Here is a 144,179-nt window from a genome sequence, read left to right as displayed (position 1 = left end):
AGAGATGCTGCCCGTGCCTTCGCACCTCATCCCGTTTGCTGCCACGTGCCACTCCTGGTTGTCGGGGCCCCCACGGGCAGCGACAAGTGCCTCTCAGTGCACACAGACGTGTTACGAGGCCCCAGGGCCACCACAAACCCACACCCTGGGGCCACGCAGAAGCAGCGTGAGATTGCGGGACTGCAACCTCCCCAAGAAGCCCTGGGACCACCTCGGGGGCACCATAATGTGAGCAGGAGGCCATAGCTGCCAAAGTTCACTGAAAAAGCTTCCCACTGAGGGGCCGGCCCCATGGCGTAGTGGTTAAGATTGGTGCGCTCTGCTTCAGCAGCCTGGGTTCAGTTCCTGGGTGTGGACCCACACTCGTCGGCGGCCATGCTGTGGTGGTGACCCACATACAAAATAGAGAAAGATTGGCACAGACGTTAGCTCAGGGCGAATCTTCCTCAGCAAAAAAGTAAAAATAGAAAAAGGTTCCCATTGGTATCTGACATCACTGGGGGTGGTACACAAACTGGGCCTGTATCTTTATCTCAACGTTTCTCCTCAAAATAGCAAACCCTTACATCAGGTCTCATTAATACAATAAATGGTAGGAATGCTCGCATTAAAAGCAAACAGGGTGCTGTCTGTTTGACATAAGAGAAATGAAGATATTGTTTTTTATTTTATATCTTGACTTCTATATCAAAATGATTAGATATGGCTAAAAACATTTAATCTTATTTCCTTATTCAATCAGAGTGATTTCCTTCGACTCTTTGAAGAGCGGGAGTTTGCACAGGGGCGTGACTAGTGCAAAGTGACCGAATGAACAAACAGCAAAGCTATGACTCAAACTGATGAGCAAATCTGTCACTCCGCCTCCACACTAATTCCACACTAAGATCTGCCCTCCACGGCCAGAGGATCAGGGAGCTGAGACCCCCTGATGCCACAGAATCTCCATCCACTTAGAACTCGGAAGCCCCAGTGCTTCTGGTAGACACAGCCTCTAGAACTGAGCCCTTTATCTAGGTCTAGATAATGTCTAGATGTCTAGATAAATGTCTAGAGCCCTTTACCAGTACGGGCTTCTGTCTCATTCATTAACTTATTCAGTCATTCAACAAACACGTAACGAGAGCCCACCATATGCCAGGACACTTCCAGACCAAGGGGACAACAGCGAGTGGAACATGAAGAACCCTGGAGGTACGGGGCTGCACAGTGGGGATGCCTACCTTTCGTAGGAAGTGCTGTAATCAGAAGTTTTCTTAATAAATCAGCCACCGGCCCCCACAAATGCTCCATGCACAAGCACCATGCCAGACACCGAGATGCCCTGCGCACCAGACAAGCGCAGAACCTGCCTCCGTGGAGATGCTGCTCTGGGGAAGACAACGACAGGCTTCTCCCCTGTTACTCGTGTTGAGTGAATGACCACAGATGTGGAAGATGCTGGGGAAGGTGCCAGGTGGGAGTACAACAGGCCAGTGACCCTGGCACCAGAAGGGAAGCTTCCCAGGGAAGCAAAGCGTCTGCAGGGATGAAGAAGACGAGCAGGACTTCTTGACTGGAGCAGGCAGCAGACCGTGCTGAGGGCCGCACACAACAGCCGGAGGGCGGAAACTGCACAGTGCGTTGCAGGAGCTGCTACAGTTCCCGCTGGCTGGTCGACAGCGAGGAGGAGCAGGAACTGGGGGTGGGGGGACCGGGTCGTGCAGGGCCATGGCTCAAGGTCATTTCTGAGGTGGCCCCACTGGTCCAGCCTGACCCCCTGCTCTTCTCACAGGCAATGTTCACTCCCCCGGGGTGGGGGGACATATGTCCTGTCCTCTTGAACCAGGCGGCCTGCGGCTATGGTGAAGCAAGGCCACGTGGAAGATGGCAATGCAGCCTCCTCCTGGCCCTCTTCCAGTGTTAGGACCCGTGGCTCAGATTCCCTGTGCCAACACATAAGAAATCGGGTGACCCTGAGGGCCCAGCTGGAGAGACCACAGAGGCGACGAGAGACGCCCCACTGTTTGGGTGTCCAGCCCAGGTTTCAGAAGAGCGTGTGCCCTCAGAGAATTCATCTGAGCTCTTCTCAACTGACTCTGAGTGACTGTCCCTGCAAAACCAGCCCAGACTGCAGATTTGTGGCCAAAATAAACTCTGCTGTTTTAAGCCAGCATGTTTTGGAATGGCTGGTTATGCACCCCACCTGGAAGTGAGGTGCTGCATCATGGAAACCTGCAAGTGCAGTGGCCCCCCCAGCTGGACAGTGGGCACAGTCAGAAGGGCCTTGAGGAGTTGGTGACAGACACCTCGTGGCTCTCAAGCTGTCATCAGCGAGGCTGAGAGGGAAGCCAGGACAGTGTGCCCCACCCTCGTTAGGGAGCGGCAGAGAGCCTGGCAGCACTGGGCCCTGCAGGAACGCAGAGAACACAAATGGACTCGGTGGACTGGATCCAGCAGAGATTTCCAGGCAGGGTCTTGGTGATCCTGCCGAGCCTTTTCTTGGTGATTTGGTAAAATGAGAGAGGAGAGAGAAGATCTGAAGAAGGAATCGTTCAGTTCTCAAGTGAGATGTGGAGCAAATATAAAGGAACCAGGCCTTGCTGGGCTCAAAATTAAAACTGGTTCTTTCTCCCAGCCTCTCCACGATTGTCAAATTAAGCAAGGGCTTCAGAGCAAAGATCAAATCCAGATGGCACAATCAGATCCCCTGTTAAGACTTCATAAATACCTGACGGGATGCTGCAGAGTACCGCCAGACAAAAGGCCCACTAGAGATCTTAAGGGCACGCCTGGCAGATGCTCTTTGGTAAACAATAGAACCTTAGGAATTTAAGGACATTTTTTCACAGCAGCCTTGCAGGAAGTCCGAAGTAGAGAAAGCACTTATGTTAATGAGATTTGTGGACGTAGCTTTTGTCTAATGGCACGAATCCCAATAGATCTATAGAAAACCCACAACATTTTTAAGATAATTATGCAGGAAGAAACACTGCCAACTTGGACTAAATGGCAGAGATAGAGCACAAAATGAAAACAGGCAACAGGCTGAGAAAACCACTCAGCTGCAAACACCAGGCATTTCTTAGAGAAAAGGAAGGATGATGCAGAGAGCAGATCCAAGAATCCAGAAGGCAGAGCCAAGAACAATGGAAAGTCATTCCCAGGAATTACAGCCGAGCCCTATCAAGGGACTGCCAACTTGAGCCCGACTGCAATTCAGGGTTGCCAGGGGCCAGAGACCACTGCGTGCCTTCCACTTCCCGCTTCTGAACAGGAGGGTTGTGATGAGTACGTGTGTATGTCAGCCTGGCTGGGCCATGGTAGCCAAACGCCAGTCTGCATGTTATTGCGAAGGTATTTTTTAGACGGTGTTAACATTTAAATTGGTAGATGTGGAGTAAAGCAGATTACCCTCCCTAATGCAGGTGGGCCTCATCCGGTCTTAAGAGAAAAGACTGAGGTGCCCCCAGGAAGAGAGATTTCCAGACGGCCTTAGGACTCAAGCTGCAGCTTCAGCTCTCTCCTGGGTCTCCTGCCTGGCAGCCTACCATGCCAACTGCAGACTTGCCAGCTCGCACAATCGCATGAGCCAATACCTTAATATAAATCTCTCTCTCTCTCCCTGTATAAATATGCATGTCCTATTGGTTCTGACTAACTACAGCATTTATCCTATGCCTTCCCATCATGGCATGTTGGGTGTCTGAGGCAGATATCTCATCTCTTTGGTGTACGGCTATGTATCCTAAACCTGGAGCCCAAAACTGACACCACAGTAGGATGAGATAGATGCAGGGGATCTCGATGCAAGGGATCTTATCATGGCACATGGAAGGGATGTGAATTTATCAGCCAGAGGGCAGACTGTGGCAAATTATATTTTCCAAAGATGGCCCCTTGGATGATCTTCTCAGCAGGTGAGATGACACTCCTCCACTGAGAGCTAGGGTCCATGTTCCCTCCGCTGGAATCCGGGCAGGCCTGTGACTGCAGTGGACGTGACACAGTGTGACTTCTAAGGCCAGTTAGGAGAGGTGGTGCAGCGTCCACCTGGCCCTGTTTGCTCAGGACACAGTCCTTAGTAACCGTGACTCCACACGTACAAGTCCAGCTGCTCTGAAGCTGCCGCTGGAGAGAGCTCACGGAGAGATCAGAGAGAGGGGTGTTCCGGGGCCTCAGCCGCTCCAGCCCCACCTGTTTGAATCAGCCCGGCCTACACCTCAGAGAGAGTTAGTGAGCCCTGCAGGGATTCCAGCTCTTAGCCTTCAACCTGCCCCATCTCATGCTAGGGGCACAGAGGCGAGCTGTCACCCCCCCACCTCAGACTGCAGACCTGTAAGCAAAATAAACGTTATTGTTTTAAGCCACTATCTTAGTCTGTTCAGGCGGCTATCACAAAAATGCCAGGGACTAGGTGGCTTAAAAAGAACAGATATTTATTCCTCACAGCTCTGGGCTGGGGAGTCCGAGATCGGGGTGCCAGTGTGGGTGGGTGAGGGCCCTCTTCCAGGCCGCAGACCTCTAGCTGCGTCCTCACAGGGTTGAGTCGAGAGGCAGCAAGCTCACTCCTGTCTGTTTTATCAGGGCACTAATCCCACGCACGTGGACTCCTCCCTCATGACCTCATCACCCTCTAAGATTCCCACCTCCTAACACCACCACATTAGGGGTTAGGATTTAACATACGAATTTTCGTGGGAGGGACACAAACTTTCAGTCTGTGGCAGCCACCAAGCGTGAGGGGTGGTTTGTTGAACAACCGTGTTAAGTGGAACAAGAGTCTCGTTACCGACACAGGAACTGCGGGCTGCAGCCTACAGCAGGGGGAAGCTACTGACGGTCCAACGTAGGGAGATTTGTGTTTGTAAATGACCACTCTGTGTGAGAAACTGACCGGAGGCGAAAGAGCGCTGTGCAGAGCCCAGATGGGACGCTTCCGCACCAGTAAAAGCGGGAGACGGTGGTGGCTCCAACGAGGGCAGCAGATTCGGTATCTGTACACTCAGAGGCCCCACGACTCTAGGACTCCATAACAAAACAGTAAGAACAGCGTCTACCATTGGCACAGTGGCTATCAGCTGAGGAAACATTTGTCTACATCACCCTATTTAATGATTTCCCTTTATGATTCAGTAGATCTCAGTTCTGTAGAATTAATCCACGTCCTACCGCATCAAGCCCTAAAGTGTAAAGCCCCATCAATAACATATTAACATCATAACCACAATTAATCTGGCAATAAAATTATATGAAGTGACAAATACGACACTCTGCACTAGTGCTCCTGGCTGGCCTCCCTTACATTACCCAATGGGCCCTATGCTTCACCACAGGGCCTTTGCACATGATCTCCTTTCTCATCCTTCCGATGCTTTCACAATTGTTTCCTTTCCTTCACAGCTCTTGTCTCGGTTTGTTATCACACATGAATCAACATGATTATATAATTAATGCCGTTTACCTTATTAGAGTCTAGGCTGTAAGGGGCAGGGGACGGGGTCTATTTCCCTTTCCATTGTATTCACAGCACCCAGAATACCACCTGACCCGTGGTAGGCATTCAATAAATATTTTTGAAAGAGAGAAATTAATTTTTAATCCATCAAACATTGCAGAGGACATGCAATGGTTTCAATTTCCAAGGCATTGTTTATATTTTAATGTCCCTTCTGGCAGAAGCTGGGTTTTGGCAAAAGGTAAACTCCTAGAAGTTTTTATCATATTTCAAAAGTCACTGTTCATTGTTAACAATTTCAAAAATATGTGCCGGGTACCAACACTATAATTTTAGCATAATTACAATAATTGCAAGAGAAAAACCCAAATCAGAGACCATCATCCCTTGAACTCCAGAGAAGGGCAGATACCACCCTGGGTCACCAGGGGAAGACGTGCCAGATGCCACAGCTGGTTCCTGATCTGCAAATCGGCTGCCTCTCCGGGCCCCTCTGAAGCCCATCCAGCCGTGGTCCTCCTGGGTCACAAAGCCTGAGATGCAGGGAGGCCAAGGGGCATTACGGCTGCCTCAGGAAGTCCAGATGCCCTGCAAAGCTATTATTACTGAGCAATTTATGCCGTTGGTATTTAGAAAACGGAAACATGATCCCAGATGGAGGCGTTCAGAGCCTGGAGAGCCTCTGTGTCTCAGAATAGGGACCAAGACTCCAAAAGTATATTTTAAGCTTAAAAGAGACCTTTTCTCTCTCGTTGCCAATCTTGACTCTTGTACGGGAACGTATGGAGCGATGGGGACTGTCTAAAAAGATGTTCGGAGATGCACTGTGGTCTCACCACAATTCCAGATTTTTCCACCTCCCAGTAACAGGCAAAGTACTCTGAGGGTCAAGGTAGGGCCGTCCCTACATGAAGGCTGGGGCACTAGGAAGGCAAGATGAGGACATACCCAGTCGTGCTGCCTGGGGATGCATTTAGTCCTGTTCTAAGATCACGACATTTAACTCGTTTTTCTCTCCTCCCCAGCCCAAGATTGCCTTAAATACTGCAAGCAAAATCTTTTAACTATTTTCATTCTGTTTTTCATTTTCATTCTAATTATATTACCAATACCTGTGAAATTGCCATTAAAAGTTCAAAAGACTTTTTATCTCATTAAAATTTTTGCTTATTTATACCCAGAAGGGAGAGACAGGAGACCAGTTACCATGACTCTGCAGACACGGGCTGTCCCTGGCGCTCATCAGAGGGCAATGGAAGCAGCTTCTGCGGCTCCAGGGCGTGGAGAGTTTTCTAAGAGGTCGCCATTAGCTCAGGATGCAAGGTTCAAGGGCAACCCCGCATCCATTAGGGGTTCCTAATTAGAGTCTGAGAAACTGCTGTTTAATGAGAAATGGAGGGAGGCGCGGAGAACAGGCCGGGAACACAGTGAACTCTTGGCTCCCTCGGCGCTGGAGGGGATGCGCAGGAATTTGAAATCTGAGGGTAACGGGCCTTGAGTGGTTTGAATAGAAACGAAGTGTCTCACACTGGTTTGTTCTTTTTCTTTTCCCTTAGAATAGATATGGGGGCGTGGAGAGAGAGAACATGGTTCTGTAGGAATCTAAGAGGTGGCGGAATTTTTTAAAACCCTTCTTATGTACTGTTACGGGACCCCGCGGAACCCCCGCCCCCACCAGCGCAGGAGTGCTGGTGGGGGCGGGGGGCAGGGGCTGGAGGCCTTGATGGGAAATGAATTTAAACTCCACTCATCTTTAAGTCGATGGTGGGGGGTGAGCTAGTCACACGCGGTCTTTATTTAAATACTGCTCCTTTTTATAGCCCCTCCCCACCTCCATCCTGATGTCAGGCACGTTCAAACACAGACCACGGCACTGGCGATGGCGGGGGGCGGCTCAGTCAGGGGGGCACAGGCTGGGTGAAAAGAAACCGTTCTGTATGCACTAGCCCAGACCGCACACACGCACACACACAAGCCCCGAGCAATCCGGGGCGGGCCCTGGGGGTCGCGGCCGGCGGCCGCAGGGCACACAGAAGGGGCGATGGCGGAGAAACGGTGCGGTGCCAGCGGACACGCGGCCCGGTCTCTGCCCAAACCTCCAGCACGTCCCTCCCCTCCCCCGGGTCCCAGGCGGCGCAGAGCACAGGCCCAGGCCAGACTGGGAAGGAGGGGGACTGGCCGACCCCCGCCAGCCGCAAACGTGGCCACGGCGCCCGGGCCGCCCCCCAGGGAACGCTCGGCCTAGGTAGCCGGGGCGCGGCGGCCGAGGGCCTGGCTCCTCCCCGCGGGCTCCGGCGGGGCTCCGGCGGGGCCGGGCGCGCGGACACGCGATCGGCGGCCGGGGGCTGCGTCCTCCGAGGCGGTCCCCGCGGGCGCAGCGCGGGGCTCGTCGTCCTCCGACACCCAGCGCGGTAGCCCGTCCCCCTCGCCACTCGCTTCCCGGAGGAGGCGCTGGGGGATCCCTGCGGGCCGGCCCCCCGCGCTCCACGCGGGCGCCCGGAACGGGACGGAGGCCCGCCCACCCCACTCCCCCACCCCCACCGCGAGCAGGGCCACCCCGCGGCCGCCTCCCTCGCCCCCGCGGCCACTTCCCCGGGCTCGGCGGCCACCCCACCCCGATCAGCGCCCACGCCGGTCCCCTCCACCCCCGCTTCCCTTATCCTCCGCCTCTGGAGGCGTCTCGCCGCTGCCTTCCCCTCAGGGCCCGCCCCTACCTCGCCGCTCGGCGCCTCGCCCTCCACCCCGGCGCCCACCCGAGCCCGGGACGCGGAGCCCACGCCGGTGGTCTCCGGCGCGCATGCGCGCGGGCCTCTTCCCGCGCACCTGTGCGAGCGCCCGGGGTGGGGCGGCCGCCCTCTGCGCACCTGTGCGAGCGCCCGGCGGGTTCCCGAGCATCTTCCCGCGCGCCTGGGAGCGCCCGGGGGCCCTCCGCCTCCTGCCCGCGCGCCTGTGAGCGCGGCCAGGCCCGGCCGGGCGAGTGCCCGCTGCGCCCCGCCCCCGGGAAGCGCGCTCCCCCAGCCCGCCGGGGGTCGGCCCGGCCCGCCCGGCACTCACCCGCGTCCGCGGCGGCCCCGCCGCTCCGAGGAGCGCGCCCAGGCTGCGGCGGCGGGGCGGGGCGGGGCGGGCGGCGCGTGCACACGGCGGGCAGGCTCCGCGCTGGAGCGCGCCGGCGCGGCCGCGGGGCCCGGGCCGCGGAGAGGCGGGGGTCCGCGCGGGGCTGCCCCTCGGCGCGCCGTCCGCCCGCTCGCTGAACCCTTCCCAGGCCGCGGAGTTCCCCCAGCAGCGCGGCCCGAGGCGGGGAGAGCGGCGCTCCCTGGCGGCGCGCCGCCTGTACACGCGCCGTCCCCACCGGGCCGCACCGCCGCAGCGCGGAGTTTGAGTCCCCAACCATCCCGCGAGGAAACCGACGGCTCCCGCCGGCGCGCTCGGCTCCCTGCCACAGGCCTCGCTCCTTTCTGTCCTGCTGCCACCCCTCATCCCATACAAAACCATGGAATAGTGGAATTTAGTGTTGATATATTTTTGTAAAATTAGGGACGATGCGTTGTTGACATGTAGTGGTTAAAAACCTGTTGCCTTCCTCCTTCTAGATTCCAGAATAAAAAAGAAAACCATCCAGAACACTCAAGTCGACGAAACGTCGCAAGTTGTTCTTGTGTCCAGAAATGCGGCTTCCGCCACCTCTGGCTCCTCCAGCTGCAGACAGGCCGCAGAGCGACGGTGGACCCTCCGAAGCCCACGTGAGAGTGAGGGTCAGGCTCCCCAAAGACCCGCCGGTGCAGAAGGCCAAGTCTCCTCTGAACTAGGCTGCTTTTCATTGCTGCACACAGCTGCTTCCCGCCAGGTTCAGTTCTAATTAAGACTGGACCCCTGATGGTAAATGCTATTTTTAAAGGTTTTGTGCAAAATAATGATGATTAGATTTGCGCAGGCACGGAGAGCCTGAACCTTTCCTTCTTTCTTTTCTTCTCTTAAATTTTGCTTTCGGCAGTCTCTGCCAGTTCAATATATGTTATGAGCACTTGGGATCTCAGCACCAGAGCTGGTACCCTGAGAACATCCTTGAAAAGCATTTTCATTCAGTTGGCAAGCAGAATACTTGACATCAGGATTTGGATTGAGGGAGGCAGAAACTGAGCAAACTATTGGGATATAATTTTTAAAAATTATCAGTTAACTTGAGCAGAAAAAGACCTTTGGGGGCTGAAATAGTTCCCATCATGCTCCATTTTTACTTTGTTCAATCTACTCCAAATATATTTCAAAATCTCCTGGGATCTTTTTTGTGTGTGTGTGAGGAAGATCAGCCCTGAGCTAACATCCATGCCAATCCTTCTCTTTTTTGCTGAGGAAGACTGGCCCTGAGCTAACATCCATGCTGATCTTCCTCCACTTTATGTGGCAGGCCACCACAGCATGCCCTGACAAGCAGTGCATCGGTTCGCTCCCAGAATCCGAACCTGGGCTGCTGGCAGCGGAACTCGTGCACTTAACTGCTACGCCACAGGGCCGGCCCCTCCTGGGATCTTTTTTGAGCATCCCTGTTGACCTTTACATAGAGACTGCATGGCGATAGTCACCCCACACCACTGACTTAAAGATGTCTGGAGTGACTTTAAATTCATTTCCCCAGCAATGCCTTCAGCACCTCCATTCTTTCCAAGAGAAACTTGAGGTTGACCCACAGCTTCATAGCTTCATCTGGCTTCCCCACCCACCTTGTGGACAACCCTCCAGTGGCCACTCAGCTTTCCCCAATCATAGGTGCTGGTCCCATTCTGCAAGCTTCCAGACATCAGGTACTATGTCTTATTTAATTTTTCTTCCCCCTGGATTTTACAGTGCTTGCCATATGAATGAACAAATAAATGAATTAACTTAAAACATCCACCCAACCCCTACACTGTCTAGTAGATAAGGAGTGTGGGAAACTCCATCTATTTTCAGACTTCAGATGTTTTATTTTAAAAAATGGCCTGTGGCCCCAGCATGGTAAATGGAAATGGCAGAGGAACATTCCATGCATTTAATTAGTTCATTCGAACAACAGGGACCTCTTGAGTTCCTTAATCTGGGTATAATAATGTCAAGAAGAAGGAGGACCTATCTTAAATATTAAATAACATCTATTTCAAGAATAATAATATTTTACTATTTAAATTTTCCACTGCTCAGGAGGAGCCTAATCATACACGGTAGACCTGAAGAAGTGTACAGATATATCACCATGCAAAACTGTGCCTGAAAAATATAAAGGAAGCTCCTAGAAGTCTCCTGGGTGTGATGGTTGGTTCACAACCCCAGATGCTGGAGCCCAGTGACCTGGGTTCCAGGCTCAGGGACTCTGAGCCCCCTGGAAGCTGCACAGAGCAGTGGCAAGAGCACAGCTTTGGATTCCTCAGATGGGAGTTCAGACACCCTTTCCCCATTTGCAAGGCTTGTGCATTCTGGACGAGCCACTTACCCTCTCTGTGGTCCATTGTCTTCTTCTGTAGTTTGGGGACATGACTGTGCCCTCCCCAGGGGGACTAACTGAGATGATGCGTGCAGTGCGCTTGGTGCAGTGGATCCTTATCCTGGGGAAGACAGCTCTCACTCGTCACTTCTAGTTCTGTCACTGCCCCTCTGGGTGATTGTCAGCAAATATTTTAGCTTCTCCAGTTCTGTGCTCCCCGTATAACTCTCATCGTACACGTCGGGTGCTGAGATGCAGAAGAGGCGGGTGGCTGGAAGATCAGGCGCTGGTCCTGAGCCGTTAGGATGCTAGATACTGTTTTCCTGCATCCCCTAATACCAGATAACAGATCATTTCCCCAAAGCTTTTAACAGCCCATAAGAGTTCATGCACTCCCCTCAAGCCTTGCAAAAAAAAAAAAAAAATTAAATTCCAGTAGCTGTCAGGAATTGATCCAATTGCTACCAAGTACTTTGAGTCTCTTGGCATGAAAAATTAATTAGACTGACTATCTGTGTGTTGGAGGGGAAACAATATTCAATGTTTCATTCTAAAATTCTATCCATATTGTATAAAAGGAGAACCATCTTCTCCATGGCCTTCCCTTAGATTCTCCTCCTCCACTTGGCTACCCCCTCAGCTAGGATCACTGTGGGGGCACCTGCCCTGTTTGTAAGCCACTTCTTAACCATGGTGAGGCTCTTTACCTCCCGTCTGAGTTTTCCCAAGTGTCTCATAAGCCAGGGCCTGAGAGCCTGATGCTCAGAAGAGAGTATGCCCCTAAATACTGGGAAAATTGTTGACGATTGACTATTTATATGCACCGTGTACTCGTGGCATCACTGCAGACATTGTGTATTACACACAGTCCCTGGTTCAGGACGATGCCTCGGTGGTCCTGATTTGAATATGACAACAGAGACCTGTCTTGTTAGCCTTCTGCCCCAGGCCAGAACTGCGATGGACTGAAGGAATGCTCACAGTTGTTGAGTCAATGAACGAATGACGCCTAACTGGACCGAAGGCCTCGCTCTGTTGTCCTGTATTGTGGTAGGCCAGGACTGTGGCTGCACCTACCTTCAGGAGACGGCAAGCTACCGGGAGGCAATCAATTCTCATCAAGTGAATCAATATTGCAAACACTAAATGGCCATGAAGTGTATTGGTGTTGATCCTAGTAAACCTTCTTTTGGAAAAGAAATGAACATTTAGTAGTTATTTAAAAATATTTTCAAGGTATGTGTTCATAATGTTAGCACAAGTTATCTGCAATTAAATGATTTCACATCAATCAATCTATACAGTCTATCTACATGTAAGTGTATGTGTAGTTCTGTAGGATACCAGGTATAGACACACACACACACAAGCGTGACTCCAGGAGGTGAGGACTGTTTCCATTTACAGCCGAAGGAATTCAGCTCTCAGAGAGTTTAGTGTCACTCTTCCATTTCATGTCGGGTGGGGCAGGAGTTCTCATACCGTCTAACCCTGAAGCCCTTGTTCACGTTCACGGGGAAACACGGTCTTTCCAAGGGAACGAATGCAGCCGTGCTTCAGGGTGCACATCAAGAAGGCTCGTGAGCACATACCCAGATTTCACGGGACAGGAATCAGTGTGGTAAAAACACAGTCGGAGTCCTAGTACATCTCAGGGCTTCATTTTACCACATCGATTTCCTCTCCAATCCTGGAAATATCTTGTGCTATGAGTTAAAGGTTAACCCTTGAGCTTAACCTGTCCAGAGAGCCCTACCTCTCGCCACGGTTTGAGTCGCATGAGAGCAGGGGTGGGGACAAGGGGTGGGGTATTGGTTATGCTTCTCAGGAAGAGTCCTGCCCTCAAAATCATTCTGCTCAAGACTCCTACTTCAGACAGTGAACCTGGAGGAAGTTTCCAGACAGGAACCTCACGATGCTTGCGCATAACTCTGGTAGGGAAAAGAGCAGGACAAAGATGCCCCAGCTGAACAGGCTGGAGCCCGTGCAGCCGAGGAACCAGAGCCTGGGCAGACCTTTACTGTCATGCCAGCAGGGCGGGTCCCTGGGGCTGGGATACATCTTGTTGTCTAGTCACTCTGTTCCAAATCACATTGCTGTCACTAAACAAAGAATGCTAGCAATGGCTTTGATGCTGTGCAAGGTTAAATGAGACAAAAACCCAAATCAAAATGTCCCCGCTGTTACTGACCTCACCAGTGACAATGCAGTGACCGCAAAAAAATGTCCAATTTTTCCAGTCATCTTTACACAGTGAAGATCTACATAGTAAGTCCTCAAAGGTGGAAGCTAAATAAGGGCCCTTTATCTCATAATATATTCTGGTTAACTCTAATTAAAAGGTTCTTATGGGCTGCATTGTGTCCTCCTCAAAAGAGATATATTGGAGACCTGACCCCCAGGACCGCAGAACGTGACCTGATGTGGAGATGGGGTCTGTGTGAAGGTGACCAAGTCAAAGTGGGGCCATTAGGATGGGCCCTACTCCACATGACCAGTGTCCTCATGAGAAGAGGAGACTCGGGACAGATATGGACACGCACAGAGGGAAGCCGTGTGAAGACACAAGGAGAAGCCAGGTGAAGATGAAGACAAGACTGGAGTGACGCGGCCACGAGCCAAGGATGCGCAAATACCTGCACCTGGAAGAGGCGGGCGGGAGCCTCCCCTGGAGCCCTCAGCGGGCGCGTGGCCCTGCCGGCACCTTGACCCCAGTCTGACCTCCAGAACCGTGAGAGAATAAACTTCTGTTGTCTTCAGCCCCCAGTTCGTGGTACTTGGTTACGGCAGCCCTGGGAAACGAATGCAAACGTTTTGTGTCTTCTCTATATAAACGGTGCTTTTCCAACTGTGTGTTGTGAGGAATCAGGCAATTTTTCTCTTATTTTCAATCCATTAGGGACTGACCTTTTCAAAATATAGTAACAATGAATTGCTAGAAAAAGAGAATTTAAAAAATGACATACAAAATACAAAGCCATTGCCTTAGTCTTAAGTTAAACAGGTATACAGTCATTCTGCAAACTGTTCTCCGAGTTCCTACACACGCTCTCCATTTTAGTGCCGGCGAGGGCCTGCGAGAGGGCAGCGGCCCAGCCCCAAGCCTCAGCCTGTCTGCTGAGGAGCAGAAGGGTGGCTCGACCTTGCGAAGACCCCAGCACACGGGGAGGGGGTCACCGCTGGAATTTCCCTCTCCCCTGTCTTTCCAAACACTGTCTCATTGTGGAATCAGCCACTGTGCACTTGTGAAGAATTAGTTTGGGGGATGGGTAAGAAGTTTGAAAATGGGCTCTAAGCTATTTCCGATAAATATACGCGGAAGTCTCCCAGCCTGCCAGGCAAGCCTGCACATCTTCGCCAGACGGATCTCCTTCCTGCTGCTCTCTGGGACTCGAATGGGTGCCAGGAAAACACTCACAGATGTGCACAGCCTCTCTGTTTGAAACCAGCCTCGCAGCATGTGGGGACGCTCTCGATTTGTGTTTCCAGAGATGCTGGACTGATTATCGTGCTGCCGTTTCCCTCGCGCTCCCAGCTTCTGTTGCTGACCCCCTGGGACGTTGCCCGGCTGCGTCTGCAGGAGGAAGGGGACGTGGGTACAGCTGCGGGTGGTTGGGAGTGGCCCGGGGCAACTTCCTCTTTGCTGTCCCCCTACCCAGAGTTGTTTCGTTCTGCTTGCTTATTTTGTTCTTTGTCCCTTTTCTTTGTTTCCCCTTGAGAGGATATTGTTTTGCTTTTATGAGTGGAAAGAAAAATAAGTGTGATTATTTTTTGACAAGTCTAGAGAACAAGCTGCACAGACACTTTGTTGAGCATCCAGTCTCTCTCCTGTCACTTCGCCCTGTTCCCAAATCCCCCCTCACCCTTTTAGGAACTTTCTCCTCTCCTGTTGCCAAGCGAGCCCTCTCCCACTGGGCCCCAGGCCTCCACGGGAAGTGGAGAGTGTCCTAGAGATGGACTCGTTCTGAGGAAACTGCCCAGCTCCCGGGGAGGTACTGTCCTTGCTGGCAGGGCTCTTTGCGTGTCGACGGGGTCTCCCTGCAGATAAGAAGCGGCAGGTGAACTCCAGTGGCTGAGGCAGGCTGGGGGATTCAGGAGACTGGGGTGAGCTCCTCAAATCACACCTTACCTGCCTTAGAGAACCGTGATGGGACGGGCCATCGAGGCCTCTGGCCTGGGTCCGGGGTCTGAGTTTTGGTTCTGGCCTTGTCCTTCCCTGAGCTGGGTCCTCATAGGTGGGCTGTGGGTGGACCTGGGGGGGGCTGGACTCGCTCAGAGCTCCCCGCTGACCTCAGGCCCCTCCCTGCTCCCCCCCCCACCCGGCTGCGCGCAGACCAGACATTACAGGAAACAGCAAGTTAGGGAGTGACTCCCAAACCTGGAGAAGTCAGCCCCTTTCCATGGCCCTGCCTTAGAGGCTGGACCCTCTGGAGACCATGGCGGGGACAGGTGAGCCCTGCTGGGTTAGGTGGCACACAGGTGACTTTTAAACAGAGAGCAGCAGCAGCTGAAGGAACTGGAGTGGAGTCCTGGGGACATGAGGACATGGGGACGTGGGTGCAAGGCACTAGCTGAGTCCCCTCGACGCTGTTGGCCTGAGGGAAGCCCCCATCAGAGAGGCAGCACTCTCATTTCCTCCTCATGTCCTAGACCCAGTTCTACAAAGGCCATTCTAGACTCTTCTTTTTCTGGTCAGAGACCTCCCCTTCACTTCGTCAGCTTTTATTGTCAGTGACAGTGTGAAACAGAGGATTACAATCTTCTCCAGATTCCTTGGACGCCCACCCGGTGCAGCAGCCCAGCTGACTCTCCTATGTGCGGCCTATTCCTGTGGAAATAATAAATCATCGTTCCAATCTACAAGACCGTATGCGTTCCCTATGGCTGCTGTGACAAATTATCATAAAATCAGTGGCTTAGCACAACACAAATGTATTTCTCACAGTTCTGAAAGTTAGAAACCCAACCTGCGTCTCACTGAGCTGAAATCAAGACGTTGGCGGGGCCGGTTCCCTCTGGAGATTCCAGGGGAGAATCCGTTTCCTGGCTTTTCCAGCTTCTGGAGGAGCCTGCGTTCCCGGGCTTGTCGTGCCTTCCTCAGCAGCACAGCACCTGCACGTCTCTCTCTGACCTCTGCTTCCATCATCACGTCTCCTTCTCTGACCCTGAACCTCCCGCCTCTGTCTTATAAGGACACTTTTGATGATCTTGGGCCAGCCCAGATCATCCAGGATCATCTTCTCATCTCAAGATCCTTAGTCACATCCACAAAGTCTCTTTCTCCTCCTCAGGTCACATATTCACAGCATCCGAGAACTAGGACGTGGACATCTTTGGGGGCGTTATTCAGCCTCCACAAGAAGTTGCCGAGCTGGGGAATGTTGGAGAAGACTGAACAGCATCGAGGAGACTGTGTCACGGGATGAGGGGCACCTCGGGCACGCTCCCTTCTGCACCTCCAACACCCGACTCAGGCCTGGCCACTGCAGGCAAGCCACAGATTGTTGGAAGAATGAAAATATCTAAATAAGAAGTGAGAAAATTATGGGCTAATCGGAGCAATCCTGGATTGTAGGACTGCGTGCTTGAGACCCAGGTCCAGAGGGAAACAGCATTGATTAGGAACAGCTGCCACCTCTACAACACCAACAATAAGCCAGGCACTGAATTAAGACCTTCCCAGCCATTATTTCATTTAAATCTTCTACCAACCTTGTGAGGTAGTTCCTATTAACTCTGTTTTACAGATGAGAAAACTAACGCTCAGAGAGGCAATTAGCCCAAAGTTGGATGTCCAGTATACGTAAGTGATAAAGCTAAAACTTGGATTTCAAACCTTCTGTTCTAAACCCCTTATCTGTGTTTCTGGAAAGCTAAATGAAATAAAATTTTAGAACGCAAACACAAACTTCATGCCCCAAGAGGGTGGCTTCACATAAGCTTCTGGTCACCAGTTTTGATGGTGGGATGAAGTTTGAGCCTTCTGCCTGGGGGAAATGCAGCAGCACCCACAGCACAGCAGTTGGCTTGTTCTTTCTGGAAGTTCACAGCCCCTGGTGGTCAACCATGGACCCTATGGCTCCAGGAAAGCTAGGCCACAAATCCTGTCTAAAGAGGTTCTGTCCTTCAAGGAATTCAATGGCGGAGTCTGTTGTGGGTCTTTGAATATGTGGAAGACCAAACCCAAATTCACCATTTGTGTAAATCCGGACCTGCATATGTTGAACTTGCCTAAAATACGGTGCATTCAAGTGTCTCCTGCCAGGAGGAGATTTCTTTCTCTCTCGGCTGACTATGAATCCGAATCCCCTACAGGTCATAAATTCACCATTATATTACATCTTGCTTAAAGATAAACATAACAGTGTTTGAATGTGGGCTCACAGCCACTGTTCACACCTGTTTGTCCATATGACAAGTGCATTTCATGACCTAAACGAGACAGTTTTATATTCAAATCAGAATAGCAGTGCTGAAACCAGAAGACACAGTAAGTTGTTGAGAGACTTGAGAACAGAGCAGGAACCCCATATGTTCACACCCAAAAAAGAAATCAAGCTGTTGGTTTTCAATGAAGTGGAAGAAAACCACGAATCCTGCCTTACTCAGTAACTCGACCTGGGGTTTCAGCCCAGCACTGTTGACATGGGGGCCGTCCTGTGCTCTGTGGCCTCCACACACCTCTCCCCAACACAAGTGGTGACAATAAAACGTCCCCAGATGTTGCCAAATGTCCCTGGGGGAGGGCAAATCACCCCTGGTTGAGAACCACTGAACTAAAGACAGAACAAGAATCCCGTATGTTAGCACCAAAAAAAAAGCAGTTATTTTTTAATGAACAGAACAAGATAAAAACTCGTCTATGACTTACCTAACTAGAGTGGTGCACGCATTGCCTTCTCTGCTCCACTTCTTGCCCCGGCCCCGAGTCAGCTCCTCCGGGTGTCGGGCCTCCGAGAATTCACCTGCTGACGGCCGGGGAAGACCCCTCTTGGCTGCTTCTCAGACTCTGTCCCACCCGGTCCCGGGGCTGCCCGGCTCTGCACTCAGAGGTTGCACCCGCCGAGACCCGAGCAGGGCGCGCGGGGACAAGGGCAGGAACGCACACCACTTCCTCCAGCTGGATCTCGGACGTGCCCTCCTCCCGCACACACTCGCCACCACCAGGCTCTTGCCTTCTAGAACCCCACGGAAAGGTGATGTCTCTCGGTTGTCCTCACCAAAGGAAGTTCTACGATGCTCGTCTGTGTGACCCCATGCAGGGTGGTCTGTTTGAACCAGAACTCACAGAACCCCCTAGATCTTAAAAGGAAGCAATCTGGTATGAAATTTCCAGCCAGTAAGCCACTCTGATGGGCGCTTAATTATCCCTGGCGATTTACAATAAACACTGAGGGAAAAGCTCCTAGATTGCCTAAATCACTGGTTTCTGTGGGCAGTTTTTGTGAGCTTTCTGCTTGCAGCCCTTCTGTTTGTTTCGTGGCCTGGCCGGGCTCCAGCCAGCACAGTTATACAATCCTGGCCGGGCCCGGAGCCTCCCAGCAGCCTGCTCTGTGATTGCAACCCCATCACGCTAATTCTGGTAAATTCTGGTAATGAACGTGGACTGACTCCCACTCCTCTTTCTGCCATAGCCCCCAACGTTCAGGGCACCCAACAGCCGGCTTCAGCTGCTCCCTGGCCGAGTCACCTTTAGGAAGATTCCTACCCCCTCAGAGCCACAGTGCTCTCATCTGCGCAATGGGAACATGAGAACATCGACCTCAACCGGTGGTTGTCTTAAAAAATCCAGGTAGACGTTTCTACAGCGTGTCTGGCAACAACAGGCACAAAGAGGTGTCACTGCAGCCGAGTCGGACTTGGACACGGCCCTGAGCTGTGTGAAGGAAGTGTTCCAGAGCAGCAGGGTGTCCAGGATGGACCAACCGCCGTCGCTGGCCCCATCGATGTTCACGGTCACTGCACAGGAGGCAGGGGTTGTGGCCCTCATTGTCCAGGCGAGAAACTGAAGGGAGCTAAGTTTGCCAGGTCACCTATTTCCAGCCCCGACTCGGCCACTTTCTGACTGAGAACCCAGGACGTGGCATGTTCCAATTAGAAACCAGCAGAACTGGTGCCCAACACAGGCCCAGAAGGTGAGGGAGGCACCATCAACCAGCCTAGAAGGACCTGGATGGTTTTTCAGCCCATGAAGAGGCTGCAGAAATACCTCTGTGCCTTCGACCCAACAAAGGCTGTCAGAGACCAAACAATGCCCTAACCCGCTTCTCACGGGTTAATTCTTTCTGAGCTCTTTGGAGCAGATGAAGCCAGACCCAGGCAGGGGCGGCCCTGGCCAGCTGTCTCCTCTCTCTTTCCACTCGAATAAACATTGTCCAAACAGCCCCTTGCAGGAGAGCGGGCAGCGAGCGTGGAGGAGAGTGTGCGAGCGCATGTGTGTGTGTGTGTGTGTGTGTGTGTGTGCACATGCGTGTGCACGTGCGTGTGCATGTGTGCAGGGGTAGGGGAGAGTGTGAAAGGAGAAGTGGTTTCCGAGAGGAAGCAGGAGCACCCTGTGCCCTAAATTAGAACCGACACACTGGGTGTGGAGGGGCAGTTACTGTGGGAGTCAGCAAAGTGCCAGAAACCCTCCAAAGAAGGCTCTAGAATCATTTACTCTTTTTTATTATGACATTCACTCAGTTGTTTTTTTTTTAAAGAAAATAAGTGAAATGGCTATAGTCTCCACACATGTTGCTTCCCTCAGTGAAACTTCAATTTTGGTGTCTAATGGAATGTTCTATGTCAACAGCAATGTTCCTACTACTTTGAAATGCTTTATTCATTAAAAAATCCACTTTTATGAAGCATTTTCAGGCATATAAAATCTACGAGCTGCCAAAACACTGTGGTCTCTGGGGCTTAAATTATGTCCATTTTATAGATGAGAAAACTGTAGCTAAAAATTCTCTTTGCCCAGGATCTAGGACATTCTTATTGAATCCAGTTTACAAAAATATTGATTTACAGCACAAGATACTTTTAGACGTGATTTAGGAAATCAAATGAGACAACTCCATTTCCAAAATCCGGTTTCCATTCGGATGATCAGAACACCCCCAGGGAGTGAAGTCACAGGTGTCTATCAAGGAACCTCCTTCCATGTAGTGCAGCTGTGCTGTAGGAAAGCGCAAACCGAGTTCTCCTGAGACGCAGGCCGTCAGGCCCAGAGCTCACATCACAAAGAAGAAATGGTCCGGTTTTGAAGGACTCGTCTTCAGTCTTGTGGCACCCACGGCTCATGCTCTGAAGGTCTGCAGGCTTACAGGCCTCGGTGTCCAGTGTGCAGAGACACACCCTCACTGTGGCCTTTGGACCAGGCAGGGACAGCCGCTCACTGTGGTCCCCTGGACCTGGACCAGGCAGGGACAGACCCTCACTGTGGCCTCTGGACCAGGCAGGCACAGACCTCACTGTGGCCTCTGGACCAGGCAGGGACAGACCCACACTGTGGTCCCCTGGACCAGGCAGGGACAGACCCTCACTGTGGCCTCTGGACCAGGCAGGGACAGACCCACACTGTGGTCCCCTGGACCAGGCAGGGACAGACCCTCACTGTGGCCTCTGGACCAGGCAGGCACAGCCGCTCACTGTGGCCCCCTGGACCAGGCAGGGACACACCCTCACTGTGGCCTCTGGACCAGGCAGGGACACACCCTCACTGTGGCCTCTGGACCAGGCAGGGACACACCCTCACTGTGGCCTCTGGACCAGGCAGGGACACACCCTCACTGTGGCCTCTGGACCAGGCAGGGACACACCCTCACTGTGGCTCTCTAGAACAGTCCTCTCTCTCCTGCGTCTCAGCTGGCCCCAGTTTCAGAGCAACTGCTGCAGAGGAAACAGATCATCTTGGAAACACGTGTCCCTGAAGTCTCAAATTGCAGTAAAGACTGTGCTCCCAGCCAAAAAGGAGGAAGCAGAAGGTGGTGCTGGAGGACTCCAAAGGGATCAAGTCAGAACTGGATCCCCACGGGGGCTCTGGAATGGAACATCTGGACTTCAGCCCAGAGAGAGGAAGAGAGGGTTCTGACCCAGCCCTCCTAGCCATTCCTGACCAGGAGGGGGGCACGGGGTGGTTGGGTGCCCCTGACCAGTAGGGCGGCAGGGGGTGGTGGGGGTACCCCTAACCAGGAGGGGGGCTGAAGATGGTGGGGCGCTCCTGACCAGGAGGGGGGCAGGGAGTGGTGGGGGTGCCCCTAACCAGGAGTGGGGCTGAAGATGGTGGGGCGCTCCTGACCAGGAGTGGGGCAGGGGCTGGTGGGGTGCCCCTGACCAGGAGGGGGGCAGGGTGTGGTGGGGTGTCCCTGACCAGGAGGTGGGCAGGGGGTGGTGGGGTGCCCCTGACCAGGAGGTGGGCAGGGTGTGGTGGGGTGCCCCTGACCAGGAGGGTGGCTCGAGGTGGTGGGGTGCTCCTGACGAGGAGGGGCCTGGGGGTGGTGGGGGTGCCCCTGACCAGGAGGGGGGCAGGCGGTGGTGAGGTGCCCCTGACCAGGAGGGGGGCAGGCGGTGGTGGGGTGCCCCTGACCAGGAGGGGGGCAGGCGGTGGTGGCGGTGCCCCTGAGCAGGAGGGACAGGAGGTGGTGGGAACAGAAGCAGCAGAGAAAGGCTGTAGGAGGCGCAGCCTGGCCTCCAGGACTCCCTCCTCTTCTCACCCCAGCCTCGGGCGTGTTCCCATCCACAGGGCATCAGGGATCAGGGCGCCCACCTCCATGGTGCTCTCCCAGTGGGCCCGCTAGACCTGAAGGGCCCCGCCGCCCTCAGGACGGGTCTGTGCATCTCCTGTCTCGGATACTCCGACCCTCTCCCGCCATCACGGTTCTCCTGATGCGGTTTCCTCGGGGTCTGCATCCGGACAGGCCTCTTCTCTTTCTATCTTGTTCACTCTTACTTTCCAGGAGTCAGTTCAGTCATCACCTGACTCCCTCGTGGCCTGGTGGCCCGGCTGGGACCTCTCCTGTCTTGGTCCAGGTCCCCTAGAAGGAGAGCCTGGGAGAGCTTGCCCGTGTTTTACTTACAAGGAGGTGTGACGCCAGGGCGGCGGAGTGGTGGAAGAGGGGTGGTGAGGTCGTGGAGGAGGGAACACACGTGATGGCCGTGCCCTGCCCCCTGACCGCAGCTCTGTGGAAACCGTCCGTCTCTTGTTCACATGGGACATCTCCGGTTGGGTGGACAGACCATCGTCAGACCGGTCTCCTGGAGGAAGGGAGAGGAGTCTGTCTGCTCTCCCCACTCCCATCTCTGTCTCTCAGGCTAAGTGTTCCCCATGGACCATGAAACCTCTGAGCTTCTACGGTGGCCGCTCAGCCCCTCGGGCAGCTGCTGGAGCAAATCTCTCCACCAGGTTGGGTCCAGGCATTGGAGCTTCTCACAGAGGGAGACAGACCTCCAGGGCCCTCCATGGGGCAGACAGCTGAGAATCCTGCTGGGGAGGGCCAGACAGACCTGGGGAGGCATGTACAGTGACCTGATAGAGGACACTAGCGAGATCACTTAGATTGCAGATCAGTGTCCACTCGCGTGTGACAGCTAGCTCTCATCCTATATGGGGCCTTACCTTTCTATAAGAAGATGCCTTTACTTTCTCCCTGAATAAGAGCTGTAAGACCAGGCCTGCCAGCCCCCATCTCACTGGTTAAATAATGACCCAAAGGATGATAGGTCTCCACATTTCTGGGTGGGCAACTCAGCCCCTCCTCACCTCCCTCCTGCACCACCCGTTCCAGATCTCCCTCTCCCATACCCGGCACTCTGGCTGGCTTGGTGGGACGAGCTAGACCCAACCTCCGGGTGCTGAAGCCCGTGGGGCTGTGGTGACTGCAGCTGGTTATTTGTCACCGGGCACGGGAGCATGAGGAGGCTCCTCCAAGAGTCCTCCGTTCCTGCCGCCCCCTCTGTGGAGGGGAACCCTTGCCTCTCCTGGTGATGAGTCAATGACCAGTCAGGGCAGGAATGCCTTCCCCTGCCTGCTGGCCATTGCCAGGAAGAGCCCAGTGGCCAGGGGGCAGTCACATCTTCTAGTCTGGTGTGACTCTATGTCCCCGGGTGGAAGGTTTCCTTCCCCTTGGGAAACGAGACCTGCATTCCGGCAGTGATCAAGTTTGCAGAGACGAGACACACACATTCCCCGAGTGACGGTCAGAGGGGCTGACTCCTGCTTTCACCCTTAGGAGGCTGGAAGTCCAAGATCAAGGGGCCAGCAGATTCTGTGTCTGGTGACAGCCCGCTTCCTGCTTCATAGACAACATCTTCCCTCTGTGTCCTCACGTGGGGCAAGGGGCTGGGAGCTCTCTGGGGTCCTTTAATAAGAGCACTAATCCCATCATGGGGGCTCCACCCTCATGACCTAATCAAAGGCGCCCCCACTCCTAACACCATCACACTGGGAGTTAGGTTTCAACACAGGAATTTGGGGGGGACACAGTCAGTCCATAGCACTGGCCCAAACTTACCCACACCTGTGGTTTTGACCTCTTCTGTTCCAGGCTCCTGCTGGGGCGCCAGGTGCCAGCCCCACGTCAGGGCATTCACGAGTCTGAAGTGGTAGAAGGAACCAGCACCTGCGTGGCCCCAGCAGCTCAGGCCTGGGCCTGGAGTGGCTGTGGCTGCCGCCCCAGGGGTTGTGAGGGGCCCAGCCTGGCCTCGCCCCACAGCAGGAGGGTGGGCCGCAGTCTCTGAGCCCACAGGCAGATGGCAGAGGCATAAACGTGGCCTGGGTCCCACGTATGTGGCTGTCACTGGAGCTTGTAGCTGCCCCAGGAAGATCCTGAGGCTCTGCAGAGGGAGCGGATGCATGAAGAGACGGTTGCAGCCCTGGAGAGACGCTCTTTCCCACACAGAGCCTGACGGAGCTTGCCCGACTTCTAACACGCGGTGCTCAGTTGTCTATTCGATGCAGTTCCTTTTATATGCTGCCCCCTTCAGTGCGTATTGTCCTCACTAACCTGGCCCGTCACAGCAGGAGCCTGTGTCTTCACGTAGGAGACATTCCTGCCCCAGGTCCCCTCCATCAAAGCTCCTCATCCGTGTCTGCTTTCTCAGGATCTCTGGTCTCTCCTGACAGAGGCCGGGAGAGGTCGTGCGTTTGTCACAGGAACTTCACTCCAGGAACAGCCCACACAATCGTGCCATCGACCTCAATATAACATCGTGGAGATATTTCTGGCCATTAGCCCTTTGGTCCCAGCAAATTAACCGTGTGCGTCTATTTCATCTGTCTGTACAGGAAGTCGGCCCTGGCCTGGTAAATCATCCATAAAAACACGGACATTCATTCCTTCATTTCAAAACACATGTGGGCTGAGGGTCTGCTCAGTGTGGTGCACTGTTGTGTTTTTTTTTTTTTTTTTTGGAACAGAAGGAGAATATAGAACTAAACCATTCATTCCGGATCAGGGTGGATAGAGGGCTCACAAAACACCCCCTCCAACCCGCAAAATATACAACTTCTGGACAAAAGTTTAAATAACAGCAACCCATTAGGAAGCAAGAATTCTCCCAATGCCAGAAACGGAGAAGGGATTGCAGGTGTGAGAAAGAGCCGGGGGGTGAGGGGGCCCCTGCAGCTGTGCCCCGAGAGGACGGGGTTAGTGCTCACATGGGCCTGTGGGCCAGAGTGCAGCCTATGCACGGTGGAAGCTGGACGTGGGCTCCCTGTGTGAAACCCTGAGCCTGGACCACTGAGTGTCCACGACAGGGGACCTGGGGCAAGTCCTCTGCCCTCGGTAGTGGATAGAAACTGTCTCTCCTGAGCCCAGACCCTGGCCTGGCCAGTGAGGACGTGAGGGCTGGCTCCGTGCTGTCTACACACACACCATTGCTGAGTGGATGTTCTAACCCAGCCCTCTGTCACGGGCGCTGGCCCCAAGGGCCTGCAGAGGCACAGCTGCCCCATCAGGAGTCCTCAGAACCCAGGGCACACATGGGACAGAAACTCTGTGCAGCTAATCCTCCTGAAACAGGAGCTCACAAACAAAATCACAAAACACACGCTGAAGTTTGTGCCATGACAAACAGGCTGCAGACTTAAATAGGACCACTCACACTGAAGGGCAGCCTCAGAGGGACCTTAAAATATGCACGTTTAGAAGTCAGAGGGAGGAAACAGCGCCATAGGGGAGGCACGGGAGGAACGCAGATACACAAAGCAGGTAGGAATCTTAGACCTGAAAACCATAGCCAGTGAAAGTATGTCAAGGGGCCGGCCCCGTGGCTTAGTGGTTAAGTGCACGCGCTCCGCTGCTGGCGGCCCAGGTTCGGATCCCGGGCGCGCACTGACGCACTGCTTCTCCGGCCATGCTGAGGCCGCATCCCACATACAGCAACTAGAAGGATGTGCAGCTATGACGTACAACTATCTACTGGGGCTTTGCGGGGGGGAAATAAATAAATAAAATCTTAAAAAAAAAAAAAAAGTATGTCAAGAAAACCTCCATAGACAGCATACCTAGTAGAGCAGACACAGCTGGAAAGAGAACCAGGGACGATGAAGATACACAAGAAGGAAGGTCCCAGAATGTAACAGGGAGATGAAGGAAAAGAGAACAGGAGAAGGAAGCACACACGGCAGGAGGCCCAGGGTGAGACGGCAGGCGGGACGGGAAGTCCTCATAGGAGAGACGGCAGCCGAGGTTCTCCAGAAATGCAGAGACTTGAGTCTTCAGATTACAGACGCACGTGACAGCAACGGGCCAGGACAGAGAGGGCAGTGACGTGAGGTTCTGCTCTCAGGGGCGCGAGGTGTGCAGGGGTGTGCAGGGAGGCAGGCGGGGTGGTCAGAGGGCCAAGTCAGACGAGGCTCCGAGAAATGGAACCAGATCACAGACAGGAACATCTGTGACAGGGAACACAGCTCTGAGCATCAGTCAAGAGGCAAAGGCGAAGACAGAACCCCCACCACCACATACCGTCTCACATACACACACACACACACACACACCACCACCACACATCACACACACCACTATACACACACCATCACACACACACACCACCACACACACCATCATACACACGATCACACACACCACTATACACACACCATCACACACACATTCATCACACACCACCACACACATCTGACACACACACACACCACCACACATCACACACACCACTGTACACACACCATCACACACACACACCACCACACACACCATCTCACACACCATCTGACACACACCATCACACACACCACTATACACACACCATCACACACATCTGACACACCACACACACATCACACACACACCACCACACACACCATCTCACACACCACACAGACACCATCTGACACACACACCATCTGACACACACCACCACACACACCATAGACACACACACCATCACACACACACCACCAACCACACACTCACATCATCACACACACACCCCTGCTTGCATTTGCTCAGTGATTGTTAAAAACTCACCTCATTTAAGCAACGCAGTACCTGTTCACAGGCAGTCACGTGACGAATGGAACTACAGGTTAACATGCTGTTTGTAACTCTGCATAGAGCTTACAGAACATCCCAGGACGAGCCTGGGTGTCTGCCCTGTGAGTTTCTGGAACTGCATATTATTGGAAAGCGCTATCATGTGCACAGGTTTATGGAGTAGGCCGTCATTAATGGAGACCCTCACAGAACACGGGCATGGCCATCTCTCAGCCTCCTCCCAGGGCCTCCCGCCGCCCTGGTGGGCAGGACCCGTGTGATAGCTCGTCCCTCAGGTGCCCAGCCCAGCTTCCTGGGCTCCTAGGGGCTCCCTCTAGATCGTTTGTTCGAATGGATGAGTTCTCTAGATGCTCTTTCCCTAAATTCATCCGTTTACATGCTTTTCTGGCCTGAAATACAAAACTATCAACTTTTCTATAGTATGTCCAGGTAGCATTAAAAATCAGAGATCTCAGTGTCCTGTTTTCCTGAAATTTAGGATCAGTTTAGGCATCCTAATACATATTTGACACCTGACATTCAGGATCTTACGATGCATCAAAACTGGTGCTCTCATGTACAAATAACTTGACCTCCAGAAAGACAATTAGCGCCATTTAGCCAGTCAGCCGATGATTTATGAGACACGTGCCACTCATCACACTCAGTAAAATGGTTAAGTGACTAACACAATAACATACTAATTACACAACACATCCAGGAACCAAGAGATGCGCTGTGATGTTCAGGAGTCATCAGAAAGAACTATTCGAAATTGCTGAGAAGTGTAAGCATTAACTTTTGTGTGTGTGACAACTGCCAGTATTTCCGTGTTCTTCAAATACATTTTCTTATGGGATTAAGAATATACAAGGTCTCCATGGAGGGAACTCCTCAGGAGCTTATCTGTAAGTTTACGTTTTAAAAAGGAAGACTGTTACGTTTTAATTAAAAGATAGGAATAAGTCGATATTAAAGCTCTAACATACGGCTGCAGAGGACACTATGTCGAGTGACAGATGTGTGGCATTGCGGTGATGTTCTTCTAGACACACCGTCCAGTTACGTCGTAAATGGAAATCTCGCCTGGTACAGCTTTTGTTTTTACTGATTTATGCCATAAGAATTTGGTAGCTTTAAGTTCAGTTTTCTGAGATATTGATGAAGACCCAAAACCTTCTGCGTATCACGGTTTAAATAAGAGGCCTGTCAAAGTACGCCTGTCTTATTTGGCCAGTGAGAAGACGGAGAAACTTTTTTTTTTTTAATAATTTTATTTATTTATTTTTTCCCCCAAAGCCCCAGTAGATAGTTGTATGTCATAGCCGCACATCCTTCTAGTTGCTGTATGTGGGACGCGGCCTCAGCATGGCCAGAGAAGCGGTGCGTTGGTGGGCGCCCGGGATCTGAACCCGGGCCGCCAGCAGCGGAGCGCGTGCACTTAACTGCTAAACCACGGCGCCGGCCCAGAAACTTTCTTGTTTTAATCCGTACAAATATTATGGAGCTTTGGGGCTGGCCTGGTGGTATGGCAGTTAAGTGCACACACTCCGTTTCGGGGGCCCGGGGTTCATAGGTTCGGATCCCAGGCACACACCGACATACCACTTGTCGAGCCATGCTGGGGATGGCGTCCCAGATACAGTGGAGGAAGATGGGCACAGATGTTAGCCCAGGACCAATCTTCCTCAGCAAAAAGAGGAGGATTGGCAACAGGTGTCAACAGATGTTAGCTCAGGGCTAATCTTCCTCACAAAAAAAAAAAAAATTTTGGAGCTTAGTCCCCTTTCGAAACCTCTTTATGTTCTATATTAAACTCAACTCACGGTGTCACTCAAAAACTGGCATGTACATGTGTCTCTTAGAAGTTTCTCAGCACCTACTGCAAATTCAGAGCATTCTGTCCTGCTACGTTGTGAGGCTCTGGAATTTATACATAAACCCCAAACCAGCAGGCGGTGACACCAAATTTGAAAGGGCCTGTCAGACCATCCCTTTACTGTCCAGAACGTACACGCCCTTTGTGTTCTATAGGGGAAAAAGGCAACTCGTAATACTGTATGTTTAAATAAAAAGACTTTTATTTATGAAATAAGGATAGCAGCTAACAGTTAAGAAAGCTTGGGGAGATATTACTTTTACATGGGGACATATATGCACCTTGGGAAATATTTGGCTAAGTCATAAAATTAGCATTTTTAGTCATCTGTAAAGTGCTGAGAAATTTACTTCAGGTGAATGCCTGCATTAGTTTTTTTTTTAACTGTCTGTTAAGTAGAACACTGATATAAATGCACTTTCAGCATAATGGAACTCATCACTCACTCAAGCACCTTGACACACGCAGCTGGCTCTATGACTGGAGAGTGCAAACCTGAGCACTTGCAGAGACATCTAAACGATAGGTCGGTTGACCGGAGTGCCACCTGTCCTGGCCTGTGTCCCACCGCCAGCAATGGCACACCCACACTGACTAGCACCACAGGTTGTTCAGACAGCATACTCAACAACAGACACAGCATCCTAGGTCAACAGGTGCGAGAAACAGCATGAAATAATCAACTGAGACGCTTTCTGTACAGTTCCTGCAATGCTCAACATACCTATTTCTAACATGGATATTAATACTATTTAACAGGAGGAGGGAAGAACATTTTGGCATTGATGCTTCAGTCTAGATGTTGATGGGAAGTGAGCTTTTTGGTTCAAAGCAAACATTATTTGTGTAATGTTACAGATAATTTACTGACTAAAATATTAACTGTTAATTTTTAATAGAAAAATGCAATATAAAAATACTACTTTGTTAAAATATACAATACACACATTAGACCACTTTGGAAAACCCAGCTTACTTCAGAAAGCAAATAACACCTCCTGGACTGGTCTATGTTACCTGGCTTTCTTCATTGTTACAAATTCTATTCTGAAATTAAAAGATATACAATATAAATAAAAGTAGTGAATCTGAATCAAGTAAAATTACTTTAAGAATTGTTAATAAATTCCTACACTACTGAATATGCTGTATGTTCCCATAAGGTCTTAGTTTGCAAATACTCTAAGTAGCAGGATAGATCTGGAGCATTTCGTCTTCATATATAAGGACTACAGCCGTCACAAAGAATGTGTGTTCCCAGAACTTCCAATTACTCAAACTTAGTGTTGATCTTCTGCCGTCTTCAGAAGTGTTTGTGCTCAGTTCTGCTGCTGTAAGACAAGGAACACATTGGCAGTAAAATGCCGCCATTATGATATTGCACGTTTCTTCCCCAAAGACGGTTTTTAATTATCCCCAACCAGTGTAGACACGGCTGAAACCACTCAGGTCGCCTGACTTGGCTGACAAGCCACCCTTGACTGCGGGTCCCGACACCGGAGAGCAGCGCTCGGCTCACACGTGTAGCAGGGGGATCTGCCAGACCATGACGGAGGAGGCCAGCTCCTCCGAGCGCTGCTGCCTGGCCTTCCTGCTCACCCGCCGGTGGCCCTGGCCTCCACACGCCACCAGCACGGAGCTGGCTCTCGCCTTCCTGGCCCGCCGCCCTCTGCTCGGCGAGACGTTGGGGTGCCGCAGGAGGTCGTAGATGATGCTCTCCTCAGACCTGGGCTCCAGGGAGCCGGAGCCCTGGGACGGAGTCAGGGACCCGGACGAGGACGAGAAATCGCTTCTGTGGGTCACGGAGCCCAGCGAGCCCCCCAGCCACACAGCGTCGGGGCTGCTCTGAGCCAGGCCGGGCTCAGCCCCCTCGCTGGGGAGCGCGTCCTTCTGGTCTTCATCCTGGGCGTCTGCGCCGGGGGGCGGGCTATCTCTGGGCTTGTCCTTGTCTGTCTTGAGGGCGGCTGTGGCCACGACCAGGAACTTGACAGGCCCGTTGTGCGCGTGGTAGGAGACCATGCCCCTTCCTGAAAGGAGAAACGGTTCAGCACTCGTACAATGGACGGTGTTACAGAGGAGCCACAGCCACACGGTTCAGCCCACTGCCCCTCCCATCCAAGTGACAAAATCTTGCAGTCGCTCTAACGCCTGAATGACAGGCAAGATGAAAACAGCTTCCACATCACATTCTCGTGGATTCTTAGTGAATTCCAAGAAAGCTTTCAAAATGAGGGTCTAAAACACACCCTTGGGTTTTCATCCACAGTATCTCTAATACTCGTGTTGTACTTGTAGAGTAACAAAACAGCTATTTTCCTGTTCTCTGCATGAGTGCCTTCTCTCTTACTCTAAGAAAACATATTTACCTTTTGTAAGTCTTAAAAAAATTAAACTCCTGAAATGTGTCAGTTTTAGGAAAAAGATGCCTAAACCAGCAGTAGCTTCCCGCCATTTTTCATTAGAAAAGGTCCTGTGGTTTAGAATGAGTTAGTTCTATGGATTTAACTAAAATGGGGACTTTTCAGTTTAAAGGTGATGTGGACTGAATCTTAAAATCATCATCTGACCCAAGAGCACACGACAGAAACTCTAGGTCTTTCTATGAAACACAGGTCCCCCAATACCCCGACCCTTATCGTCTAAGCACTTCACAGGTGACGTGACACAGATGCAGGAAATAAGTGCCCTCTCCACCGAATGCTCTAAGGCTAAACCAGGCCCTGTCCCTCCCCCGCACCCCACGTGGCCACAGCAGAGCAATCACAGATCCCGAGCCACAGTGAGAGGCCCTCCCTCAGTGAACAGACAGCAAATGAAGGACGCCACCAACAGTGGTGCCGGTGGGAACACAGAGGGACAAGACCGTCAGACGCTGATGATGGAGGTGTCATCTGACATGACAACCTGGGAAGACAACCTCAGCATCACCCAGTGGCAGTGAACATGTGTGATCCGCACACAGCAGCGGCTCCACGCCCAGACACACGCCCCAGGGGGACTTGTCCCATGACGCAGCAGCAGCCAGATGAGCACGCAGAGGCCCTGCACATAACACAGAACACTGGGGACAACTGAAGATTCCCTAGGAGACACGCGGTGAACACAGGCCATGCTACAGCAGTGAGTGTGAGTGAGCCACAGCCAAAACCACCAGCGAGCATGCATCTCAGAAATCAGGTTGCAATTATTACAGAGGAATACCTACGATGTGAGACAGTTACAGAAAATGCAAAAACAGCTAAATTAAAAATGTAGCTTTTCAAGGTACAAATTGGCAAAACTACAGAGAAAATGAATGGAATGATGACGTAAAACTCAGGAGAAGAGTTATGGATGGCTGCAGGGGAGGGCCCCCAGGGGCCCCAACGTCTAGGTAACATCCTCCTGCCTGTGCCGGTGGAGGGCGACCTTCTTGTCAGTGCCACTTAAACTGTATGTGTTCACTATACACAATTTCTTGTCAGTATAATATACAGGTCATAATAAAAAGAGAAATTAAGAAATGAATGAACAAAATTGGAATTCCTTAATGTTAATAGGTGGATCATGATAAAATATGAATGTGTCTAAACCACAGACCTATTTAGATGCATCAAATCTTGCTGAAGCAAGGAAGGGGTGTCTGAAGTTACAGTGAAATATTCCAGTGTTGACATTAGGAAAAAATTATAGAAACAGAATCTTTGCTAACATTTTGATGAGTTTTCTACAAATCTTTTTCTCTGACAGGTTTTTTTCACATAGCTGATATATAATCAACATAAAATTTAAGATCTTGGTTTTACTTAACTTATAGAATTAACAGTTATCATTCAAAGCTCTCCACCAACATCACTTTTACTGGCTGCGTTATATTCTTATGCGACCTTTTTCTTAAACATCTCCCTACCCCTCATTTTGAATATTTAGGTTGTCTCCTGTTTTGTGCTATTAAAATTTAAATGCTGTGGCAAATATCTTTTTGCATCATGCTTTGTTCATAGCTTTGGCTGCTTCCCAAGACAGATTCCGGAATTGGAAATCCTGATTCCAGACATACAAGCATTTTCAGGCTCATGGTCCATAATGCCAAACTGCTTTCCAAAAAGGCTGTACCCATTTAATGCCTACCAACAGGGCAACAAAGCACGACCAAGCCTTTTGAGATGCTGGGCTTCCTTCTCTGCAATATAAAAAGCATCCATTTTCATTGATCAAAACTGTATGTAATGATAGAAACTAAGAGGTGGCAACAAAGGTAGCAAGAAAACATGTTTTCGGGCTATGATTCTCCCGGGGCCACTAACATAAGAAACAGGAAAGCAAAAGTATGAATTGATGATTCAAATTGATAGACCTAATCTTTACAGTACATTAAAAAAAACAACAAAAAAATATACCCAAATAATTTAAATTGTTTAACCACTTCCCGGGATGATAAAGCACGACACAGACCAAGGGGCTTCGAGAGTTTACAGACGGGACAAAGGCCCCGGGGGCAAATGCGTGCGGAAGTGTCTACTCACCGGTCACTTTGGGAATCCCCTGCAGACGCGGGACAGGCAGGGCCACCACGATGCCCAGGCTGGTGCCGACCATCAGCAAGCCATGGCAGACGAGCAGGCTGGTCACAGACAGCCGCTGGGGCCCTGGACGGAGAGAGAGAGGAGTCTGGTCTCTGCAGGGCGCCACATCGGGGCAGGCGCTCAGGGGACGGTCTGGAAACAACACAGACCTCGCGCCAGAGAGCTCACTGCGCCAGAATCAACCCCTCCTGCGGCAGCAGGTGTCCCCAGAGCTCTGAAACTACCTACTGTGCTTGCTTCAACTGGACGAGAACGAAAAAGATCCTGGCCTGCAGTGGGCCACATGCACGGCTGGATCTCACGCCCGCGCTCTCCACTGCTCGGGCTGGCGCTTTCGGAGGCAAATAGAATTCCCTAGAGTCGTCCTTGTAAACCACTTCCTTCTAGTCAGTGTAGCAACGAGCCCTGAGGCACACACGCGTGCACATGCATGCACATGTCACACGCACGCACATGTCACAGGCACACACACGTCACACTGCGGTTCTGAGCGAGCACTGAGCCACCCTTCACGATCTGACAGATCTAACAGGCAGGACGGACTTGTGGCGCAACCTGCACCAAGTACCACGGTGGGAGACGCCGTGAGACCCCCTGATGGCCTGTTGGGAAGGAGAATAGCATCTGGTGGACCCGGAGTGAGGAAGAGTGGAAAATGCAGACAGAAAACACTGGAGTCAGGGGGGCCTTTGGAGCTTTTGTTGGTTTTGTTTTGCAGCCAAAGCTCTGAGGCCCAGAGCAATCAAACCTCTGCTTTGCGTGGACAGGGCCACGGAGTGGAAGTCAGAGCCGGTCAGAGCCTTGCGCTGCCGCAAACCTCTCCCGACTACTCGAATCGAATCCTAACTGGAGACTGGACGTGCGCCTAAATCTACCTCTGCGCTGACACCATCGCCAGCATCACTGCTTCCAAGGGGAGAATTAACGTACCTCCTGGCATCTCTCTGTTTAGCTCTAAAGCTGATGAGAACAATTTAGTTGGCTCGCGAGAAGCAATGATGAACACTTAGAAACCATTTGATGCTTCTTTTCTATAGAAATAAGTTATCTTCAATGTCTCTGCATTCGACCTGAAGTTCATCTTAGACAAAGAGCACGAAAAGCAAGTGGTCTAGGAGCTGGCCCGGTGGCGTAGCAGTTAAGTGCGCGCGCTCCACTTCGCTGGCCCAGGGTTCGAAGATTCGGATCCTGGGCATGCACCGGCGCATCGCTTGTCAGGCCATGCTGTGGCGGCATCCCATATAAAGTGGAGGAAGATGGGCACGGATGTCAGCCCAGGGCCAGTCTTCCTCAGCAAAAAGAGGAGGATTGGCAACAGATGTTAGCTCAGGACCGATCTTCCTCACACACACACACAAAAAAAAAACCACACAAAAAAAACAAAACTACAAAAAACAAAGATTCGGTTTCATCCGCATATAGACTTACATGACTTCTAAAAAATGAATAGTGTTATGTTCCCAGGAATTCTGGGCGCTTGCCTGTTCAAAGGACTCACGTTGTCGAGAAGCCTGAGCGCCACACGTCAAGCTACGACACTATCCCATAAGGAGGCAAGGTGCTGTCATTTTCAGAAGCTAATGAGAAACGCTGAAGTGGTTTGCAAGTGTGTCGCTCAGCACGATTCGCAACTCCTACTATTGATGGGCCCTTGGCCATGTCGTCAGGCAGCACCTCAGGAGGCGAGCCCCGCGAGCCCGGGAGCGTGCGAGCAAACACAGCTGCCTTTCCCCAGAGCATCAACCTCACTCAATGCTAAGTATCGTCAAGGTTAAACACGACTGTCTTACGAGGCGGAAGCCAACCTGCACTCACGTTGAGGATGCGACCTGAGACCACCCTCTCTCAGCCTCCTGGAAGCCTTTGGTGGAAAAGTCCGCGAAGCCGCTGGTGGAGGGCGACATTTGGAACTGGTTCGCTGCTCTGGGCTTTCTGTTTTGTTTGGATAAAACTCAGAGTCCCCCACTACGCCTGCTGCACAGGAGTGACATACCGTTTCCCACTGAAAGCTTTCCAAGTGAAGAATTAATTCACAACATTGACAGAAATGGGCCGCAGAGAACCGCTGCTGGGCGGGAATCTCCTGACCCGCGGGATGGACCTCACTCCTGGAGCCAGAAGACATGGCTGGGCGTCTCACTTTCCGCAGCCGTGTTTCTGAGCTGCTGCTTGTGGGAGGAACGTATAAACTGGGCAGTGGACATGCCTGCTGTCCTGAATTTGAATAAATTTACCTTTTAAAATACAAAAGTATTGGAAACAATAGAAACAAATGGACTCTTACGACTTCTCACCAATCATCGTATCCTGGTTTCGGGGGCTTTGTCTAGAGGTGGGCAAGGGGACCATTACATCATGTAACTCCACTTAGACTCTCATTCTGGTTGTCAGTCCTCAATACAAATGAAAACCATGTGTGTGAATAAGTTAAATGTTGTTTTCATGATTTATCTGAACATCCTGAAATATTTTGGTATGGGGAACTGAGTTTCATTTAATTTTCCTCCAAAAAAGGAATTAATGAGTTAAATTTTCTTTCACAGAGAATTTTTAATTTTTAAAAGATTGGCTTAGGGCCATTAAAGAAGCATTTGAAATACCTTTACTCTATAAACCACATGGCTTTAAAGACAACTGATGAGGAAAATGGGGATTTCAAACAGACCGTCTCCACAATGAGGGTGGGTTACACCTTTATACTGCAAACGGATCTTCCTAAAATATGATGTGTAAATATTTCCAACTGCTAATAAAAACATAAAAAAGAGGGGGCCACCTCAGTGGTATAGTGATTAAATTCGCTGCTCTGCTTCTTTAGCTCAGGGTTCCCAGGTTAAGATCCTGGGCGCAGACCTAAGCACCGCCTGTCAAGCCATGCTGGGGCGGCGTCCCATATAAAGTAGAGGAAGATGGGCACAGATGTTAGCCCAGGGCCAGTCTTCCTCACCAAAAAATTTAAAAAAATAAATAAAAAAATAAACATACAAAAGAATTTACCTTCAAATTACGAAAGATAAAACTTTACTGTTTATTTTTATTCAGAAACACATTTTGAAAGCGATCTTTCATTCCTTACAGATTCTCCACTTCTTTCCATGTGAATAGTGCATTAGGAGCACGGACTCTTTCTCCTGTGCCAGCTTTTACATCTGTGTTCTCTTACATGTCCTAAGACTCCGGGAAACTTTCCATAGTCTGTGTAAGACACTCCTTTCTTCAGAAGTGGGTCTTTCTAAAGAGAAAGCACAAAGGCCCAGGAGCCCGGGGTGGCGCTGGGATGGGAGAAGGAACCTCACAGCACGAGAAGAGAAAGATCCTGCGTATTCATCAGGAAAGACCAACCGATATAACCACGGGGCTTCCTGGAGGAGCTCCGGGGAAGACCAGCCCAGACTCTGATTTCATCATAAAGAAGGTCAAAGCAGGTAAAATCCAGATGTTCATTTTTCTTTCTAACTGGTTTGAAAGTTTTCAGAAACTGAGTAAGACAGTAAGTTCGAGAGAATGATGGTTTATTCCACGTTCAAAATGGTCTATGATTCGTCACTTCTAATTTTACATATGAAGGTTTAACTGAAATAGTAATTAGGGAACGCGGTAATTCTGCGCTTCAGGAGGAGCTGTGGACAGCGCTGACAGAGAGCTGTCCTGGACGTTACCTGCAGAAGCACGAGCAGCGGCCCTCGCGGGGGGACGGCAGGGAGGCCCCTGGGAACGGGCTGAGTTGGCCGAGCTGCGAGGGGCCACCCACTCACCTCACTGTCAAGGGGGAGGCGGGGTGGGCGGGGGTGGAGGCAGAGACGCTGACTCGCTGACAAAGGGTGCAAGTTGCACAGGAGGCTTTAAAATGAGTTATAAATATGAAGAGGGGACTGTCGACACGTTAGCCGCTGTTTCGAGAGCCTAGCAGTCTTCTTACACCAGACGCAAAGAGAGAAACGGGAAGCCCTAGACGAGGAGGGCGGCCCCTGAGGGCTGGGGGGCATTAAAGAATACCGTCCAGGTTTATTCAAATGTTCACAATAAACACACAGACAGAGGGACTGAATAAAAGGAGAAACAAGGCTTCCAAGTGTGGCAGGAAATGCTACAGCTAGAATGCTCTCTCTGCTCTCCCCCAGAACAGAGAGCAAAGGAAACAGGCAGGTCCGAGTGGCTGGTTAATCCAGGCTGAACCGCTGGTTCATCAGCTGCTGGTTAATCCAGGACGGCACTCAGAACCCCAGTGCTCTGCCTTGTTCCCTAATTCATAAATAGTCTCCAGCCTGGTTTAATTTGCTGAATTCCTTTACGATGTGGTCAACAGTATTTAGAAAAGTGACACTGGTTTTTTAAAAATAGAAACTTTGGACACTTTATTTGGTTACATCATCCTTGGAAGGTGACGTATTGCTTCAGCGGGAACAAGGAAAGGCTAATTTCACACGAGGTCTCACACTCTTCTGTTAAGGACATCCTCCTTCGAATATTCTGGACAAGGCAGGAAGCATCTGCATCTTGATGTGACTTGTGCTTGCTGGTCACCTAGACCAGAGGAAGCCCCTCCCCAGTGGCTGCTGCAAACTCTCCTTTACAACCGAGAAGTCTGACCTCCTGCTCTGAAAACGGTGTGCTCACTACAGACGGTTTCACCACCAATTGTTTGACTGCGTTAGGTTGATGTGGTTTATGTCACAGAGCTGGAGCTTAACAGTTTTCAGAGCTGAATGCCAAATAAAAGGAGACCCAGCTCACTGGATACTGTCATATATTCCACAGGTGAAGCAGGCTGAGACCTGAGGAAGCACACAGACTTTATCAAGTTTTGTTAACTTACAAAGAAGGTGGGAGTTACAGTATAATAATTTTTTTTCCAAAATTTTGTTCTTTCTGGCTTGGGAAGTCTTCATCTCTAGAACCTACTGGAATTTTATACTCTAGTGAGATCACAAAAGGATAATTTTATGTATTATTGCCATACGTACACAACAAAACGCATTTGGGCAACCTCATGAACACAATTCTAGAATGGAGGTCTTATATACGTGTGAGCTGAGGGCACCTGCAGGATTCATGAACAGAAGGGTCCAGAGGATGAGCAGAGCCCAAGGCCTCCAACTCAATTTGCTCACGTATAGTGTGCAAACACACACTTATGGAAACATCTAAACGTAAAACAGAATAAAATAACGATGCTTACTACCATGGCACGCTGGCCTAGGGGTAAGAGGATTTGAAAAGGGACAAGGGAAGAAGTGCCTCTTGGCTTCCTTACTTTCTCTAAATCACAAAATGCACGAAAGTCAGACCACTTTCGGGCTAACGTTCCCAAGGAATGTACTCAAGAACCACTGTCAGAGGTGGAACAAACGGGATCTCATTCTGAGTGCAACTGAATCCCGCTCGAGACCACCCACCTCTCTGCAGGCCACCAGGCCAGGGTGGCAACAGAACCTGGAAGGAGATTATGAGATGCAGATACAGCGCAAAACGCCCCTCGGACGTCAGGAACCAGCAGATACCACAAATACAGTACGCAGACCCGGAGAACACAGGCCAACTGCAGGCTTTCCGCTCCATTCTGGGCTGGGTGCACGCTGCGCTTTCACACAGCTCTGGAAAACAGACCTGATTTTTTTTTTCTTTTTTTGGTGAGGAAGATTGGCCCTGAGCTAACATCCGTGCCCATCTTCCTCTACTTTATATGGGATGCCGCCACAGCACGGCTTGATAAGCTGTGCATAGGTCCATGCCCAGGATACAAACCAGTGAACCCCTGGCCGCCGGAGCAGGCAAACTTAACCACTATGCCACCGGGCCAGGCCCTAGAGAAACCTAATTCTTTGCACAGGAATAAATAAAGAGGAGAGAGGCCGAGGGAGTGTATGAGGTGACGCAGGCCCGAGCATCTGATCGCACAGTCTCCGGGTGTGCAGACAGCCCAGGTGGACCGTGATCGATGGAAAGCCACATGAACGGAACAAAACAAGGGAGTCATTACCCAGAGGGTGTAAAAGTCATGAAAACTGTCATAAAAAATGAAGGAAATGCCACCCCAGCGTGGCTTTTTAAAAGCAACGTGGAGCTGAGGGCCAGCAGGGCTGACGGGGTGGGGGGCTGGGTGGAGCAGACCCTACAAGGGTCCTGGCCCCGTGGCACTTTTGTGGCCAGTGTGTCAGAATTCCGGAACCTTGTGACCTCAGGGAAGGAAGTGGTATGGCAGCCAGCCCCAGGGCTGGTGAGGCCAGAGGGCAGCGGGTCAGGACTCTGGGGGCTGGGAAGGCCGCTGTATTGCAGCATCCACATCACCTTCCCCCCTGGACGGACTCTGGACGGACCTTTGAGCACATGGCCACTCAATGGCAGAATGAGTGCGTGTTTTGGCAATTTATGAATTTAACTTGGTTTCATCCCGACGACTACAGCAGATCCCAACCGCAAACATTTGTTCCACCAGCCTGTGCACAAAAGAAACATGACACCAAGTCCCCGGCACAGCGTAGGTGTGCTGTCAGAGGGGGAGGCTGACAGCCACTGTGCTCTCCTAAATATAACCCGGTGTGTTACATAAGCCTGCATCTTCCTCACCAAACAAAACTACCCTGCAACATTTAAAACAGGATTTGTGCAGAGCTAGCTCCATAGGTTGAATCTCCTCAGTGTACACGCATGCGCACGCACACTCGGTAACCAGGAGGGGTGATGTGTTATTCAGCTTGATTGTGGCGAACCTTCACAATGCATACATACACCCAAACGTCACATTGTACACCTTAAATATACACCATTTTACATGTCAAAGACATCCCGATACAGTGTTAAAAAAAGAAACAAAATAGCTCTCACTCACCCAATGAGCCCCCAACATGTTCACTCCCTGGGGGGTAGAGGCCCGGGCTGGTCAGCCTTTCTAGAACTTTCTAGCCTTTATAGAACGTGACCCTAAATTAGTCTGTTTCTCAATGCATCATAAATGGTAACCTTTCCTCTCGCACCTTCTGCTTAAGCTACAGACTCTTCAACACTGTTATCAACCAACAACCAAAACAAAAAACCTCCCATCAGTCCCACCCATCAGTCGCTACCACTGAAAGATGGTTACACAAATAACTAAGTAAATAGATACACACACACCTGGTCCTTGGTCTGAATGTAAGTTTCCTGCATTTGTAAATAATTTTGATAAATTTACTTCACTGCCTACACAGACAGGAGACCCAGCTGGCTTCTAAGAGGACTTCTCCACGCTTACTGACTCGCGTAACTTAAATACTGTCAGACACATAAAGTCAATCAGGAGTCAACTTGATTGGGATTCTCGGATCTTGCTCAGCCTTTGACCATGAAATTGTTCAGAGTGAAGTCTAATTCAGTCTCTCCGCTTCCCCGGTTTGCGTGAGGCTCCTCTCTCCTCTTCCTCTCCCACCGACACGCACACACACAGGTGTGCACACACATACTCTTGCGCACACACAGCTCCCAGACCAAGTCTGTGGCCGTGCACCGCGGTGTTTCGCCACACCCTCAGGGGTCCGGTGCCAGCCCCACTACAGCTCCCCCCAGCTCCCCACCTGCGTGCCCTCCCCTTCCTCCCCGCCCCTCCCACCTTGTGCTGCAGCTTCCCTCACCTACTTGGCTCCCCCCGAGGTCTCTCCTCTGACATCCTTCTCCTTCTGCATTCCTAAGAGCAACTCTCTGTGCCTGACACTTTCTCCCTGTACACCTCCCCCTCCCTGTCCCCTGTCCCTCCTCACTCACCAGTGGGGACAAACTCCCAAACTGCGCCCCCTTTCCTGACTCCTCGTCCACGTGCCAGACCTCCTTCCCAATTTCCCTCTGGGCTTCTCAGCTCAGCGGCACCAAATGAAACGCACCATTCTCCCCTAAAACTAGGCTTTCGTGACCCCATGTTGGTGGATGACTTGCCTATCTTCCCAATAACTCAGGCCCCGAATCCCAGTATCTTCCGGCCCTTCCTCTCCCTAATCAATCAGTCAACACCTCAGGGTGACTCACGAGCGAGTCTCTCCCAGGCATTCTCACTGTTACGTGCCAGGGCAGGTCCTCTGACTACAGGAGTGCCCACAAGCGCCTCCTTCCTTCCTCTCTCTCCACACGCTGTCGCCAGGATGCCCTTCCCAAAACTCAACTTGGAACATACTGTGCCCTGTTCAAATCCTGACTCCCCATCAGCATCACGGCATTCACAGCCACACACAACCCAGTCACCTTGCCTTTCTGATCTCTTCTTCCATTCTGCCCCTCATGCTCATACATGCCAGCTATACACTTACACATACACTGTCTGCATGCTTATACACACTAGCTACATACTCATACATGCCAGCCACATGCTTACACATATACTTACTACATGCTCACACATACCAGTTACATGCTCATACATACCAGCTATATGCTTACACACCAACTACATGCTTACATATTCCAGCTACCTGCTTATACATACCAACTGCATGTTCATACACACTACCTACATGTTCACACATATATACACACTAGCCATATGCTCACACACACCAGATACATGGGTATATACCAGCTACATGCTTACACAGATTAGCTGCATGTTATACATGCTAGCTTCATGTTTATACACACAAGATACAATCATATATGCTGGCTACATGCTTATACACGCCAGCCACATGCATCCACACGCTAGCAACATGCATATACACACTAGCTACCTGCTGTCCCCACACCCCCACCCCTGCCCTCTGCTGAGGATATCCTCCCTCTGAGCCTGGTGGAACCCCAGCCGGGACACTGCCTCTGGCTCCCCTGAGGGCCCTCCTCACCCCAGGGAATCTCCTCCTTTGCTCTGTTCTTTACCTTCAGGTCCCTGCCCACCCGCCACGTGCAGCCCTGTTAGGTTTGACAGAGAAAAACCACCTATGATCAAGGGCTTCTGACCCACAGACGTGGCCCTCTAATTCGGTTCCGAGCTAGTACACACAGTCACTTCACAAACAGTCCTGGCCCTGGAGGGCACACGGGAACCGTGACACAGGCCAAGCGGGCACCCCACGCCCCAGCACCCCGCCTCCAGGACCCCCGTCCAGACCCCGTTACCTGGTAACATGTGGTGGACGGGGGTGGCAATGTTGATGTCTTGGAGATGTTTGAGGGTCTCCGTGTGGAAGAGGCGTAGCGTGGACCCGGAAGTGAAGGCGATCCAAATGCCCACGCCAGCAACAGCCATGTGCGAGACCACCATGCCCTCTTCTTGGTGGGCCTCGAGCTGGTTCTGGGGAAACCAAGGAGAGGAGATGGAGGGGCATCGGGGTGTGCTCACAGCTATGCTGCTGTGTCACAGGCACTGAAACCGGCCCCGTGAACTGCACGTTACATTCTGCGTGTGCAATTGTCCTACCCATGACGGGTCCACTTAGAGCCCCCAGCTACTCACCGTGCACCCTCAGTGACCCCCAGCAAGGGGACCAGCACTCCAGGACCACAAATGCCTCGTACAGGTGGGAAACAGGTTTCCAGTCAAACTGCTCCCATTCTTTTTATTTCCCCCGAGCAGATGAGAGTGCTTTCCAGAACTTCACTGTACCCTCCAGTTACCAGAGCACCCTCGTGGGCTGGGAAAGCTGCCACTTCAAACACCAGCCCTTGGAAGCCTGCTGGAGGGCCGAACCCCACCGAGGAGGGTCACTAAAGGGCAGTGTCCCAACATGAGCACGGGCCCCCCTTGGTGGGTGGGAAAACGGGAGGAAAATGGGAGCGAGCAGAGGGAACACCAGGAAATGCAGAGCCATAGTTGCTGGAGAGGCCAACCAATGCCCCGCCGGCCCCAGGTGCGGACCCACCAGTCCCCTCCCTACACCGCTGAGCAGGAGGGAGGGCCCCACCCTGCCTGTGGCGAGACCTGCGAAGGCCGGCCTGACCTGCTGCTCTGAGTGCTCTCGGGCTCCCCCGTAGTCTCTGAGTTTGCACCCACTCCCGGCCTGGTCCCTGGATGACCACTGCTGCTTCTCCACGTGAGCAGGCCCTTCCCAAGCTTCCGAGCTGAGCTCTGCCTCTGTCTCCATCCTGACAACCCTGCTCTTCAGGGACCCACGAGAGAGAATTTCTGCAACTCAGCCCCCGCATGCGTGCTGGTGCCGGGCAGCTGGCTCACCGCCTATTAGGGACTGGAGGAGGGCAGGGTGGGGGTGAAGCACAGACACACGAAGAACCTGCATCCTCCAAGTCCTCCAAGTCTATGGCAGATCACAACCCCGCACAACTCTCTAAATCGAAATTACATAACTTAACCCCCACAGGAAAACACACGGCTTACATCTCTGTCCTCAGGGCTGTTCTGCACTGTCTGAACACAGGGGAGAGGCTGTTACGACCCACTATGCTCTGATGAGGGTGCTTGCCCATCCTTGTACGCCCACCCTGCACAGAAAGGCTTGGCTGAGTTAAATCCTTCACATTCCACCCACACACTGCCCACTCTTGAGGAGTTAAACTGGTGGTGCATGCATCTCGATTTTAGCCAGATGGGCAATTCCACGTCTGACCGGAGATTCCACCGTCGACGGCCCCACTATCGTCTCAATTGAAGACTGCACCGGGACAGGCTGGCATCGTGGGCCTGTACATGGGTCTGCAGAGCCCAGGAGAGGAACAGCATGGGGGCTGGCCTGAAGCCGGAGCGCCCTGGGCCAGCATCGGGATTCTGGAGGCAGCTGACTCTGGGGACTGCCTGTGCGGCTGAGACCTGACACCCTGTGCCTGGAGCCGACTCCACATCTGTCTCTGTGCCCTGGAGCCAAGTGTTCCCTCCTGAGTGCCTGCATCCTCGAGGGAGGGAATGCGGGGCCTCTGGCTGAGCAGCGGACTCCAGAGTAAAGATCAGGACCCTGCTCTCTGGGGCTGGCTCTGCCCCCTCCTCCGGCCAGGAAGGGGAGCTGCTGCTTCTTCAAGGACCGCCCCGTTCTGACACACCCGCACTACACTCACTCTTGCAAATACATCTTATCACACATGTGATTCCTGCCTCTAAAGTCACTCCAATCACCACAAGTTTAATTCAAATATTTGTCACTAGAAATGAGGCACTGTCCGCAGTTATGAAGATTCCAAGTCATGGGCTCGGTTCTGACACACAGAAGTACTTCCGTTCCCCACCAGAACAAGGGTCATAAGGCACCAGGAGCAGAAGCAGGTTTACGAGTGGTTTAACAGGATGTCCACACTCTGGACACCAGGCCCGCAGCGCAGGATGGAGTTCGCGCCTGGGAGCTGGGCATTTGGGTTCAGGTTCCAGATCATCCTGGCTCTGGCCTACTTTTGATCCCCCCCGTCCTTCCTCTTCCTCAGGCCCCCAGTGGCCTCGGTCCCTGACTCTGCTCCTGCTTCACAGAGAGGCCCGCAGGCACCCACCCCTCAACGCGCCCTCTTCCACCAGCACTTTCCCACATCCGGGGCAGGCCCACCTCCTCCTCCCGTCTCGGGGAACTCCCTCCCCAACACGAACGGGCCCTGCTCCTCCAGGCCTCCTGCTCGGGGCCCTTTCTCCACTGACTTCTCTCATTCACCCAAACACGTGCCAGTCTCGCACCTTAAATTAAAAAGAAGAAAAATGAGGGAAAAGGAAAGAAAGAAAAGCCTCCTAATTGCTTCTAGCTGTGTCCCCGCTCTCTCCTTCCCGTCACCGTCAGGTGTCTTCTAACAGTTGTCCCTGGGCGCTGTCCTCACCCCTATTTATCACAGTCTCTTCAATCTCAGGCTAGACCTATCCCACAGCCTCACCCGCTAAGGTCCCAGAGATCTCCAAAACTGTCAAATCCAACAGACATTCCCTTTTTCAAAAAATTGAGATATAATCCACATGCCATGAAATTCACCATTTCAACATGTATAACTCAGTGGATTTTAGTATGTTCACAAAGCTGTGCAAGCATTGCCACCGTCTAATTCCAGAACATTTCAACACCAATTAACAGTCACTCCTCATTCTCCCCTCCTCTCATCCCCTAGAAAAGTTCACTAATCTACTTTCTGTCTACAGATTTGCCTATTCTGGGCATTTCATATAAAAGGGTTCATACGATACGTGGCCATTTGTGCCTGACTTCTTTCACTAAGCATAAAGTTTGCGTGGTTCATCCATGTTGTAGCATGCATGAATCAATACCTCATTCCTTTTCATGACAGAAAAATATTCCATTGCATATATGGACCATATCATGTTTATCCATGCATCAGTTGATGGACACTTGGGTTATTTCCACCTTTGGCTATTATAAAATAATGCTGCCTTGAACATTCATATACAAGTTTTTGTGTAAACACATATATTCAGTCCTCTTGAGTATACACCTATGGTTGGAAATGCTGGGTTGTATGGTGGTTCCAAGTTTTACTTTTTGAGGAACAAACTGTTTCCCGACAGTCAGTCACATTTCACATTCCCACCAGCAATATATGAGGCTCCCGATTTCTCCACATCCTCTCCACTGCCTGTTAATGTCTGTTTTTTAAATTACTGTCATCCTACTGGGTGTGAAGTGGTATCTCACTCTAGCTCTGATTTGCATTTCCCTGATGACTCATGCTGTTGAAAATCTTTTCACGTGTGTACTGGCCAATTGTGCATATTCTTTGCAGAAATGTCGATTCAGGTCCTTTTTTAATTGGGTTATTTTTCTTTTTACTGTTGAGTTGTAAAAGTTCGTTATGTATTCTTAACAGATGAGTGATTTGTAAATATTTTCTCCCATTCTGTGGGTTGCCTTTCCCCTTCCTGACAGTGTCCTTTGGGGCACAGAAGGTTTCAATTTCAATGAATCCAATTTACCTGGTTTTTTTCTGTTGGTTGCTTGTACTTTTAGGTGTCACATCTAAGAAACCATTGCCTGGTCCACGGTGACAAAGATTTACCTGTGTTTTCTTCTAAGACGTTTATAGTTTTAGCTCTTACATGTAGGTCTTGGATGCACTCTGAGTTAATGTTTGTATATGGTGTGAGGTAAGGGTCTGATTCCATTCCTTTGCGTGTGGAGATCCAGCTGTCCCAGCACCATTAGTTGAAAAGACAAGAATCTTCTCCATTCAACTGTTTTGGTGCCCTGTTGGAAATCAGCCACGTGGTTTATGTCTGGTCTTTCAGTTCTGTCTCACACTGGTCTGTGTGTCTACCCCTGTGCCTGCACCACCCTGGCGTGGTTTCTGCAGCTGTGCAGTAAAATGTGAAATGGGGAAGTGTGAATCCTCCAACGTTCTTCTTTTTCAAGACTGTTTTGGCTGTTGTGAGTCTCTTGCATTTCCATATGAAGTTCAGTACTTGCCTGTCAGATTTTGTTAAAGAAAAAGGCAGTTGGGACTTTGATAGAGGTTGTGTTGAACCTGCAGATCAATTTGGGGACTATTTCCATCTTAACAATACTATGTCTTCCAATCCACACACATGGGCTGTCTTTCCATTTATTTAGGTCTTCTTTAATTTCTTTCAATGATGTTTTGTAGTTTTCAGTGTACAACTATTGCACCTCTTTTGTTAAATTTAACTATTTTATTCTCTTTGATGTCATTGTGAATGAAGGTGTTGTCTTATCTCATGTTCAGATTGTTGGCTCCTAGTGTACAGAAATTAAATGGATTTTTGTGTATTGATCTTGTATCCTGTGACTTTGCTGAACTTATTAGTCCTAATAATTTTTGTTTAGATTCCTCAGGATTTTCTGCCTATGAGATCACGTCATATGTAAACAGAGGTAATTTTACTTCTTCCTCTCGATCTGGATTCCCCTCCCCCCTCCTTTTTTCTTGCCTAATTGCTCTGGGTACAACATTCTTTTAATACGCTGTTGAATTTGGTTTGCTAGGATTTTGTTGAGGATTTTTGTTATCAGTATTCATAAGGATATTGGTCTGTATCTGCCTTTTCTTGCAGTATCCTTGTCTGGCTTTGGTATCAGGCTAATGCTGACGTTACAGAAAGAGTTAGGAAGTGGTCTATTTCAATTCTTTGGAAGAGTTTGAGAAGGATTGGTGCTTATTCTCTTTAAATGTTTGGTAGAACAGCAAAGCCATCTGATCCTGGGCTTTTCTTTGTTGGGAAATTTTTGATTATTGATTCAAACTTCTTACTGGTCTGTTCATATTTTCTATTTCTTCCTGATTCAGTCTTGCTAAGTTGTATGTTTCTGGGAATTTACCCATTTCTTCTAGGTTGCCCAATTTGTTGGCTTATCATTGTTCATAGTTGTCTGTAATGATCCTATTTCTGCGGTACCAATTATAACATCTGCTGTTTCATTTCTGGTCACATTTATTTGAGCCTCTTTTCTCTCTTAGTTGAGCTAAAGCTTTATCAGATTAGCTATTTCTTCATGACTCAGTCTTGGTGGTTTGTGCCTTTTCTACAAATTGACTATTTCATGTTTCATCTCAGTTACCTAATTTGTTGGCACACAACCGTTCACAGTACTCCCTTATAATCTTATGATGTCTCCTTCAGTCCTGATATCAGTACCTGGTATCTTCTCTTTTCTCTTGGTCAGTCTCTGGATATCTCTGAACCTTCCCCATTGGTCTTAGACACTGGACTCTAAGACACTCCTCCATTGGTTCTTGTAACGCTGCACCCTCCTGGCCTCTAACCTCCTCCAGCTACCCCTACTCAGATGCTCCTCAGGGCTCAGCTCTCTCCCCTTACCTTTAAATGCCACCGTGTCAGGCCTCATCCCCCAGCACAAGCCTGTCCACCCCCACGGCTTACACAACCACCTGCAGCGCAGCTTTACAGTCAACCGCCCGATGAGTACCTCCTCCTGGACCTCTCACGTACACCCCAACTAGCGCGCCAGGTGAGCACCGCTCACGGCCGCCCCACACGGCCAGCCTGCTCTTCCCCGTGACCCCATCTTGTGACAGTCAACAGTCCCACACATAAGCAGGCGCATAGGCGGCAGACCGAGGCTTCAGGTGTCTTCACCCTTCTCCACGGGGAAGGAGGGAGGGAGAGGAGGAGCACAAGCCTTAGAACCAGACCAATGGCCTCCACCTCTGGCTACGCACTGACATCGTGTGGGATGTTCAACAGTGCCGACGCCCAGCCCCATTCCCCCGAGATGCTCTCTCACATGACGCGGGTGGACCTCAGGGTGGCACCCTCAGGTCCTCGGGGATTCCACCGTGCGCTCCAGCTTGAGAACTCCTGAACCGGTGACTCTGGGCTTGCACCTGGGAGGCACCACCTCGTGCCTCCTGAACGACTTGAAGGCAGTGGGTCTCGAACTTCAGGGGGCTCATTAAAGCACAGTTTGCAGCAGCGCAAAAAATGTGTGCGCTGTGACTTTTACTTAGATGGTGAAACAGCAGCGGCCTCCCACGTGGCATCTGTGACTCAGACTGAAGAAGTGAGCATCACAGGCCCGGGAGCCGAGACACTTCCACGTGAGGAGTCCTCGAGCACAGGCAGGCATCAGGGAGCACGGGCAGAGGCCGTGCCCCCAAGACCCCACGCCGGGGAGCAGGGACCCCATGGGGCCAGGAGGACCACAGCTTCGAGAGGTGGCTTGGACCGCACCACAGCACCGTCATCATGGGGACAGACAACGCTTTCCCCATCTGTCTGGCTTCTTGGGGAAAAAGGTTTCCCTTTTGATCTACTGGAAAGCAGTACAGATTTCCCTCAGGGAATCCCACTGCCAAGACTAGGGTGGGAGGAATGGGGAGGGGCACTTCCATCCCACCGCCTTGTTCATGGTAAGGATTCAGCGGCAGAAGAGGGGCTGGTTGGAAGGAATGGGGCAAGCCACCCGTCACCCATACTTCTGCAGATCACCCTCCAGTATCCACACCCTGAACCGGGAAAGCTAACGACCCCATTTTAAGCACAAGACCCATGACAGCTGGTCCCTTGTCTGTTCACAGCAAAGTGGTGACCACTCCTTGGAAAGCTGTCTTGGGCAGAGGAAGGTGACTTCCACAGAGGTTAAAAAGAAAGAAAACAGCCCCGTGTGTCCGGGAAATTCAGTGTTACTTGAGAATAAAGGGCAAAGCTACTTTCTCTCTTTCAGGACGGGGACTATTTCGCAATTACTACTAAAACTTCCTCCGGAAGGATGCTAAACACACAGTTTGCTGATCCTCAATCCCAGCTTCTAATTCAGTGAGTCTGAGGTGGGGCCCGGCATTAGCAGTTCTGGAATGTTCCCAGGAGATGCTGCTGCTGCTGGTCCTCGGTCACCCCTTTACTGCTTTAAGGCGACTTAATTTATTCATCTCTTCCTGTTAATTCAGCTTCCTTTATCTACTGGCTCAGTCACGTCACACACCTCCTCCACGGGGCTTCCAAAACGCCATGAGAACGTTTCCACTGCCGATGTCGGTGCTTTGTTCCCTAACTCTCTGCTTACGTGCCTTCCGCATATCAGAATAACTGGTTGTTTTTCTTTACGTAACTACCTTACTCTGCAGGTCCCCGTGTCCTGCCAAGTCTCCCTCTTAAATCCTTCCAGTCTTCTCTCTTCTCCACTTGGGGAGTCTTCATTTTCCTGATGGAGTTCTGGGACAACCTTCTCAATTCATCTTCTGGTCACCAATCTCACTCCTCTTTAAACTCGTGGCAAAATAATCTTCTGGGAACACAAATTTCATAACATCTGTTCCGTATTTAAAATCCGTCAACAGCTCACCATTGCGCACAGCACGGTGGTGTTCAGAAGAAAATCACACACAAATGTGCGCCAAGAAAGAGAGCCAAACGCGGCTGCCTGCAGCGGTCACGGGACCCGTCTAGCACTGCCCACGGGCCTTTGAGCTGGGAGGTGGCCCGGAGGGGCCTCCTCTGAGCACTTAAAGGAACAGAGTCTAAAACTCAGGGAACTGAGGAGACGGACCCCAGCTCCTCCGTATTAGGTAAGAGATCCGTTGACTACACCTGTGCCAACCTCACCTCCTGCCTCGCGCTCAGACTCACCCGCTATTTCAGGCCCAGGGAAGTATTTGCAGCTCCTCCAGGAACCTGCTTTCTCACATCCTGACACACATCACTCCCTCTCTCTGAGATGTTCTGCTTTTTTTCCTTCTAGTGAATTCCTACTCTTCTTGGACAGGGTGGCTTCATGGGTATGCAACACGTGTGGCTGCCCAGGGCTGGCACTCAGAGGGCCCCACACGTGGTTTGATGCTCTGCTGCTGCCGTCTTGAAATTCGTAATAATTGTTGAACATGGGGCCTGGCAGATCACGTAGCCAGTCCTGACCCCACACAAACCCCAATGGCCCTGGTAGGCTGGTGTCCCCCTCACCTATTCCCACACCCCAGCTCGTCTGTGAGCTTTTTCTCATCTTTGGTTTTTTTTGCACAGCATCTGGGACTTAGAAAATGCATGAGGTTCCTGCTGGATGAGAGATGACATGAATAATAATTTAACTCTGTGATGTTGGGCGTGTCTCCTACTTTCTCAGAGCCTTGGTTTTCTGTCTGGAAATTGGAACCTTGGGCAACAGGATCTCTCAGTCTCCTGCCACCGTGAGAATCGTGTGACTGAGGTCTCTGGAAGAAAGCAGGCCATAGACCAGTGTGCCAGTCTCTAAGAACCCTGTCTGCTGCTAGGGCCTGTTTCCCTGCCCTCTGCGTTTGTCCTTCTAAAGAATGACAAGAACTTAACTCTTATCAGAAAAAATGCATTGACTCAGAAAATTACTCTGCCACTATGTCACCTTTAATATCTATGTCATCCTTTCTACTTTTCCCTTCAATGTGGGGGGACGGGGGGTGGTTAGAAAAAAAATCTTTTTCTTCTCTTTCTTTCCTTTCTTCTTTCTGCAGTCAGGAGCACTGCATATTGCAGGAAACCCAGAGTAAGGAACGACAGGTTTCAATTTCAAGCAGCTCTAGTAATTAAGCTGAAACTGCCTGTGAAATCCGTGGTTCTCGGGAACAAACCTGCGAAGTTAACACCTGCCAGGAACCAGGATCATCAGCCTGTTCCTAAATGTCGAATTGCCCAGAACTGCATCAGTGCTTCCAACTCTCTAAATTTTGTTTTAAGAAAGGCATTAAATAAACCCAAGGTAGAAAGCCATATGTAGCTGGGAAAGAATAAAGAAGACCCCTCCCACCCAAAGCTCCAGGTGACGACAGCTTCCACCATGCGGCAACTTAGCATTTCGACGTGTTTTCCCGTCAGCCCTTAGCGATCTGCTGGGAAGCAGAGAGTTTGACTCCTGCCCTTTGGGCACCAGAACCCAAGGGGTCAGCATCTCCGGGTGACGCACCCAGCGCTGCCCAATTATGAGACAGAGCTGGGACACAGCCCCGCCACCCCACCTGTGATGGCACCAACTACGGCACTGAAGTTACTCAAGACATTTGAGCCTCTGAGCTTTATCTTCCCAAAGAACCTTGCACCTTGCATCCTGCTCAGCCCAAGCCTGAAGTGGTCCTAGACACAAGGAACATTCCGGAACTTTCATTTTAGCAGATCCCCACCCCCACAGGTGGAGACTCATCGTGATTCCAGATCTTGAGAGCTGCGCCAACATCTCAGCTGTGGTCTCCCTGCACAAGAGGAACTACATGATGGATTTCATTTTTTCATAAGAGAGCAGATTTTTGCTTCTCTCTCTATAAATGCACTTACTCATTTTGGTACTAAAAATGCACAGAAAAAGGACTTTTATTTGGACCCAAATATATTACTTCTGAGTCTTCAAGATTTACAGCATATAAATTCTTTGGAATACAAGGAAATAATATTTTGATTATAATAAGGTCATACTTTAATGTTATGTTAGCTAGAAGTGCCCTGGTGGTAGCTACAGAAACTATCATTCCAGCTTTTTGGTAGAAAGTTATGGCAAAATTAATGCACTGTTTTTGGAGAAATGTTTTTTAAATAGGTTATTATATTCTTCTTCTCTATATAAAGAAACCCAAATATAGAATAACCAAATGTTATTTATAGCTCTTGTATATTATATTTATTCTAATAATAATAGAAGCGCTCTTTGTTAGGTACTTTTCTATCTCATTTTACCCACAAAACAGCCTGAGAAAGAAGGTTTATCCCCAACTGACAGATCAGATAACTGGGGTCAGTGGGTTACCCAACATCAGCCTACAGTATACAGTTGAGTTAGGATTTGATCTCTGACTCTTAATACATAACCACTAAGATGACAGGGATAGTATGCAAGGGCAGAAAAAATCCAGACACCTTTACAGCACCTATGAAAGTGTGTGCGCACAGCGGCCTTGGTGATGGTTGGCTTCAGGCTTGCCTGAAGGTTTCTTACTCTAAGGTACATGAAATAAAAAGTATCAGATGGATAGAAGTAGACACAGAAAGTTACTATACAAACACTGGACAAAAATAACTTACAATGTTTCTACCCTGCCTCTTATTCCTGACATCAAAGTCCTGTTTCCTCTCCTCCTACCACCTGTCCAGCGTGGCCAGAACCACTGTTCAGCTGTCAGCTTTAGGAGGCAGGGTCTCACAGGACACTGGGGAGGTGACATCAAAAACAAAACACAGGTACAGAAGAGCTCTTTGTGGTCCAACAGAAAGAGCATGACCTGCGGTCGGTCCGGGACCCAGTTGCTAGTTGCACCTGTGCCCCCAGCTGTGGGACCTTGTGGCTCCTCACGAGGCCCTGCTCCCTGGCGCCGCCCTCAGGGTCTTCCCCGGTCTCAGACCACGTCCACCCACGTCTGGAACTCCCTGCTCCCCTGACCACGGTCAGCACCCGCCCTATGATGTAAAGGGGCTCTCAGCGTGGGAGGCTGACGGTCCACTTTCTGAGACTACAGGACACACCACCAGAACTGTCCTGAAATAGGCTCCCTGAGTGTCTTAAAACGCGTCTCATGAAATGCCAGCCAGTTTCAAGTCCCCACCCTATTGAACTGACAATCCCTGCTAAGGAGGGTCTAAACAAGTACTCTTACAAGTCCACAATGACTCATGTTTCTCACTCAATCTGTGGACACTCAGAGCCGTCGTCCGACGTGCCTGGAGCCCTCGCAGACGTGACGCTGGTGCCCCACCTGAACACATTTCTCTCTCTATTACCTTTCCTGTGAGGGTCCAAGGAATTGTTATTCGTGAGGCGGTTCATTTCATTGGCTCAAAAAATACGTGTGTTGTGGGAGTTTCCTTAGGGAAGAGCACAGGTAGGAGACGATGAACAGACTGGAAATACTGGGGTAGGTGCAACTGTTTGATGATGAAAGGGACATATGACAGGGCTGAAAAATTTGAAAGATACCATGAAAAGTAAAATTCTTTCTCCCTCCCATCCCTGCTTCCCTACTGGAAAGTGACAGCTTTTATATATCTTTTTAGAAATTTCTGTACCATTGCAAGCACACAAGCATGCACACACACACACACACACACGTTGTACAGTTATCAATAAGGGCTTACGCGTACAGTGCTTACTGAGAGCTGCAGGCTCCCCTCTGTACACGTACGTTCACATAATGTGCCTTTCTCCACTTAACACATACCTCCCTTCGCTGCCACACTCATTCTCTTTCCTTGTTGCAGAGTCCCCGTTGTGTAACCACTTCCTCCCATTGATGCTTATTTGCATATTCCCACTTATTTGTAAGACCGAACAACACTGCAGTGCATATCCTGATGTGTGCTTGTGCAAGCTCATCTGTAGACTGAATGTCCAGCGGTGGCTTTGCCAGGAAACGGTGACAAGCTCTTGGAATGCTGATCGGTACACAGGACTCCCTTCTAGAGATGCTGTGCTAAGGCATCCTTCCAGGCCAAGTCCTGGAGCCCTGTACCCACACTCGCCAACGCTGGAGAGCACTGAACGTGCCACTCTGAAATGGGCCCTTGTTTTAATAAGCAACTTTTAGTTGTTAGTGAGACTAAGGTGTGTCACACATATATATACGTATACACACACATGCATGTATGTATATACTTATTTGTGTACATAAGCACATATTTGTGAGTATACTACAGATGTATATACAAATATACACATATCTGCACCTGTGTATATTTGTGAGCATATTGCCTACTTGTATTTCTTTTCCTGTGAGCTGCCTGTTCATGTCCTTTGAACATTTTCTATTAGCTTGGTTTCTTTTTCCTAAAGTTTAGTAAGAATTCTCTTTATATTAAGAACATTAACTCTTGGTTGTAGATGCAGCAAATGCTTTCCCAATTTTTCATTTACAAAAATTTCGATACACACACACACACATATATTAGACGTGATAAAAGGTTCTAAAACTTTACCCAATTTGTCATTTTCTTTATTATGGAAACTTCTAGGTATGGGACATGCTTGGAAAGTCTCCCCTGCTGCAAAGTAATGAAAATACAGTGCTGCTTTTTATCCCCGTAAGTTTACGGTTCTGTTTACACTTCAACATTACCCCCATCTGAACATTTAGGAGGATGAAGAGCTGGGACCTCAGATACAGCCTGTTTGTTTTCCAGACGGCTGGCCAGCTACCTCACCATCCTTACTCAATAATCCATTTATTGTGCAGGCAAACAGTGAACAATTACTCCATGGATAAGTGGCTAGAGAATGGTTAGTTGCATTTTCTAGTTAATCCCATCTTTCTGAGCCAAATCTAGGAGGAATTTTCTTTCAGTGCAGGGCCTCAGGCAAGGGGCTGCCCGAGTTTTCTACGTGCGAGAGGCTCTCTGACCTCCAGCATTGGATGTTAATTAGGACTAGTTCTGAAACGCACCTTTCCCACGCTGTGGAGTCACTAAAACGACTTACCTCTATAGCATGAGTCTCAACACTGATTATAAAAACTTGACCTCCAGACGCCGCCCATAATGTGTCTTCCATCATTAGTAGACTTCTCACTGGCAGGACGCCTAATTTTATCACTTTTTGAGGTTCAGAATTCCAGGATCCATCTTAAAAGAAAATATATAATTGCATTCAAATTCAGTTATCTGTGCACAGAGACTGGGGAAAAGGATCACAGATCATCTTAAATAACAGAACCACCACCAAAATACCATTTGTAACTTTGATGCTTGACTCTGGGTGTGTCTACAGTTCCAAGAATCAGCACCATTACCATAAAGCAATCTAACACAGCAACTAGGCTCAGCAAGTGCAGTAAGCAGGCCTCTGTTCTGATCCCAGCCCAGATACCCCAAATTATGTGTTCTGGACAAATTATGCACCCCAAGTCTCAGTTTTCTTGTCTGTAAAATGGGGACAGTATTGCCACTGGCGTCAAAGGCTGTTGTGAGAATTTAAAACGTGATAATGTAATTATAAACCTCAGCACAGTACCTGGCAGATAGGTGTTCAATACATACTATTATTTACAATAATATATAAAACGATTCAGTCATCATTAAAAGGAACTGCATCCAAAATAATTTATATAATGGAATAATAAATAATTAATATATAATTTTATATATTAATAACATATATAATATTTATATTTAATCTTATAACTAATAAATAAGTGCAAATGTTCAAATTTGCCCATTACCTGCTCTTAGTTTAAAACACCCCTTGATATATACTGTATTATGAGGAGACACCATATCTTCAATGAATTAAAAAAAAAAACAACCAAAATTGAGGTAAAAGGCATCCTGTTTTGATGAACTTGCTCCATTCCTGAAGCACAGGGAGTGATAAAACATTTTGGTTTGAAGATATTTTCAAAGATCTACTGATAAGGCTTGTCACACTTTATAAGACAACATGGATAGCAATAAAAAATTATTTAAAGAAAGATTTAACACAGCTTAAAAGTGACCGATGCAATTGTCCTGTGAATAATTAAAATACATTCTTCAATTTTCACACTAACCATTAATGAAGCCATCATGCCTTAAAAACCTAACTCAATGGCTAATCCATTAATGCCCTTAACGTCCTAATCAAATAAAAACGCTTTGCTCAAGGGCGAGAACCAGGTCTTGGTTCCAAATTGAGTTCTCGCCTCTTTGTATGTGAAGCACTGACCTTTTAACACAAAACCTGTTCAAGAACAACTGTCTCGAGCTGAGCTGAGCCAACACTAAGAGGCACCAGGCGGGTTCTGAATTTTGTGGCACACTTTTAAGTTATAATTCAACTTTAATGGAAACGCCTTTATGTCGCAATTAGGGAAAAAGATGGTGCAGGACGATAACTCGCCCCAGTGGACGTTAACCTGCCTTTATTTGTAAAACCTGCACTGAAGCCAGGGTATCATTGTGTATCACACGCACGCACACACATGCACACACCTGTGCACGCACACGCACGCACGGGTCCTCTCATCCGGGGCCCGCAACCCTTTGAAGCACCACAATCTCCACTTCGGGTGGGAAAACAGAGGTTCAGAGTGGACTCTGTGGACTCCTACGGGACTGCAAAGGCAGGGTTTCTGAATCCTAGCTCTGCCTCATCTACCTCCTGGGGTTCCCATCCTGGGACGGCCGTCCGCTGTCACCCTGATGCTGACGACTCCTCTGAAGCAAAACTCGAAGACCACAGACAGGATAATGTGCTCCACACATCCTACTTCCCTTAAGGATTACCTTCCAACAGCTGAACTTTGTGTTCCGAGCATCTAGGTTATTCTTTCTACAGACACTGTGCCCTTGTGTGCTCCCACAAAATCGGGAAGGTGTGAAGAGTGCAACACCGGTCACCAGGACGTGGGTGTGAATTTGAGCCGCAGACTGCCTGTCTCAGGATAACTTCTTTCTGGGGATTTCACTCCAGGCCCAAGTTCTCAAACACATGCTAATTACATTTAGAGCCAACACTTAAAAATCCGGAAACTTCCCAAAGAATTCCAGACTTCCAACTCCCTAAAAGGTCAAAGACTTGCAACAGTGTGTGCCTGAGAAGCAGCCTTTCTCCCTCTGGAAGGGCCAAGGTCTGCAGCCAGCCACCGCCTCCCCCCTCCAAGAACAAAACGACAGCGAATAGACATTTGTCCAAAGAAGACATCCAGACGGCCGACAGGCACAGGAAAAGAGGCTCAGCATCACTAACCACCAGCGAAACGCCAATCTAAACCACAGTGAGCTAGCACCTCACACCTGCTAGAATGGCTGTCAGCAAAAAGACAAGAAATGACAAGCGCTGGCGACGATGTGGAGGAGAGGGAATCCTTGTGCACTGTTGGTGGGAGTGTAAATTGGTGCAGCCACTACAGAAAACAGTGTGGAGGTTCCTCAAAAAATTAAAAATAGAAACTACCATATGATCCAGAAATTTCACTCCTGGGTATTTATCAAAAGGAAACAAAAACACTAACTTGAAAAGATATCTACACCTCTACGTTCATTGCAGCATTATTTACAATAGCCAACACATGGAAACAACCTAAGTGTCCACCAATGGATGATGCATGAAGAAAATGTGGTGTGTGTGTGTGTACATACATATATATATATATATGTACGTATGTATACACAAACAATGGAATATTATTCAGCCAAGAGAAAGAAGGAAATCTTGCCATTTACATGGATGGACCTTGAAAACATTATGCTAAGTGAAATAAGACAGAGAAAGACAAATACTGTATGATCTCACTTATATGTGGAATCTAAAAAAGCCGAACTCATAGAAAGAGAGATTAGAATGGTGGTTGTCAAGGGCTGGGGAGGGGGAAATGAGGAGATGTTGGTCAAAGGGTATAAAGTTCCAGTTATAAGATGAGTAAGTTCTGGGGATCTAAGGTACAGCATGGTGACTATAGTTAACACTGGATTGTATACTTGGAAGTTGCTAAGAGAGTAGATCTTAAATGTTCTCACCACAAAAAAGGAATGGTAATTACGTGAGGTGATGGAGGTGTTAGTTAACACTACAGTGTTAATCATTTTGCAACGTACAAATAAATGTATCAAATCAATACTTTGCACACCTGAAACTTACACAATGTTATGTCAACTGCATCTCAATAAAGCTGAAAAAAAAAGTTTAATCCCCTCACAATTAAATAAATAAAAATAAATGCTGAATAAATTCATAGCACTGGAAGAAATGGACGTAACTTGGAACGAGGGGCAGGTGAGTCTGGGGCGTGGGTGGGTGCCATACAAAATGCTCGTAGGGGGACAGGAGCTGGAATTCCACTCTATGCACACTCGGCGAGGGACCAGGGCATTGTGATGGAGCTGGGGGTGATGGGGACCAGTTCCAGAGGAGCGGATAAGAATTTGCTGGTGAACGGACTGTGGGAGGGGCAGTTACAGACCGGAGTGCAGAAGGCCTAGTGGGCACAACGGTCACTGACTGAGATGGGAGAGGATGGTGTTGAGAGCAGCTTGTGGTGGAGAAAAAACCCTACATATTCAATTTTGGAAATGGCAACACTGAGGTTCTGTTAAGATATTCAGGTGGAGATACCAAAAAGGCAGTTGGATATGTGAGCCCCAAGTATGACGATGAGGCCACCGCCAGTTATGTGAATTTGGGGGTCACGGTGTGCCATGGACTGAACTGTGTCCCCCCAAATTCCTAGGTTGAAGCCCTAACCCCCAATGGGAAGGTATCAGGAGGTGGGGCCTTGCGGAGATGATAAGGGTTAGATGAGGTCCTGAGGGTGGGGACTCCATGATGGAATCAGCACCCTTGTAAGAAGAGGAGGAGACACCAAGAGCTCTCTCTCTCTCTGTCACGTGAGGACACGGGAGAGGTGGCCATCTGCAGCCAGGAAGCAGGTCCTCACCAGGAGCTGACTCGGCTGGCACCCTGATCTTGGACTGTCAGCCTCCAGAAGCATGAGAATGCCTGTTGGGTAAGCCCTCGTCTGTGGCGTTTGTTATGGCCGCCCGCGCTGACCGAGACAGGAGCTGAGGCTGGAGGAGATCTCTTAAGAGAGACGCTCAGAAGGAAGAGCAGGGACCCCAGGCGTGAACGCGGCACTTCCTCCCCCAACTGCTGAATGCGAGAGGAGCAGGAGGGAGACCAGCCTGCCACCAAGAAGGCAAGAAGGAAACCTCTTTGAAACAAGAGTTTCCATCAAGTGGCGATGGTGAAGTTCACCAAAGCAGAGCGGCCACGAGTCACACGCACGCTCCAGAAGCTGGGGTGGGAACAAGGCACAGCACCTGGAGAGTGCCTGCCTCCACCTCTGGGAGCTGCGTGAGGATCAGGGGACAGAACGGGGTGCTCACGGAGCTGTGTGCACTTGGGGCACCAGAAGAGGCCAACTCGTCCAAGGAGGCGCAGCTGAAGGGCTACAGACCTGAGCCCTGCTCCTCTCTGGGTCACTGGAACCCACCAGAACTTTGAGTGAAGTCTCCGACAAAAAGGAACAGAAAGAAGGAAGAAGGCAGGGAGGGGCGAGAGAGGGAGGAACCTGAGGAGGATGGACGACAGCTAGAGAGTCTCTGGTCCTTGGGCTGGCGAAGACGGGTGACAGCCATAACACGCCAAGGGAAGCTGCCATTCTCTCTACCCAAGAAGAGAAAACCTCACGGGCCTGGAGTGAGGGCAGAGACAGCGTGAGGGCACAGAATCGAGACTTAGTAAGAAGGATTCGCACTGAAGTCATGACAGAGGAGCCAGCCTGGAGACAGACCTTTGAAACAACCTCCTGTGTGTTCAGCTGGTAGCATCCTGTTTTCCCATCATCCTTTTGGAAGTGGGGAAGATCTATGTGCCTTGGGGCAGGGGGTGAGCAAGGCTAACGGGTCATGAGACTGAACCAGGAAGCTCAGGCCTGAGTCAACCCCCTTGGAACTATGCAGTCTGCCGTGCGGACTCGCCAGTGTGACACAGTTACCTTCTGCTTTTGCGTAGATGGCCACGGTCCCGTTGACGAGGCCGGCGTACAGGCGCTGAGGCGTGCAGGCCAGGCTCATGACCGTGGACTTCTCGGGGGTGAAAAAGTGCTGCAGTCGCACTTTCTTGGAGCCTTGACTGCTTTTGTAAATGGAAATGCTTTAAAAGAAAAACAGAGCTAATAAACACATCTGCTCATAATGGAAAAAGCAACAGTGCCTACCGACAGGAACATGCCAATATTCCATCACCATGCCTCCCTGTCCCTCCTGCATCCTCCTACTCCTAGAAACACTGGGCTATATTTTAAAGATTGCCACCACTTGGATCTTTTATTTTAAAAGAGAAATTCTGGGTTATAAACAGAGTTCTTCCTATAGATCTTGGAACTTCAGGAAAATTATTTTAACTTTCCTCTAAACTGTGTTGATGTTCAATATGATTAGAACATAGAACACGCTCTGTTTTAGTCCAGAATATAGGGTGTGATGTACTTTTTAAAAGCATGAAAAGGAATGAAAAGTGTCAGCGGCCAACAGCCTGGTAGAACTAAGACTTCTCCCCTGTAAAGAGTCAGCCCTTCTCTTTGGGAGTTTCCTGGACTGATTTCCATGGGCCTCACTCACTGGCTCTTTCAAAGTGTGCCGACCCTAACAATTTCCACTTGTATCGCAAAATTCCTAACACACTGGGGTAAGTAACTGTCCACCCTGGTTCCTCGCGGCTGTACTCGTGATGGAACAGCGATGGTGACCGTCTGCAACAGAGTGAGTGGACTCTACCTTCCTTCTTCCGTCCCCAGGCAGATGGTGGGGACACCCAACGCCCTCACAGCCGAGGCCTCGGGCTCCGAGGCTGTGCCGGGCTCCCTGGGCTTCTCCTCCACGGGGATGTACACCATACACAGGATGCGAGACTCCACGTTGAAGCACTCGATGACTTTGGGGTTGGAACTTTGAAACGAGACGATGGCAATTTGCCCCATCTGACTGGTGCAACTTCCAATCTGAATCAGGGGTTTGGGAGGGAAAATAATGAAGGCACGGATGCTTCCGCAACAAGAAGAAACCTGACACTTAATGGCAACGACAAGAATCAATTTTCACATGAGAACCAACAAGCTTAGAAGACTCAAATAATATTTAAACAGTCTGCTAAGGGAGCCCGCTCTTCCTTTCCAACATGCTTAATTAGCTTTTAATTTTAGTAACAAGAACACAGTTTTGATTTTTTTAAAATCACATTTATATCCTTTAAAAATCACATACCCAGCACTAGACAATAGTAAAGGCCTATCCATACACAACTTAAAATCTGAAAAAGCAGGTTAATATCAATTTTAAACAATTTAACACTAATGTTTAACAGACCTTACCTAAGAGAACAAGAACTTATAAAAGAAAAAAAGTAATAAAAATGCATCTCATAGCGGATCACTAGCATCTGACATGAAATGTAGTCACATATTAATGACATATAAAAGTGTTGTCCCTTTTCTAAAACTAGCATTGCCGTGACGGCATGTATGAACCTCCTACTGGCTGCATCCCTTAGCAAGGCTCAGCAAAGTTCGTTTCGAGATTTAAACTTAAATGTACTGCTTTTTAAGTGGGAAAGAGTCAGATCTTGTTAACAGCAAACGAGAAAACAGGGGAGAGTGTGCCTGGCCTTCGAAGAGAAAGCTGGCCTGGTCTAGGGTGGGGTTTGCTCTTCACAGATCCCTTCTCCTTTCCGCCAATTTTGGAAATGTTGTGACGTGCTCCTTATACCTACTGTATTTTTCCCACATCACAGATAAGCATCCTGCTCTGACAGCCTTTCAGGGAAAGGCTGCCACACTGCCAAGCCTGCTGTGGCCCCGGGTGTGGCCCAGGAGGGGAAGGAGGCACCAGTTACAGGTCCGCTGGGCTGGAAAAACTTCTCTTTTAAATTGTAGAACCCTGAGGGAATTAATCACACTCCTAGCTGACTGTGAAGAATCATCAGCTAATCAGGTTGCTCTTTTTTTCAAGACTCAACTAGGAGACTGAGCAAGCAGGAGCTCTGTTGGGGGGTGCGCGGGGGCAGAGAAGTTAACTGGGTATAGGATATTCGGGGAGACAGTCAGGGTGAGGGCTTGGGAACACCAGAGCAGCCACCTCGGAGGAGGCTGGGGGTTCATGGGGAGGGGGGCACCCGGGGACCTCAAAATGCACTGCCTGGGGAATTCCTCTGGTTTGCACAAAGCAGACATGTCCACTGCAATGCAGCATAATTCAAATTCAGTATTTCATTTGGAACAAATTAATTTTTAACTGCTAAGTATCCAGTGTAAAAAGCCGGCAATGCCTTGGAAGGGAAAAATAATCATGTAATTTAACCTCCAAAATTGAAGAAATGTTTAAATTATTCTTGTATTAGTTGTTAGTTGTCTTTGGACTGAATTTAATCTGGTAAAGTTTTAGATGAAAAAGAAAAGAGAGAAACACTTTAATTCCTAAGAATTCTACACCTTTTCCAAAAGCGCTCAGCTCCCTTTCATGTTCCGTGACTCTCGTGTTTATAAATATAACCCAGGACACGTTGGCAGCTGACTACATCCTACTGAACCATCAAATCTGTAACTTCCCATCACGTTAACCATGGACATTGACTCGTGAACTCGCGTTACAAAGAGACTCGGCCGTCTTACCCACAGGAAACCGTGAGCGGTGGACGACGCATCTGGCTGACCCTCATTACTCAGGTAAGGCTCGGGATTGTAGGCAGCACATTCGATCTAACAGGAATAAAACCAAACACCCACATGTAACATGGGACCAGGAGGCATCTGGACGATGCCAAGTCTTAGACGGACGACAGAGTTCTGACATTCAACCACAGACAGTCCTGGTTATTACTCATCAAAGATTAAAATAGGAAAGGACTCAAGTATGAGTCTCACAAATGAGCTTTTCAGAAGCAAACACCTAAGGAAGAGGCTTCCGTCTTTAGTACTTCGTTCTTGAGACCCCAGCACCCACTGGAAACATGTCAGGGAGCACGTCACACAGGCGGCCCCCTCCTCCCTGGGGGGGGCCTTGCCTTCTCCTTTCCTGCCCATCCACCTCTCCCGGGGAACAGGCTGTGAGCTGCCATGGGCAGTGGACCCCCTCAGCTGTGGGAGCTACAGGAAACCCTGGCTCTAGGTGTGAGTGTGGGCCAGAGACCGGAAGTGAGAAATGGTGTCTGTCTTGTTCGCTTAAGAGACACACCCACAGGCCCTGAAGGCTCTCGCAGCACTGGCTGGCCTGCTTCAATGACAGCACGGGGACGTTAATAAAATGCCACCCTGGAGATGGGGCCGCCTTAGCAAAGAGTGGACACCACAACTCACGCCAACACGGGGCCTCTAATTATGACCCGCTGCGGAAACTGAACACCACCAACCAAAGAGCACAGAGTGGAGACGTGCCCTTCTCAACCAGTGACGCCTGGAACGCTGTGCTGCAGCGAGGAAGCCCCCATACCAGGCTCCAAGACAACCGCTGAGCAGGAAAGCACGTGTTTGTCCTCAAACCACAACCATCCCGAGTGCTTTCTAAATAAACCACCCCTGGAGAAGCAGTAACCATGGCTGCCCTGGGAGACGACACTGGGACTCTGGCCCTCACTGATGACTCCCCAAGCTCTGGGCCCACCCGCCCGTCACCTTGAACTCCTGCTGCTTGGCCACCGTCACCGGCATGTGTCCCACGAGGAGGGGGTGTCTTTCCTTCTTAATCTGATTCCCGTCATCTTCCACGCAGAACCAGCCCATGTGGTTCTCCTCCTCTGTGGTCACATCAGAAGGGAAAATGAGCAAGGACGGCACAGAGCGTGCACGTGACAAGCCTGCATCTCCAGCGGGGCCGCGTGGGGAGAAGATGCTCTGTCTCGTATAAGACTGGAGAACTGAGTGATTTGTGGAAACAGGACCATCTTTTCTTAAGGAAAGGCTGTACGTCCACTGCTTTATTTTAGACAGCACTCCGGCCCACATCTCAGCAACCACACCACCCCGTCTGCTCCTCCCAAATGCGATGAGGCACAGGTCTGAGAAACCTCGCTGCATAAACCATCTAGGTCTATTTCTCCTTATCTTTTTTCATTTGTTTTCCCCAAAGCAACTGAGATGTTTAGATTCAAATGCCAGGGATATACTGAGAAGTTTTTTTTTGTTTTGTTTTTTTGGGTATTTTTGCTGAGGAAGATTCACCCTGAACTAACATCTGTGCCGATCCTCCTCTATTTTGTATGTGGGACACCGCCACAGCATGGCTGACGAGTGGTGTAGATCCGCACCCGGGATCTGAACCCCCGAACCCAGGCTGCCAAAGCAGAGTGTGCCGAACTTAACCATTATGTCACGGGGCCGGCCCCTGAGTTGTTTTTTAATGCGGTATAATACTATGGGATAAAAAGAACAACGAAATGAAGAAACATTTTACCACCAAAGCAAGTTGTCAATCTTGGTTCTAAATGTTTAATTCATCTAATGACAAAAAAGGAGCTTATTTTCAGGGTCAACTTATTCTCTTCGGAGAGTGGGCCATTTCCTCATGTGCTGAGTCCCTTTGAACCTGGCTTGATAAACCACTGAATTATTCACGGACAGAGAAGGAGCCGGGTCTCTGCTCCCCTCCTGCTGAGCACAAGCAAGAAGGGGAATCAAGAAGATTCCCCAGCAGGAGAAAGGTCCCTCCTTCCACTAATCCCAGGGCACTGGGGGTGGGCACGGCTCCACCGCACAGCTCTCACTGTAGTTTACGTCAGTTAACACTTCAGATTGTCTGCATCCGAATGAAGATTTTACACACACACAGGACATTCTAGTGTGTTCTGAGTACCAGATCTGTGTGTATAAAGTACATATACACACATGTCAACATATCACTATACATGTGTCTGTCTGACCCCAAGATGAAAGGAAGGCTCAAGGGGCAAAGGAACAAGAAAATAACCACAAAGCCACTCCCATTTAGGAGAGCACGACAGGACTTCTTTTTTGTGATGGGAGGGTCTTCAGCGACAATTCAGTCCGATACCGTATTTTATTTTACGGGCGAGGGATGAGGGAACAGGCTGAGATGAACCCGACTCCCCTGCCACGTGCAGCCAGACGCCGACCGGACGCAGACTGGACGCAGGGCTGGGACTCCTGACTCACAGGCCTTTCACTGTGCTGACAATCTCAACTGATGTTAACATTTTTTTACAGTAAAAGCGAGGGCTTTTTTTCCTACAACCCCTAAATTACAATATAAATGTCTTAAAAATCACTTGTGCTGGGGTTAATTTTTCCCGTTTAAAAACGTTCCTTCTGATGAATGGATGAACCTACTGTTAGGCTAACTTCTCGATCATGACTTTATCCTCCCAGGTCTGCATGTCATCATAATGTAGCAAATGCTAGAGGACTAAGACGTGTACGTCGTCTCTTGTCTGAACATGCCTCATTTAGCTTAAATCAACCAAATCTTACCAAGGGCAAGCTTGGCCATCTGCAAGTTGTTGACCCAAGACTCTTTGATGGCGGGGGTGAACGTATTGAACACAGCTGTGAAGAAAGTAGGCCGCCCAGACCTGCCAGAAAGGAGAGAGAAGCACTCACTTCACAGAATGTGCTCCAACCCGTGAGGTTAAAGTACACATCACGCCTGTCCCAGATCATCTCCGGACCAGGAGGACATGCACATCATGACAAGAAGCGTTTCTCCGCACTGCCCGAGAAAGCTCTGCTGTGAAGTTCCCACTGACTTGTCCTGCTTCCCCGGGAGCTGCAGCTGAATTCGACAGCAGTCGGCGGCCCTTATCTCCTCCTCTTTCTTCAAAATCAGCCTTTGTAAACCTGACGTCCAATCATGGGCTACTGACTGGTTTAAGTTCTACGAAGGAAACAGACAACCACATTTTAGAAGCTTAATGAGATAGGACCATCCTACAGAGGAGAACAAGCAATGCTGTAACATGAGAAACTCGGAGAACAGCAACACTCATATCTGATGGCAAGAAAGAAACCCTGGGAGTCAGGTCCCGTGAGCGCCTGGCTGAGCCGTTTCTAAGAGAACTGATACTCAAGCCTACTGCAAAATGCAGGGCAGTCACGCTGAAGAGTTTGACCTTATCCACAACAGGAGGAAACGTGCAACCACACTGACGCTTAAAGCGAGCATCGGTTGTCACTTCTGGCAGAACCCGGAGATACAAGCACATACTTACGACGATTAGAAGTAAAAAGAGGATTTTGAATCAAACGGCTTCGACCATTACCTGATAGTTGCCTTTCAGGTTTCCGACCAGTTGAGCGATCTGACCAACCACATTCAAGTCGTGCAGCAGGTTCTGTAAATCCTGATACAGCTGTCCCGGCCCCATGTAAACTCTGTCTGCAAAATAAGCAACCAAAAGAGGACAACTCTGAGGCCGTGTTCACTCCAAAGCTCGAGGGAAGAAAACACTAATATAAATTCTAGTTAATTGAGAATTTTTAAAAAGTGGATATTTTTAAGCACTTAGTAGCTTTTCCTTTTCTAACATTTTATTTTGAAATAATTTAGACTCACAGAAAAGTTGCAAAAATAGCAGTTAGTCTCCTCCTGTATGTTCCTCACCCTCTCTGGGATGTTAAAGTCTTACAGAACCACAGCACCGTCATCACACCAGGAGTCACAACGACAACACTAGTAACTCATCCGCAGACCCATCCACATTTCAGCGGCTTCCCCGCTGACGTCACCTCTCTGGTCCTGGCGCCAATCCAGGCCCACATCACACTGAGCTGTCACAGCTCCTAAATCTCCTCCAGCCGAGGTCAGTTCCTGAGGCATCCCTGGTCTTTCAAGACCTTGACATTTTTGAAGGACGGTGGTGAGTTGTTTTACCGAATGTCTCACAATTTGGGTTTGACTGACATTTTGTCACTTTTAGTATGTTTTAATCGTCGTTGATATTGTTACCGCCCAACATGGGGCCTTCCGCTAGCCACACGACATGCCAATAGCCAAGAAGCAAGGTGGTAGGAGAAAAAGGACTTTTTCATTACAGCTTGCTAGCAAGAGGGAAGATGGCCAACTCATGTCCAAAAGAAGCAGCTTAAGGGGGCACGAAATCTTACAGCAGTTATATAGACCATTGGGTTATTGGGGAGGGCGTCAGGAATGTTGAACTTCTGGTGGTACAGACTGGGAGTGGCCACACCAGATCTTTCAGTTTTCATTGATGATGGCTATCAGCACAGATTCTCTATTCGGGGGTCATCACATTCCTAAGGAACTCAAAAAAACAAAGTTATCATCTTATCGCAGCTGGGAGGTACATGCACAAGCAGGGGCTGTAAAATCTACAGAGCAGGTAGATCTCCTGGAGGGTGCGTATCCAGCTGGGTTAGTTTGTCAGAGGTCATTCAAAGTTACAATAGGACTTCTTTTCTACAATATGGTTTTCCTTATATCAACCTTGTCTTGAGCCAGTATCAATACAATTACTATTAGTGAGAAATATCTAGAAATGACATTTAATCTGAACCAAATTTCCAATAACTGGGATCATCCAACATCAAAATGAGGTCCCCAGTGATCTTTCTCTATAGTTTAAAAAAATAGGAAACATGAGGATTGCCATGAGCTAGGTGAGTGGACTTACCCTAAGTGCCCAGATGAGGACAGCTCCCACCTCTGACCCAAGGCCAGCTGTGGGCCACTGCAGATCATTTCCAGTATCTTCTCAACAGCACCACGGACACAGAACAGATTCCCCATTTCCCATCTTACTGATGAGGACGCTGCCTAAGATCACACACTTACTACAGGTGGGATTTGAACTCAAGTTGCCATCAAAGCCCATCCTTTAAACCAGTATGCAGCAACAGCCTGGTCTCTTTTCTATTTCCTTATAAATACATTGCCTGAGGCCACCTAGCCAGTAAGGGATGGAGAGGGAATTCAAATCCAGGAAGAACAGGAGATTCATCTGGGCTGAATAAGTATCAGTTTCTTCAAATCTGTGTTTCTGCAGGACTAGCTTCACGGGTGTGCAAGCTGTGCATTTACAAAGTAACGTAGCACTGATAATTTCATCACAAGGTGGTGTTGGGTTTGTCATCAAAAGTTCGTAAATGAAAGCAAATATGTGCGTTATTAGCTAAAAATATTTTAAATTATAAACACACTGTTAAGGAAAAATTTAAATAAAGTTGATATATACAACCATTGGGATAGTTTTGCAGGCGCCCAGGGCCTCCCACTCAGAAGAAACCGAGCCTCGTGGGGAAGGCTCTGCTGTCGACGTCTTGACATTCTTAGTAATTGTGAACAAGGGACCCTGTGTTTTCATTCTGCACTGGGCACTTCACGTTACAGACACGATTCTGTGGATATTTATGCATACAGTAGGCCTGATGTCTATTACCTATCTAGACAAATTCTATTGATTAATTGCATCTCAAGTATTTCCATGAAGTGTCACCAAAAAAGGGAGCAAACTATTCCAATGGTTATTTATATCAACTTTATTTTTCCTTAACAGTATGTCTATAATTTAAAACATTTTTAGCTAATAACAGACATATTTGCTTTCATTTATAAACTTGTGATGACAAAGTCAACGAACACAGCCTTCTGATGATGAAATAAGTCCTACATTAACTTTACTAATTTGTCTATTTTTTATTTTTAAAATTATCACATAGTAAAACTGACCCTTTCACTTTGGGTGCTCGGCTCTACAAATCTTGGCACGTGGGTAGATGTGTAACCCACCCACCGTCTGGCCCACAGAACACCTCCTTCTCACCAAAGTCCCTGTGACCTTCCCTTCAGAGCCACGCCGTCCTACCCTCGCCTCTGGCAACCACTTGTCTGTTCTCCCTCGTTTTACTTTTGTCTTTTCAAGAATGTTGGATGTACGAGTTCATGCGGCATCACATGTCTATTTTTTTTAACACATAAATAGTATACCTATATTTGTATAGGTATTCGACTGACTTGCCCTTCGTTAGAAGAAATCCCTTAGTTTGGTAGGACAAATGTCTAACTCGAATCATGGTTTCATTCCTTCAGTCAGGAAGACCGTGAGAAACCACTGCGGGCTTATGCACACGCAGTAGAAACAGGCTGCACCACGAGCAGCTGACAGCCGCCGCTCCAAGTTACTCGTGGTCCGCCTCTGAAGTGCGATGTGGACACGTGAGAGGGGGGCCAGCATTGGAGCACGCCACGGACCTGACATTTGTGCTAGAATTTGGAAAGCACGTGTTTCTTCCTCCTACTAGACTTCCCGGTGAGAAGCCACACGTTAAAACAGAAACACTTTCATATTTAAACAAGCATCTCAAGGAGAGAAACCCAAGTTGGAAAGTTGAGTTAGAAATGACTCAGCGGCAATGTTGTATTTTCCTGGTCGGGTTTCACCATCTGGGACTCACGAGAACTCCCAGTAAAACATTTAAACCTCTTCCTCCTCGGTCTCCTAAGCTATAGAGAGGGGACAATGTATAACACTGCCCTGACCACCTCACAGTACGGCCTTGAGGGTCAAATGAGACGACGCATGTAAAGAACTCTGTGAACTAACACATCTGTTACCTATATTACAGAAACACAGAAATTTCTTGTAACATAAATATAAGGGCCTGTTCATTTCATCACTTGTCTTCCTTCCAGAGGCCCATGCACCCATTCAGGTTCTTCCTGTATTTGGACCACTGCTGGCCTGGCCAGTTCATATTTTTCTATTTTTTCCATCAAAGCACACCCTGCCACGTTCCCCTCCTCCAGAGTTAAGGGATTTTCTTTTCCTTTGTCTATTAAGAAATAACGCACTTCCCACTGCCTGACAGGAAAGGCGAGGTGGGTGATATTTTAAATCGGGGAACTCTGGGGGTTCACGATACATGTGACTGCAAAAACCTCAGTGGGCAGCCGCCTCTGGGCAGACAGAAGTAGCCCCACGTGAGAATCCCACTGAAGGCCACTCTCCTCTCCACAGGCATCACCAGAATTCAGCCAGGCCTCAGCAGTTAGCCAGCCTTTACTTACGAAAGTTATCAGTTAATGGATCTGAGCTGTTTTAGTCTTAATCAAATGATCTAAGTTTTGGGGAAAACTAGGCAAATAGCACACACAAAGTTTTGAAGCTACTGGGTGAGTGAACTGGATAAACGGTGAATTTACACACACTTCAGCTAACACTTGTGTGACCAGTGGAATAATTTGGAAGTCTTTTGTGACCACCATGGAGGGACAGTTCAGAGACTGAGAATTCACTTAGGACTCTGACTTCTGTTTCTAAAATTAAGAGGCTTTTAAACGAATAGTATTTTTAATGTCTCTAGAGTGGACCTTACTCTATCAGGAGGCAGTAAAGTGGAAAGTTCAGACGAGCAGCTGAACTGAAAGAAAGAAACAAGCAGACCCCTCTTAGTGAGCCTCCTGAACAGGCGAGGACACGCAGAGGCGGGGCAGGCGCCTGTGGGGTAAAAAGGAGAAGGCTCAGGCTACTCCCAGGCAACGCTGCATTCAGAGCTCCTTGGTCAGCGGGCCTGGCTGCCACCGGAGTCTCGCTGCCAAATGCCTACTGAAAAGCTGCGTCCCTGACTGGGCAGCCGGGCCTGCAGGGTCCGGTGGTCCTGCTGCAAGCATCCACCAGGCCCCATCTGTCTAACCAGAGGGCGAATGCACTGGGAGATGGGGCAGGAGAGGGACCAAGGCTGGAAGGAACCCTGGGCCCAGCGCTCCAGGGGCGTGGGGAGAGGAATCACAGGACAGGTAGCAGAGAGGATGGCAGAGCAAGCGCGTGGGCGGCCTGCTGAGCGGGGGACAGGGACGCGCAGGACAGTTCTTGAGCAGGGAGACCCAGGAGATAGAGAGAAGGACAAGAAAAGGGGGATCACGACTAGGGAGGGCCCTTTGCAGCTTTCACCAGAGTCTGGAGTCCTTCTCTCCAGGGAACGTGGATGAAGACAACCCGCTGGCCGCCCCGAATTCTAGCCACTTCTGCTTCTGCTGCTTCAGAGGGAAGTGAGCAGGGGTGGCCATGGATGTGGTTCTGCCTACAAGCCGCGTTACCGATGCCTGTCAGTCTGTCTTACATCTCACAGGGATAACACAAATGCTGTCACCAATGTCACCCTATAAGGAGAGGGATGAGAAAACATTGTCCCTGGTGGATTAGAGCATCTGCCACACTGAGACCTTCACCTAACACATGACAACAACACAGTTCACGTCTGTGCCTGAGCATCAGACATGCTTCATGAGTAGCAGGTTGGGGACGCAAGGGAACACAGAGCAGCAGCCTGGGACGCCCCAGTGAACAAGGACGCTCCGTGCCAAAAACAGAGCGTCTCCACCAAACCAACCAGAACGCAGGGCAGTGAGTTCTCACACGTTACTCTCAGTTTAGGAAAGAGTTTCTTTTTCTAGCCCAATTTATATAAACAACAAATCTGCAGATCCGCACTTCTGTGAGAGGGATTTGCAGCATGCAGCCCCCGTGTCTGTCTTCTGAGCCCCGGGGGGAGAGCTCTGCGGCTGCACCAGTGCACAACCGCCCCTGCTGCAGGAAGACATCCAGTCCTCTCTCATCTGGCTCCCGTCTCCACAGAAATCTCCACCACTGGCCTGAGAACGTGGGGTTTGTGAGCCCAGTGGAATCTCCCGTGGCAAACAGGGAAGCGTCACGCGGCCGTACAAATGGCAACTCTACCTGGAGGCTCTTGGTGGTGAACTCGGGGCTCCTGAGACAGTGGCACCCCACTTTATCACATGGGGCACCCCGGGTCATGGGAGAGAGCCCAAGTAGAGGAGGAGGAGAAGGAGGAGGAGATTGGCACACGGGAGCCCTGTGGACGGTATGGAGGGAATTGAGGGACTGGTGAGCACGCCCCGAGGGTGGCTAGGGGGTCCCGGAGCCGGGGGGAATGTAAGGAGCCCAACTAGGAACGAGAGAGGCGGATCTGCCCACCAACCAGGTCTCCAGCCCTCGGGAGAAGCATTCCTGCCAGAACGTCTTTTTTTTAATTTAGAAAAGTTTGATATCTTAAAAATCAAGGACTAATTTTTTTATTGAGGTAGAATTGACAGTTAAAACTGTATGTATTTGGAGTACAATTTGATGATGTGACATACATGTAAGTCTGATGAGTCTTTCTCGTCTCCTCCTCCTCAGAGCCAGAGGTGGTCTCTGCCCGCTCACCGTCCTCCAGCACCTTCTCCCTCCAGGCTCCTCCGTCTCGTGCCCCTGTGCCCACGTCCCCAGGGAGGAACGGCCCCACTTCCACCTCCTGCAGGTGGCATCCAAGTCGAGAATGACATGCCCCTGTGCTCTCTCCAGTGGCAAGGCTGGTGCCTACACAGGAGACTACATTCAACGGCAAACTATGCTCCTCCTTTTAGAACGCAATTGACCAAAAGTCGCATTTCCCTTACAGCTGGAAATAAAGTTCGAATTTACAGTCTACATATCATTCATTAGTGCTCTTAACAAATTTTAAGAGCACAATGCAGTCTGGGATTATAATGAAATCAGTTTTATTCTGTTCCAAAGGCTAGGCTGTGAAAGGCCTTCGGTCTGAGGCTGTGTTTGATGCCATCTCGGTAACTGCTGCATGTTATTTACTAACACGAAGCACTCAGACACAAGCACGTGAGTTTACCTGCCCGTGTCTAGCCGGTTTCCAGGAGGAAGGCTGACGGAGGCAGGAGGCCCGCCCTCCCATCGGCCCAGTGGCTGGGTTGTTTCGGAAACAAGAGGAGAGTGGGACTCTCCTTCATCTGCTGCACAGAGAGCAGGGAACAGGGACCCTGCACCCAGGAAACTGGAGAGAGGGGCCAAACTATGCTGACCTTCAGAGCCGAATCTTCCAATCTTTAATGTTTACTATCCAGCCAGAAGGCTGAAATCTAACCACTGCCCAGGGCTCTAGTGCCCTAAGGAGCGAGGGATAAAGAGAAAATTAAGGAATGACAAGAAAAACGAAAAAGCAAACACCTGTCCGCATCTTAGGCTTTTTTATTTCCTGGAAAACAGTCTCTGAACAGGGGAGAACGGCTAGGAAAGGTGTTAAATAAGAGGCTAGGAAGGGCCGACTGAGAGCTGTTAAGTCGAATAACCTAAGGGACCCGCTGCTGGAGCAAGAAGGACAGCAAGACGGACGGGGTCAGAACGACGGAATCAGCCCGAGGACAACAGGACTCAGGTGTGAGGGAGGGAACAGCACGGAGAAATGGAGACGACGGGGTGTTCAGGACATGACACCAGACGGCAGCTATGACGGGTGGTGGGCAATGCGTTCTGATACCGGACCTCACAGATCAAAATAAATGCCTGCAGGATTGAAGTTAAAAGCAGATATATAAAACAAGGCGGGCATCTTCCAGCCTTTGGACGGCTCAGGAGTAACTACGAATGTGAACAGAAGAACCAGAGGAAGTGACAGGTCTGACTACACAAAAAGCAAAAGCTCTAGCTTCTATAAACTTGTAGACATAAACAAAATTTACAACCACATAAAAATGGGAAATTATTTTCTATGAAGATTACACATAAAGTACATAAAAATGTAATAATTTTGGAAAACCCCAATAATAAAATGAGCAATTCCCAGAAGAAATACAGACAGCTAAATTAAACACATTAAAGGGTTCATTCCACTAGTAATCAAAGGAGAGCAAATTAAAACAGCCATTAAACAGCCATAAACAGCCATTTGCTTAAATTAAAGCAAATTTAAAAAACTTTTTAAAAAATCAACAAAGTTGCATTTTGTGATCACAGTCATGCATAGATGATGGGAACACAAACTGAGAAAAAACTTCATGGAAAACAATTTGCAAAACACATCAAGAGTCTAAAAGAGTCTAAAAATGTTCTACCCTTTGATGTGGGGATTCTGCTTCTAAGGAAATTAACAGACTGGTTTATATGCAAAAAGGTCCATATGTTCAACTCGCCATAATGGCAAAACTGTAGCATTTTAAATATGCAAACTATGGTACAACCATGAGAGAATGTCATGTGGTGAGTTTAAATTACCGGTACATGTTCAGAATTGTTGACATGAGAAACGGGCCATCACACACAGTAAATGAAAACACATCACCAGCAGGACATGGGGTCCATCCACCTGTGGCTCAGGACGAGACGGGAAGAAACAGACGATGTGTTAGTCTCTAGACTTGGAATGACAGGTGATCCTTGTCTCTGTTAATGTTTTTACTCTCTTCAACAGAGCAAGAACTAATTCCCAGGAGAAAGCAATTTTTTTAATAGTGTCATATATAAACCCAAGGTATAGAGGTATAAATTCAGTTTCTCTACCAGCAAATTGTGCTTTGATGTGGAAAGTGTGGAAAAATCTTGGTTCTAAATCAGTGGTGACCCTGTTACAGCTCAGGTGAAGAATCTCATCTCCATCGCTCCCAAACCCCGGCTCCTCCTCCTCCCGGGCAGCCCTGCGCTCCCAACCCCAGGCCTGGCAACTTTGAGGGGTGAGAGACCAAGTCTAGAGGCTGCAACCATGGCATTAAAGTTACAAAGAACAGCAAGAGCCTTCCACTGTGATTCAAGTTGTTTGGCTTTTAGAGTTCTAATAAAAGCTAAGCATTTTATAACATGAAAATAACATACTCATGAAGATATAGACCATGCCTCAAATTCGAGTGCACTGATCAAAGAAAACTATCCCTATAGTTTAGGAGGTGTCTAAAACCCCAGATATAATACTAATTTGCTCGACATGTAACTCGTATGTGTCTATGTGGACAGGGATATGCGTATGATGTACCAATACAGACACACTGCCCATGGACACTCAGACACTTGCACGCTCCCAGACTCCCACGTTCCCATGTTCAGCAATCCACACTTGCAAACACACACTTAATTCACCTTTATATTACAGTGCATACCTTTTCTGGCGAGTCTTCTCTATCCAAACATAAGGAAATGATTAATATACAAATGTGCAAACACACACTTTATCTGGCATATCATCTGTAGTGGATAAACCATCACCTTTGCACTAAAAGGCTGGACGTCAGGCCCTGGAACAAGACCACGGCCTGAGTGGAAGGTTTCGGGGAAAGTCACATTTCCTGTGACTGACAGCCACTCCTCCAAGCACATATCTGAGTGTTCGTTCGAGGATCAGCTACGTGGGCTATTAGGAAGGTTTCAGCATCCGCACGTTGTGCAGAATAACATGTGTCACACACAGAAGACAGGTATTTCCTTCTTTGTGCAGAAGAACCCCCATTTGCCCCGTTGCATTCCTAAAGAAGACAGTAGAGTTTTGAGGCATATGCTACTGACACCCAGAAAATTCACACCACCATTTGCCCCCCAGGAAACAAGAGGCAAAAACAAACAGGGCCAAGGAGAAGGGGGCAATCCTTCTGCAAGCAGAGTTTTCAGTTTTGTGGCAACACCACCCCTGTGAACCTATGTGCAGGGCTGTCCCCATGAGCTCCTGCTTTCTGTCCCACTCCGTCACTGCTGCCACCACTCCCGCCCCACAGAGGGGCCTGATGAGGGGCTCTGAACAGCTGTCTGGGGTGGACACAGCCTTGGGCGGGAGACGCAGAGGAGTCCCCATCACCCCCCACCACTCCCCACTGCTTTGCCTCTAGGCTTTCTTCCAAGGCCTCTCGTTGTGTTAAAGCATGAATATTTTTAAAAATGCAGAAAAATAGAGAAAATAATACATGGTCACACTTTTACCCGCTGCCCAGAATCCGCAGATGTTAGCGTTTTGCCGTATTTGCTTCAGATGTCACTTTTACCAAGAGAAACAGCATGTGAAGATACGACCACCTCCCCCCATCACCTCCTTCCCCTCCCCCTCCACCAGGACAAGCTTGATTCCCAAACAGGGACTACACTCCCACGCTTTTGTGGTTTTATTCACCAGGCAGGTTTGGAGGTGGTTCTCGGGATACGTGTATTGTCTCAGGGGCGGCCCTCACCGAGGCGGACTAACAACCATGCCCGAGAAGATCAGAGTACGGACGATGCCGCACTGGTCCTGTCAGCCCAAGGGAAGCGCCTTTCTGGAAATTACACACGGAGCCACCTCCCAAGTTCTCTCGGAAGGGCGGCTCCAGTTCCTCCCACACACAGCCTCCTGACAGGGCAATTGCTGTGAGAGATAACGGTTGTTCCCAAAGTACAAGTGCTTCAGTCCCCCCATCAGAGACCCCCTCTTGGGGGTTATCTTCAGCAGGCGGGGCCTTCAGAAGCTCACACCTTACATGAGCAACCATCATAGCTCACTCTGCTCTATAGGAAACTAACGAAAGATGCTTCAAGCCCTTTCACAGAACATCCACCTCCTGGAACGGAAGTGGACTGGCCAAGTCGTGTTTGCCTCAAGATTCATCCAAGAATTTGAACGACTCTTTCGAGTCCTCCTGCCTCCTGGGAAAGACCCGGACACTCGTGTCTTACCTAGGAGAACGGCCCCTGCGCACTACTCTAATGGCACAACTCTAGACGGGTGGTGCAGGGCTTCTCTTGCCAGGCCATTCCGAGTCTCTTCCACTTTAAAGCACACCCTGCGTCTTTCAAATCACTAGAGTCTGACCATAGCAGGCTTCAGGCCTGTCCTCCGGTCTGCAAGACAAAGTGCAAAGACGCCTGGGCACTCAGGGAGCCAGGACGGCAAGGCTTCAACAGGGGCCGCGCTCTGGAAGAGGCCGCGACAGAGACACAGCGCTGCCCCCGACTGGGGGCAACCTGTGGCCCTGCTGTCCAAGCCCCGCAGAGAGGGAGAGGGAGCATCTGGATGAGCCATCACCCTGGAGCCCCCAGCATCTGGTCTCGGCATCCAACAGATGCCGGGAAGCCGCGCGGCTGGCCACGAGCCGGCCTCGCCTCCGCGGGGCGAGCCTCTGGCTCTCCTCCCCAGGCCGTCACACGCCACGGTCTTCTGAGGAGTGGTTTGGTATTTTCAAAAGTACAACGATCGTTTTTCTCTCTGCCTTCCTTTTAGAAGAGTCAGAGTTGGGTTTTCTGTGCAACTGCTAAGGCCTCCCTTAGGCAGGTTCACTTCTACTTAAAAACCACAAACAAAGCCTCCCTCCTCCCCCTTGGCCATTTGTTTTTTATTTATTCAAGCCTTGTTTTGTCTTTAGTTATGTTAACTGTTTTTGGTCTTAAGGTTGATGGGAGCTCCCTCCACTTTCACCCTTCCCCCGCCCCAGGTTTTTCTCAACAGGAAGCCCCCTCCTTCCCAGGATCTCCCTCCTGCACGCTCCTCCTCAGAACTTAAGGACGATCAGGTCTCCTCCAGCTTATTTTTAACCTCCCTGTCCTACCGCCATAGCCCCCCCCTCACAGACAGACTGCAGAAGGAGATCTGGGCGCTTCTAGATGATGTCAGCATATGGCAGACACTCAGTAAATGCTCTGGGGATGGAGGTGACAGTGGTCAGACCGGGCTGTCTGGCTGGCCTTCCACTCTCCCTGCCAAGTTCCCAATGGCAAACAAGAGCGCTGTTTCCAAACGGGGCAGCTGGCTTCCTGGAGCTGCCAACCCTTCCCAGCAAGCGGCCCCAGGACAAGGCAGAACGCCCCTGAGATGTGTCCTTAGCCAGCGCAGTTTTCACTTGTAGAGTCTTCGTTATCACTCCATGAAACAAAACCCCACAACTTTGACCTGGACGCTGGTCCAACAACCAGAGCTGGACAGAACCAGGGCTGACCCTGTTCTCTAAGTGTGCCTTACTTATGACAAAGAAGTACAGCCACGCATCTGACTTTCACTATCAATTTTAAGGATTAAGTAACCAGAAAGTAATGTGACTGATTTTTACAAAATTACAAGTATCAGTATTTGCACATCAAAACAAATGCTCCCCTTCAAAATATAATCAGCGTGTGCTCTCCTTTCTTGAAACATTTAAAGAACTTCTCCTTGGGAAGAGTTTAAAAGATCGGTGTTGGGGCCGGCCCGGTGGCGCAGCAGTTAGGTGCACGCGCTCTGCTTCGGTGGCCCAGGGTTCACAGGTTCGGATCCTGGGTGCGCACCGACACACTGCTTGTCAGGCCATGCTGTGGCGGCGTCCCATATAAAGTGGAGGAAGATGGGCACGGATGCTAGCTCAGGGCCAATCTTCCTCAGCAAAAAAAAAAAAAAAAAAGGAAGATTGGCATCAGATGTTAGCTCAGGGCTGATCTTCCTCAAAAAAGAAAAAGAAAAAAATCAGTGTTGATGGGTCTCTGGCCACCATCTTCTGTAACGTGACTCAAGGGTCCCAGCCTGACTGGGGCAATGCAGCCCACCTCCTCCACTGAAGGCCCCGCAGAGCAGGAGACCTCATACCCTCCACAGCTCCCGCTTAGCACCATTCCTGGCAAATCGGAAGTGCATTAGGGTCTAGTTGTTGAAACTGAGTTGAGGTTATAAGGATCCCGCACGAAGAAAACACTCTACAGAGTCACCTTATTTCTGGCAAAAGGGAAACTTATTTTCTCATAAACGACCTCCTCAGACAGCACACAGCAGAGTGAAACTGAGAATCGACAGACAACTCCACAAACTGCGCCAAGTAAATCTACCGCCCTAGACGGAAGCAACGGATGGTTCAGAGTCTTTCTCTTCCCCACCACCAGCCCCAATTCAGGAAGTTGGTGAAACTTTTCAATCACCCCAGGAAAATGCAGAGAATTTTGCAAAATAACTCCACAAAGTATGTAAGCTTAAACTAATCTGTGGGTCCCCAGAGGATCCACGGACAGACCCACAGACACCAGCTTGCGAGCCCCTGCGCCAGAGAGAAAAGTTCAATGCTGATAAAATGTCATAACTCAAGGAGACTAAGTGCAAAGCAAAAGCACGTTCCACATGGTGCTTTTCTGGGGGACGAGGAGCCTCCCACGTGCGGCTGCCTGTGGGTCCCTCTGATGGCAGCCACGCTGTCCCCTGCAGTCAGCGGTTGCTAGGCAGTGACGCCCACACTGTCTTCAACACTGAATAGCAGACCAAATTTTCCAACACCGACCTTCAGAACAGAGTCACTCAAACAGCTGAAAAGTCATACGAATATCAACTGAGAACAAGAATTTCTAACTTAGCTTCTCAAAATAATTCAGAGATGACAAATGCAAGAGAATCAGAAGAAACAAAAGCACTGGGGACAAATCTGGAGCTATTCCATAACCACTCTGAGATCTGAGACAGCCCAGCCACACCGTGACTCACGGATGGACCCGGCTTCATCTGCAAAAACAACAAGGAACTCATCGGCTGCAGCCTGGTGCTGATGAGATCAATATTGTGGACTTGATACCACACAGACCAGCTCATTATCTGCCCCCAACAACAAACTGTTGCTCTATCCTGGATCAATCTGGACAGATCAGGATAAATCTTTTACCAGTGCTCTAAACATGCTAATGAATATGCTGATCATTTCCAGCATCTCTATAACTGCAAGCTAGCATCAGCCTCTATTACCAGATGTCTGAAGAAGCCCCAGAGAATTCTGACTTGAGTTCAGTCTTCCAACACATACAGAATCAGTAAATTTTAACTAATTTATTTAAAAAAATTTTTTAAATCTAGAAGGCATTTTAAAGACCCTTTACTCCACACCCTTCTTTCAGGGCTAAAAATTAAACCCACTTTATGGATAAGAAAACTAGGGTGCTGATGTCCACACAGCGAGTGCTGCACCACTAACCCAGGAGCCCAGGAACACCTGCTCCCGTGGCCCTGACTGCGTCTGTGTGCAGAGGACTCCACATCAGTATCGATCCTGAACTCCAGACTCAGTACCCAACAGTCTCCTGGCCCCCGGCACCGTTCATCCAACTGGCACCTCCAAGGTAACACGCCACCATACACTTAAAATGGGTGAGTTGTATTGTACGGGAATACCATAATAAAAAAAATAAACACTTAAAAAATAGTAACACGTCTAACACAGAACTAAGGTTACTAAATGATAGTTTCAGGAAACCTGAACACCAGAATGGGCAGGGTCTCTATGAAGTGCTCTTCCCAGGACATCTGGACCGAGAACACCACTTCCCTGGGGGCCGCCCCATCTGGAAGCTGCATCAAGACCATGTCCAGTCAAACTCTTCCTGTCACAATCTGTTAACGTGAGATCCCTTCCTGGATGAAGAGGCACGTGCATTCTTTCTCCTCGAGTAGCTAGCGTTACCCAAACATTAATAAAGACCTTCATTCTGCTCTTCTTGATTCCAAGAGACAGATATTTACTAAGTTATGAGCAATTCTTTTCTTTTCTTTCTCTGACTCTAGGCTTTGTTCTCCTGGCGACCGACCACGCGTGTAATTGAAACCATAAGCGTAAGAGGATCATGAGCTGAAGATGGAAGGACGCCCCCCCGTCTCTAAAGCAAGGTCTCAGGTTCTGAAGTCTGTACAGCTACACTCAAGGTCTCAGAGGCCTTCCTCTGAAGACTCAGCAACATCGCCAAGTGTGAAGCCAGAGCTGAACGTCTGTCTCACACAATCAGAGGACAACCTAGAAGCTTCCTTCGGTTTTATATTCCTGTGGATGGAACCAGATCCCATGAATAGCGATGGGACCCCCAGATCTGGATGGACGGCCACAGGCTGTGAAGGTTCTAGTTACCAACCACTCGCCACTCCCTGGACACACATGCTCCTTCGTATGCCCCCAGGGCAGGTGTCAGCTGTGGCTAGCTGGTCAATCAGCTGAAAGAATGAGTCAATCGATCAATGTACCCCCACCCTCAATCTACTGAAATCCCACTCTTTCTTTAAAACCTAACTTCACAGGCATCTTCTCAGAGAAAACCACCTACTTCTGAACTCCCAAAGTATCCTGCCCATGACTCTATTAGGGAATGTATTGGGTTGTGTTGTACTCGTGTTAATATACCTGTCTCGACCCTGAGCTTCGGGAGGCCTGGTCTACGCCTTATGCGTCCGGGGATTATCAGGACATGGCGCTGGGTTTACAACAGGCCTTCCATAAATGGATAGGTAGAAAGACGGTTTAACTACAAATTTAACAGTGATTGGTGATTCCATTTCTTTTTTCATTCATTCAGCAAATATTTATTGAGCACCTACTGCATACCCAGCTATAAAGCCTGGAGGGAAACCATCTCTGGCAAGATCAGCAAGAGAAGAATTAACTAACGTCAGACAAAGTCCTTCATACACTCATTAAGTTACTATTAAGTACCTTAATTTCTTCAAGTCATTATATTAACAAGTCATCTGACAGGCGGGGCACTCCACCATCAGAGGCAATGACAGATAAGATTAAATACGTCCTTGCCCAGGGTGTGGTTTCCACCCGGACCATGGAGTAGAACACAAGTCTGCTGATGGAAGAACAAGTTTTTCACTTAACTTCTCTGTTTAAGACAATGTGCAAAAAGATGCTCCCTGAAAAACTGCTCTCACTGAGGTTCTGTCCTCACTTTTTCGTAGAGACATGATAAATGAAATCACGGCAAGTCTGCAAAACACAATCACAAATGTTTTCAAAAGTCCCCTTAACCTAGGATACGACAACAAAGTTCTCCTTAAATTCACAATGAAGAAAAAGACTGACTCTACAAAGTGACACATTTTCTTTTAAAAGACAATGGTAGGGGCCGGCCCAGTGGCTTAGCGGTTAAGTGCGTGCGCTCCGCTACTGGCAGCCTGGGGTTTGGATCCCGGGCGTGCACTGACGCACCGCTTCTCCGGCCATGCTGAGGCCACGTCCCACGTACAACAACTAGAAGGATGTGCAACTATGACATACAACTATCTGCTGGGCCTTTGGGGGAAAAAAAGGAGGAGAATTGGCAATAGATGTTCGCTCAGAGCCGGTCTTCCTCAGCAAAAAGAGGAGGATTAGCATGGATGTTAGCTCAGGGCTGATCTTCCTCACACACAAAAAATAATAATAATAATAAAAGACAAGGGGAACTATGCATCTCCATTTGCCGTAGCTGCTGGAAAGCTCCTGGTAGCATTTAGGGCTCAAAGGCAGTAGAGGACTTATTCCAAGTTCTTTCTTCCACGTAATATTTAAAAAATTTAGTCATCTTGCTTTATGCTTTTTAATACTGCTAACTGATTCAAATCTTATCCTAAGTTAGCTCAGTATAAGCCATAAATAAAAAGATGAGTAAGAAAATGTAGCATTGCCTGTAACACACAGTATCTGTTTTATGGATCAAAGCCATCTTTAGTGATTAGCACAATGACGCGATCTTAATTACAACAGTATACAACCGTATAACACTGAAGACGGCTACCATTATAAAACACATAAAGGCATTTCTTGGTTCACAAAATCAAGACATAAATATGAATTGCAATGAATACTTCCAAATAATTCAAATGGATTTTTAAGAAATTTTAACAAATGAAACCTTTAAGTTGCTCTTGAGTAAAATTTTAACGAATCGTGTCAATTTGGAAAACCATTTCTCCCTCCTCCCCTTTCTCCCTCTCCTCCCCGCTCCATACTTCTCCTCACAGTTGTTCCTCCTTTTGGAAATCTGCGATATAGTTTGGTACTCTGATTATTAGTGGAGACGGTATGCACATTACTTTAAACAGGAGTATGATTTAGTAGCCAGCAATTCAAGAGTATAGGACCTGTAACAACACGCTTGAGGAGTTAGTTTACTCGGCAGATTACCAAACTGAATGACTTTTAAACGTGAATAAGAATAAAAGAGACCTCATACTAAATTAGGCCTAATATTCATTATGTCGTGCTCCTGTAAATCCAAATAAACATGCATATTCAGTTTAAAAAGTTAAATGTTTTAAGATCTGCCTTCTTCTGAACATGTCAGAAATAAAATAATCTGAAAGGTTACTGAACATATTTACACATAACATTATCAACACTTCATTATAAAGGTTCATTTAATACATAAAAAGCCTTGCTGAAAGTTCCCATTCACTGTATTTCATGCGTTCCACAATTCAGGGGCAGAAGCCAGAGAGTGAATAAAATTAGCCAGGCCTTATTTGGATTAAAAAAAAAAAAGAGACTGAGAAAGAAATGCTCACTACACTAAGTTCAAAACCTAGAGTCTGAAGACTGTTTAGCAATAATAACCGTAACTCTTAGGTGACTCTTGAAGCATTTCCAAACTGTCTTGACACCTTTCTCTCATTTCACCCTGTGAGGTGCACAGACAAGTCTCTCCCCCTCGGGAAGACTGAAGAAGAGAGAAACGGCTCCGTAGCAGAGCTGAGCCCACAACCCCGGGCCACGCTCTCGAGAACTTCCTCTGCAGCAACTCAACGTGCACTCAACGTGGAGAGCCAGCGTCCTAACTGCTTCCCAGGAAATGCGGAGCAGAAACCAGGACTGGGAGGACTGAACATACCCACACAGCAGGAGGGCTTCCCTACAAACCCAGAGAATGCACACCAACCAAGGGGACAAGTTCAAAGATCAGCAACCGATGTGGCACATCTGTCTACGTTTCCCAGCCATCATAAAACACAGACGCTGAAGCCTGTGCTATCCGACAGATCCACCTTTCTGCCTCTGTCTCCTCTAGCAGCGACACTGAGGAATGGGAATCAAGTTACATCAGAGCTCACGCCACCCCACGACTTGCAAGCACATAACCAAGGTGTCACTTACTTGGCTTAGCGTTGGCCACCACAGCCAGGCTCTCGGGCGGGTGCACCGGCGCACACCTGCTGTTTTCTCCTGCGCCGTCCTTACTGCCATACTCGATGACGTCTACGTGTCCAAGAGGAACACTCCACTTTAATAAATACCTTTGGCTGGTTGATATTAGAGCATTGCTGTCGTGCGAGGTGCTGAAACAACCAGAAGTTATTATTTTATGAACAATTACATGAATAAGTGACGATACTTTTTAGCCCTTACGTTCAAGTGAGAAACATCTGAACTGTCGAATCTTAGTGCTTCTGACTTTCTTGCTAATAGCTACCATTTGGTTCCATAATGAGGCCTCCAATTAGATGAGAGGGTAGGACTCTTCATTGTCTAATGCAGAAAACACAGGGGAGAATGTGACATGCACACCTCCCAGAAAGCGTTAAGGTTTCCGTAACAGCTTAGAGGGAACAAGCTGGACGCTTCCTGATGGCTCCAAGCAAAGATGCTCAAGTGTTCTGGTGAATACTATCAACAGGGAAAATCTCCCATGTGGGCAGAGATAGTCTCTGATTGTTTCATATGAGTTACCTCTAAAATTCCTTCTGTACTCTTGGTTATAGCAAAACCATTTTAATAAAGTTAAACCACACCATTATACTCCATGATTAAAATACTTATTGAGTATGTAGAAATTAAAGGAAAAACCCCGTGACCTATACAGACTTTCTTCTTTTGTCATAAAATGGCACATACATGCAGAGAAACACACCAAACACACCTGTACCAGTCAGGCGGGAAATGCTAGAGCAAAAAAATGCTAGACCACCACCCAGGCCAAGGCTCTGGAGTCAACAGCACCCCGAGTCCTCCACGCGCCCAGGAAAACCCCACCCCTCCAGAAGCAATCATTATTCTCACTTCAGGTGATAATCACATTTTGCTTTCCTTCAAGATATACTTTTAAAAGTCAAAATGCAGACAGGAATAACCGAAATGCCAGATGCTATGCTTTACACTGAAATACCTGACTCGTTGGGAGCCAATTTGTACCCAAGCTATTCAGCTTCCCCCCAATATTACACGATTTCACTTTCCATTTCAACCTCTAATCCACACGGGAAGAAGAGGAGGAGGAAGCACAATGTAGACACTGAATAAGAAGTAAAATTGGTTGTGTATTCTGTGAACTAGACTGTGCCTTAAATTAAAAAACAAAAAGGAGAGGCCCACGAATTTGTACCAAAATTTCTATTCTCCTGTTTGGATCTAAAATCTTCATTCCTATAGGCGTTTGGGACCTTGATGTCCTCAGAGGCTACACAGGGGTCTTTGGGGGCTATTTTTAACATTTTGGCCTAAAACCACTCACTTTATCGGCTTCAGGGAGCGTCGGTGAAAATCTCAGGCTGATAACACATCGGTGGGAATGGAATGGACTGTTCCTCTTCACTGCACTTCGTAAAAAAGTTGTCAGAACATGGCACCCACCCCAGAGGGCGGGGCATTATTTTAAGGAAGACTCCCATGATAAACACAGGTAACTGAATTTTAAGTTATCAATCTGTGTCCATCTTGAGAGTATATCATTTCTCTATCAGCTTGAGAATTCTAGATCTCAGTGAAATTTTAGAAGAACCAAGCTAACACGGCCATGCTTCAGACAGGGACCCTCTGATGGAGCACGTACATAGGCTGCCTGCCCAGACACGGCAGTGACCCGGGCAGTGGTCAGTCCTCCCACTACACTCAGACAAAGGTTGATCACAAATGGGAAAAATGTTGGACAAGAAACTCCTACAGTGCATAGTGCTTCTCTGTCTACTCAGTCACTGAAATGAACACACATGGTCTCGTCTTCTGTGTTTCCCAAGGCCGGTGGGGGAACGCGGGCTGATGGGGCATCGCCCAGCACCAGTGCAGGGAAAACTGACAGGAATGGGGCAGTTTCTTGGACAGTTAAGCCTGGAAACCACTGTGCTAAGTAATGTTGTTAGTTTCCATACTGCATGAAGCATCTCATAACACGGGAGAAACAGGAACAGAAAGGTCTTATTCCCGATACTTATTCCAGAAACCTCCCTACAGCCGTCCACGTCAGTACACCTGAAGTCAGGTCCTGTACAGTCTCACCGAGTCAGCTCGCCTCTAAAGCAAGAAGGCAACTGGCTTCTACTTCTACACGTGGGCAACCGCAGCGTGCCCGAAACGGGCGTGCATGGCTGGATCCAGGGCTCAAAGTGTGACAATGGCAAATCAACGATAAAGGCCAAGCTATTGACAAGAATCAAACAGGATTCTTTACAAACGGGGGTGTCGTTAATTTTGGCGTATTTTTCAGACTTAACTTGTAGCTGCCACCAAGTGAGCGAGGGTGACGAGGAACAATAAGACCGACAGTTACCGGGCAGTCCTCCGTGCCGGACACTGTGCCCGCAGCTCTCACACTCGTCCTCGCCTCCGCCCTCACGGGAGCCCCCTGAATCGTCATCGGCACCACTTTATGATCATCACCCCTACTTCACAGATGAGGAGTCTGAGGTTTAGAGAGACCGAGTTATGAGAGGGTGGAGCTGGACCTCGGCTGTAAGAAGTCGGGCTGCTCGGTGTGAGGCCTCGCACATCCATCCACTCGGCCTCTGCTGGGACTCCAACGTGGCCGTGAGAACGGTGCCACATCCACGCGGGAGCTGGTCAGTGAGGATGACAGGCCTGGACACTACATTATAGTTAGTGCTGTGCTGGTAACTAGTCAACAAGCTCCCACTGGAGGAGAGGAGCCTGATTTGTCCCGTTGGCCAGCTTCCGTGGTGTAACACTCCCACTGTGGATCATTTCAAGCTACCAACGGTTTAGCAACCGGCTCTCAAAACTCCTGCAAACTTTACTGACCCTCGAGAGCCACGAGGAGCTGGCTCCAGGACATCACCTCAGCATCTGCTACTTTATTTAGCACCAAGAGCATTATATTCAATTTTATATCAATTCCCTTACAATCAACCTATATTTGAAGACCTTTTAACTTCTCAAATGTCCTCAATCAACTACAACATTCTATGTATTGGAGAACAATTGTGATGTAAAGCGGTTTTAAGTGTAACAACTGATAAAGTGCTATTTACTTATTTTCTTGGTATACACTGCATATGAATATACCCAATTTAATTATGTAAGAAAAAATTTTTCAAAAATATATTTATAGAGAAGCAGCTAAAGAGAAAGAATTGGAACAATGATAAAAACAAAAACTGTAGAATGATTTAGGAGGGTTATAAAAGAAACTCAATTCAGCTTCTAGTTCCAACATCGGCCTTGCTTAAAGAGAAAATATACCTACACATCCCTAATTTCTACCAGCAGGGACTTGGCGACTTAACACTGAACCCATTTAAGAATGAGCTTGGTTAGTATAAGGTGTCACTTAATTGTGGGATCGGGAGACTAAGTTCTGCACACAGATCAGCTCATGTGAATGAGAAAATGAACACAGTCACTGGGCTCATCTGTGACACAGAGTGCACGTACTCCCAAAGCGGGGCAGGTGAACAGACGCGTCCTTACCGGGCACTGACCGTGGCGCACATCAGCACGTCGTTCAGCATGAAGAGCCGGCGCTCTTTGGTTTTAACAACTTCTCCCCTGTCGTTGTAAACTGTTTCTATCATATCGTCAGATCGAACGAGGTATCGATTTCCACTGCTGAGAAGCTGAATATTCAAAGTGACACTTGACACAGTTACACCATCGAGTTTATCAGAAAAAGGACGAGGAAAAAGTCTTGCAAAATATATGAGCATATAGCGTCAACGCTTTACAGATTTTTTCCTTTGAAGAGAACCCATATACTCCCAACTCGCACTTCATGCACGTACTGTACAGTTCAGACAGTGACTTAAAAACTAAACTTTTACAGCATTTGCAGTTACATCTTAAACAGTGCAAGGGAGCTAACGTCCCCTCATAAGCACAACCCCACAGCCAAGAGCGGTTGGTTCAGCGAGGGCGGGCTTCCCCTGCTCTGACCCGTCACGTAACCCATTCCTTCTCCTTCAGTGACTTCTCTGAATACACTCCACCCCTTGCAGACTGTCCTCCCACCACCCAGCCATTGTGTGATTTCTAACACTATCAACTCGGGATGTTTGTAAGTGAAAGTAATTATTTCATAATTTTACTTTCCCTTTCCCCAAAGGATCGCATAATTAAGTAAACGTCTTAACTTCTTAGGGTATGACCTATTTTATTTCACTGAGCCAAACAAAATACCCAGGGTTCTTTGGAAAGATGCTTTGTTTTAATTCGTAAAATGATGTAAGTCATATAGAAGTCAGACCTACAACAATTTATATACAGCCCAGGTGGTCTCTACCGCCTCTGACTCTAAACCTACGCCGGCTGGCCGACCTCACCGCTGACCTTTGCTGGACGTGCTCACGGGAGTAAGCAGGCTGCATGCACATTTCCACGTGACATACCATGATGTCACAGTAAGATCACCACCTCTTTCTATGCTCCCAAGCTTACCGGACCACACCGGCTTTCAAACACTCAAGTTCCACAGGGAAGCACGATTTTAAACAGCATGAACCCTGTCTAGAATATCATTTAATGCAATTTTCTGCTTATAAAAATTCCCATATAGGGGCTGGCCAGGTGGCGTAGTGGTTAGGTTCGCACGCTCCACTTTGGCGGCCCAGGTTCCAAGGTCCGGATCCCGGGCACGGACCTGCCCACCGCTTGTCAAGCCATGCTGTGGTGGCGTCCCATATAAAGTGGAGGAAGATGGGCACGGATGTTAGCCCAGGGCCAATCTTCCTCAGCAAAAAGAGGAGGATTGGCAATGGATGTTAGCTCAGGGCTGATCTTCCTCACCAAAAAAAAAAAAAAAGAAAAAAAATTCCTATATAAATCATATGGACAATCAGGGAAAATCCGCTGTTTAAGATATTATTACTACAAAGTTCTTGTAGTTAAATTACCGAATATCACTACATAGTAGCAAATTATCTCTACTGACAGAAACAAAAGGTGATTTTAGCAACAACGGATATATGTAATTATTTGACACAGCTCATATCAATTAACCTCTTCCTGTGGGCCAGGGCCTTAAATAAATACGGTAAAGTCTATACAGAATCAGATTATTGCTGCGGGAAAATGATTTTGTAAGTGTAAAGCTGAAATACAGCTTTGCAAAGGAACTGCTTGCTTTCACCCTGTATTTTGTATCACTTTTTCATGATAAATACAGCTTAATCCACGCATAAATGGTTACAAATAAAAACGTAAATAAATATTTTATGCTTTACGACTATCTAAAGTGAAATATTGCATTTTGAAAGTAAAATTAAGCTGAAAGAGTAGCTCTCAACCTTTTTGGGGTCCTGGTTCCATCTGAGGACCTAATGGATCAGTGACCCCCTTTCCTGAGAAAATGCACACACAGACTGACTCTGGAGGTTTGTGTATAATTCCCGGTGTTCGAGATCTGCCCGAAGCTCCTCATCACCAGCCAGTCAGGAACCGTGCGCCAAGGGGGTTATTCTAAAGGTTCTGAAAGACTAGTAATGAGTGGACAAAAGTATTAGCACAAAGCAAAAGCAATGTCAGCGCAGAGCTGATACAATCTGTCCCCACCTTGTTCAGGTATCTCTCATTGATGGCTTTCGCTATTTGTTTAATTTCACAGCGTTGATCAGCATCTCTTTTCCTTTCATTTAATTTCTCTGCTAACGTCTCCAGCTCCGTCAGCGCCATCTGAAGGGGCAGCCTGTCGGGATGTCCTTTGGATGTATTCTTCAACATGTCCTTTTGGGGAAACACATACAACAGGAGATGACTGACTGCTGGTGTCGGGGGAAGTGGGTGGTCGTCACAACCACGCTTCCAATTCAACTCAACAGCATCCCCCCCGAGCTGGCGAGTGGGGACGGCGGTGACATCAGCTACTTCTGGGGAGGAAGAACATGAGCACTTGGAAATCACGATTTGGCTGAACATTTGAACAGCTCCTTTGCAAAAACAAAACTGACGTATGAAATGGCACTGCTAATGGAAAAGAAATAGCGTTTCCAACAAAGGACATACAAACATCAACATGCCACGATCCTGAAATGTTTTGCTCTCTGTAACTGTGTTCAAGACAACGACTAGACTGTTTTTCTCAGCGTCAGTCAGACTCATGGACCCGGGCCCCAGGGGTAGGCCCAGCTACTTTTTCAACAGATAACGTGGGGCACGTGTGCTGGGCCGGCTGCTGCCCCCACGGCTTCAGTTCACGCAGCAGGATCTCTGTGTGATGCGCCCACCCCAGACACCCCTCCTCGAGTCTCTGAAGGGTCATGAAGGCCTGAGGGGGTGCAGGGAGGTTGCACGGCCCAGAGTGACAATATGGTCACCACCAATAAAATGACATCACGTTCGTCAAACACTGACAAACTTTCAACAGTGACATCTAACTGACAGGCATGACTTTCGTCCCCTTGATTCTGCACAGGGCCTTAGGTTTTCACCTTGCTCAGGCAGACCACGTGCTGACGTGTGCTGAAGGAGGGCTGTGAAACACCCCTGCTCAGAGCTAATTGGTCTCCATCCTGCCTACCCATCCTCACCGGAGCTTAAGTGGCACTGGAATTCGATGGCACCCTCCTCTTTTTAAACCTGTTGTTCTTTTTGATCAGAAACAAACACTGCACAGATGATTAAATGTTTCCAGTTTGAATGAACAGTACATACCGTTCTATACATTTGTTTCCCTACGAATCACATCAAATCCTATTAACACAAACATGAATAACCTTAAAACAAATGCTGGCCCCAACGCTGCATACTGGCAGTGCCCATGTAGACATTGGACCACTATCAACGGGACAAGCCTCGCACACCCAAAAGCTAAGCAGCTGAGCAGAGCTGCGGGAGCCACCAGACACCAGGAGAAAGTCGCAGAGCAAGAAAATGGAAATTTGCTGTCCTTGTTACCAGACTGTCGCTTACTTTGGCACAGCACGCAAGAGACAATGGTGGTTGGGATAACGTAAGACAACAGTTTCTGTCCATGTGTTAGAAACCAGCAGGCCCAGAAAGGCCAAGGGCAAGTCAGCTTTATCTCAAGTTGTGCGGGACGACTATTGGGTCATAGCAACTATAATAGGGCCCCAGGAGAGCCAACCAGGATCAGGCGCAGTTAGGACCAGAGAGCGGAGCCAAGGGGACAGGGGAGTGCCTGACGGGTCAAAGGAAGGAAGGGCACGCTGGCCCCTCTGTGCATCCCCCCTCCACCACCACCCTCATGGGTGCACCGACTGTAGCAGGACTCAGGAGGGAGGGTGAGTGCTTGCCCATATCATCCAGCCTGGCCCCTCTGCTGTAGCATCTTTAGCCTGGAGGCGGGGTCCCTGGGCACAGCCACACAATTATCTCAGACATAGGAACTGCACCGTCTCTGCCTCCAATTACACATTTTCCAAAGGAATGAGGTAACTCGGACCCACTCTGTGTGAGCCACCCCCGCAATAAACTGTACGTGGCCAAAAACGCCTAAGGACTAGAGGCGCACCCAGGAGAGACACCGGCTCACACGATCTGGGGCCAGCAGCTTGGTGTCTGGGCTGCACCATCGGGTCAAGCTAAGACGGTTTTCTGCTTCGGGGGCGATGCGGCCCGTGCAGGGAACTCTCCGGAGTTTGGGGAAGGCGTCCAGGTGGGGCAGGAGGGAGAGAGGAAGAGCCATGCAGGAACTGACCTGGGAACCCCAAGAGGAACAGGGGGAGGAACACGCTGCATCTTTTAGGTGGAAGTGTCCTTAAACCAGAATTCCTGAGTCTATTGTACCTGGAATTCGGAGTTTAAGAATTTTTATCTAATCCTCCTCTGTGAATTTAAGTATTTAGAGGTAAGTAAAAATAAAGAAAGAAAGAAGGAAAGAGTGTAAGATTCTCACAAGAACGAAGCTTTGAAGTCTTGAACAAGGTATTGACAGGCGATGTGAGTCCCCACAGCTCTTTCCTCCACGTCCCTGCTGTCCCAGGGACCTGCCAGCGCCCTCAGGGGCTGGGCAGAGGAGGCCGATTGGGGGCCAGGGACCAAGTGAGGACGGCAGCACCTCCCTCCAGGTCGTCGCCTCAGACAGACCAGGAGCTTCCGTGACCTCAGCCGCCTACGCACGAAAAGGGAACCACCACCTCCTTCCAGACCAGAACCACGTCATCAACGAGCCGCGTGCGCCGTCAGAGCCATAGAGATGCCACGGGGGGGGTCCTTGCTCTCCTGACCCACCCTCAGGGACTAACGGGGGCCACGGGCTTTCTCTGCTGCTTTCACTTGCTCGTCTCCTCTTTCCGACAGCCCTTCCGCCCTGTCTGTCTGAAAAAACCTTTTCTTGGAAAAAACCTGGGCCAAAGTTTTGCATTATTTATTAACACTTAATCAAAAGCTAACAAGCTAGATTGAAAATCATATCCCATTTAAATAAACTAAAAATAAAAAACTACTCCGGGAAGACACGTAAGCCCAACAACGTCTGCGTTCTTACGGTCAGCGCTTATGGCAGCCGTGGTCCCCGTGAGAACGAGGGCGTTCACCAACACGTTACTACCAACAGGCGGCCCTGAGTGTGAACTCACACTGTGTGATGTACAAGGCAGTTCTGTTTGTGCTCTCGGTCCGAGGGTGATGAAATCTCTCAGCACCCCACAGCTTGTCCTGTGAGACTTAGCCCAAGTGTAGTTAAAGGACTGACTGTCTAATTGGTTTCCTGACATCTCTCGTCCTCACCAAACGACGGCCTCCATGATGGAGTCCTGTCCTTCCTGTCGTCTGTGCTTCTCTAGAAGCTGACAGTGTCCTGCACGTGTTCAGAGGAAGGAATAAAACACACTTTCTGGATATTTTGATTTTAGGGGGAAAAACAGCTTTTGTTATTAATACTCTAATACACGTTAACTGGACAAATGTTAGAAAATATGTAAGGAGAATAAAATGAAAATGACCTATAAGCTTACCAGAGAAATGGCCAACATTAATATTTTAATGTGTATCCTTTTTTCATACTTTGTGACTACTTTATTTAAAAAGTACATGTTTCACACAGATTTGGCTGGTTAAAAAAGAAAAACTAAATCTCAAGGGAAGGGCACTTCGCAATATTTCCCAAGTACGAGTTTATTTCTTGGGATGATTTCACTATAAATCTTTGATCAATTTTAATAAGCAGACAGCAAAGTCATCTGATTTAACTAGAAAAGCAAGCCAAGTGATCACTGAGAAACGGACACAGGAGAGGCCGGGGCGGACTCGCCTGCGAAACACCATTTTCAACCGGCCTGCCATTCACGTCAGTCAGGCGAGGGTGCAATCTGCAGTTTCGGGGCAGACGAGAGGTCTTCAAACGAGGGGAAGACTCACGCCGCATCACACAGGATGTGATGTTTTGTATCTGCACTCAAAGACCAGGTCTACTGCTCATAACAGCAAATGTATCTAATTGAGAATTCTTAGTTTAAAAAAAAAGATAGGATCCGCTGGAAAATCCCTTCTCCACGCTGTGCCTCCCGTTCCTGGGACAGTTTGTGACTGAGTTAACAACTGGCATAGTTTGTTTAACTCTAGTCTCAGTTTTCTGTGCCTTCTCCTCCCCTCTGGGCACCTGACTCCAGACCAGGACCTGGATAATCCAAGGTGGCTGTTATCTACGTGCCGGCCAGTACCCTGAGTCCAGCCAGCCACCCTAGCGCATGAGCACAGCCAGGCGGATGCTGTAGACAGGAGAACAACAGACTGGGTCTCTGTCCCAGTTCAGGTGCCGAATTCTAAGGGTTCTCAAACCCTTAGAATTTCCTTAGTCATACAGGAGCCCCTTTCCACCACGCCTGAGTTGATGCTAACAGGGTGACTCTCGGAAGATGGGGGCTGGCGGGCAGGGGATCCACCTACGTGATTGGCGGGTTGGAACTTTCAGCCCCACCCCCACCACTGGGGAGGGGAGACGGGCGAGGGGCTGAGTTCAATCACTAGTGGCCTGGATTTGACCAATTGTGCCCAGGTAATGGACCTTCCATGAAAACTCAAAAGGATAGTCCGGAGAGCTTCCGGGTTGGTGAACACGTGGAGGCTCCGTGCCCTTCGCACACACCCCGCTCCATGCGTCTCCTCCATCTGGACGTTCCTGAGTCGCACCCTTTATAATAAACCGGCAGTCTAGCAGGTCAAGTGCCTTCCTGAGTTCTGTGAGCTGCTCTAGCAAACTACTGAACCTGAGGGAACCCTGACTCGGTAGCCAAGTCAGACAGAAGTGTGGATAACCGGGCCGTCTTGTGGGACTGAGCCCTTAAACTTGTGGGGTCTGATGTGGCTCCCGGTCCTTAGCGTCAGACTGAACCGAACTGAGGACCCCCGGCTGGTGGAGGTCCCCCACATCAGCAAGTCCGACTCCCAGAAGAGCCCCCGCCCCGGCCCTGACCTTCTGCAACTCAGGGGAGATGAGGAGGCCTGAGAGCCTGTGGCCCACGAGAGCAGACGCGTCTTCCCACAGATGGTGGGAACGGGCGACTGGCTGAACGGAACCGAGAAGGAGCTGTTTACCTGGAGCAGCAGGATGAAGTGCGGGAACCTCTGGATGGGCTTCACCATGAGGCTGTAGAGGGTGGTGCGGTCGGGGCTTGACTCCTCGCACTGCTGCAAGGAGACAGCCGAGGTCACTCACAGGCCCAGGCGGCAGGGCCTCCCTCTCACCACGGTTCACACAAATTTGATTCAAAATAGTTTCTACACCTGATATCATCTCAAATACACACTTCTTTAAATTATAGTCAGTTGTGGCTGGTTTCTGAATTGGAATCTGTCATCTTGTTTTTATTCGATGTTTCAAGAGATTACTCTGAGTGCCAGGCAGTGTTTGTCCATTTACGAATTAATTTCAGTCCTCTAAGGACTGAGTGAGTTTCTGAGATCCTACAACCACATGAAGATGCAGTTGCCACAAAAAAATTCCCAGAATCCCTAACTGGAGTTGCAAGACGCCTTTTAAAGGCAGCTGACCCCGGGCATCTGGGGTGAATTCCCTGTGGCTATCCTTGCTCGTCCTGGGAAGCGGTAAAGCTCCAACTTTGGTTCTGGGTGTGGAGGATTCAGGGGGCGGGGTGTGGGGTGTCCAGGTGCCCCTGGTGTCTGTGTTCTGGCTGAGGTGCCCCAGGAGAGGCTGTGGCAGACGAAGTCCCGGGGCCGAGGGCCCCTGTCCCCTGAGGGTGGGAGGAGGTGCTCCAACAGGTGGTCATTCACGAGCTGGGCAGGGTCTCCAAGGAAGGGACCTGCGTGGTGGGAAGGCAGAGCACGGGCCTAGCCTGGCCACCGAGGCGTCTCAGCCTCCCTGACGCCCAGGTCCCGGGTGTGACATGGGACTGAGCAGGTGGTGAGGTGACGAGTGGGCTGCGATCGCCTCCTGCTATTTCCATCTCCCGTACTGTCAGCACCAGCAAGACCGTAACAAACTCCTCACAAGAAACAAATTTAAAGATCATCCCGTTTCTTTCTCCCAAGAGAAAGAAATGCTGTGACATCCAAGGGCCACAGAGTCCCAGGGCTCTCCAAAGGAGAGCTGCTTTAGTCACTCAGCAAACCTTGGGCCCCATCTCCACGTTCCTGCAGCAGCGGGAGCCACTGCATTAATAAGAAAGGAGCCGGGGAAAAACACTTCTCCTTAAATAAAACCTTGTCCTTGGCAGGAAGGTGTCCCTGTGTTCACTCACCACAGGAAGCAGGAGTGTCCAAGAATATTACAGATCAAGAACAGAAACAAACTTTGGTCCCAGGTTTTACAATGCACATTGGGCCGCACGCAAATGAGCCGCTGGGCCCTGGTGGAGGGCCACAAGGGTTTGAAGGGAATTTTAATTTGGTTCCACGTGCAGGGAGCTCTCTTCACATTTACGTCACAGCCGGTGACAGGCATCTACTGACTGGGGACACCCTGCGGCCGATTACACATCACATGTCAACACCGTTAGGGGAACTCTCCACAACGACTGAGTCAGACACCACTGAGGGCGGGCAGCCCCTCCACCTGACCCCAGAGGAGGAACAAGCCGCTGTGTCCCACCGCTGTGCCCATCCTCCGGGGTCTGCTCATGGCTCTGACTCAGAGAGGGCTTCTTCCAACCAGATTCTACAGGTGATGTTTCTGGGGTTCCTAAGACTACGCTGGAGGACCGGAAGCCAAAGGCAACTTTCTCTGGGATCTGATCTTTCTGTCTGTCTACCGCTCTCTCTCCACACACTTTTAAAGATGTGCAGATAAAGGTTATTTTCAGAAAGCTATGTGACAGCTAAAAGTTCATCTTTATTTCTAGTATTAATCCAATATGTAAGGCACTACTGAACCAAAATCTCTATAATAAATAACTATACATTTAGAGGCAAGGTTGGATAAAATTTCATTACGAAGTATTTTGACATGAAACCTGTTATCAGAGGGTGTTAAAACCCAAAATGAAAAAAGAAAACTGCTTACCTTTAAAAATTCAAGAAACGCAGGCTTTGTTGCACACGTCTTCTTGAGGATTGCCACAGCTGTGCTAAAATTATTCACGTACTCACTGTATGCGTCCAGCACCATGGATTTGGAAAACTGCAATACAGGAGGAAATTGAGAAACAGAAATAGTGCATGGAGTCCAAATGTCCCCTGTTCCAGGGGGTAGGAAACCATCTGAAACCCGCCCTAAACAACCTCCCGATCGCTGCCGTGTTTTCATGGGATAAACTGTGCGATGACTGCGTGTGATTTCTCCTAGTTCAAGCAAACCTGTTAGGAATTGTCCAAACGGCTGGTGGATCTTACTCTGCTGACCCAGTGCACTCTGAGGCATCTTGTTCAAAACCGTGCCCATCTGGGTTTCAGTTAAGAAATGCTCCTGACCACAGATGTACAAAGATGACCATGACAGACGTGCTTCCTTTAGTCCCTGACAAAATCACGCTGTGGATTTCACCTCCAGGAAAGAATGTCCTGTCACCCAGTATATGAGGACAAGGAGGTCCCAGTATCCTGACGAGGAGGCCCCGATACCCTGACAAGGAGTTCCCAGTATCCTGACGAGGAGGCCCCAGTATCCTGGAGGAGATCCCAATATCCTGACCAGCGGGTACTGACCATTCCCTGGAAATGCAGGGTTCGGAAGGGGGGAAATGACCCAGCCCTGCCTCTCCAGGCTGTGGGGCAATGCCAGGTAGGTTCATTTCCTCTCATCCTAGAAACACAGAGGTTTCCAGAGGCAGGAACCTTTGCCTCACTCTGTAATTTTTCTAAGATTCCACATATTCTCGAGGATGAACAGAACATCCATGAGCAGACGCCTGGCGCGCCTACCCACTTACAGAAGGGCGCTTTCATCTAAACTATGTTAAAATAAAAGATTTTCATCCTTTTAAAAAAACGTTCTCAAGGTAAATATTTTAAGAAGAAGGACCGAGTAAAAGTTGACGTAACGTATAAAATAGCCAGAACATGCAATAACAAAGTAAACGTCCAATATTTCTTTTCTGTTTTTCATAAAGATTCCCGAGGGGGATTATAGTGAGAACTTTGTTTCCATACTATGTTCAAAGCATCCTATAATTTATATACTTCATCAAGCACACATTACAAATTATATAGAAAAAAGGAAAAGGTTTCTTATTATTATGGCATTCATTTAAGTATATGAACACTTAAAAAACTTGCAAGCTTCTATCTCTTTGACAACATTATTGTCTTAAGTCAATCAGAGAATGGATTCTGTTCTATCTACAACCTCCCTCATCTAGACAGAAAACTAACCAATATACAGTATATATAACTCATAAATGGACCAGAGATAAAACAACTCAGACCGCCCGATGCAGAAACTGAGCACCGCTGGTCTCCAGGCAGCTGATGTGTCTCCTGCCAGGAAATGGGAACGCGGCTGCTGCACTGGCTGCGCCCCGTGCATGCTGTGTCCTGGAGGCCTGAGGACTGTGTCTGCACAACAAAACTCCAGGTCAAAGAGCACAGGCTGAGGAAAACACGGACATTTTCCCACCACATGTTTTCCATCGTCCCCAGGCAGGTGCAGAGTGAGGCCCACATGGGGGGAGTGAACGCATGTCAGCGGCTTAAAGGGACAATCTCATGACAGCCTTACACAAGCCGAGCCCCGGCTCCACCACAGAAAGCATCAACAGGTGCCTGAGGACGCATCCGGAGCGTGGTACAGTTCACACTCTGAAACGTTCCAAATACTTCCTTCCCCTGAGCCTCCGGATGTTTCTCTCGGTCTTCCTGGATGTCCATTTGATCCTGTGCCCCGTGGATGCCCTCTGAGCAGAGCACTCTGACCTCAGACAGGCCCTGGAGAGTCCCCTTGCTGGTCGTCCTGGGAAGCAGCGTGGCTCACGGCTAAGGCACCGATGCGGTGAGACGCCCCCCAAGAAGGGAAAAGGGCCCTGGGGCACAGGAGAGCTCTGCAGAGTCGGGCACCCGGCGGACTCACCGAGGCGACGAAGACGTCTCCGATCGTCTCTACGGCGTCCCACTCAGCCACACGGCTGGCCAGCGCGATCTGGAACAGGCAGTGGCACTGCAGGACCTCCTTGACCCGGTAGAACACCGTCTTCAGCTTCCTCTCGCTCAGGATCTTCGGCTCCATCTCAGACAGCGGCTTCTCATACTGCTAACGAAGACACAAGTGGGGCACAGGCCGTTCAGGGGCAGATACGAGAAGAGGGAGACATTCACTGAGGAAAGCTACGTTTATGTCGAAACAGACCACATGACTGCTGATGTCAATATACAGACCATACTTAATTCTTTTAAGAATTTTGCTGAGTATCTTACCATTCATATATATTCATAAACATACACATGTAACAAAAACATAATATGTAAAAAAGGTTAACAAAATACACATATATTCTATAACATGACACTTAGGTACCTCCAAAATCCTCTTAAGAGCATCTACGTAGCTCTTTTCACTGTCGACAACGGAACCCAGAATATATCTTCTTACGACCTGTTGGGAATTTGAACACGCAATGAGAGGAAATTGCTTCAACAAACATAACAGATAAATTTTACTTCTATGTTGAGGCTTATTGATAAAAGAGATTTTTTTGTTTTCAAAATAGTCGGTAAATGAAACCTCCAAAGGCCTCAAAATATCTTACATGGTGTGTTAACTAACTAGCATTACAGGGACAAAACAGACTTCCCCCATCGCTATAATTATATTGTTTTTTGAACCTCAAATTATAAACTATAACTACAGCGGGACAAGTAAAATTACAGCACTAATAACAAGTTCATTTCCTTACGCCACAATCATGGACTGAATTAACTGGTTGCATTTCACGTGCCCAGCACTGAGTTAACATGACGTTTCACATATAAATTAGGTATTAATCAAACAGTTCCAGTCTTGACTCAAAGAAGGCTATTAGCAACACTTATCTAACAAAAAGATTATTCCAAAGTTATAGAAGAAGAAAAATCTTTTGGAAGGTGGAGGAAGAGATCTTTTCTGACAATGCAAAGATACAGCTGTGAGGCTAAGAACACAGGGAGTAAACTACTGATGTCACTTTGCGGGGCAAACCCCCCTACAATCTGAGTTACTCTATGTCAACACTGACATCAATTTTCAGTTTAGTTTCTCACCACTGAAGTGCACACAAGTACGAATTTCTGGCCGTAAGATGCCTGCTAAAGGCCAATGGCCACACTTGGCACTTTCATCAAGGAGCCTCAACACATTCTGGCAAGTTATTTTTGTCAAAAAATGGAAAACAGAGCACAAAATTACAGTAAGGGCGCTTCTAAACCATACATACACACACACACACAGACACACACACACACACCCAACCTGGAAGAGGTCCCAGGTCCAGGCAGCCCCCAGCGCGGAGGGGGCTTTTACAGAAGCGCAATGCCACCTAGTGGTAAACACGGTGTTTTCCACAAAGGAAATTCCTCCCGTTAAGAACATTCCGGGGCAACTAAGACTTACAGAACACTATTGACAAGGGAGTGACTCTTTTCTTTACAAAAAGGACGACTCAATTCACAAAATTAAGACAAAAATCAACCCTTCTGGGACACCTGAAGAAAGTGATGTATTGGAAAAATAAGAATAGATGTGTCTGCGATTAAAACACAAACACAGAAGCCCGAACGCCAGGGCGCCTCATCGCGAGCTGGGCACCACACGTCCTGCCCAGGACGCCTCGCCGTGAGCCCGGCGCCCCACGTCACCTTGCTGATTCGCAGGTACAGGCTGAGCACAGACCCTCCATTCTACAACAAGGGGTCGACCCCAAACTGCAGAGGGCCAAATCTAGGCCATCGTTTTCCCTAAAATTCAGATTCCCAGACACTTCTTGTGTCTCCTGAGTCAGAATATTTGGGGTCAAACCTAGGAATTATATACATATCTTTTAAAGTCCTGAGATGATACTAACGTATCAGGTCAAAGGACCTGGAATTAGTGTAAGACAGTTTAAAAATAGTGTACAAAACCAAAAAAATCCGCCAGGTTTCATGGCTCCTGCAGGTCAGGTTAGCCCTTTCAGGAGTTAAATTCAACATATGGACTGGCATACCCAGCGTGGGACGGGAGCAGTGAGGTCCAGGGTCCTCAGTCTTCCTGAGAACCCCAACACCAGGGCTGCAGAGGAGTCAGCCCTGAAATGAGCTTTCCTGCAAAGGCAGGTGAACCCCCATGAGAGGCGCCCAGGAGGCGGTGATTAGCGTGAAGGTCACAGCTGCTGCAGGACGCCCGGCTGAGAGGGCAGCAGCCTCTCCCTGCGCCTGGACCAGGAGAGGCTCCAGGGCAGAAGCTGGCTGTCCGGGCGTGGCATCACTGGGAGGGTGCGGGACTGGGGGCTCTGTCCTTCAGCATCAAGGGCACATTTCAAGTCAACGACAACCCATGAAATAAAAGAGGGCTTTCTATTATTTTTCTCCCAAATAGGGCACAAAAAGAATGCCTGATATGTAGCATTTTTAGTTATAGTCGTGTTACCTTATTTCAATTTGGGGAGAAAAAAGAATGAAAGAGCATCAACACCCCTGGTTTGACCTTTCAAGAGAAAACTCATGGAGAACACACACAGCTGTCAGCGGGCAAAATAACCCATGTGAATCAGAACAGTACGAGCTGCGTGGGAAAACAGAGATCCTCCACACGGCCCAGCCATCGCGTGCGCCCTGCTGACTGCGCCACTCAGGACGCCACGCGCAGCCCTCCACTGCGTCGTGTCACTGAATCTGCACTGTCACCTCGTAAGGTGGACAGAGACAGGGAGGAATAACCCATCTCGGAGAAGGAAAGGGGGGCTCAAAGAGATAGTAACTAACTGAACCAGACCCCCCAGCTAAGGGCAGCGGAAGGGCTGGGGTGGGAACCGGACCTGTGGGCCGCCCTTCTGAAGTGCTCTTTCCACACCACAGACCCCCTTGCTGTCACCACTCTGACTCGGAGTGGACAAAACAGACCGGCAGGTGTGTGCGTCTGTGACGACCCTCTAGGCTTCAGACATGTTTCCAGTCCTGTCTCCTAACAGACCCTCGCAGCCCACATGCACTGCCCCACGCGGCACCCTGCCGCAGCCCACCCAGCCCCGCGTCCTCGGTGCACCGCCCTCCTGCTGCGCCCACAGCATCTCCCCCACACTTGCCACCTTGCCTGGGAGTGCTCTGCTCTCACACCCTCACCACGACCCCGAGTCACCAGAGAAGGGGACCCAAGCCCAGGGCAGACTGCGTCTCCCCAGGAACAAGCAGGGAGACCCCATAAGAGATCAGAGCCCCAAACAGCAAAGGACGGTCATGAGCTACCCCAGTCAGAGACTCACGGGAACGTCAAGAATGTTTTCAAGCAATCAATTTCCTTTTTCAAACTCCTGAGGCTAAAGTGAGGCAGGTGAGCCATAAACTCAGGCAGCAGGCAGGGGTACAGCGGGCAGAAAGTGCCAGCGTCTCTGTCTCTGCAAAAACTGTCACCGACCCTTCTCCCCAGCATCGCAGCCCGGGTTCCCCCAGGGAGCACAAGAGGGCTGAGAACGCGAGCTCTGGGTCAGAGGTTTAGATCAGAAATCGGACCCCACCTGCAGGATGCCAGCTGATTATTAACCTCGTGGGAGCCTCCGTGTCCTCCTTTGTGAAGTGTATGCTGACATGGAGGAGATGTGCAAGGGTTGAATGAGATGAAGTGTATCAACAACTCAGTCCAGGGCCAGTGCAGAGAGTGGGCCCACGGGTGGTAGTTATTGAGCCTGTGTGCCAGCACATCCACGTGCAGAGCAAGCCGTCCTTCTCTCTCTCCAATACGCCAGCAAATCAAACCACAGCACGCATCTCTGCTTTCCTCTCATTCATTTCAACCCTGCTCTCTTGGTTCCTCCTTCAACTCAAATGAAGGGTAAGATTCCTATTTTGGCCTGACGATTATTAACAGCAACCTTTTCAATTTAGCCCTTCATCTTTTTTAGACTCTGATCTTACCATTAAGCATTTTTATGTTGTTTTCCTTTTATTGATCTGTTCCATATCTATGTATACATGTTGTATATAGGTGTGTGTACCTATCTACATCTATCATCTATCTCTCTACATCATCTATCATCCATCCATCCATCCATCACCCATCTACATCATCCATCTATCCATCTACCTCTCTCTATATCTATCTGTCTGTCTCTCTCTCTCTCTACCTACCTACCTACCTACTTCAGTTTCCACAATTTACATCATGGTGTCCACATGGGAAAGAACTCAGATCCCACCCAACATCACCGCTCTCTCCCCTGAAGGCCCTGAACTCTGTGGTGTGCTCTTGTTCCTGAATTTTCTTTTCCTTTTACCCAAAGATAATCTAATGGAAACCACTGAATTTTCTTCCCTCTGCTACCTATATTCAGAGATTAAGAAATTCATTCATATTCAGGTAATTTCATTAGTTGTTGGAAATCTATGCAATCTGAGTCTCACACAGTTTACACACACCCCCACACACTGTCTCTCTGTAAAGATGTCCTGCCAATATGCATTAGTAGAAGTAACTCTCACAGAGAATGTAAGCTCCAGACATTTCTCACACTTACTCTAGGGGTGACATTCAAAATATATAAGCACCGGAAAGCCCGAGCCCAGGCCACAGCTGCTGACCAGGGTCCCCCAAGGCCGCTGCTGTTCCCTACGCTAACCTTTCACTGCTGGACCAGGAGAGGCCAGTGGAGGGGCCTGAGTGGACAGACAGGCTGGGAGTTCGGGACACAGGTGTTTACCAGCCATGTAAACATTCACACATTTTAACAGGCAGCACAGCTGTACTGGAAAACAGCACCCACTAGCCCAGCCCATCCTACCTGCTGCTGAGATAAACCTTCAGGCATTGGGGTCAAGACAGCTTCCGGGTGCCTGCAGTCCACATCAATAAACAGATTCTGCTCTTCTTCCAGACAAGATCTGTGATCTTAAAGAAAGCCAGAACACACTAGTTTGACACTGAAATGACATATTCACAACATTACAGCACAGGGAAATAAGCTCTCAAATCAATGTTTGGGTAGACACTTCAATTTTCCATGTTTATTTTCCACCCAGTGACAATTAAATTGAAATTTTAACAAACCCAAGAAAATATCCTTCCCATAAGAGGAATATTTGTCCATATTTGAAATTTTCAATACTTGAAGTTTAACTTCAAAAGGCAGCAGTGTCATTTGAATCCTAGATGGTAAAGCAGAAATAAATATTCCCATTTCTTTTTTTGTGAGGAAGATCAGCCGTGAGCTAACATCCATGCCAATCCTCCTCTTTTTGCCGAGGAAGACTGGCCCTGGGCTAACATCTGTGCCCATCTTCCTCTACTTTATATGGGACACTGCCATAGCATGGCCCGACAAGCGGCGCATCGGTGCGCGCCTGGGATCCGAACCCGGGCTGCCAGCAGCGGAGCGCGCGCACTTAACCGCTACGCCACGGGACCAGCCCCTAATTATTCCCATTTCTCAACCTACAAAATATCACAATCAGAAACAAAGACAGATGGTTGGGAACCAACACTTAGTAAACCAACGAACGCTAAGGGGGCGTGTACTTCTCGACTCTGTCTACCCTTCTCACTGCAAGTCTGAAAAAGCATGGCTTCCCCGTGTCAGAAAGTTTAGACCAAAACTAAATTCAGTTTTAAAAATTTAGATGCAGCTAAATAAATTTAAAAACCCACAAAACGGCTGGAAACCAGAAAAGCACAGGAATTTTTAGGTAACGGGAGCCTGGAGATGATCTAATTCAAAGATCCAAAACCCTGGCTGCACAGGAAAGGTATCTGAGCTTTAAAAACCTACCAGTGTCTGCACACCTATGAGAACGGCCGAAATCCAGAACACCACATGCTGGCGAGGGTGCGGAGCAACAGGAACTCTCGTCACTGCCGGTGGGAATGCAAAATGGTGCAGCCACTTTGGAAGACAGTTTGGCAGTTTCTTACAACACTAAACATCCTCTTACTATACATTCTAGCAATCACGCTCCTTGGTATTTACTAAAAGGAGTTGAAAACTTATTTCCACACAAAAATCTTCACTCAAATGTTTACAGCAGCATTATTCATAATTGCCAAAACATGGGAGTAACCAAGATGCCCTTCAGTAGATGGATGGATAAATAAACTGTGGTCCATCCAGACAATGGAAGGTTATTCAGTGCTAACAGGAAATGAGCTATCAAGCCATGAAGACCTGGAGGAACCTTAAATGTATATGACTAAGTGAAAGAATTCAATCTGAAATGGCCACATACTGTGTGATTCCAACTACATGACATTCTGGGAAAGGCAAAACTATGGAGACAGTAAAGAGATCAGTGGTGGTTAGGGGCTTAGGGAGGGAGAGAGGGATGAATAGATGGAGCACAGAGGATTTTTAGGACAGTGAAACTACTCTGTGTGATTCTATAATGGTGGATACATGTCATTCTACATTTGTCCAAACCCAGAGAATGTACACCACCAAGAATGAACCCTAATGTAAACTGTGGACTCTGGGTGATGATGACGTGTCAATGTAGGTTCATCAGTTACGACAAATGCACCATTTGGTGGGGATGTTGATAACGGGCACAAGTAGGGGCAAGGAGTATATGGGGAAATCTCTGCACTTTCTGCTCAATTTTGTCATAAACTAAAGCTTCTCTTAAAAAAAAACAAAACAGAACCTTCCAGACCCCTCCCTGGGAGACTCATGGATGGGTCCAAAGGGCAGTGGGCCTGGGCACATGGTATTTCTTAAAAGCTCCCAGTTCATTCTTTTGTACCTCCAAGACTGTAAAATACTAATTTAGCCCCATTTTACAGCTTAGGAAACTGAGGTTGGAGGGCTTAAGGATGCACCCAAGGAACTGCTACATCCCCCAACTGATCCCCCACAGGGCTCCTCCCCTAACCCAGAGACAACCATGTTAGACTCCTCTCCTCTCGCCCTGGCCTCGATCGGGGCTTCCAGCCTGCTCTGTGTGTGCGGTTCTGGGGGACCTCATTAGCCTGCAGATCCCGACTCACAGGTCTGCAATAGGGCCGGAGTCAGCATTTCTGGCCAGCTCCCAGAACCTGGGCCCCAAGCCCAGCTCTGCGCCTCTCCGAGTCTGCCCATGCTTTAGGGAGCAATGTGCGTGGTCTCCCCATGAAGGTGGTCCTCCTCTGGGGCTTCCAGCATGCTGCCAGCTCTTCATCAGGGCACACATTTTATCAGAATTCAATACCCATCTCCTTCGTCAAGTTAACCCCTTGGGGATACTGACATCTTTTTTCTGTCTTATTTTGAGATGGTGAAGACTTCATCAGAACTAAAATTTTTTAAAAAGGTCTAGTTAGTTTTAACTCCAATTACATACAGTCTTCCTAGGCCTTTCCTTGAGGAAACACATGATTTTAAAGTCCTTTCCAAATACAGTTATTAGCAAATGCTACACTCCACCCAGCACTGGATTCGCATATTAGAATGCACATAGAAACAACAAAGAAACGTGTTCTTAAAAGAAGCAAGTCGGAGTCACAATGCCCATGCTGGAAAAGTAAACTCTCCACTACCCTCCACATAACTAGATATTCTGTAATAAATCCGTGCATGGACACGTTCTCAAACATCGAATCATCCTCGGCTGTACCCTGCTGCCAACATGGAACATGCCAAGACACCATCTGTCTTTTTGACATACAAATAGCACAGGCTACTACCCCCTTAGTGAGATTTTTCAGAAAACCTGAAAATTCTGGAATTATCTCAAATCCTCCCACACCACCAAAAGAGTTCCTAAGATCCCTGCTTAGAACATAACCTTCTTAGTTTAGGACTTCAGTCCTTGCGGGATAGTAAACAGACCTACGAGAGCTAATGCACTGTAAACACGTCATCCACATCGTTCATTGTTGTTTTATTATGAACAAACTCGCTGAGAATCCAGAGTGATGGAGGTCCCTGGATTCCCGAGGGGATGTCAGGAAGGAGAAGGGAGAAAGAAGTCCCCCTCAAGGCAGGGGGCACCTGCTGGAGGAGACAATGACAAGAGAAGGGAAGTCCACCACCTACGAGAATGCAAGTCATCTTCTGCTGCTTGTTGTGTGTGCCCCTTGACAAAGTCTGCCACCCAGTCCACAGCTCATGTGCCCTCAGCCTAAGACAGCCAACCCTCCCGTGGATGGAGAAACCGGGCCAGCAGGCAAACCCCAGCGACGGACCAATGACGCTCCGGAGGGTGAGCAGGAACTGCTCCGGCTGCACCAGAACACGCTCTGTGACAGGGGCACCCACAAAGCTGGGTCATCCGCCTGCCACCCGGGGCCACCGACCTTGAGAAATGAAAGACTTGGTCCTGATGAAGGAGCGGCCTCTCTTCACGGCGGCTCTGGTCTTCTCGAGCCCATCTTTGGTGCCCTCCCTTGCAGCCTTCATGAGCTTTTGCATCTGGGAAAGAAGGGAGGACGTGTGAGAGGCGGGACAGGGGAGTGAGAATCTACTTGCTGCTTTTGATTTATTTTAAAAGAATACTGTCAAGTAGTTTGGTCTTGAAACTTCATCTGAAATTGGCTTCTTGATATGGGAGAGCTCTCATGGTTGCTGTGAGCGTGTCTCTGCTTTGGGGCTGTTTGGTTTTCGTTTTCGTTTTTAAAACAAAAAGGAAAAGCAAACTTTAAAGACAGAGCCCTTCCCTGACTCAGTTAAAAAGTTTCCTGCTATGTTCAAGAGTCCATCCTTATTTTTATTACAGCCACTTACAAACACAAAGAGCTTTGTGGAAGTCGTAGGTGGAGAAGCGAGGCCCACAGGCATTAAACAGCTGGCCCAGGTGACCATGCACATCACAGGAAACAGCAGGACAACCACCCGGAGACATTGGGGACTCCCCACCGGCCTTCCTCAGCTCCGGGGGCAGTCCAGTGTCACACAGGCCCCACCCACAACATGGAGAGCCACGTGCGCCCACTCGAATGGCAAGATGGAGTGAAGTGAGTGGGTAGACGGAGCCCACGTGAGGACTGAGTGGGCCTCCACTCCTCTGTGGAGATTTAAGTCACAACCACCACTTCCCGTCGGAGAGGAGTTCAGTGACTCCCTCACGCCTGAGTCCTGACGTAATACTCACATCGGCCATGAGCGCTCACAAGCGTCCAGCGACACGCTTTGGTATTTCATTTACATTTATTATTCTTTAAAAATCTAACATCTGATGTATTGGCCGTTGGACACGAAGGGATTCTTCTTTTAGAGAAAACCCAGATGGTCTCTTACAGACAAACCAACATCCTTTCAAAGTGACCTGTCTACACTGCTTGCCATCCTCATCCTCCTGAAAATTCTGACAGAGCAAAGATTTCAACACCACTGTGTGCTCACCTTCGTCTTCACCTCCCTCCTTGGGCCTGCTTTCTCCTGCAGTGCACCTCAGGACCAGCCCTTGAGGGATGCAGTCCGACTGCGCATTTGGACAAAGCGTCGCCCGGCTGAGGGGCAGCAGGTGCTGAAGCTCGGCCGCGCTCTGCCGGCCAAGTAGTCCAGCCTGACGTGCAGTCGGCTGGAAACTCGGCTCGAAATTCACACTCAGCCCCCAATGCTGGCGCTGTGCCCCGTGGGCTCGGGTTGTCCACTACTTCCTCTCCATCACTCCCTTCGGGAGCATCCAGACTAGAGCAGCTTCCAGCCTGACATCTGACACTTGTAACTCCAGCCCAACCACCTCTGCGAGTCCTTTGTTTCCACAGCCTTAGGGCACATCACTGAAAGCACACCACGTGCTTGCTCCCTAGCCAGGCCCCCAACTCTGGTTCCCGTCAGCCGCACCACCAGTCTATTCTACCACGCCAAACGCGCCAAAGCCACTCTTGGCTCCTCCGGCTCCCATCCCCCTCAACCGAAGCCAACCTCACCCTGTGGACACTCCTTCTCAACACCCGCCATCTCCCCTCCCCTCCCACGGCTGGCCTGCACTCTGCCCCGCAGGCCCTGTGCCTGTTGGGCTACAAGGCACCTCTGGCTCGTTTCCCTCCTGACACAGTCCTTCCAGATACCACTTCCTCATCCCGGAGCTGGACTGCTCAGCCGCGGTCTTCAGCCTGACCCCGTTCACGTTCCCTCCAATGAGAATCAGAGAATTGCGAACAGACGGATGGAAGAGAGCCTGCACGGTCACAAAACCCCGTCTCCATGTGAAGCCATGAAGACACTGGGTTCCAGGAAGGTGGAGCGACTGCCCAAGATCATACCACTGGGCAGGTGACAGAAGCCAGGTCTCCTGACTCTTCCCACAGTTCTGTTTCTTACGAGATGAAGGGAGCCTGCTGGGGCCAGTCCTGAATTATTTTCCCATCATATTTCTCAGTGCTTCCAACACGTGCCTCTCCCTGTCGCTCCCTACATCTGCGCATGTTTCCAAACTCCCCCAGCTAAGCTGGCCGCCTCCACACATCTCCCCTGGATGACTGAGCTCTGGGTCCCCTGGAGAATCCCAGGAGACCCTAGATCACACATGTGACTGACCCACTGCCTGCACGGGAACCCGCCAGACCCTGAACTGGACAAACGACAGGATTCCTAGGGCCTTGCTCCTAATTGAAAAGCCTGCAGCACAAAAATGCTCTGAGATAGAGCAGTTGACTCATAGAAAAGACATTTCTAAGTGAGTATCTATTTTCAGTTAAGTGCATTCAACACACATGAACAAATCACAAAAAATCACAAATACACAAAAAATTGAAGTACAATTACTTGACAGTGCCCTTTTAAAACTCATCTCAAAGAACTGACCATCACTGTATTCAAACCCAGCAGTTCTCAAACTTGTTGGTCTCAGGAGCCCTTCACACGTGTAAAAATTATCAAGAACCCCAATGAACTTTGGTTATCTGGGTTTTATTTACCTGTATTTACTGGATGAGGAGTTAAACCTGAGAAAAATTTTAACCGTATTTTACTAATATTCATTTAAAAATGATAAACTCATTACATGTTATCTTAGATAATGGGTTTATAAAATGACTAATTTTCCAAAACAAAAAAATTGGTGGCACTGTTTTTCATTTTGGCAATCTCTCTAGCGTCTGGCTTGGAGACAGACGGATGCTGCCTTCAGTCAGACGTGACACCACGCATGTGGCGGGGCCTCTGGACAATTCCTCCATGTACATGGGAAAGGAGAGGCAAGAGGTAAATAACGTCTCAGAACTAACACGAACCTGCTAAGAGTGCCCTGCTGACGCCTGGAACCCCCAGACCACACTTTGAGAACCACTGTTTCAACAAAAATGTCCGACTTAGTTGCCGTCATGTTTCTTTGGCAAGTATGGTCTGTTTTTGAATAAGCGCGTTCGGCGTAGCTGGTGGAGAAGTGAACCACACTACCTTCAGTTCATGTTTTTGCTTTAGCTGCTGGATCTCTACGGCTCCCACCGTGTTTGCCATCAAATCTCTCATCTTTTTTTCATAGTGCTCCTTTAAACGGCCTAGGTCATGGGAAAGCTACAGCATAAAGAGATACAATCTTTCACAAAAACGCTCTTTTTGGTACTTTGAGACAATCTTACATTGAAAAGACTTCGGCAGCATCTGGTGATCGGGGCTCACGTGCCGAGCTCCTCCTGTGAGGGGCTCCCGGGAACCACACACCCCGGGGCACCCTAGCCCTAGCCCACCAACTCTTGAGAAATAAATACGTAAGTAAAACAAATCATCAAAGAGACGTGATTTCAGATGAGCCAGACTGGAGACTTTTCTATGCCAAGCAAGAGCAAATAAATGCACCAAAAAAATATGCATAAGATCATTCATTTAACATTTTGATGAAATTAAAATGATAAAATATGTATATAATTCTTCTTTTCTGTCACCAAAGCAAAAGATACTTGAGTTCAAGGTTGTCTTGAAGGGTGGCATAATTTAGGGACGCCCAGCATAGATTTTTAACAGTCTCCAAACTGACGTAACTTCTCTCCAACTGGTAGAGATGGGGTGAATCTTGTAAATCATTCTTCACATGATCACAAACATCTCAGATATGCAGACCGAGGCCCCACTGCTCCTCTAGTGAATGACTGCCATGCCCACTGAGACAAGGACACTTGAAGCAATTTTTGATAAAAATCTGAGAACGTTTTTGAGACGACTCTTCATCAACTTAGTATTATTTTGGCAGTTTTTAAAATACGACTCCTTAAACTAGAAAACTTTGTACTTCTTGAGACTTCCATCTTTACCACCTGGTATTCCCATCCCTGACCCAGGGTGTTGCCTTGGCAACATGCAAGTTAGTAATCATTCTGCACTCACGAGCCAGCGCGTGCTGGCCTTCCATTCGCTCCTTCTCCTGGCAGTGAGAGGCTGCTGAACCACCCGACTTTCTCACTTGGCATTTCAGAGGGTTTGTCTGGGAACTCAGGTCCATTCGGACGGCAAGGAGGCAGAGTCTTTGTTCAATAATTAGGCTAACGGCTCATAGGGGGTCCAACCCTGACCTAGCCCAGTTTATACTATAACCAACCAGACTGACTGAAATGAAATTGAAGGGTGTTTTAACCACTCTTCCAAGGCACCCACTGGACACTCCATCCTGCTGAAACTGGACTCCAACACATTCCTTTTAAATCTCAATTTAAACCCAGAGCATCTAGAATTCTAGAGACTCAATTCTAGAATTCACGCTTTCAACCTCTGACATTTCTCCTTGGCTGTATCAGGTCAAGTACAACTGAAGCTTCATTCATTGGCTAAGTCTCAGTTGTAACAATTCTGATGAATATTCCAGAAATTCTGGAAAAAGCGTGTAATAATATTGAGTAATTGAGCTGACCACCACAAACTGGCAGATTCTTCTTGAATTTCATGAACTAAGTGTACAGAATATGAGAAATGTAAACAACCCGTAATAACCTCTAAGCCATATGTACATGGGGGCTACATCCAAGAGCGTATTGGTCTGGTTATCGGGTGTGGGCAGAGTAGAGCTGTTTATTTACCAATTCTGTCGTGATGGTGAGGCATCAGGTCACAGTCTACATTGATAGCAAAGTCAGACCAGCAGCCTCCATCTGCATGTGGCATCTCAACCTCACACAGAAAGTACCCAAGTACACTGACATGGCGTAGACATGACTGCAAATCAACCTTTTACAATCAGTCAAAAGCCAACAATAAAAAGAGCACGTGGCACAGCCAGGCACCACCGAGAACCAGAAACCTCATCTGGCTGATTCGCCTCAACAAACGGCTCCCAGGCCCTCATCTTGCAACCACTAAATTCTAGAATTCACGCTTTCCATCTCTGACATTTCTCCTCACACCCTCATCTGCGTGTTTCACACACACACACACACACACACACACACAAATTCCCTTTAACGAAGGATCATCGTGGGGCAGCTTTGGATCTTTTGTTCTTTAACATCATTTTCTAACATATTCTGTTTTATATCTTCCTGTTCGTGTTGAAAGCGGTGAAGTTCAAAACACCCCTTAAGGGAAAGCAGGGTTGTACCGTGTCTTAGGTAGACCCAATTCAATCAAGTCAGTGTCCAGAGCAAGCAGTAACTGTTGTGCACAAACAGTATTATGTGCACACAACACAAATAATTCTAAGAATATTTACTTTTTTAAAATATTCAAGATAGCAAGCTTGCTTAGGACCTTTGGAGTGATTTCATCTATAAAAATTTAATTTCCCATACTTCCGTGATTTTACTATCTGAAATATGGGATGCTTTTTCTTTTGCCAGTATCTTATGCTTTCCTCAAACTAGGTATTAACATCTTAAAAAATAATTATGTGAACACTATGTGAATGAAAATTCTATTTTACAGTCCCGTTCACATGTTAACGTAAGAACATTCTGTCTCTTGAACAAACAGACTGGATACATACTTGCTTTTTGTGGTTGCTGCGCAAGAAGGACCTGGGAACCCCATTCTTGCACTCCGAGTCACTCTGCTCTTCGTAACTCTCAAATTCACTTGAACTCCATCCGTATTCCAAAGAGCTGTTTCCACCTTCATCTCCATTCTCAACATCATCATAAATCAATTCATCTGAATGCATAAATACCAAAATGAAATTAAAAACAGAGAATTCACCAGCTACTGTTTTAGGCTTGTTGGTCATTTCACCATATTGTCAACAGCTGGGTGGTGACAGCACAGTGCAGCCTCCGGCGTGCCCTCTGGAAAGGCGTTAGGTAGAACCTCCAGGATGCTGGCAGTGAGGTGCAGGGTCTGACAAAGCTCTAATAAATCCTCAGCCCATCTGTATCCTGAGGACCACTGGGCTATAAGGATCTATCACAATTATTCCAAATAACTTTTTGGCCATTGAGAACTTTCCATGAAGGAAAATTTTTCTTGAGATAAATGTATGGAATATAAACAGATTAGATGGAAAGACAGACAGATGATAGACAGATAGATAGATAGACAGAGAGGAGATATAGATATATAGAGAGAGATGATAGAGAGAAATGATAGAGAGATGATAGAGATATTCAAATATGAACACAAGTGAAGCTCACCATAAACTATAAATTTTGCTTTTGCACTAAAAATGGCCTAAAAAAACTTATGAACTATCTATTACTGTATTTAAATGGCTTCACACACACGAAGAACACATCATGTTTATGCCACCAAATACAATGACAAAGGTGGGGTCCTTACAGAACTGCTGTCCCTGTTGCCAGGTGGACTACTGGTAGACCTTCCACTGGTGTTTGGTTTCTGAGGCCCCAGATCATCCCTTGTGTGTTGGGAAAGGCCTACCTGGTAGGATAAATTACCCGAACATGAATTTCAACCTTGTTTTTATGGAAACTAGCCTTAGTCCTCAGTTCATTTGCGACATATATTTAAATAACTACCTAGGAGCATATTATTCATAAGCACCTGGGAGCTTTATTTATAAAGAGGCCCAAATGTAAGTGTTTGCTCCTCCAGTGCAGGAATGCTGAGAGCAGGATGACCCCGTCAGCTGAGCCCAGTGCTCAGGACATCACCGCATCCAAAAGTGTTTGTGGAATGAATTAATTAATACACGCTTTTAACTCTTCACCATTTAGTAAGTTTACTGTGGATTTGAAGAACAAGCCCTTCATTAGGCTGAGAAAGTTTTCTTCTACTATGAGTTTTTAACACTGAGTGGCCACTGAATTTCCACAAGTGCGTTTTAAGCAAATATGGAGATAAGCACATGGTTTACGTCCCTCAGTCTGTTTCTGTGGAAACCACACTAAAAGAACCTACTCATGTTGAAGGATCCATGAACTCCTGAGATGAATCTAAGGGTTAAGACGAGCTTTTGCTTGTTCATCGGGATGTTGCTGGATTTGGTTTCCTAACATTTTATTTGGGATCTTGAGCATCACACCTTTCAAGCGAAGGAGGTTATAAGTTTATACTGACATCCTAAAGTGGGCTGCAGAGCACCTCTCTTCAACTGTGTCTTCCCAGGCAGTTTAGTGTCTCTGATATGATGACACTGGTCCTAGCGGGCTGCTGGGAAGATCAGTTAAGCAACTAATTCAATACCTTGAATCATTATAGATTTGTTAACGTTTTTTTTCTATCTCAGAAACAGTAGACTTGTAAAGGAAATTTTAAATTTTGTCTAAGTTTTATTGATATAAAGCTGTTCACAGAACCTTCTTAAGGCAGTTACATCCTCCTGATCAATCTTCCCTGTCTCTAACAGTATTCTTTCTTCCTCATAGTACCAGAGGAAATTTTTGTATTCTTTTTTCTATTGCTGTATTCTTTTCAGAGAACTGTTCTTTGGTTTTGCTGATTCCTTCTATTGTTTATTTTCTGTTTTGCCATGTTTGCTCTTATCATTTACTTCCCCTGCCTTCTCTGCATTTACTCTGCTCGTCTTTTATAAAACTGAGTTGGACGCTGAGTTCATTATTTTTCAATCTTTTTTTTTTAACAGATGTTATGTCTGTAAATCTTTATTATTTTAAATCTACCCCATAAGTTTTTATGTAATGTTTTATTATTCAAATCAGAATGTTTTCTAATTTCCATTTTGTTTTTATCCTTGGCCATGAGTTAGGTAGCAGTTTTTTTTTTTTTTTGGTGAGGAAGATCAGCCCTGAGTTAACATCCATGCTAATCCTCCTCTTTTTGCTGAGGAAGACTGGCTCTGAGCTAACATCTATTGCCAATCCTCCTCCTTTTTTTTTCCCCAAAGCCCCAGTAGATAGTTGTATGTCATAGTTGCACATCCTTCTCGTTGCTGTAAGTGGGACACGGCCTCAGTATGGCCGGAGAAGTGGTGTGTGGGTGCGCGCCTGGGATCCGAACCCGGGCCGCCAGTAGTGGAGTGCGCGCACTTAACCGCTAAGCCACGGGGCCGGCCCAGCAGTATTATTTTTAATTTTAAAATGTTTGTATTAATATTTTTATTGATTTTATTTTTTTTAATCAAGAAATGAGGCCTAAATACTGATTCTTTGGCATTTGTTAATATTTGTTTTGGGGAATACTATATAATTTTTAGAAATATTCCATGTGTTTGAAAAAAATGTGCATTCTGAAACTCTTAGCTTCAGGGTTCTATGTCCTTTAGGTTCACCATATAATTAGTGGACTAATTTTGTACCCAGGATCCATAATAGTGGGGAGAGCTTTCTTAAAATCTCCCACTCCAATGACGTATTTAACTACTTCTGATTATATCTTGGCTATAATTTGCTTTATATGTTTTGAGGCTATGTTGTTAGGTCCATGCAAGTTTAGAACTATTATATATCTCTTTTATGAAGGACTCTACACCCGACAAAATTTTATGGCCTAACATTTAACATATTATTATACTTAGGCTGGCTATATTTTGGTTGGAATCGGCCTTGTATATCTTTTTCCATCCACTTATTTACAAGTGTTCTGTATCCTTCTTCATCTCTCATTAGAATACAGGGATAGCTTTGCTATTTTATCCAACCTGAGAATTTCTTTTAGTGGCAACTGGATCCAATTTATACCTACTGTAAGTACCAATACATTTGAACTAATTTTGCCATCTTTTTCACACACTTTGCCATGCTTTTTTATTTTACATTTTCTTGCTTTCTACCAGATTACATTTTGCTCTACTGGTTTGGAAGTTAAATAGTCTATTTCTTTTCTCTTACTGGTTTCCCATAAAATGCAGACCTGACCTACCATAGCAAGAAAAAAAATTACTATCTATACCCTCCTCCTGAAAAATGCACAGACTTCAGAATGCTCAGGGTCAGCCACCCCCGCCCCAAATTGTAAATTCGCAGTCACCATTGCCTCGTGCTTCAGCTACTCCTGTAGGTATGCTCTCAGCACAAAACAACACTTCCAGAGCTGTCCTAATTGACGCTTTTTAGATTCACTCACACATTCATCATTTGTGTGCTCACTATTCCTTCTTGCTTCCCAGTAGGTTCAGTATCCTTCTCCCTGGTACACATGAAATATTTCTTTAGAGTCTATGAGTGGTAAATCCCCAATCTTTGTCTCATATTGCCTTTGTGTCTCTCTTTTTAAAGGATTATGCTTTGGCTGGATATGGAAATCTAGATCAAAATAGCCGGTCAGCACTTTAGGAATATTTCCTGCTGTCTCCCAGCCCACTGAGAAGTCTGCTGTTCTTTCCAAATTACGGTGTCTTAGTGGATAGTCGTGCTTTCTCTCCTGTTGCTTTTAAGACATTCACTGTGGATCTGGTGCTCAGCAGTTTCCACTGTACACGCCTGGGTGTGGACCCAGGGTCGACCCTGCTCTGAATTTGTGGTTCTACAACCCCAGAACTGAAGTTTTTCTTTAACTCTAGAAAATTCTTAGTAATTCCTTCTTCTGAGTTCTCATTTATATCATTTATTAGATATACACTGGCACTCCTAGCCTCCATGCTTCTTATCTTTTCCTATCTCTAAGTCTTTCTGCTTCTTTAAATTACCCTATTTCAAGTGTTGTCACATAAGCGCACACACGTATGTGCACGCACCAGTGTTTTACCACATACTATCAGTGAGACACCATAAAACATACAAAAACATATGGGCTTAATCATAAAACAGGTAAATAAAACAATCTCATGATTCCATTTCTCAAATGTATCATGGTGATCTCTACACATCAAGCTGTTCTGAATTTTAAAACATAACTGGGTGAGGCTTGGGGATATGTAAGACCCCAAAATGTGTTTTTGTTCATTTTTATTTTTCCTTTGTTCTTTTGTACCTTTTTCTTATTATAATAACAATTCCTGTTCATGGTAGAAACCCTAGAAAATAGATAAAGGAATAAAATAAAAATTACCCATTTAAAAAAAAAACAACACATGTGCTGTGTATCTAGGGATTATGTCTTCAGAAACTAGTCATTTTTACATCCAGAAGGAAGAACACTAAACAGAAATCTCCCAAACCTCAATTCCAGACAAAATCAAACCTGGTTCAGAGTCTGAATTCTCTCTTGGCACATCGTCATAAATAGCTTCTTCCGGATCTGGAATAAAAGGAGGAGAAACTTTAAAAACTGACCAAGACCAACAGAGTGCAATTTCCATCTTATAGGGCCACAGTCTCCTATGATGTTACAATTATTCAAAAAGTTAGTTATAAGGGGGATTAATGGCACCTTACCAAAGCACAAGCGTTATTTTTAGGCCAGTCATTTTCCTGGGATTGGAGGCTGTCACCCTAAATGGACCAGCTGTGAATTATCTCCAACGGGACGCCTGATGGTTTCCAGGCCAATTTATTCCATTATTTTGTGCTCACTTATACATCTCTATACGGCTCGTTTACAAACATTTTTAAGTGGATAAAGTTAATGTATTCCAATATACAAGAAATACAAAGGTGGTGCACAACATTTCAGAAAGAAAGGGATGGCTCAGCTGGTGCTACAGAAGTGGGAAACCGTTGAACTGATGACTCTGGAATGTTCTCACCACTGGGTATGGAAAGGAGGCACATGCAAGCATAAAGACCTTGAACTTCTAGGACAACTCTCTGTATTTCTAGGACAACTCTCTGTATTATGTGGAACACGAGTGTCCTATGAAATTGTAACAAGTTTTACTAAAAAAAAGTGGGGAGTCCTCCACAGGCAAAACCCTTGAGCACACTGTGTTAGGAGACGGTGTGGGAGGGTAGCAACCAAAATGAAATTCACTTAAACGTGTGAGAGCCCCCGCTTTACTTGTAGTCAACCGAACTACAAGTCCTACCACGAAAACCACAAAGGAGGCCGGTCACCAGGCAACGCGACAGAGAAAGAGAGACAAACACAGCTCACTCCTCCTCTGACATGAGCCATGGTCACCACCACCCTCCCCCAGGGGAAATGCACATTCAGGGAGAGTCTTCTACTCTTGCTGCTGTCAAGCTCTCACATGACACATGCTTGCTTCTTTGTAATAATATGTATTAACTGCAACCACAGTATTCCTACCCCTGTAGATAACGTTGAAGGGCTGCTAGTTTACAGAGCTTGCTTTCAAATACAGTTATTCTAATTAACTGTCACCTGGGTAATAAAGATGAGTAACGGGAGAAATTCAGACAGATTCTACCTTGGAAATAAAATTGCTAGAGAACAGCAAGACAATAATTTAATCCTGTAATGATCCTGATTTAATGCCCCCTAGCAGAATCACCTAATTACGCTAAGTTCTTTTTTTGACAGTGTCATAATTACAACCAGAATGAAACATTCCAGGAGATAATTTAATAATCAGGAGGTAGCTAAGGCGGTTCTACCTTGTAAGTCAATCATATAGAACAATTACACGGAAATTAGTGAGCCAGTGGATAATAAAACGATAATTAGAGACGCAATCTTTCCTTTCCCTTTAAAAATTAAAAAAAAAAACAAGTCTAGGTAGAACTAGTCCAGCTTTCTAAACCACACGTGGAATAGAAGGTCTGGCACGCCACCTGATCAGTGGGTCGGCTTAACCACTCACTCACTCCCTCTTCAACAATGGCGCCAGGAAGAGGCGTCTCCCTGGGGAACCACAAGGAAGAACACTCTGTCATCACCTCAGCGGCGACCTGCTAATGGTGGGCTGGGGTCAAAGTATCAGTTCCCCAAATCTACAACTGATCTGACAACACCCAGAATCTGTACTAGAAAGAACCCGTCAGGAAGAGGTATGTCCTGGGATACAGGGAGCTGAAATAACCCGAGAGATGGGGAGGGAGCCTCGGGGCAGTACCTCCACGGTCAGCTCTGGTTAATCCTCCAGGTAAATGAACATATTGTAAAAGTTATAGATCTGATACAGGACATAGGAATAATTAGCAGAGCCTGACAAAAACACGCTGTCCCTCTGGGGACGATGCCTGCACTGAGCTCGGCGAGGACCCGGGGGCAGCTCGCCAGGTCCTGGCGGTCCATGGTACGTACTCTCCATCCACGCTGTATTGGCTGGATCTGCAACCCACCGGGCGAGGGCACTGTCTTCTTTGTGGACTCGATCTTCACTTTAAGAAAACAAACCATAACATCAGAATATGGAGAATCCTTCCAGTCACTAGGTTGCTGAATGCCCCCAAAGTGTATATATGCTGCTACGCGTTCAAATACTGCATTTTTCCAGATATTGCGATGAGAAAAACAACTTTCGTTTTCTGAGTTGCTGCCTCAGCATCTCACAGCGTGACAACCCTGCTCACACCTAGAGTCTGGACACGGAGATAAGGACCTGAGCTGAGGATGCCTGCCCCACGTTCCCGCCACACCTTGTAAAAATCACCTGTGAGAGCCAAGCCTCTGACAAGTGAGTGACCTCAGCCCCAACCACCTTATAAGTAACAGGTGCGGGCTCCCCTGCTCTCTCTCCTGCTTGCTGGTGACCTGGGATGGAGGACTGCCCTTCCCCCGGCTCACTGTCACCACCCCTCCTTCTGGGATCTGTAAGTAATGAATCTGGTGGCTCCACTTCCTTTCTGTGACTGTATTCAAACTGCACCTTCAATCAAACAACCCTGTGGGCTTCACTTCCCCAAAGTGGGCGCTCAGATGCTGAGGGACTACCTGCAGACCCCATGTGGGTGGGGTGTGTCCCCTCATTCAGGTCATGATCTGTATATTGTTACTTCAATACACCAGCTCCAGCTTCTCAACACATATCAAGTCCAAATTTTCATTCATAACTAATCATAAAGAAGTGCTTTTGAACGCCCACCATATGCACAGCACTGTATCTGTCACAAGAGGAAAGTAGAGACACCCAGTCCCTGCTCCAAAGGCCTGAACGGTCTTCCCATTTTTCACCAGACCTTGTTCAGGGCCTATTATGTGCCACACGATGCCGCGCTGCAGAGACACACCCGAGTGAGAGACGGGCCTTCTCGGCCTCCAGTGACAGGTAGTGGGAGAAAGAGACATAAGACCACCTGAAATAAAAGTGCTCATGACTCAACCGGCTAACTGTGAGTATGCTCACAGTGCGACCACCAGGGGGCCAAGTCACAGAATCGCCCCAAACGGGGATCTGGATGTTCCCTGCAGGCAAGGGGCAGCCACCAGAATGCTTACTGGGAAGAATGACGAAATCAGATTCATTCAACAAATGGAGCGTTGCCTCTGTGAGAGGCACAGCTGCTGACAACATGAACAGAGGTGAGTAAGACCTCAGGAGGTGGGCCATCTAAGGGAGCACTTTATAAGGAAAAACTGAGCAGCAGTGTAAAAAACTTAATTGGAAGGAAGAGACAGGAATTGGGTAAGCATCTAGAGATACACACGGGAAGATGCACATATTAAAAAAAAGAATCATTAATATCAAGTTATGTGGCAGCACAAGGCAACATTTCAGAGTTAAGTGATACAGATAGAGGGTGTCATGGCAGTGGACAGTCTCTCTCTTTTATTATTATTATTTTTTTTGCTAAAAGTTCTCATGAGCAGTGAAATATCTGCAAGATTTCAGGGAGAGCAAAGGTCTTGAAACCGTCCAGATTTCAGACACTTCTGCTATTCAAGGATGTGCTACAGGACATGCTATGTTTCCCATGTGCATAACAAAACAAGCTAGCTAGTCTCTTCACTTAGTCAAGGAATTTATCATGTTAAAGAAAAGTATATTGTTGCACTTTTTAAGTCCGAAATTATATCAAAATTAAAAGTTACCCAAAAAAGGAAGAGAAAATCTGAAGCAAATAGGAATAGTATTCTAAATTATTCCTGAATGTTTCCAAATGTTTAAAAAAATGTCATATTTTTGCAAATCATTTGAGGTTACCATCAAATCATTTGAGGTTACCATCTGGGTCCTCACTTCATTCCGTATTGTTTTTCTTCTAAAAAAAATCATCCTTTTAAAGGACATATTTTTCACAATAAGTTTGAATTACCAATGATATAACATGCCGCCCACTCATGTTTAATTACAGACAGACTTTTGATTTCTAATAAGGGGTCTCGGGTACATCTACTTTGTGACCTCATTCTGTAGGTAAACAGGTAGAAAAGGCCTGTTGAGTGCCTTTCCCCAGAGAGCCTGCACGTTTCTTAGAGGAGTGCACATAAGGGGATGATAACACTGTCACAGGCCGGCCTTAACGATGAAGGGGAAAGTTGAGCGAGCGTGGAAGCAACAGCCGGGCAAGGACTCGTGGCCAGCAATCCCAGTGCCTGATTGAGGACTTGGTCCTCATCCTCTGCTGCTCTGGCTGACGGCCGCGTATGAAGGGGAACACCGCTACCACCGCGCTGGGGAGGATGCAGGCTCTCTCGGATGTGCAGGAGCTGGCGTGAGCCCTCAGGCGACACGGCCCACACCACCCCGGCTGAGGTCTTCATTGAGGCTGCAGGAGCAATGCCATCAGTCCTGCAGCCACACTGCGCACAGGAAAGCTAGCACCTCCCTCCTGCAGACCGGCAGGGTCACCGCCTCTGTCTGTACTGCACAGACAGGATCCCACACCTGGGGGAGAATCTGGGTCCTGCTTTGAAATACCAACAGGTGACAGATTAGGGAGATGTCAATCTGGACAGATAGAAGAGCAGCGGCAAAGAGCGCTCAGGGCCAGGGGACCCATGTGAGGGAGGCACAGGAGGGGAGGCCAGACAGGAAGGTTTGCTCAGGGAGAGTGGTAAGAAAAAGGACGATAAATTAACGTTCTAGGTAAATCCATTCACTCATTCATTTATTCCTGAGAAACTGTGAGATAACCTGACCTCTCAGCCTAGGGCAGGTCTTTTCGTTACAGGCACTCATGGAACCACATTCCCTTCTTTCAGAATATTATTCTTTCAGAATAATAATCCCTGGAGGTGATCACCCATCTGATGAATCTCTCTCTGCCCCACTGATGCTGTCAGAAGAATATGGAACCAAGACTGGCTGACTCACTATCCTATTCCTCACGTCCAGCATGTGGTAGGCACTCAATAAATGTTAGGTAAATGAAAAAAAATAATAAACACACCCGCCATGCAGTAATGCACTGCCATGCTGGGTGGTAAATATTCTAAGACCTGGTAACACTCAGTCAGACAAAATAGACTTTAAATCAAAAAAGGTTACAAAACACAAAGAACAACATTATATATTGATAAAAGGTTCAACACAGCAGGAAGACATAACACTTATAAACATACATGCAACTAACAGAGGCCCTAAAACAGATAAAGCAAAAATGGACAGAATCGAAAAGAGAAATAGACAGCTTTCCACGAATAGTTGCAGACTTCAATATAGTACTTTCAACAATGGACAGAATAAGCAGGCAGAGATTAATGAGGAAGCCAAGGACCTGAACGCACTGTAGACCAACTAGACCTAAGAGACACACAGGACACGCCACCCAACCTAAGAGCTAAAACCATAAAACTCTTAGAAGAACACAGCAAAAAAGCTTCATGACACTGGATTTGTCAATGATTTATTGGATATGACACCAAAAGCAAAGGCAATGAAAGAAAAAAACAGATAAACTGGACTTCATCAAAATTAAAATCTTTTGTGCGTCAAAGGACACTATCAAGAGAGTAAAAAGACAACCCACAGAATGGAAGAAAATATTCACAACTCAGGTATCTGATAAGAAATTAATATTGAGACTATATAAAGAACGCCCACAACTCAACAACAACAACAAAAAAAACCCAATTGAAAAATGGGCAAAGGACTTGAGAAACATTTCTCCGAAGAAGATATACAAACCACCAACAAGCACAGGAAAGGTGCTCAACATCATTAGTCATCAAGGAAAAGCAAATCAAACCACCAGGAGATACCGTTCCACACTCACTAGGACGGCTACAGTGATTTTCAAAAACCAAAAATAAGTTTGGCGAGCTTGTGGAGAAACTGGAACCCATTTACATTCCCATTACTGGTGGGAATGTAAATGGCGCTGTCACTGTCGAAAAGTTTGTCTGTTCCTCAAAAAGTTAAACATAAACTATCATATGACCCAGCAATTCCACTCCTACGTATACAGCTAAAGGAACTGAGAGCAGGGACTTGAACAGATACTTGTACACCAATGTTCAAAGTAGCATTATTCATGACAGCCAAAAGGCAGAAACCATCCACGTGTACATAAACAGATGAATGGATAAATAATGTGGTATACACATACAATGGAATATTATTCAGCCTTAAAAAGGAAGGAAATTCTGACACATGCTATACAACATGGATGAACCCTGAGGACATTAGGCTAAGTTAATTAAACCAGTCACAAAAGGACAAATATTGTATGAGTTGCCTAGAAGAGGCAATCATAGAGACAGAATGCATAATAGAGATGACCAGGGCCTGGGGCGGGGGGCGGGAATGGTGGGTGACTATATAACGGGTAGAGTTTCTATTGGGAAGATGAAAAAGTTTCAAACACAGATAGTGGTGATGGTTGCACAACACTAAATGTATTTAACGCCACTGAATTTTACACTTAAAAATGGTTAAAATGGCAAATTTTACTTATACGTTTTTTACAATTTTAAAATGAATAATGCAATATACCAAAAACCATAAAACAGTACACTTTAAATACGTGAAATGTATGATATGTGAATTACATCTCAATAAGGCTGCTTACAAACAAAAAGAAACACACTCCCAGGCACCCAGCCCACTGCCATGGCAGGTGGCAGATGCTCTAAGACTTGGTAAAACCTGGTCTCTGTCTTTGAAGAATTCTTAGTCTAGTAGCAGAAAAGGGACACAGGAAAGCAGGGTGAGAGCACAAAGCAATCAGTTATAACACAGGCGTGCACACAGCTCCAGAAGCACGAATGAGCAGATTTTATGGAATGAGACATTTAAGCTGGATTTTGAAGGGTAAGTAGGAGCTTGCCTGGGGAATGGGATTTTCCTGGGCATGTCAGGCAGATGAAATAGCATTTGTGAAGGCAAGAAGCATGAAAGAAAGGCCGATGATCAAATTAGTTGGGGGATTCTGGATGAAAGCTGGGTTAGATGAAATTAAAAATCTTTTTTTTTAATCCAACTGAAGGATCCTGAGAATGTTTTCGATGCTAAGGCATAATGAGTGTCTCCAGGAGGGAGACGCATCTTCCATTTCTGTCTGATCGTGAACTCACAGCTTCTCTTTGCCCACACAGAACAATGTTAATGCCTTGCAGAGTCCTAGTGTTGGGGAGAACCCGATTTTCGGGGCCCTGGTTGAGAGGGCAGAGTGCACGGAACACAGAAAGGCCAAGGGGCTGGGAGGGGCGTGAGGCCAGGGACAGGCCTGGGCAGTAACAGCTCAGAGCAGTGAGGGAGGGCAGGAGAGCACCGAGGAATCACCACACTCGATACTTCAGGGAAAAGTCACGAGTTCAGAGTAGAATGTAAAATTAATAAAGATACCTGTTTGGAGGGTCCTCGGAACTTAAAGAATTAAACTGGCTGTCTTCTGCTGCTTCCTGTGTCTCTGCTGGGAAAGAGAAAAAATTCATACTGTTTGATGCCTGTTAAAGTGGTTAGGAACCTGATTTTTATCCTTAAAATGGTTTCACATTTTCCTTTCTTATCAACGACAGGCTTATCTTAGCATAAAGATGATTAACTGATAGATTTAAGGGATTTTAGCTTTTAGATAAAACATATTCAAAACAGGATCACAATAAGGAGTAAAATCCAAAGGTCTTAAGAAACAGCCAGAAATAAAACGGTCCCCAAACACATCAAGTTAGAGTTAAAAAGAAACATCACATTCTCGCCTGTTTCTTAAATTTTCATACAAATTTACAATTGTGATTTATTTGAAAGTGTGTCTATATGGCAATCTCAAAAGATTTTCAAGGGAGAAACAGTTAAGTTTGTGATATTTGACAACCAAACTTCTGCCCACTCACACGCACACACAAATGCACGCACACTTAGACACACACACATATACGTACACACACACAGAGTCCATCTCTCACGTCCAGTCTGGTTGCTGCTCTCCCACCTCTGGGTGTGCTTGACCAAGAGGAGTGATGAGCTCAGGACAAAAGTGCTCATCAATGACTGGCTGTGACTGCCACACTGGCAAAGCTGTCCGTAAGAAGCCTCTTAGAGAATTTATTTTATGGCAAGCAACCGTTCTTGACCACTTTCCAACTACTCAACGGTTAACTCAAGGTTGAGGAAAACTGGACTCAGTGTAATTAGCTTGGAGATTTCACCCACAGGAACGGTCTCCAGATCATAACAGACACAGGTGCTCAGAAGCCGGGATCGGCAGACAGCACACCAGGAACTGTACCCGCATTGACCTGTGTAGTTCTCAGGGGCCCTGTGAGTTAGGGATCTGCCCAAGGACCGAGTCAGGTCAGAGGCAGCACCGGGATCTGAACTCACACCTGCCCGCTCCACAGACTGCTGTTCCACCATACTACACTGCCCCACAGAAAACTCGCATGACCCCAAAAGACGAGAATATTGCACCAAGTCGATGAAGAAGGGACCTGCTGATTGGCAGCAAGCACACTTCACACAGTGAACTGTTCTCCCTGCACCCGTGTCAAGGGCCTCCCGTCCCCAAATGCACACCACACACGCCTTCTCACGCCGCCCGCCCACCTTGGGCCTGGATCTACTGTCTGCTAACACATGAGACCTTTGACAAGGAGAGGTCACAAGATGGGCATACTCACTAGGAAGTGCTCCCACCGGCCACATAAACTGCTCATCTCTCATTATTCTAGAAGGAACCGGAAGCTCCCCCAATTAAAAGCAGAGCACCCTGGGTTTCCGGCCATTGGACATTCCGTTATAGTGAAAAGAAGCAGGACCTCAGAAGCCATTTTTCAGAATTGGTTTTGGGCAGTGGGGAGAATAACAGGTTCCGACTGCTCCCATATGTCCAGGCTCGTGTTTGCGGGGGGCGCCCTCTGTGGGGGAGCCTGTGCTGGGATGTGCGCCCACCACGGCCCGCAGCCCTGTGTGCAGGCCACAGGGCAGGTCCAGGCTCTGCACCTGGCCTCCCGCCAAAACTCACGCTTTTCCCCACGGCCTCGGGAAAGAGTCGGTACCCTCGCCTCTCTTTAAAGGATCAAAGACAATCGTAGACACACTTGTTCCTGATCTGGGGACATACAATAGGGTTTAGTATGACAGAGTCTTATCTGGGTTGATGGCACAAAAACAAGCAAATGATTTTAAAATAATGCTAAATTATTCTTAAATAAATGACTCAAATAAAGTTCAATTATTTGGTTATTTTAAAATAACCAAATTATTTTAAAATCATTATATTTTCCTAAGCACACAATCTCCTTAATCCACACTTCCTTAGTTTTGATTGTCCTCACTCTTTACAGCTACAGAATAAGAACAGTATTGTTGATCACGGTAAATTCCCAGGATCACTGCCAATTACGACAGGAAAACATCTGCCCTAAAAACCTCTGTGGTTTCCAAAATATAAAACCAAGTTTTTCTTTAAAGAAGATTCTTTTTCTCAATTGTTATTAACTGGGAAGGAGAGACCCTTTTACTGAAATCTCATGCAAATATAAATTAGGATGCTGTATCTGAGAGCTGTGCCCTCAGGTGCGACTCTGGTCCATGAGAACATCTCGTACCGGGTGTCCTGGGACAGAGAAACAGATTTAGGGGAGAGCAGGACAAACTCAGCCAAGAGGCCTTCACTGGGCCCACTAGGAACAGGACCCACTATACTCTCCCAAGGGAGGGACTGGCTCATACTGTCCGTCCCCCTCTTGGCACTGGGACCTGCAGGGGGTGCTGGCAGGTGCCCACGGCCTGACCCTGGAGAACACTGGACTTGCACACTCTGTCTTCGTCCATGCCAGCTGCTCTAACAGGAAACCACAGACACGTATCGCTCAGAGTTCTGGAGGCTTGAGATCTGAGATCAAGGTGCCAGCGCGGTCACCTTCCATTGAGGCCCTATTCCTGGTTCATGGACAGCGTCTTCTCGCTGTGTCCTCACATGGGGGAACAGCGGCGAGTCTCCACTTATGGGGGCACTAATCCCATCGTGGGGGCTCCACCCTCATGACCTCATCTCCTCCCAAAGGGCCCCTCTCCTAGCATGTTGGGGGTTAGGTTTCAACATAGGAATTTGGGGGACACACACATTCAGACCACAGCACTCTCCTTTCAAACCTAAAAAAAATATAAGTTTTGCAAAAATAGCTGACACTGAAAATTCAGCCAAGTGTCATCCGTAAAGATGACAGAGAGCAGGCTTTCTAAACCATGTGGTTCTAAGCTGCACGTCGGCCCCTTTCTCACTAAGCAGAGGGAAGGCAGTGACTCGTTAGGGCCATAGCCCGTCACAAGGCCGCGGACGCAGCCAAGGGCACCAGGGTCCAGGCTCAGAGTGCCCTTGGTGCTCCCGGCTCCAGGACAGGAGCTCCTTCTGATGCCCTCGCAGGGGCAGGGCAGCAGTGGGGGGACATACTATCGTGTCGTGAGGCCAACAAAACTCCCTGCACCTCCCCCCACCACGTGCAGCTGGTTTCCCGAAAAATCTCCTGATTCTCGTGGACTTCTGCCTCCACGCACGGTTTCTCAGTGTCCTCAATACACATCTCCCAGGTCTCTGCTCTCAAGGAGGAAAAGCGTCACGGGAGAGAGGGAGAGCCTTCTGGTTGCCTCCCCTGTTCCCGTGAACGAAGACCCCAGATAGACAGGCCGACCTCAAAGAGCCTGCAGCTCGTGGACCAGTGAACAACGCAGGAGCAGATACACACATAACTATGATTTAGAACAAAGTGTGACAAATGCCCTCTCCCAAAACACACAAGGCTTGGGAACACTTGGGGGTCGGGAGGCTGGGATTTGGGGTGACATTCACACATATCTTCCCTGACAAGATGTGATAACACATTCCAGACCAGACATCACTGCAAACAACAAACTCTGATACTTTTCTTAGTTGAGCTCCTGTCACAGAAGAAAATGAATTTGGGGTTCATTTTCCAACTTTGAAAACAAACATCTAATGACCTGGGGAGGACAGGAGAAGAGAGGAGGCACAGTCTTGACGAGGCCAAGGGGGCACTCGCCATGGTGCGGAGAGACGAGGAGCACTACCTTCTTCATCCAGGGACGTGGCACGGATGATGACGGGGCTGGAGTAGGCCGGCAGGAGCAGGGGCAGGCTGCAGGGCACCGCATAGCCGCAGGGCACGGGCACCGAGTACCCGCTGGGCACGTGCAGGCTCACACCCTCCTCCTCGGCCTCCGGGTCTGGGGGCAGGGGCTGGTCTTCCTGGAAGGGCGTGATGTCGATGACAGAGTAGGGGTTGACTCTGGTTGGGGCCACAAGTTTAGTGGGTTCCGCCGGTGCAGCCGTGTCTGCTCCTGACCTGTTTTCACCTCCTGGAGGCAAACACACACTATCAAGGGGTGGCCCACGTGCTCTCCTGGGGCAGAGCCAACAAGAAAGTGGTGAGCCCCCCAGCCCCCGTGCAACACCAGGGCTTCCCAGACACGCCAGATCCCGTGGGCCCTGGAGGGGGCGTGCTGTGTTGGGAGCACCTTCCTTTGGGGGAGGGAGAAACTTAGGGGCACGGCTGCAGTCAGTGCGACCTCTAGGGGCACGTGGTGGACATGGATCGGCAGCTCCCAGGACAGCTTGGCCAATGAGACAAGTTGGGGTAGAAGCCACCGGAAGTAGAGGAATCATTATGTGGAAAGGCTTATGTTATAGACAAAGAAATGCAGGGTTGGTCCACACCAGCCCATCTGGTCAGTGAATGAAAGCAGCCAACTCCATCTCCAAACTCTAATTCACCTCAAATAGCATTATTTTAACCAGTATTTCATGTAATATAGTGATACACTGACGAGGCCATTTTTATTAGAAAATAGCAATACCTGTTCCCTCCAAAACATAAACAGAAAGGCAGGTCGACGAGACCGAAGATCATGGAAAATAGTACAAAGAAATTTGGTCCAATTCAAATAGGTCACTTCAGTTCACAAGGCATCACAGAAACATCACAGATCTCTCGCTCCTGGACACCCACTCTCCCCAGGATGGTCCAACCAGTGAGAGGCAGGAATTCAGGGAGCTGCCTGGGCCCCGGGTGGCGACCCGAGGACTCACCTGAGCCGGCGTCGGTGGTGGCACTGGCCTCAGCAGTGACACTGGGGTCGGCAGTGGCCTCGGCAGTGGCCTTGGGGTCAGCAGTGGCAGTGGCCTCGGCAGTGGCCTTGGGGTCAGCTGTGGCAGTGGCCTCGGCAGTGGCAGTGGGGGCGGCAGTGGCGTCGGGGGTGGCTCCTGCGTTACTCTCCATGGGAGCATCTGGGGCTCGTCTGTCTGCTTCTGGAATTTCATCTCCACTGTCAAAATCGAATTGTTCACCCTCCTCCTCTTCATTGTTGTTAGTGTCGTATTTTACTTCACTTTCTAGAAGTTAAGATAACACAAATTACAGTGTTAATGTTTACTACCAGCAAAACGATCTTCACGTCCCTGGACAGAAGCCGTGAAAGGCCAAGGCTGGGCAGCTGGACGCTGACCGAGTCGCCTCTACTGTGCGGCCAGTTGGCCTTTGTTCTGGGAAAAAATAATGCATGTCGTCAGGCTTTTGGGTCAGTGGCTTTGGTTTCCTTCTACAGGGCCTACAACTCAGTCTGGAAAGGGAAGGAAGGAAAAAGCAGCGCTGTCCACATCTTAAATACTTCCACCACGGACTCAGAAATCCACCAGGAAAAATCAACGTGTGGTGGTGAGTCTGACCCCTGGGAGAGGGGGGACACGTATACGGCTGTCCCTGTTCGTTCATATAATGGTTTCATCCACATTACTACCCACCTGGCAGGCCGCAGGCCGACCCTACGTACAATCTAGGCTGTGAGTTCCCCATGTCACCCAGCCATGAGAATTCCTTCTCAGGCTCTTCTCCGGGGAGGGAGGGAGGGGACACAAAGATTCGCTGACATGAGGGCTTTCACATCACAAACAATAAGATTTTTCATGCAGACTTCTAAAAGAAAAAAAAAAGTCAGCTGAATTCACTTTTTAAGGACCAGAATTCTGTATTTGCTGTAACCTCAAGTCAATAGACAGTGACTTTCTTTAAAAAATTTTTTCAGGGAAAAACAAAACTGAAATTAAAATGTTGTGAAATGGCATTAAAATCCTCTATGTCTACCTGTGTTTTGTGTATATTATATATAGAAACACTAAATAAATTATGTTTATAAATATTTTGTTTAAAAATACATGGGCGAAGATGGTCAAAAGGTACCAACTTACAGTTATAAGATAAGTCCTGGGATGCAGTGCGCAGCATGGTGACGCCGTTAAAAAAAAAAAAAACAATTTTGGGGCCGGTCCAGCGGCCTAGTGGTTAAGTTTGGCACACTCTGCTTCAGCGGCCTGGGTTCAGTTCCCAGGCGTGGACCTACACCACTCGTTGGTGGCCATGCTGTGGCAGCAACCCACATACAAAATAAGAGGAAGACTGGCACAGATGTTAGCTCAGGGAGAATCTTCCTCAAGCAAAAAGAGGAAGATTGGCAACAGATGTTAGCTCAGGGCCAATCTTCCTCAGGAAGAAAACAAACAAAAAAACAATTTTACTCTATTTTTTCCTCTGTAATATTACACTGGACAATAAATAAATGAAAAATATGAAGTGAGAGCTGTGGTGGGTACCTCTGTCACAGAGATGCACATGCCCTGTGAGTCTATGAAAAGAAGTCACCGTGAAACATTACAGGGACCTGAAACTTCTCACTGGATGAACGGGAGAAACGCTCGCTTAGGGTGGAAGAATATCTGGGTGGCAAGGGATAAAAGGGAAAGGAAAAATTAAGAAAAAAGGAGCCTGCAGGAGAAAGGAGTTCAATCAACTTAAATACTTAATGTCTTTTGCTCAAGCCCCTAGCAACCCCACCTCCCTGGGGTTCATTCCTCTGTGTCACCTGCAAAATACTTCCCCACCCAGAGCATGGGGGGACCCAACCAACCCCTGTCCAAGCCAGGCCCTTTCTCCCGGAACCTCCCGGTCCCGTCCCCAGTCCGTCCCTGGAACCACCCGGCCCCGTCCCCAGTCCGTCCCCTGGAACCACCCGGTCCTGTCCCCGCTTTCCTGGGTGAGAACCTGTGCAGCGCAGGTGAAGAGTGCTCTGAGAGGGGAGCACACTACCGGAGTGACTTCAGGTCGGCATTCAGAGGGCATTTGAGACGGGCCATCTTGGGGACTTATCCATAGGGACAGATCCCGCACCCCCAAATCCTCTGCCCACCAAGGGCAGACGGACGGATGCCGTGTACCGTCCTGGGGGACAGGATGCCGCCCCCTGGCACACTCACAGTGCCCAGGTGACACCCGAGGCCAGCGTGCTGCAGGCAGGTGGCAGAGCCCAGCTGCGGGGGGCAGCAGCGGGCAGGGAGCCCCTTCTGCTTCACGTCCCTAACGCTGGCGGCAGCAAGACTGGAACTTGGACAACTCCCCTGTATCTCCAGCGCCACGCTGAATGGGCGCTCCAGACAAACCACAGGAGATCGGTCATGTTCCCAAGGAGAAGCTCTGCGTGAGCCGAGTCACGTTCCTGCCCTCACAGAACGGTCTCTCTCTCTCGCAGAACACAGAAAGCCCGGACCCTCAGGGGGTGTCCACAGAGACTTCCTCAGGAAGAGACGAAGGTGTGAGCACAGGGAGAGAGAAGGGGAAATGACCTCCTGAAGACGGATGCCCTCACCAGCCTGCTCCAGGGTGACGTGGGGGGCAGCGACTCCCCCACTGTTTCAGAGGTGCATCTGCTCTACCTGCGAGGGGGCAGCTGGCATCCCCGCAGGCACAGAAGCTCCAGCTCTGAGGCTGTGGAGGGACCTGCTGAGACAGGCGCCCACTGCCTCCACGCCTGCTCCCTTCACGACCACTCCACCAGACACACCAGCAAAAACAACCAAGTCACGCGTGCCTTCCGTACGTTACGAGGAGCCTTTGGGGAACGTGTGCATTTGAAGCGCAGTTATCTCAGAACTGAATAAACGCTGGATCAGAGGCCGGCCTCGGGGGAGGTGGTGCTTTGTGGTGGAGAGATCGGGGACCCCGCCCCCCTACACCGGCCCCTGTGGGGAGGCAGCAGAGGCAGCGTGGGGCCACGGGAGAGGGCAGGAAGGGGGTCGCCTCCCTGTCGGTCAGGGTGGGCATGGGGTGAGGCTAGGCAGTGGCCGTCCCACACAAAAGGACCAACACTGTGGATTCCACTCATATGAGGTCCCTAGAAGAGTCCACTGCACAGAGTCAGGAATTAGATGGTGGGTGCAGGGGGTGGGGGGTGTACGTTTAATGGGGACAGAGTTTCAGTCTGGGAAGTTGAGGAGTTCTGGAGATGGATGGTGCTGATGGTGGTGGCTGCACAACAATGTGAATGTGCTTAATGTTACTAACTCCAAACTTTAATATGGTTAGGATGGTAAATGTCATGTTATGTATATTTTACTGCAATAAAAACAAAACCTTGTCATTGCTCATTTAATCCCTCTCTTCACACACACACAGACCAAATATTAACAGCAGCTATCTCTGGGCTACGGCAAATGAGTGGTGTTTTCTTCTGTGTGCTTTTCCACAGTTTGCAAATGTTCTACAACAAATACACTTCTTGCCTGTTTCACTGCTGTGGTTTTGGTTTAAGAACACGTTTCCACTTGGTAGTCTAATCCTTGTGAAGCATGTTAATGCTATGACGTTCATATTTAAATGTAAAACTCGCCCATTTCCTAGAAGTTAGAAGAGTGAATTTCTAACCCAGTAAGACAATGAACCGTGGACGAGAACTGGAAGTGGGGGAACCACTGTCTCCATCCCTTCGGTCTGTACCAGCTCCAATCGCGTCCCAATAGATAGGAAAACAATACGTGTTTCAGGAGGTTTTTTTGCTGTATCCTCAAGTGGTCAGTTTATTCACTGAAATAAACTGGTGAACACATCATAGAGCAATAAATCTCTTTCACAGAAAAACTAAAATTTCCAGAACGTTTTCCAAATACAATGGTTATCACCTCCTTAAATTATTTTTTGCCAGATAAATATGACAGGGAAGTGATGCCAATTAAACACCCTGACAAAAATAATGGGGAAAAACAGCCCTTGCTCTGACTCAGCAACGTAATAAACCATGCCGGGCACACGTCCAGGTCCATCGGGGCAGGGACTCAGCACAGGCCAGCTTTTTCTTTTGTCAACACTCCTCTTTGGAAATTTTACTTTACTACTGCTGAACTTTGAGAATTAGATAAAATGCACCTAAGAGTGATTTTATAAAAATTGTTTAAAAAAAAGCTTGACAGTGTCTGGCATAAAACAGGCTCTTAAATATTTTCTTAAGGAACAAAACACTTAGAACACAAACCATGGCCCTGAAACATAGGCTCTGCCCCGTAAAGGAGGAAAGTCATTCCTGTTGAACGTCTTCAGGCAGCAAGGAGCATGGTCTGCGCAGTGAGACCCTACCACACTGGGCTCCCTGGGCTGCAGAATGGGGTGATGATGCCCATTCCTACAGGCGTGTGGGAATCTCCAAGAGAATGCACATCTTCGCTTGCCTAACACACACTGGGACAACCCACAGGCTCCTTGAGGACAGGCCTGGTGTCCTGCTCACCATCACTGCGCGGCCCTCAGCACAAAACCTGCCACCCTAACTGCTCAATGCGTGCTTGTGGGAATGAATGAACGAGTGATGGACAGATGAGTGCGTTTCCTCTTTTTTTACCAAAAACACTCCTTTTTCCCTAACAAAACTGTAAGTAGAATCCCAGTCAACGAAATGGAATAAAAGCAACAAAGAAATTCCTCCGCGGGTTTAAAGCTTCTTAAGCTAAAACCCTATATCACTTGCAGCACCTCTGAAAACTCAGACACCCTGAGATGCTGGATGATCGACCCGTGTCCATGGAGAGAAACACGCGAAATCGCTGTGAGAGCACCTCCTCCATCTTCTCCCAACGTTGTGACGAAAGTATTTCCACCGCATGTTAAATACCTCACAGAGTGATGGACACCACAGATTCCTCCCAGAACTTAGTTGTAGGGGAAGAAATGGCCTGTCTGCATTTCTGTCCTGGCGGCAAGAACCCAGAGTAAGCAGTGCTCCACGGTGACCGCCCCTGGATCCGTCAGCACAAGGGGCCCTCTCCCCTGAGCAGGGCCGCCCCTGCTCCCCCGGCCTGGAGTCCCCACAGGTCTCCGTGTGCGCCTCAATGAGACACCCAGATGTCACTGCTCTCACACAGCGTCGTGACCCTGAACTTTATACAGCAAATGTGTACTGAGCACTTCCTCTGTCCTAGACGCTGTTCTGGGTCCGTGGGGAGTCCTGGAAATCCCTGACCCCGCGGAGCCTACAGACTGCCCTGTGGAACCTTCCGGTCCAGTGCGGCCAGGGCAGGGCCCCTTGGTGAAGAGGGATGTGGAGTGTGTTTGAGAAACTTGAACTTTGGGGCCTTGAGTTTAGCTCCCACACCAGCTGTGACGGGCTGAACCGTGTCCTCCAAAATTCCTATGTCCTGACCCCGGTACTCCAGAATGTAACCTTATCTGGAACTATTTCACCGCAGATGTAATTAGTTAAGATGAGGTCATACTGGAGTGGTGGGCCCTAATTCCACATGACTGTGTCCTTGTGAGAAGGAGAAAAAACACACAGAGGAGAACATCGCATGATGACAGAGGCAGAGACGATGCTTCCACAGCCAAGGAACGCCCAGGGTGACAGCCCCATCACAGACGGGAGAGGCAAGGAGGCAGGCCACCCAGAGTCACAGCGGGAGCATGGCCTCTGCTATAAATTATGTTGTTAGTGCCCCGGACGGGATTCCACTCCTAGTGACCCTGTGCACAGCAGAGTGGAACCCTGCCCGGTCTTTTTGCGCCATCCTCTCACCTTCTGGTGCCATATCAGACAATGCTTGGCTGCTATTCACAGGGTTTTCATGGCCGGTTTTTCCGCAAGGGGTGGCCAGGTCCTTCTTCCTAGTCTGTCTAGTCTGGAAGCTCTGCTGACACCTGTACATCATGGGTGACCCTGCTGGTATTTGAAATACCTGTGGCATAGCTTTCAGCATCACAGCAACACGCAGCCGCTACAGTATGACGACCGACAGGCGGGTGGTGTGGTTCCCTGCCCGGGAAATGAACCTGGGTCTGGGCAGTGAGAGCTTCAAATCTTACCATGAGGGCTGGCTACTATAAATTATAGATGACATTAATTTCTTTCAAAAAGCTTTTGGAAAATCTGTAATTCAATGGTCACTAGCTGGACCGGTGATCTGGCAAATGGATCCTCTGTGAATTGGCTTGCCTCCCAATCACACGTATGAAAGAGCAGAAGTGGCTAGGCACAGCGTGTAACACAAAGGAGATGATGCACAGACAAGGGGAAGGCCCTGCCTCGATCCAGGAGCTGGGCTGGGAGCCAGCTGTGGCAGGAGGCAGCCACAGGCAAACCACCAAGGTCACCACCTGAGCGTGGGAGGAACAGACCACAGAATCGGGGCTGTGGGGCGTGGAGGCTGCTCAGCGCCACCTTCGGGGCCGACCAGCCCAGATGGCCAAGCACAAAGGCCACAGAGCACCCAGGTTCACTACCCGCCCTGCCGCCCACTCTGGCGCTCAGCCCAAATCAAAGCTGGTGTCCAGCTCATGAGCACAGCCCTCCCCCTGCACCTGCCCAGGGCCGAGGAGCCTCTCAGGAGACTGTCCCATTGGCCACGGCCCACGCTTTCCAGGAAAACCCACTCAGACTCCACTGCACTCAAGAGCCACCCCCTGTTAGTCACCGCAGCTAACCAGTCATCAGGAGGATGCCCCCAACCCTCCCTCTACAGACGCCACGTGCTCTCAGGGCTCAGGCTGAGGGTCCTTTACGGGCAGGACCCCTTGGCTGAACCACCTGATTTCTAACCAATCTGACCCTTTACACTGGTCAGTAAGCGGTAGTCTGCGTGATCACCAATTTAAGCACAAATGTCTAGAACAAGTTATGAGACAGAACATTTTAAGAACTGTTACATTTCTATTTATCACAACAATATGACCATGCACATTTTAGTCTATGCCTATATGCAAGAAGGAAAGAGTAAATTACCTGAGAATCCAGTTGTTAAGATACTTTTGTTGGCAACAGGAGTGTCCGGTAGAACTTTCCGGGATGACAGAAACGTTCTGTGCTGCCCAGTGCAACAGCCATGAGCCACGTGCAGCTCCAAGCACTTGAGAGTGGCCACTGTGACCAAGGAGCTGACTAGTTCCTGCTATTTAATTTAAATTAATTCTCGTTTACACAGACTCCTGTGCCTAGAGGCTTCCACACTGGATGACGCAGGCCTGAATCGCCGGCTACTGAAGAGGGAAGCTGACCCCGTGAATGGTCCACATGCTCCACGAGGCTCTCCCAGCCGTGCCTGTGCTGACAGGGTCCGGAGGTGAGACTCAAATTTAGCTGTTCTTTTTTTTCAATGGACTTTATTTTTTAGAGCAGTTTTAGATTCATAGCAAAATTGAGAAGGTACAGAAATTTCCCATATGCCCCCACACACACAGCCTCCCCCATTATCAACATCCCCCACCAGATGGTGCATTTGTCACAATCGATCAACCTACACTGACACACCATCATCACCCAGAGTCCACAGTTTACACTAGGGTCACTCTGTGTGTTGTACATTCTGTGGGTTTGGACAAATGGATAATGACATGTGTCCACCATTGTAGAACCACACAGAGTAGTTTCCCTGTCCTAAAAATCCTCTGTGCTCCACCTATTCATCCCTCCTTCCCTAACCCCTGGCAACCACTGATCTTTCTGCTGTCTCCATACTTCTGTCTTTTCCAGAATGTCACATAGTTGGAATCACACAGTATGTGGCCTTTTCCGATTGGCTTCTTTCTCTTAGTAATAGGCATTTAAGATTCCTCCATGTTTCATGACTTGATACCTCCTTTATTTTTAGCACTGCATAATATTATATTGTCTGGATGGACCACAGTTTATTTATCCATCCACCTACTGAAGGGCATCTTGGTTGCTTCCAAGTTTTGGCAATTATGAATAAAGCTGCTATCAACATCCATGTGCAGGTTTCTGTGTGGACCTAAGTTCTCAACTCCTTTGCGTAAATATCAAGAGACGCAACTGCTAGATTGTATGGTAAGAGTGTTTAGTTTTGTAAGAAACCCCCACGTTGTCTTCCCAAGTGGCTGCACCATTTTGCATTCCCACCAGCTTTGAATGAGCACCATGGGCTACGAGGCCCCGCCGCAGGAGAATGAAGCAGAACCCCGAGGGCCAGCGGGACCCACCCTGTCCGCCCCCCACCTCCACCGGGTCCTCCGTGCTGCTCAGCTGTCCTCATGGGGGCCGGGGGCCAGTCAGCCCCAGCCCCGTCCACACAGCTATTTCAAACCTTCTCTCCTCCCCCCAACCTTCAGCACCCCACTTCCCCTCACCTCCCTCCTGACCAAGATGCTGCCTGAAGAAATGCCCTCAACGTCCCGTCACCAAGGAGAAGCCTCCCTCTCTGTTCCCTCTTGGGAGACGGCGATGGCGTTGAAGCATCCCCCCGGGGTGGAAGGCTGAGCCCTCCCACCCTCTCAGAGACCCTCCGGGAGTCGCTCCACCCGGCCAGCATCCGTGGGAGAGGGGCACCTTCACAGTCATCACACGCTGTCTCCAGCTGGTGGCCCCCACCAGCTGGTGAACTGGCTTCACGGGTCATGGGTGACTTGTCCCAATGCCAACATCATCCCTGCAGACTGCAGACTGGCCTGCCCCTCACTGTCCCTTCCTGGAGTCACATTTCCCTGGCACTGCTGACAACGATCTCTCCTGGCTTCCTCCCATCCAGCTGGCTGCTCCTTTCAGTACCTGCTGTGGGCTGGAGTGTGTCCCCCAAAATCATAGCTTGAAGCCCTGACCCCCCAGGACCTCAGAATGTGTCTGGGTTTGGAGATGGGGCCTTTAAAGGGGTGATTAAACTATAATGAGATCATTAGAGTGGGCTCTATCCAATAGGACTGGTGTCCTTATGACAAGAGGAGATCAGGACACACACACACACACAGGACGGCCAGGTGAGGACAGAGGGAGAGGACAGCGTCTACCAGCCAAGGAGAGAGGCCTCAGGAAAACCAGCCTTGCCCACACCTTGATGCCGGACGTCCAGCCTCCAGGACTGTGAGAGGATAAATGTCTGTGATTTAAAGCTCCCGTCCATGGTACTTTTTACAGCAGACTGAGCTGGCTGACGGTCACCTTGACGGGCCCCTGTGCCTCTGCCCCCATAAAGTTAGTTCCAGTCCAGACAATCTCCCCTCAAGAGGCCAAGCATGCCCAAGGCCTCGGTCCTCATCCACACAAAGCCCCGTCAGTTTAAACCCCGACCTCCCTCAGGAGCTGAGGACTTACATCCAACACCCTCCACAAAGGCTCCACGAGGTCCTTCCCATTCAGCTCAGCCCAAACCAGCCCTGTCTGCATCCCTCCCGGTCCTGTCTATTCTCTCAGGGTACAAGGGTGTTCAGTCCCTCAGTCAGGAACCTGGGGACTCCTGGACTCCGCTGCCCCCCTCACCAGGAATCCAGCCCTCCACCAAGTCCCCTTCTTCAAACACCCGAGACTCTCCCCATTTCTCCTCGGGCAGTGTTCTTGGGGATCACCTCGCAGCTTGCAGTGCTGTTGCACCCACCAGCTCTGCGCCCTGCTCCCCGTCTGGCTCGCCCCAGCCGTCATCCACACCAGGACAAGGGCGACATTCCTGTAGCACGAATCAGCCACTGTGTCCACGGGTTTACATGCTGCATGCTCCGGTCTCACAGACTCTCAGCTCGAGCTCCGGGCCCGACTGCTCTCAGTCCTTCCGCCGCCTTGAGACCTCAGGTAAGGGGTCGCTGACCCCCTGGAGAGCCCCTGAGCCTGGACAGGGTGGCCCCGTGTCCCCGAGCTCCCTGGAGCTCCCCTTCCCAGCCCTGCACCTCCTTGGTCGTGGTCTGTCTCCCACAAAGGAGGGGACGCCGCCACCCGTCTGTTGGCGAGTGTGCCCGCGACTCCATACACGGCCACACGCCTGGTCCTCAGCATAAAGGAGCCCCGGCCATGTGATCCAGACCCCTCGCCAAACTACTGCTCTTTTCTGGACACGCTCGGTCTATCAAGGCCCAATAAAACCTGATCTCGTCCACCAAACAGGGTACCAGGGCTGCAGCCTCACCCGAGGGCCTCCTGCCTCCTCGGGCTGCACTCCACACTCCCTTTCAACACTCGAGGACAGCGCCGCGTTAGTCTAGCAACAACCACACTGCTGCTATCAAGCCGGCGTGGCCAGCATGGTCGCCAAGGAAAAGAGAATTCGTGTGAGATACTTTAGTGATAAAAAAGTTTTAGCTTCTCACTCTACTGCCAGTACAACGTAAGTGACTACAAGTTAAAATGTTATGTGTCCCGGTCCCACCAATGCAAATGTCTGTTAGGACTCCAGGCTAAGGCAGAGGGATGGAGGAGGAGGAGGCAGAGGGGGAGGACGCCAGTGCAGGGGAGGGAGGGAGAAATCCATCTGCCCCCAGCCCGTCCCAGCTGCGCACACGGCAGGCGTTAGGACCAAAAGCCCGCGGTCCACACCACTGACCCAGGGCCCTGGGAACCAGACGGGCTGGCTCTCGTCCCTCAGCTCCCGGGGGGGAGAGAGCTGGCGGCAGGGCTCAGGGAGGAGGGATGAGGAAGCAGGGAGGAAGGCTGTCCGCTCCGGGGTCATCCCTCCCTCTGTGAGCAGACAACCCTCCAGGACTGCTGAAAACCCATTAACAGCTTTTAAAGACAGGCCTCGGATTAGCGTGTTCAGAAAAACAATAAAGGACTATTTATTTTTAAGTTCAGAGATAAAAGCTATGCATTTTTTTTCCTGGGGCTTGAAAGACCATATTTGATTATAACATGAAAGCTTAACCCAAGATATGATGTTTCTCTTACTTCAAATGAAGTCTACTTGTCTTTTAATTCTTTATGTTGTTAAAAGAAGAAGAAGAAGAAGAAGAAGAAGAGAGTGCTCTAAGAAGCAGCAGGCTGCAAACAGCTCCACCAACAAGGGGCTATTCACAGCCTCCCTGGCCTCCTCTTAGCTCTAGACGTCACTGTGGCCACAGCTGCATGTGCCCAACAGCGGAGTCCCCCAGAACAACGGCCCCTCAGAGGCCAGCTCCCCGCTCCGCGCTGCGCACACCTCCAGGGCTGGCCCACCGCTCTCTTCGCGTTTGTCTGCGCTCACTACGTGGTTTGCAGGCATTTGACGACTGACTGCTCGTGAATTGATGTTAATGTGGCGACACTACTGAATTCCTCTTCCCTAACATAACTCACGTTAGAATTTGGCTATCAATTACAGAAAGGCTTTTGCTGGTGGTATGACTTTAAAATCATAAAACTGTTGAGTTTTACACTCAAATATCCCGGGGCATCTTCCAATGTGCTTTTGAAGTCCCAGGCACCTTCTGAATTGACTCACTAAGTGACTCCAGGCCAGCCACAAGGTTAACTCCTCAAGTCCTCACACAAGCTGGCGAGACTGAGGTGCCCCCGGGTCTGCCATCCTACAGACAATGGAGACCAAGGCCTGAGAGGGCACACACCTGCTCTCGGCCGTCACCCAGACACAGCGGGTCAACACTGAAACCCCAGCAGCAGTGCTACGGAGCCCACACGCCTCTCTGCTACACCACCCTGCCTCCCTGATACCACTCTACCTGGGGAAGATCTGACCTGCTGCCAAGGAAGATTCCGGAAAGGCACAGGTGCCTGACGAAAAGCAAGGGACGGACATGGGATAGTCACGTCACCTGAACACGTAATGGCATGGTGGACAGAATATCGTAGAGTCGTCAAAACAACAGTTGTGGAAACTAGGTGGTAACACAGAATATACTTGTAAAGTAAAAATTTCAAAGCACGACATAAAAATGTATACTCAACGAGAAAAAAAAATGTATATTCAATATCTGCGATTACGCAGAAAAGACGTAAAAGGCAGACAGCAGAGAACTGGCGAGCACGCAAAAGCTCCAACGCTGTCCCAGCAGCGCCGAGGACGGCCTGGGGGAGCCGCCCCTCGCTGCGCGCAAGGGCATTTGTAAGCGGATAGTTTTAGTTTAATAATGGGGGAAATTCTAATTAAAGCATCACTGAATCATCAAAAATGACGCCAGGCCGTTATCCCCAAAGCTAATTGTCACAAAAGGTGCTTACCTAGAAGATCATGTAAGTGTAGCGTTAGAATTTTTGAAGTGTGGTGTTATCCTTTTCAAATCGTGGTCTTCAATCCACACCGAAGTCAAAAGCCACGCCATGGCTGTCAAGGAAGAGCCATTTGCCCCAGGGAACGGAGACCGGTCTCCATCCTGTGAGGACGGCCGGCAGCGGCATCCTCAACGCTCCCAGACTCCCCAGAGATGCTTCCAGGGAATTCAGAGTGCTGGTCCCACAGAGGGTTTCCACGTTCTTGTTGCCCAGGGTCAGGTCCCAGCTAGGAGGGCCCTGCCCGGGGACCGGACTGGGACATCTGGTCCGTGGACGGCCTGGCAAGACCAGCTGCGTCCCAACAGCGATGGGCCAGCTGGTCAGACCTGCCTGTGAACCCAAACGCAGGCAAGGCAAGATCGGCGCTGGGTGTCAGAGGAGGAATGGGTGGACGGCGGGGAAGCGGGCCGCCGAGGCGAAGAGGAACAGGAACAGGGCTTGCCCGCAGGGAAACGCAACGACCTCTGCTGGGACCTCAACCAGCCTCCAGCCCCGTCTCCGAGGGACCCTTCGTTCTCTGCACCTGTTCTTTTTTTCCGTCTTCACTGAGATATGAGCAACAAGAACTGTGTGTATTGAAGGTGCAGACTCAATCATCTGGTCCATGTGCACACTGTTAAACGACCACAACGATCAGCGAGGTAACACCCATGCCCGCACGCTCCTCCCTCTCTCTTCTCTATTCTTGGGGTAAGAACATGTAACATCTATCTCTTAGCAAACGCAAAGCAGACGGCATTTATCACTAACCGCAGTCACACTGCTGCCTGCGAGACCTCGGACGTCCCCCTCCTGCTGAGCAGACCTGTGCGCGGGCCGGCTCCGACTCCTGGTGTCCTGGGCGCCCGCAATGACCGCCAATCCTACAGTCTTTCCCCTGGGGCTCATGAGAACACTCCCTAAAACGCAGCGCTGCCTGCTGGTCCCTTTCCTTCCTGAGACCAAGCGCAGAGGCGCATCTGCCGGTGAGGGCTGAGGGCGACGGGCATCTCGGCAGATCCAGGCGGAGTCGGTGTTAGGGCCGAGTCACTCAGGGACGGGTGGCGGGCACACTAGACACCGCCGTCAGCAAACGCCAGGACACGTTTAATCAAGAATGGCAGGTTCTAACCACCTTTGAGAACAGGAGACAAAGCGTGGTGGAAGAACGCGCATCTCCATCGGAGTTTGAGTAGTCGCGCATCACCCACGGTCCTGAAACTCAGGAGCAGATAGGGCTTCTAGGGCCCTCTTTTATTTTTTAATTTCTCCCCAGTGATTAATGACCTCCTGGCGCTCAGAGCACCACAGCGCCCCATCCTCTGTGTGTGCGGGGGTGGGGGTGGGGGCGGGACGAAGACACTGTAAGGTCACATGACTGGTCCCCCCTCCCCCACCACCTAGAACAGGAAAATAGTACAGCTGACTGCTTTTTTTAGTGAAATGCCAGAAAGGAAGAGGGCAGGAGGGCGCCCTAGGAGACAGCTGGCTCCAGCAGAGCCCATACCCAGGGCGCCCGTCCATGCTCCGTGCAGCGTCCTCCGTCACGGCCCCAGACCCGTCAGGGGGATGGTACTCTCCCTCCATCCCAGCTGGCTCTGGAGCAGGGAGCATCTCCTCCTCATCTCTGGAGCCACAGAGCGCTCACCCCGCAAGTATTATACGCAGGGCGGACAGCACAGGACTGTACCCAGCACAGAGGCCCCCGATGCAGAACTGAAACACCACCCTTCACGACGGCTGCCCCGACAGCACTGCGGCCTTCACCCCACACGGTCTGAGAAGCCCACAGGTGCGCGAGCTCACTCATAAAGGGCAAGGCAGGCCCCGAACAGAGCTGCGGTTTGGGGAAGTCCCCCCACCCGGCGAGGCCACAGGAGGACACGCTCCCCAGGTGTTGCCTGGGGGTCACCCTGTTTGATGGGGACGCAGAGTGGTGACTGGTCTCTGTCTTGCGTTCAATTAAAACAATCAAAGGAGCACCTAGCCTGGAAGACCCGAAAAGCCAGCACCTTATACGTGGATGAACCTGAGGAGAACGCGCCCTGGACCCTCCCGGCCATTCCCACAGGCCATGACCCCAGAGGGTGAGCTGAGCGGCCGGAAGGCGCCTGCAGAAGCAGAAACGGACGCAGAGCCCTGGACTCGCGATTCTGGGGTTGCTGCAGCACGCCACACTCACCCCGCGTCTAGGGCTCCAGGAGACTCTGGAGGGTGGACGTCTGCATCTCATCTCACATCAGACACAGACTCGGGTCCAAGACATGCAGGAGACCCTTCTGAACACAGATCCAGTGTCCCTAGCTCTTCCTGGAACGGCCCCTGAGCACAGAGTCCTCACCCTACAGTCCATCATCCCTGGGGACTCACGTCCCAGCAGGAGATGGCGTCTCCCGGCCCCTGATGTACCTGAGGAACAGCTCTCCCCACCGGCTGCCTTCTGTCTGTCCCAGATATCACCTCCGAGGGCTCAGGGCACACTCAGGGGGAGAAGAGGGAACAGAACAGGCAGGACCAACCCGGAGTGGACTCCTCGCGGGGCCACACTTGCAGAGATGGGATGCGTGGGTTCATTCTAGGCTTCTGTGGCCTCATCACCTCATGACTCAGCCCCTCCCTCCCACAGCCTCCAGGTCTGCAGGGGACGGTGGCCTGTCTGCCTCGGGTGGCAGCAGACCCTGAGGAGGCCCTGCTGTGAGGCCCTGGGCAGTGACCACACACCCAGCCCTTGTTTCCACCAGCCTGTGCCTGTGGCCCCACCTCGGGCTCTCGGTGACTCACTGAGAGTGACCCTCTGGGGAGGGGACAGCAGAGGGAAATGCTAATTTGCAGCCCCTCTCCCACAGTCCTTACTCAGGGGGCAGCTGGACAAGGAAGGTCCACGTTTTCCCTGAGCGAGCCCACAGCGGAGGGAGCACAGAGGGAAAGTTCGAGCTGCAGGTGACTGGAGAGGCCGCAGGGCACCAATGTCAGGCCAGCTGGGGCTCAGCCCAAATTCAGTCTCCAAAACAGCCAGTCCTCCACTCCTTATCATCCCCCCAATTGGGGTTCCAATGGATCAGGCTGAGGAATCTCCCAGGATTCTAGTGCTGGTGTGCACACTGCAGGGGCACCCTGAGGGGTGGGGCGTTCAGCCAGGACCCCCAGGGGAGGATGGGCACTGGATGGGGGCTCCAGGCCCCACCCCTCAGTGTCTATGCTCAGACCCCTCTCTCTCCCCGAGGAGCGCCCAGCCCACGTCACACCCAGTCACCAGCAATTCAGTGATTCCCAGAGTACGGCATCCTCGTGAGAGCCCCAATCCACCAGGACCCCTCAGACACCCGCCCTGCAGCACGGTCCCCTCACCTTCCGGAGCGGGAGCAGGCGGCCCTCGCTGGTCCATGCTGCAGCTGCGGAGGCCTCACTCCCAGGACCCTGCAAGAAGGGAGACAGTGCGGTCAGGGTTCAGGCAGAGGGATGTCCCTCAGTTCCACAGGGCTCTAAGAGCCCCACAACGAGGAAAAGGCGGATGTCCATCCACAGCCTACTGGTCAAAAGGATTTGTAAATCTCCCCAAAATAACACCAGAGAAAATAAAGCAGAAGGTCTCATCCCATGTGCCTGACTTCACCTCGAGACGCAGCCAGGAGGTTATTCTTGCAGCTGGGATTCAGCAGCTGGACCCTCCGGCCCAACGCCCCCTGATCCTCTCTGCCTAATTTCACACAGCGCTCTGAGGAGGAAACGAACACGAAGTCAAATGCTTCTTCCCTCCTCTTCCTCCAACTGAACCGTTAACAGTTTTGAATGAAGAATTCACCGCCCAGGATTGAGGACCAGGCCGACATTTCTGTAAGC

General features: G+C 49.0%; 1 protein-coding gene across 11 annotated transcripts; it reads right to left on the bottom strand.

Moving 5' to 3' along the window:
- Nucleotides 1–28,424: 28,424 nt before the first annotated feature.
- ARHGEF10 (Rho guanine nucleotide exchange factor 10) lies at nt 28,425–143,850 on the bottom strand. Of its 11 annotated transcripts, none has more exons than XM_058524885.1 (29): nt 143,688–143,850; nt 128,164–128,466; nt 127,146–127,433; nt 123,462–123,528; nt 118,037–118,113; nt 116,072–116,128; nt 111,525–111,688; nt 109,013–109,129; nt 105,967–106,081; nt 103,469–103,582; nt 102,485–102,591; nt 98,056–98,133; nt 97,612–97,791; nt 95,611–95,727; nt 93,687–93,776; nt 88,746–88,916; nt 86,670–86,815; nt 83,127–83,308; nt 65,791–65,906; nt 65,278–65,405; nt 65,003–65,103; nt 63,191–63,312; nt 62,192–62,278; nt 60,303–60,526; nt 59,522–59,679; nt 54,532–54,674; nt 41,885–42,059; nt 32,750–32,872; nt 28,425–30,271 (listed from the first exon to the last, which is right to left on the bottom strand). In XM_058524885.1, the coding sequence occupies exons 1-29, from the start codon at nt 143,722–143,724 to the stop codon at nt 29,760–29,762; spliced, it is 4,299 nt and encodes a 1,432-aa protein (XP_058380868.1). In that variant the 5' UTR covers nt 143,725–143,850; the 3' UTR covers nt 28,425–29,759. The 11 variants fall into 11 exon arrangements, with proteins under 11 accessions (XP_058380868.1, XP_058380867.1, XP_058380866.1 ...); XM_058524884.1 differs by having other exon boundaries at nt 93,687–93,779; nt 97,612–97,788; XM_058524883.1 differs by having other exon boundaries at nt 93,687–93,779; nt 123,462–123,525; nt 143,688–143,849.
- Between the last annotated feature and the right edge of the window lie 329 nt (nt 143,851–144,179).

Source organism: Diceros bicornis, chromosome 29, assembly GCF_020826845.1.
Source record: "Diceros bicornis minor isolate mBicDic1 chromosome 29, mDicBic1.mat.cur, whole genome shotgun sequence".
In the NCBI taxonomy this organism is placed as follows: Eukaryota; Metazoa; Chordata; class Mammalia; order Perissodactyla; family Rhinocerotidae; genus Diceros; species Diceros bicornis.
Note: the sequence above shows the minus strand (reverse complement) of the source record. Positions and strands in the feature narration are given on the sequence as shown.

Excerpts from the sequence above, each read along its gene's own strand:
- ARHGEF10 (XM_058524882.1), bottom strand. The coding sequence starts at position 143,724 with ATGGACCAGCGAGGGCCGCCTGCTCCCGCTCCGGAAG. Across the intron at positions 118,114-123,461 it reads TCCGAGGACCCTCCAAACAG|TGAAGATCGAGTCCACAAAG; the intron begins GTATCTTTATTA and ends GTTTTCTTAAAG. Across the intron at positions 42,060-54,531 it reads TTGAGACTCATGCTATAGAG|AACCAGCTCGAGGCCCACCA; the intron begins GTAAGTCGTTTT and ends TGGTTTCCCCAG.